Source organism: Carya illinoinensis, chromosome 5 (genome assembly GCF_018687715.1).
Source record: "Carya illinoinensis cultivar Pawnee chromosome 5, C.illinoinensisPawnee_v1, whole genome shotgun sequence".
Taxonomy (NCBI): Eukaryota; Viridiplantae; Streptophyta; class Magnoliopsida; order Fagales; family Juglandaceae; genus Carya; species Carya illinoinensis.
This window is the reverse complement of record NC_056756.1, coordinates 38,371,939-38,510,628: the sequence shown is the minus strand read 5'-3', so window position 1 is coordinate 38,510,628 and position 138,690 is coordinate 38,371,939. Positions and strand designations below refer to the sequence as shown.

General features: G+C 34.5%; 10 protein-coding genes across 34 annotated transcripts; 5 read left to right on the top strand and 5 right to left on the bottom strand.

Annotated features, from left to right (window-relative positions):
* The first annotated feature begins 19,784 nt into the window (after positions 1-19,784).
* On the top strand, positions 19,785-37,687 carry LOC122311306. Of its 5 annotated transcripts, none has more exons than XM_043125815.1 (15): positions 19,785-19,880; positions 20,147-20,303; positions 22,973-23,521; positions 24,180-25,382; positions 25,499-25,826; positions 26,644-26,899; positions 26,992-27,208; positions 27,356-27,729; positions 27,848-28,393; positions 29,330-30,527; positions 32,310-32,651; positions 33,167-33,404; positions 34,075-36,752; positions 36,846-36,994; positions 37,138-37,687. In XM_043125815.1, exons 2-15 carry the CDS (start codon positions 20,190-20,192, stop codon positions 37,487-37,489), a joined length of 8,544 nt encoding a protein of 2,847 aa, XP_042981749.1. In that variant the 5' UTR covers positions 19,785-19,880; positions 20,147-20,189; the 3' UTR covers positions 37,490-37,687. The 5 variants fall into 5 exon arrangements, with proteins under 5 accessions (XP_042981749.1, XP_042981750.1, XP_042981748.1 ...); XM_043125816.1 differs by lacking the exon at positions 19,785-19,880 and adding an exon at positions 19,921-19,995; XM_043125814.1 differs by lacking the exon at positions 19,785-19,880 and having other exon boundaries at positions 20,005-20,303.
* Positions 37,688-40,033: 2,346 nt separating this feature from the next.
* On the bottom strand, positions 40,034-41,220 carry LOC122310327 (plastidial pyruvate kinase 3, chloroplastic-like). Its single transcript, XM_043124222.1, has 3 exons — positions 40,913-41,220; positions 40,684-40,840; positions 40,034-40,456 (listed from the first exon to the last, which is right to left on the bottom strand). Exons 1-3 carry the CDS (start codon positions 41,218-41,220, stop codon positions 40,034-40,036), a joined length of 888 nt encoding a protein of 295 aa, XP_042980156.1.
* A 23,253-nt stretch (positions 41,221-64,473) lies between these two features.
* Positions 64,474-75,826, top strand: LOC122310505. 4 transcript variants are annotated; one of them, XM_043124414.1, is made up of 16 exons: positions 64,474-64,977; positions 65,518-65,602; positions 67,314-67,416; positions 67,550-67,634; positions 67,935-68,021; positions 68,170-68,243; positions 68,485-68,569; positions 68,750-69,207; positions 70,747-70,828; positions 70,915-71,095; positions 72,018-72,064; positions 72,811-72,903; positions 72,991-73,056; positions 74,086-74,132; positions 74,456-75,163; positions 75,353-75,826. In XM_043124414.1, the coding sequence occupies exons 1-16, from the start codon at positions 64,861-64,863 to the stop codon at positions 75,717-75,719; spliced, it is 2,685 nt and encodes an 894-aa protein (XP_042980348.1). In that variant the 5' UTR covers positions 64,474-64,860; the 3' UTR covers positions 75,720-75,826. The 4 variants fall into 4 exon arrangements, with proteins under 4 accessions (XP_042980348.1, XP_042980347.1, XP_042980346.1 ...); XM_043124413.1 differs by having other exon boundaries at positions 64,475-64,977; positions 68,173-68,243; positions 70,915-71,091; positions 72,011-72,064; XM_043124412.1 differs by having other exon boundaries at positions 64,475-64,977; positions 70,915-71,091; positions 72,011-72,064.
* A 3,804-nt stretch (positions 75,827-79,630) lies between these two features.
* LOC122308827 (RNA-binding protein 38-like) lies at positions 79,631-82,111 on the bottom strand. 8 transcript variants are annotated; one of them, XM_043122080.1, is made up of 8 exons: positions 81,985-82,111; positions 81,710-81,824; positions 81,367-81,595; positions 81,112-81,244; positions 80,791-80,911; positions 80,646-80,679; positions 80,210-80,396; positions 79,631-80,104 (listed from the first exon to the last, which is right to left on the bottom strand). In XM_043122080.1, the coding sequence occupies exons 3-8, from the start codon at positions 81,559-81,561 to the stop codon at positions 80,028-80,030; spliced, it is 747 nt and encodes a 248-aa protein (XP_042978014.1). In that variant the 5' UTR covers positions 81,562-81,595; positions 81,710-81,824; positions 81,985-82,111; the 3' UTR covers positions 79,631-80,027. The 8 variants fall into 8 exon arrangements, with proteins under 8 accessions (XP_042978014.1, XP_042978012.1, XP_042978013.1 ...); XM_043122078.1 differs by having other exon boundaries at positions 81,367-81,824; positions 81,985-82,110; XM_043122079.1 differs by lacking the exon at positions 81,985-82,111 and having other exon boundaries at positions 81,710-81,973.
* Positions 82,112-85,748: 3,637 nt separating this feature from the next.
* Positions 85,749-87,062, bottom strand: LOC122309203 (small heat shock protein, chloroplastic). Its single transcript, XM_043122588.1, has 2 exons — positions 86,581-87,062; positions 85,749-86,391 (listed from the first exon to the last, which is right to left on the bottom strand). Exons 1-2 carry the CDS (start codon positions 86,969-86,971, stop codon positions 85,952-85,954), a joined length of 831 nt encoding a protein of 276 aa, XP_042978522.1. The 5' UTR covers positions 86,972-87,062; the 3' UTR covers positions 85,749-85,951.
* A 6,500-nt stretch (positions 87,063-93,562) lies between these two features.
* LOC122309199 (protein IQ-DOMAIN 17-like) lies at positions 93,563-96,178 on the top strand. 3 transcript variants are annotated; one of them, XM_043122584.1, is made up of 5 exons: positions 93,563-94,046; positions 94,205-94,537; positions 94,643-94,882; positions 94,954-95,118; positions 95,226-96,178. In XM_043122584.1, the coding sequence occupies exons 1-5, from the start codon at positions 93,918-93,920 to the stop codon at positions 95,976-95,978; spliced, it is 1,620 nt and encodes a 539-aa protein (XP_042978518.1). In that variant the 5' UTR covers positions 93,563-93,917; the 3' UTR covers positions 95,979-96,178. The 3 variants fall into 3 exon arrangements, with proteins under 3 accessions (XP_042978518.1, XP_042978519.1, XP_042978517.1); XM_043122585.1 differs by having other exon boundaries at positions 93,567-94,046; positions 94,202-94,537; positions 94,966-95,118; XM_043122583.1 differs by having other exon boundaries at positions 93,573-94,046; positions 94,202-94,537.
* Positions 96,179-98,369: 2,191 nt separating this feature from the next.
* Positions 98,370-102,497, top strand: LOC122309454 (receptor-like protein kinase). The gene is made up of 2 exons (XM_043122951.1): positions 98,370-101,758; positions 102,011-102,497. Exons 1-2 carry the CDS (start codon positions 98,713-98,715, stop codon positions 102,373-102,375), a joined length of 3,411 nt encoding a protein of 1,136 aa, XP_042978885.1. The 5' UTR covers positions 98,370-98,712; the 3' UTR covers positions 102,376-102,497.
* Positions 102,498-103,293: 796 nt separating this feature from the next.
* LOC122309160 lies at positions 103,294-106,268 on the bottom strand. Its single transcript, XM_043122527.1, has 2 exons — positions 106,089-106,268; positions 103,294-103,552 (listed from the first exon to the last, which is right to left on the bottom strand). The coding sequence occupies exons 1-2, from the start codon at positions 106,209-106,211 to the stop codon at positions 103,457-103,459; spliced, it is 219 nt and encodes a 72-aa protein (XP_042978461.1). The 5' UTR covers positions 106,212-106,268; the 3' UTR covers positions 103,294-103,456.
* Positions 106,269-107,481: 1,213 nt separating this feature from the next.
* Positions 107,482-111,749, top strand: LOC122311980 (GRF1-interacting factor 2-like). 2 transcript variants are annotated; one of them, XM_043126784.1, is made up of 4 exons: positions 107,482-107,636; positions 108,970-109,046; positions 111,014-111,098; positions 111,177-111,749. In XM_043126784.1, the coding sequence occupies exons 1-4, from the start codon at positions 107,556-107,558 to the stop codon at positions 111,519-111,521; spliced, it is 588 nt and encodes a 195-aa protein (XP_042982718.1). In that variant the 5' UTR covers positions 107,482-107,555; the 3' UTR covers positions 111,522-111,749. The 2 variants fall into 2 exon arrangements, with proteins under 2 accessions (XP_042982718.1, XP_042982719.1); XM_043126785.1 differs by lacking the exon at positions 108,970-109,046 and having other exon boundaries at positions 107,487-107,636.
* Positions 111,750-112,991: 1,242 nt separating this feature from the next.
* Positions 112,992-126,955, bottom strand: LOC122310002. Of its 8 annotated transcripts, XR_006242588.1 has the most exons (17): positions 126,499-126,955; positions 125,404-125,454; positions 125,067-125,324; positions 124,635-124,733; positions 124,475-124,530; positions 124,142-124,253; positions 123,809-123,988; positions 123,142-123,408; positions 115,709-115,930; positions 115,417-115,620; positions 115,196-115,321; positions 114,782-115,081; positions 114,579-114,677; positions 113,952-114,475; positions 113,801-113,855; positions 113,526-113,606; positions 112,992-113,284 (listed from the first exon to the last, which is right to left on the bottom strand). XR_006242588.1 is itself a non-coding variant. In XM_043123887.1 (16 exons), the coding sequence occupies exons 1-15, from the start codon at positions 126,634-126,636 to the stop codon at positions 113,822-113,824; spliced, it is 2,670 nt and encodes an 889-aa protein (XP_042979821.1). In that variant the 5' UTR covers positions 126,637-126,955; the 3' UTR covers positions 112,992-113,284; positions 113,801-113,821. The 8 variants fall into 8 exon arrangements, 7 of the variants coding, with proteins under 7 accessions (XP_042979821.1, XP_042979822.1, XP_042979824.1 ...); XM_043123887.1 differs by lacking the exon at positions 113,526-113,606; XM_043123888.1 differs by lacking the exon at positions 113,526-113,606 and having other exon boundaries at positions 112,992-113,281.
* Between the last annotated feature and the right edge of the window lie 11,735 nt (positions 126,956-138,690).

The window sequence follows — 138,690 nt, the reverse complement described above, 5'->3', positions numbered from 1 at the left end:
GTTTAATCAAACTTTGAACTCGGCTGTTATTTCTATTATTCATTGTTTATGATCTTCTAAATTATGTATAATTAGCTCCTAGCTAGCTATAAAGGAAATATATAGTCAGACTTTTAATGAAAATTATATCAATCTAAATTTTGAATTGTAAGATAATAATATTAATACGCAGATCGGTATGCAAATTCATTTGTATGTAATAAAACTCATGAGCCGAAAATGCGAAGGGAGCTAGCTAGATCATGAGCCGCCTATATATATACACACACACACACAGATATCTATATATATATATATATATAAGTACTATATCTCTCATAATGCAAGTCTGATTAATTAGTAAATTAATCATAAATTTAAATTAATATTATTTCAAGTTAAAATTTACTTTTTGATTAATCACATTAAACTAATACATAAATTAGTATATAATTAAATTTAAAATAAGATAAAACCTATCATACTAAAGAAGTCGGAATTCAGAATTCCGGCACAGATCGGAATTCAGAATTCCGACGCATCGGAAGTCGGTATTCCGATCGGGAGTCGGAATTCCGACTTCCGAACAGAGGCGGACTCCGATTCCAGTCGGAATCGGAATCGGATCTCGATTTCGATTCCGACAAAAGTCGGAATCGGAAGTCGGGGTTCCGATTCCGACTAAGTCGGAATCGGAGCACACCCCTAGTTATCACACTTGCGGTGCCATCTAAAAAAGGGTGCGGAGGTCAGTAGACCATGCCACCCTTAAACATCAATGATAAGTAATCAGTCTCACGATGCCATGTAAAAAGGCAGGAAAGGCTAGGGACCGCCCAACCATTAAATACCAATGACAAGTAATCAGCCTCACAGTGCCATGCAAAAAAGGGAAAGATCAGGGACTGCCTGACCCTTAAACACCTATGACAAGCCTAAACGACTTGCGGTGCCATGTAAAAAGGGCGTAGAGGTCATTAGACCACGTCACCCTAAAACACCAATGACGAGCCTAAACGACTCGCGGTGCCCATGAAAAAGGGAAAGGTCAGGGACCGCCGGACACCATTCACACCGAGTAGAGTCAACAGGTGGGAGAAGTTATCAGACTACCCGACCTCCCTCATGAAGAGCAAATAGGCGGGAAAGGTCAAGGACCACCAGACCTCCCAGGCAGTTAACAGGCGGTCAACTCTCTAGATTGCTTGATATCTTTCATCTGAATCGCAATATGAGCACAACATCTTCTCCAGCAAACGCCAGTTGTCTATGCTCATGCCACAACCACCTCAAGCATGTTACCTTCTCAAGAGAGTTACTTTCTGGAATGAGCGACAGAGCTCCACAACTGCCTCGTGCTGGTTTCCTTCGAGGATGAGTCGACGGGCTCCCTGATCACTTAAGTGTGGGCTATTACCAGCAAACACCAACAACAAACCAGGGACCAGACAACAAACTAGGGACCAAACCAGAAACCAGTGAGCAAGTTTCTAAATTTATTTTTCAGATTATTGACTTGAAGATTCTTAAGGCCTTCTAAGGCTTCTAAGACTTCACAACTATCAGAATTGCTTTTTCTACATGTTACCTCCATCACGGTTGACTTGAAGATGCCCAAGACAACCAAAAGGCAGAGCCACCAAAGGTCGAGCCTTGTTCACGGTACAGCCAACTGTTAGCTAATCAAAAGGAAGTGAAAACACCCACATGCACTAACTAGCATGGATCCTCGACAGGGTAGGGAGAAACAAAAGCAAGCAAACGCCCATGAGCCAGCGGGGTAAAAGGCAGGTACAAAGAATGCAAAGTATTTAATTTCCCATGTGCCAACACAAAGAAAATTAGAGTAGTAACTGAAAGGGATATTTGAACCCCCATAATTTTAGCTAAGAGATAAAGTCAAGAAGGGACTCAGACTTCTAGGAGGGAGATGACTCACACTTCTAGCAGGAGATGGACTCACACTTCTAGCAGGAGATGGACTCACTTCTAAGAGGAAACAGACTCAGATTCCTAAGAGAAGATTGGCTCCTACTCCTAGAAGGAAAAGGCTTCACAAGGCTAAATAGACTTCTATCACTCCAAGAAAATAATCTCTATAAATAGCCTACAAGATGTAACAAATTCTAAACTGGATTTATTTGCTACTTTATACATTTACCCTCATATTATTATTCTAACTTTGGCATCGGAATGTCCCCAAGGCAACCAATGCAGCCCCTTTGTTAGTTGCAAGTCATCTGTGTGGTTGGCGGTGAAACATGTCCTTAATATTTATATTTAAAAATAAAATAAAATATCATTCAAGAATGATTAAAGTGCTAGCTACATCTTATATAATAAAATAAAAATAATATAAGAGTGTAGTATGTAGCAATACTCGCAGCTTAACGAGCTTTGATATCTACTGATTTTGCCCTTTTGATAACTGCACCACTCAAAATTTTATGAGCGGTGTAACACCTCGGTCTAGCCCAAGAATGGGTCTCGATAAGGCTATTTAATCTTTTTCCTATTTTTTTATTTTTTTTATACTTTTAAACATTTAAAAAAATCACAATATCATTAAAAAATACTTTCTTAATCATTAAGGAAAAATTTTAAAAAAAATAGTTCGGACTTTAGCTATATTCAAACTTATTATTCCTCGGCTCCTTTTGAATGCATGGCTTCTAGATTCTCACTTGCCGAGAAAAAGAAAAGTACGGGAAAGGACATTTTCTTTACATTTTCCCTCTTCCTAAGGTTTATGAGTCATGTTCGTCGTTTGATGATTCTCTTGCTTTGTAAAGGCTTTTAAGATAACCACTAGTGTGATTTTTAAAGGCCGCTTTCATATTTCTTTCCTTCCTGGCCAAGAAATCCCTTTCCTTTCTCTCTAACAGGCTTTCTTTTGTGAATTTTAAAGTTGACTGTGAAACGGATTTTTTGATATCATCATTGATATTGCATGCAGATGAGAAGAAAATGTGTGTGGAAAGGGTATAGGAATAGTGAAAATGACGAAGGGCGACGGTTCAGAGAAGAGGAGAGGAGTTCCTACTGACCATGGCTTCACCGATATTGTGCTTTCTTGGTCCCTTGAAGATATTGAAAACGACAACCGTTACAAGGACAAGGTTTTAATTTCTGTTTAGTTATTATAATCTCAGGGCAGCTTTGGAATGATTTCTAGCATACATGTGTGTTACTGCATATACCCACATATGTAGGACATTATATAAAGGCAATCTGTCTTAAAAGAAAAAAATAAAAGAAACCTTTCAAAACAGCTGCAGGGAATATATGAATCTTTTCTCCATGCGAAGAAAAAGTAAAGAAAATACTTGCTAGCTTCATCCTTGATTATATTTCATCCTTGTTACGTTGGAATTACAAGTAGCTGGTTTAAGCTGTGTAAAATGGGATTACCGTCTTTTAATAATCCTCATTGCTAGCAAAGAGTACTGTCACGAGGAGTTCACTAATCAATAATTAATGGATTCCAAAAGATAGTTGAGAACCCTCCAAACTTCAGACCGATCGGTCTCAGTCTCGCAAATTGTGGACCGAAAACATTCAGTCCAGTCCTGGGATCTATAAATTTTAGATCGGACTGAACTCTTATACATATTTTAAAATATTTTTAATAGTTTAATATATTATTTTTATATAGTAATTATATAAGTTAAAAGAAATTATAAGTTAATGATGTAATTATCATCTAATTTATTATCATTGACTATATAATATATAAAATAAGATATGCTATCAATTAATAATAAATTGTAAATCATGTGATAATTTATGTCATTATATGAAAATAGTTAATACATCATACATTCATATATATTTTAATATTTACACTTAAATAAAATAATTAGGTAATTTTTTTAAATACCTAAGTTGTAAGCAAGCATGAATAATCTATGTACAAGGAAATTATTTGATATTCATTAACCATATAAAAAATGTATGATATTATTAATAATTATGCATACTAAAAAGTAAAGTCTAAATTAGTAAGTTGTAACTGTCAACATCATAAATATAATTATAGTAAAATATTTTTTTAATAAATTTGTTAAATAATCCACATTAATAATTCACTTAGTTTCAATTTAGTAATTTAAATAATTTTTTTATTAATTTATTTGAAAAAAATAAAAAATAATAATTGGGCTAAACCGAACGTACTGACCATATCGAACCGGACCGATAACTACTGGTCCAGTCCTTATAGTTGTTTGTTCCGGTACGGTCCGGGGGGGGGGGGGGTGATGGACCCTTTCGGTCCATTATTTTCCCTAGACCAAACCAATTTATGCCCCTGATTCACAATCATAAAACTACCCAAATTAGATTGTCTTTGAAGGCTACATCTACTATTGGAGTACGATATTAAAGAAGTTCAATGTTGCAGGATGGAGTAGAAATGAGATCAAGCAGCATCCATAACCAGAATCTCAATATGATCAGGCAACATCCATACCTAGAAACGAGATAATACACCTAAATCCATGCCCTCTCATAAAAGATAATCTTTCTCAAAGAGAAACTTATTTATATGCTGTAAATTCCTATTCCTCGTTGGATAAGCTACACCAAATTAGTTAATTCTCTTAAGGGCAGGTTTGGCAAGTTAGATGAGACACAAAATTCTTGAAAAATATAGTCGAATTGGATATTCAGTGGTAGAGCCACGTTGGGGCATCCTCCCCCCCCCCAAAAAAAAGAAATTTGGAAAAAAATATATATGTTAATTTTTTTGATTTAATAAAATAATATTAATTGATCATGTATTGGTCCGTCCTCTAAAAATTATTTTGGCCCTCTCCATAAATTTCTTTTGCATATGGCACAATACATCATACTTCACATCTCATCCTTCACATTTTATTTTCTCTATTTTTCAACATCAAAACAAACAAAAGAAAGAGACATTTTACCTGCTCGACTGTGGGGCACGATGGACCCATTTGCAGTTTCCTGATCTCCAGAAATCTTCTCACCTCCTTGCATCATCGCACGAGCCAAGGACAAAGGGATAACTGCCGAAGTCAAACAGCCTATATACACAGCCACAGGTAAGCATCTTGCATGATCGCATCTCTCTCTCTCTCTCTCAAAAGGTTCGGCCCCTTTTGATTTTGTGAAGCTTCCAAAAATGAGAAACGGGCTCACCACTAGTTACTTATTTCGGCCGCAGTCACAAGATTATTTATTTATTTGTTTTGTAGATTAATGCTTTTAGGGTTTTTTCTACTTAGACTTTTAGAGTTAATGATTTTTTTTTATTATTTATATTTAGTATACCCAGTTTTTTAAGCTTCCAGAATCGGCTTCATTATTATTATTTTTTATTTATTTACTAGATTAATGATTTTTATTTTCTTAAAAATTGCCCATATGCATATTAGTAATATGCGTGGTGAATGGAACAAATTGCAAATATTATTTCTTAAAAATTGCCCATATACATACTATGTTCATTGTTTTGCTCACCGATTACAATTGGCATTAGTTACTGCATCTAGAGAAGTGGTTTTTGTTCATGAGTTTTTCTCAAATTTAAACTTTATTATCAATGTGGTAGGCGCTTCATGTAAATGTCATAATGAAGTGCATGCTGCTCAGACAACACGTATTGCACCTATGATAGCTATTGATGAGCTTGAAAGTGGAAAATGAGCTAATGAAATTGGCACTATCAAACGAGCCGGTGATTCTCGTTCTACCTGATAGTATAAAAGATATATATATGATGTAATAACCAGTATTAAAAATGCAATAAGGTCTGTGAAATCTTCACCCACGATACTTGCTATGTTTAAAAATTGTGCGAAGAGGCTAATATTGAGTGTTGAAAAATGGTGTGCCTAGATGTTCCAACTAGATGAAACTCAATATACATAATGCTGGGTGTTATTAAAAATTATAAATAAGATTTTGTGCTTATGAATATGGAGGATTTACTACTTTTGACTCCTAAGTTTGAGGGTTGGAAAAGTGTTAGAATATTTATCAAGTTTCAGAAAGTTTTTTATGATGCCACCTTGAAAATTTTGGTTTATTGTACATGACCACAAATATATTATTTTATTTTGGCAACTTTGTACGATTGAGCAAACTCGGAACAAAATCTGTAAGAGTGATGATATTAAGTTGATGAGCATGAAATCTAATATGAATGTTAAGTTTGAGAAATATTAGGAGAGCACCGATAGGATAAGCATGCTTAATTTTGTAGATTTTGTCCTTGACCCAAGAGACAAGATTAAGTCCATGGAATTTTAGTTGAAAATGTGCAAAGGGATTGAGTGTGGAGATATAATTGAGGACAAAGTGAGGTTTATATTGAATCATTTGATTGATGAATACCACAAGTTTCATGGGTTAAGTAATGGAACATTGTGGCCCAAACAAGTTCCAATGGTATTTCGTCAAATATTATTGGTGACAAACTTGAAGAATTTGACTCAATTCTAGACTAATACTATAATGACCTAGTCCAAATTTTTAAGGTTAATATATGGATAATTTTATTGGACCCAAATTATGTTTGACAGGCCATATTCGAAAGCCCATTTTAATTTTTAAATAATTTTGAATAGGCCACAGATCCAAAAATTATTATGGTAGATTATGGAATTTTATTGGGTTTAATAATTAGGTTAAAGCTCAGTTAATAATTATGCAAATGGACCCAAACCCCTTAGAACTAAGACTCAATTTATTTATGAACTCCAAGCCCATGAACCTATTAAATTTCAAACACGCTCAAGTTACAATTCTGGAATCATTTTCAAATTAAAATTCTTAAACTCGACTGTCTTATATATATTTAACCCCATGCACTGCACATGCATCTTCTTCTTTGAGTCCTAGTTTTAGGCCCCGTTTGGTTTCTTAATTGCACTGAGTGTAGTCCACTTTTGAACTCGTTCAACCATCCAAACACCTCAAGAAAGCTGCATTATACATGAATTCAATGGGTTCATTTCTTGCAGATGGATGTGACTAGGCTGGCTAACAAAAGCTTATCTCCTATGCAGTTTTTTTGGGTGTCGTCTCTCTCTCTCTCTCTCTCTCTCGTGCTCGTGTGCACGTGACAAAATCGGTTTGTACCCAGTAGTAGGGGACCAAACTTTTTTTTTTCAAAAGCCTCCTCTCCAGGTTTGGCGTGTGGGGGACAAAAATGTGATGTAAAGAGTAGTGGGTCCCAATAATTTTACAATTTTTCATAAATATATCTAAACTCATCTTAAGTAGATCCCACAAAACTCACTCAATCATCTTAACTCACTACTAGTATTCATAGAGAACTCAACTCAACTTAGCTCAGCTCAACATCCAAATGCAGCCTTAGTCCTTTGTTTACCATTAGTACGTCGCAACCGTCAAGGGACCTCACCCACAACATACACAATCATGCACAGTCCCCTCTTGTGCATGTAGAAAATTTCAGTCCCTAGGGTTGTCGTCGACCCACCTCCTGTTAAGACCAACGTTGTTGCCGTCTCCATCAAAGTGCACACCTAACTCATTGCACTTTTTATAGCAACAAACTATCAACATTCGTTGTCCAAGCTGCAACACCTTGCCTGGTTCACCACACGCCAGCCTCGGTTGGATGAGAACTAGTCTAAGACCCACCGCTATAGAAACCGCAAGCCCCTCCACACCACTGCCACCATGTACCAAGCATCAAAGTAGTCGTCCTCAACTACCTTCACCCAATGCCAAATGGAAACCGTAGGCTCCCACAATCCTTGCACCACTGCAAATAGTTCGAAAGTACCTCCCACATTCATTCATGTTATACTATCGACCACCTCTCACATTTTCTCTCCCACTCTCTCTTATTAGTTCTCTGTCTTTGTTTCTATCTTTCTCAATTATGGGCTGCTATGTTATATTGTATCATGGGCTATGCAATTTTACATGGGCCATGGGTTTGCACTAAAGTAGTATGGGTTTAATGGAGAATATCGATTTGGGAGAATTCAAACCTACGAATGGTTAGATTATTTTAGGGTTATAAGAATTCTAAAATTTTAGTAAATATAGGTTATTTTAGTATTTCAGGTTTTAATTACAGAGTATGTGTTTAATTAGAAATTGACGTGAATTATGTGTATTTTTATAGTTGATGATTTATGTGCTAGAAATACTGGATTAGCACTACGAGGTAAATAACTTTATCATAAAATTAGGATTAGCACATGTTAACTAGTTTGATATATTATTATTAAAATTAGTTCTTTGGAAGCTAATGTTTATGTACCACATATGTCATGATATTTATAAGCAAGTCATACATCATAATTCATGATCATGTTTAATTTTGCATTTTATATTTATTTATATATTTTTTATTTCATGCACGTTATATAAGACATGTAAGCTTTCACAAGACAAATACAAGATACAAATTAAGATTAACCAGATGGCCATTCAAATGCATGGTACCAATGCAGTCAGGGTAGATGTGCAAGTCACAGACTCAAGCGTGATCCATCACAGTATATTACTATCAGATCATATCAGTGGTTTCCCTTGTGGTCATAGGATGTGAAACCGATACACAACCTTGCATATGGTTAAATGTATTGGCCAATCAGATAATTCAAACCAATCAAATAATTCAGATGAGTCAGTTAATTCAAATCAATCAAATAATTCAGATAAGTCAAGATCAGTTATGATAAGAAAAGTCATGCACGTTATAAGCATATGCATAAACAGCCATAATTTTAAATCCTCACCAAGAAATATTTTATAAAAAACCTGACGCTTATTATGTTTATATTATAATGAGTTTCTTATTGAGTTTTCAACTCATTTTTAGTTTGTTTTATTTTTTTTAACTACCTAAGGTAAGAATATTTATGAAGATGGAACTGTAGGATGGGACTTAGCCCAAGGAGATGTGATAGATGCTTAGATCATAAACACTGTTTTCAGTTATGAATTTTATGGTACAAGTTTGATAAATTTTAATAAATGTTTCATTGTAGTCTCTTTTACATTTTCAGTATTTTTAATAAAAGAATGATTTTATTTATTATATTTTGTATTTGGCGCTTCGTGAAAAAGAAAATTTTAAAGTCAAGGTCAGTGATAACACTTCGGCACCCTTAAATTTTCTAGAAATGATGTCATCCCTAACTCTAGAATGTTACAAATACTTTTGTGGAGAAAAATAGTACGATGTTTGGTTCAAAGCTCGATAAGTATTTGTTGAATGGAATTGAACAAAAGACATACAAGTTCGAGGTTTTGCCTTGATGTAAGAAGAATTCATATAGATATCATATCCTTGTGGAGATTGCACGTGATGTGTTGGTCAATTGATAGCTGCATCTTAGTTATTCTTAATTGTGATTAAATACAAAACATAATTGGTTCCTATTTATAGAAAAATTATATTGAGATGAGATAAAGTAAATATCTTCATTGTAATAAAAATCAAATCTTTTGATTTATCCTAATTACGAAATCAAATCAGGACAATACTTCGATCAAATTCTTGATTTGATATTATTTTCAACATTTGAATTCTCTCCCATTCCTTTCTCTCTTCTCCATATTTTTTTTTTATAATATATTGCATTTTCTATCACTTCATATCCCACCATAAAAGAAGAATCCCAACTCGTCCATGATACATTCTCATTGCCTAACCAACATTATATTATCAGTTAGTTAAACAAATTCTAAGGATCCTTTGTAGAGGTATAAACAAGTTGGGTTCGAGTGAGTTGAACATTTTTGCAAGCTGCTTCATTTAGATATAATAGATAGTTTATATTTTATTTTATAACTTTGTCTACAAAGTTTTACAAAAAACCCGAGTTTTTGCTAATATCATTATAAAGTATGCATGTATCGACTTATAAAAAAAAGTATACATGTATCAATGATTATATCCATAAGGATTCATGTAACATATTTAATATTATGAAAATAATTTCATTTAATCTCTTTAAATATCTTAAATATTCTCATTATGAATATAAAATAATATTACAAAGATAATAAAATACGAAGTTATTGAATTTATATGAGTTTTTACTAGTCATATTTTTTAATAATTGATTATAATTTAATGTTCACAAACAACTCATTAATAAACGAATTGAGCCAAACTTAAATTTAACCAAACCGATTTCAAGCATCTTATTGAGTAATAGTATTTATTTACCGGGTAGTGATAGGGTTACTGCCCATCTACTACTCATGTGTATTTCAAGTTTTTTTTTTATTTTTTTTCATTTTCTTTTAAGGATTTTTTAACATCTTTAATCATTAAAAAAATAAAAAAAATATAACTTTACAACTATCCACTTTCTTAATCATTAAGTAAAATAAAAGATTATAAAAAAAATCAAATAAAAAAAAGTAGTAAATAAGTAGTAATGGAGTAGTAATGCTATCATTTTCCGTATTTACCATCTATTGTCTAAGTAAATTACTATTGAATAGGGCCAATTTTAATGAGCACACCTTGCCAGTAATTTTGAGATGTGACCTCTCTATTAATTTGTTGAAATATATACTCTTCTAATTACGAGGTAGAGTTTTTCTATGCAGCAACCATACACTACATATTTTTCTTTTTTTTTCCTCGATAGGTATGTCCGTATGTGGTGTAAAGTTGCTAAGTAGAATTTTTATACGGGATAAAATAAGCTTAAGGTCCCCCAAACAATGTGAGAACCCCTACCCTAGAAGCATGAAACGTAAGCTTGAGGCCTTAATTGGATACTTAGAATATATCAATATATTTTTAAATAATAATAAAATGGTTTAAATCAAGATGATTTATTGAGGTTTTGGAAAATGAGAAAAAAAATAGAATAAAAATATTATAAAGTTAAAAAATTATTGAAATGTAAACTTTTTAATATCATTTTTGTTTTGAAATTTAAAAAAGTTGTATATATATTGTGTTTTATTGAAAAAATTGGAAAAGTTACAATAATTTGAAATTTGATGAAAAAGTTGAAGATTTTAAATTAAAAAATATTTTATATTTAAGTGATATTTGAAAAGAAAATATCTAAAAATATTTGAAAATAGTAATGTTGCCGAATGAAACTTAATCATTTGCCAAAAAACAAACAATAATGCAAAAGCCACCGATAAAATGTCCCCGGGATGGTCACTAATTTCTTGTTCTTTTTACTTAATGATTAATGAATTATTTTTTTAATGAGATTATATATTTTTTTTAAATGTTTAAGGGTATAATAAAAAAATGTATGGAGGAGGTCCACGTGGGAAAAAGTCAAAAGCGTACAATCATTTGAAATAATGATATAATAAGGAGAATCACGTAACATGACTTTAAAACAAAAAAAACACAGTCATGATATGAGCAATTCGTGTACTTGGAATATACCATTTTCGGAGTGATAATATATATATTAATTAGTTTATTCTTTTTGAAAAAACCTAAAATTTTTACTTTAATTATATGAGATATATAAAACATATTTTTAATAATATTTTCAGGGATGGATGGTTCAAACTTTGAAGAGACATTTGAATTTTTTTTTAAAGCTCTTAATATTTTAGACTTGAATCTCTTAAAATTATTGTTCCAACTTCAAAAATATGTGTAAAACTTGAAATACTATATCATTATTCTTGTGGGAAATATTTAGGATATATAATTATAGAAAATCTTAGTAATATCATTATACATTAATTAAAAATTAATATTATTTTGAGAAATCCTTCGTCTTCAAAAGAATTTTAAAAAAAGTAAACTCACACATTGATATAGTTTGATATGATATATGATTAGATCAAAACATTTTTACTATAAAATAATTTTGATGTATCATATTAAGTTACGTCAGTTTATATGTTTACTTTTATCAAATCTCTTTGTGGAACCAATACTTCTAATTTATTTTTTATTCAAGATTTGGCTATCACCATTTATATTTACGCATGATTTTAAATTATACCAATATACATAAATAGAATGATCAAATTTAAAATAAAAAATAATATTTTAGCAGGTTCCACAATATTACAATGGCAGAATCAATTCTTTAAAAGAAATTTTATTTATCATTTTTTTTCTATTATATTTTCAAACTCTTTTAATATAATAATACATGATTAACTCACAAATAAAATATGATATCTAATTTCTAATAATTAAAAACGCTGCGTTTGAAAATGATTAAAGAGTAATAATAAAAGAGATTGTAGACAACATTAATTTTGCAAAGCAAATGTATAAGAAAAATGAAATATCTACTGAGAGTTGGGTCGTGACATGGGTCTTGATGCCACTTCTTTTTGTTTGTTTGTTTTTTTATTTTATTTTTAAACTTAGTGATTAGGGAAATGTGTTTTAATGATATTGTATTTTTATTTTTTTAAAAATATTTATGATGATTAAAAAAATACATGAAAAAAAAAGAAATAAAGAAATTAAAAAAAAAAAAAGAGAAATACATTTATGGTATAATGCCACTCAAGGTATATATAAACTTTGGTCATTGAAATATAAATCCAATCCATAATTCTTGAAAATAAAGGAAAATAAAAACAAGAATAAAAGAAGAATAATATTACTCATCATTCTCTTATAATTTCATAATATAGTATTAGATAATAGAAGACTATTTATTATATTTAACTTATGAACTTATCATTTAATATCACGTAATAACATGATAAGAGAATGATAAGAAAATAAATAATGAGTAGATTTTTTTTTTATAAAAGAAACCCACTCATGTAGGTTACCAAAAGAAAAGGAAAAGGGATTTCTTTTAAATTTTTTAATTAAATCATTCAGTTGTTATATTTTGAATGATGTGCATATTTTCTGCTCCAAAATGTGTCACATGTTAATCAATTATAATAGACATTTAGGCTTATATAGTTTTCACAATATAGTTAAAAAATTTTGAATGGTATTAAAATAATTTATGAATAATAATAAAATAGTTTGAGTTAAGATATTTTATGAAATTTTAGAAAAATAAGATGAGAAATTGAATAAAAATATTATAAAATTAAAAAATATTGTTAGAATATAATTTTTATTTCAAGATTTAAAAAAAATTGAATTATTTTTTATGATTTGTTTGGAGTTGAGAAAAGTTGTAATGATTAGGTAATGATTAGATAAAAAAAAGTTAAAATTTTGAAATTAAAAAGTGTTTATATTTAAATGATATTTGATTTTTAAAATTAGATAACATGAAATGCAATGTGATAAAATGATTTAAGACCTTCTTTAAAACCAAATAGGGCGATAGTACAAAAGTACCATGTTAACTATCTCATTAAAAAAAAATCAATTTTAACAATTCAAAACCTATTTTAAAATAGCACAAAAACATTATAAAAGATAGAAATAATTATAAAAAGAACATAAAAATTAAAATTAAAAAACCACTTAAAACGAGCCACCCATAAGTGGTGGCTGGTGGTTTAGCTACCTCTTCTCTTTTCTTTTTCTTTTATTATTATTATTATTATTATTATAAGAGTAGCAATAACGTGCCGCCTAGTTTTGTGCTTGCTAGCACAAATTATTCTTCTTCTTTTTTTATTAGATTTTTAACATATTTAAACATTTTTAAAAAAATAAAAAAAAATACCAATACATTAAAAGTTATTTTTTTAATCATTAAATAAAGAAAAAAATTAAATATATGAACGGTCAAAATGAAGAGACAAACTCAGATGACATACTTAGTGACTTAGGCTATATTGGGTTGTGAGATGATCTTATATGATCTGTGAATAATAATAAAAAAGTAATAATAAAATATAAAATAGTAATGAATAGTAATAAAAAATAGATAAAAAGTATGCTTTTGACTTGACCTCAATGGCAAGTTATTTTTGTTCATAGAAAGGCCAACAATGCTCCTTATCAGTTAGCAAAGTTAGCATTAGTTCATGAGAATGAGCAAATCTGGATTGAAGATGGTCCAATGCAAATTATGTTGACTGTTCAGCTAGAACAGTCTATGTAATGTTGACAGATTTTTCTTAGTCTTTGCATTTCTACATTAATATAATTGCTATATTATTTCTAAAAAAAAAAAGTGAAAAATAATAATAAATATTGAATAGATTATTTCACTACCCAAATGCAACCTCTTTCTTTATATATTCTTTTGTATTGTTTGTTAGTTTTCATTCATCTTTTAAATTATTTGGGACTTCTTAGAATAAGTTTTTAGAAGTATTTTCAAACCTTTTATGTTTTTTTAAAATCAATTACTTCTCAACTGAAGTATTTGATCTTTACCTGTTATGCAGCTCATTTCTTTTAGAAAAATGATAGACACACCTTATTATTTTATAATTTTTTATACAATTATATCTTAAAGAAGAGATATTTTAATAAATAAATATAAATATTTTAGTTACAAATAGATCTTATAAAAATAAACCTAAAAATTAACATAATTTAATATGATAGTTAAATTATAAAATTATTTTTATTATAAAATAGGTATAACATATCATATAAAATTATAAATTTAACATTTTTCAAATTAAAATTCCAAATAAACTTTTCGACAAATAATTTTTATTTTATTAAGTTTCGTTTTGTTACACAATTTAGATAAAATGAGATTAGATGTTTTTGTTAAAAGTAAAATAAAATATTATTAAAATCTAATATTTTAATATTAATTTTATTTTAAAATTTGAAAAAAATTAAATTATTTATTATATTTTATATAAAAAATTTAAAAAATTATTATTATTATATGCAATGCCAAATTCGGGTTTTGTACTGCAGAATTCTGGAAATGATGTGTTCTTCGAGGCAGTGGGCACTGGGGACCCGCAAACGCTGGCCGAGAACATTTTGAAACTTGGAAACGAGGTTTGTGGCTGACATTTGGTGCATAAAGACTTTTAAGTTTTTTTTTTTTCTCCCTTTTCGCGGGCATTTGGTTTTTTTTATTTGTTTTGCAAGTAATTCAGACATACTAACCTGAGGGATAGGGGAAAGCTTTACAATGAAAACTTGGTGAAAAGCGGATGGAGAGGGTGGAAACCCAAGGAGAAGATCATGTCTTTCATATATTTGATCCCAACAGTGAAAAGGCGAAGAACTTGATTAAACGCTTGACTTCATTCATCAATGAATGATATTTATTATCATCTTTCCAGTCATGCGAATGTGTAGATTTTCTAGGCGTGAAAAATTGTTTGCTATTACTGTTAATTGGCCATGGCTTTGTTTATGGTTGAAAAATAAGCAGACATAAAGCGACCCTTGCGGCAGATCATATCATCATAATCTCTTGCTTACATGTATATTTGTCTTGCTTTGAATGTTGGGAGTTTTCTACGGCGAGAGGCAATACCATTTCCACGCAGTCATGGATGCTGGTTTTGACCACGATTAGGTAAATGCTTCCTCTATTTCGTTCTTATTTTTAATGATTTTTCTTTCAGACCGATTTTCAGTTCTTTCGATTTTATTCAGAGTTTCATTTCTAGAAATTGGGTCTTTAAATTTCCAGTTGCTTAGAATTTTTTTTTTTATTTAGACTTCCTCCCGACTTTTCTTTAAAAACTAAGAAGTGTTGTGAAATTGGCAAGGTGGAGCATATATTTTCTATGTAGCACATTAACATCATGTTTCGTACACTTTTGAGCCAGGTCGCTCAGTTGGTTTGGTCCTTCACTCGTGCCGGATCTCGAGGCAAGAGAAGGGTGGCCCTGCGGTGATCTGGGAAACCTCCGATGCCAAAATTAGTATAGAGTAGAGCTCAAAGTGCTTTAAAGAAAAAGACAACATTTATGTATAATTGATAATTGATTTGAATTCATCTTCTTACCTTGCATTTCTGGGTGACTTTTATATTTGGTCTTTCAAGTCAAGTGGGTCATGCCCTGTGTTTTGAGGCAGATGGATGCCTCCTCCCCGAAGTCTCCACCTCCACACTGCATTTAACGCGACGTAGTTTTTTTAGTGTCAGTCATTTAATAGGACGTGATTCTCTGGCAGAGTCGCTTGATGTCGATTTTTCCTTTTCCCCGATCATAGTTTCTCGCGTCATTCTACAATGTCTCATTTCAATGTTGATGATTACCCTCGACTCACACGTGTTTGGAGCCCGCTCGATTTACACAGGTTTAGGATCCGCCCCTAGCTACCAAGGGGGGCCTTTCTGGGCTCGAATCAACATTCATGTGACTCATGGGGTCTGGTGAAGTAATGAGCCTTGGGCATTATTATGGGTTTTAAGTCTTGACGAAAATACCCCCTAACATATCATATATACTAATATAATCTATTTTACATTGTTTTAAATTGAATAATCATATGTATGTATATACATTATATTTTTAATACTGTAAATTGACTATAAAATATTTAATAATAAAGTGAACTCTTTTTATATATGCATGCTCCATTTTATATAATACTTTATATACACTTTTTTAATAATTACTAGGTCAAAGTAACGTGCAAAATCACGTTTGCCTAGTTGGATCAAATTTGATTTTCATAGTATTATTTTGTGATTTTCAAGTTATAAAATTTGAATAATCTGCTTTCTTGATATTAATAAATATTTTTTAATTTAAATTACACTCTAGTTTAAATTATTTTATGTTGGGATTTGATTATTTTATTTTATTAATGTTTAATTGTAGTGTTTTTATTTAGTTTTTATTGTACCTTTTTACTTTGTTGGACTTTTAATTTCGGGTGGGCTTTGTTCTAGTGGATTTTATTTTATTTTTGGGCCAAATTTCTTCAGTTTTTGGGCCCAGCCCGTGTGCCTAAAGCCCAACCCCCTTTCTCCCCCAAAACGGTGTCGTTTGCTCCCTTGCCCTTAGGGCTTTTTCTTATTTTTTTCCTCCTATCGACGCCGCTGCTTCCTCTTTCCTCTTTTTCTTCCTTTGTTTTCTTTTCTTCTTCATCATCTGCTAAAAAGGCAGTAGAGGATGAGCCAATCTCCATTGTAAGTTAAAAATTCAGTAGTGCAGTTAATCTTTTGCTTTCTTTCATTTTCTTTGTGGGTTTTGTTTCCGCACCATCCTCGAATTTCCCTATTAGATTCAAGATTGATAACATGGCGAGACATCCTTCTCCAAGTTCAATCTGCCAGGTTACGATTTTATCTTGGCTCAAGATTAGAATATTATCCTCACCGCAATGGGTAGGTCTCAAAAGCTAGCTGTAGTGCCTTCCATGAATTTTATATTTGTCTATCAAAATATGTTCCATTATAAAGTCGGCATCCAACATCTGGATATCAGGTGAGATCTAGCAGTTCGCTCTATGATCCCAGTTTGCATGTCTTGGCTGGGTTCCACACCTCTCCAATCCACCAACACTCTCAATCTGACTCAGTATATCTTCAAAATCTTCATCAGAAACAGCTTGTCGTTTTCCAGTCTTTATCCCAGTTTGCAAGTATATTTTGTTTTCTGGGTTCTTTCTGTTTTCATGTTTCTTATACTTTTTGTTAAGCAGACGTTTGACTGCTTAGAAAACTGAGGAAAATGCTAAATAGTAGAAAATCTAACTCTTTGCATTCGGGTTCAGTCGTTTTGGTTTGCAAGGAATTAAAGAGTCTTCTAACATGAGCAGCTCATGAAGTTATATTCACAGTGGATGGACGTTTAGACGAACGTAGTTAAAGTTAACAGAAAAACAATAAAAACTGTTAAAACAAGAAATTCTGTTTGATACGCACTTTTTATATATAGAAGATGAAAGTAATTATATATAATAAACTATTTAGAATTATAAAATTCAGCGTAAATAACGATACGCACGTTACGCTAGTAATAGGCTCGTTGTAATAATGACAATGCCGAGTGGGACGTGCGTGACTAATGGGGAGCTCAGAGTCCGAAGCGTTTTCCATTTTTTTTTTTTTTGGTTATTTTTTTATTATTTATTTATATATATTTATTTTATTTTCCATTGCTTAATTTCACATTTTAAAAAAGTCATTTCTAGAGAGGTTTCTTGTGCAAGATTGAGAAACAAAATCAAATTTTGTTTAATGAATAATGCAACTTGTTTCGACAAATTTTTTTTTTTTTTTTACTCAAGGTTTAAAGAAATATTTTTAAATGATTTTGTGATTTTTTTAAATAATATGTAAGAACATAAAAAAATGAATGAAAAAATATGAAATAATAAAAAAACCAAATGATCTTATTAAGATCCGTCCTCAAACTATATCTTCGATGGATGTAGAAGTGTCCTTTGCCTAAGAATTGTTAAGAAAACAGAAGGGAGTATACAAGTTCAAAACGAGCACAGGTAAGAGAGGTTTTACTCTTAATATAATATTTATTTCTATTTGTTGTAATATTATATTATAATAATTTTACTGTATTTTTATATTGGGTGATTGGGTTAAAAACAACCCATGTCTGGGAGGGAGGAGAGATTAGCGATGGGAATGGATCTCGAAAGCTAAAGAACCCATCATTTTTCATATCTTTAACCATAGTAAAACGCTAGCTAGGGTACATTTATTTATTTATTTTTTTAATGTTTACTATAAAAAATGTACTGCTATAGACTTTCATTACTTGGAAAAATTTACATCTATTCACTGTTTCTAGTCAATGAAACCGATAGGAAACCATTAATGGGGCACTCCTTTTACTTTTAGCATAATGCTACTACGCTCCATGGATGGTACCGTTCAAGTGGACTATTTGATAATTTTTTTTAAAAATAATAATAAAAAAATAATTTTAAATATATTAATATATTTTTTTATTTTTTTAAAATATTTAAATATATTAAAAAATTAAAAAAAATTAATTCAACGGCATGCCCAATAAGAGCTGGCGGCACAGTAGCCCCACCCCTTATTTTTAAAATTGTACCTAAAGCCTATTTTAAAAAAGAAATAAAATTTATTATTAAAAAAATTAAATTTTTATTTATATAAATTTTATTTTTATGATTTTTTCAAATAATTATATGATGTTTATATAATTACGAATGTAATTATTATTATTTTTATTTTTAAGTTTATTTTTTAAATATCCATTATATTATTCAAGTAGATGTTATAAGTATTAAAAAATATTAATAATTTAATTTTTTTTATAGTTATATTAAGTAGTTTATTTATTTTTTATTTGTTTAAGCAACAATCTTATTATAAACTACTTGCTATCAATCAATTAAATGAATTAATTCCCCTTTATTAAACTAAAAGTTAACAAATTAATAAGTCATCAGCTGGCTATCTGTCAATGATTTCTTTCTAGAGCTAAGATGTTTTAGAATTATTACAAGATTTTAAAGCCATTTTCATATTTTTTTAATATTTTATTTATATCATAAGAAGTTAAGTTCATAGGTAAATTTTTTGTATTTAAGTTACATTAAAATTATATTACAAATATATGATTATATGCCTACTTTTATTTTGGGTTTAGAAAAATTTTATACATCATATTTTTATTTTATTTTTATCTTATTATCATAATGTGGTATTGTCCATCAATTCTTATTCTGTTTTGGGTTAAAAAAATAAAATATCATTCAAGACGATTAAAATGACACATCAAGCTTAGAGCGGCACTACACTCCCCGAAAAAGTATTCCAACACGTGTATTTTATTTTTTTTTTCTTTTTCTTCCTGTATTTTTTTAATCATCTTAATTTTTTTTTTTAAAAAAACAATATCATTAAAAACATTAAAAAAATATTTTTTTAATCATTAAGTAAAAATAAAAATAAAAAATTGTCGGTACGTATGTCGGACCCAACTCTCGGTACATGTACCATTTTTCTAACAAGCTTTGCCATCTGCCCTTTCGATAACTGCACCACTCAAAACTTTATTCCTCGGCTCCCTTTGAATGCATGGCTTCTTGATTCTCATTTGCCGAGAAAAAGAACAGTACGGGAAAAGACAAAGTAAGCCCAAAGGTTTTTTCTTTACTTTTTTTCCTCTTCCTAAGGTCTATGAATCATATTCGTCGTTTGATCATTCTCTTGCTTTTTGAAGGCCAGATAACCCACTAGTTTGCTTGTACTCACATTCTCAAGTTGCTTTTCCTTTCATGTTTCTTTCCTTCCTGGCTAAGAAATCCCTTTCCTATCTCTCCGACCTCTTGCTTTTGTGAATTTTAAAGTTGACAGTGAAACGGGTTTTTTGATATCATCATTGATATTGCATGCAGATGAGAAGAAAATGTGTGTGAAAAAGGAATAGGAATAGTGAAAATGACGAAGGGCGACGGTTCAGAGAAGAGAGTTCCTGCTGACCATGGCTTCACCGATATTGTGCTTTCTTGGTCCCTTGAAGATATTGAAAACGAAGACCTTTACAAGTACCAGGTTTGCTTTATTCCATCATTCTCCTCGCACATTTCTGTTTAGTTATTATAATCTCAGGGCAGCTTTGGAATGATTTATAGCATGTAACACTCAGTGAAGAATGGATGAAGAATCTCATGCTTTCGAAAAGTTAAAAAAAAAAGAAGTAGAAAATAAAAATAAAATTTATCACTATCTGTTTACTTCTGGATCATGATCTAGTCGTGAAATGTGTGCTAAGGCAGTTTATTGAAATATTGTTTGACCCTTCAGTTGAGTTATATCTGGTTTTGCAATAATTTGCAGAGGGCCGTGCAACTTTGATTAGTCGGGACTTTGTTCTCGGATACCTAGTGCCAATAAGATTCTGATAAAAAAAAAAAAAAAAAAATTAAGTGCTATTTGTTACTTTGGTCATGAGACTAATATTAGATTTTCTAAGGAACAGATTGGGAAAAAACTTGACCATAACAAGATGCACGTGTTCATCTACATAAGCATAAACATAACTTTATACATGTATATATGTATATATACATGTGTGTTACTGCATATACCCACATATATAGGATATATAAAGGCAATCTGTCTTAAAAGAAAAAATAAAAGACCCTTTCAAAACAGGGGATGTATGAATCTTTTCTCCCTTACGAAGAAAAAGGAGAGAAAAACTAAAGAAAAACCTTGCTAGCTTCATCCAAGATTATATTTCATCCTCATTACGTTGGAATTACAAGTTGCTGGTTTAAGCTGTGTAAAATGGGATTACCATCTTTTAATTATCTCTTGAAAAAATTTAACTGGAAAGAAAGACTAGCGCTGGAGATTTATGTAGCGCTTCTATTATCACCTCCCCCCCCTTTTTCTCTCTCTCTCTCTCTCTCTCTCTCCTGCCCTCCCTCACCAAAAAATAAAATAAAATAAAATAAAAGAAGTCAATTAAATAAGATATGAACTTAGAAGGAAAAATTGTGTTGCCTATAATATTATTTGGGAACAAAACTATTGTATAGATTCCTTATAAAACTGATTTTTTTTTTTTTTTTAATTTCAGTACAGAAGAAAATAATCTAATGTAATTGCATCAAGATTTAAGTGGTTTGACTTGAAAGTGTGTATTGACTAGCAAAGACTGTCATGAGGAATTCAATAAATGGATTCCAAAAGATAGTTGGGAACACTCCAAAATTAAGCCCCAGTGAACCAAAAATATTATTATCACACACTGTTTTGTGCAATTTGTGCAAATAAATTTGTGCAAATCCACGGGATACAAAAGAGAGCAAATAAATGGAAAAAATGATGCTAGCTCTAAACCTTGTGCAATTTGTGCAACTCGAAGGATTTATTAGCTTTCTCCTGCTTGGAGAATGAAAGTCCAATTTGTATTGTATGAGAGCAGAAATCCAACCAAATACATATGAAGAAATTTGTTTAGGAGATGGAAAACAACAGCAAGCCCATTTAATTGGATTGGCTTTGAAACGTACATCCAATTTCTGACGGGAGACGTCAAGCCATATGTCAACAAATTGCAACCTTGCAGTTGCTACAATGAAGCTTTGATGCTGGTTTGTTGCGACCAACAGAGAGTTTAGGATTAATAGAAAAAGAACCAATCACAATCATAAAACTACACAAATTAGATTGTCTTTGAAGCCTACATCTACTGTTGGAGTACGATATTGAAGAAATTCAATGTTGCAAGATGGAGTAGAAATGAGATCAAGCAACATCCAAACCCAGAATCTCAGTACACCTAAATCCATGCCCTCATAAAAGATAATCATTCTCAAAGAGAAACTTATTTATATGCTGTAAATTCCTATTCCTTGTTGGATAAGCTACACCAAATTAGTTAATTCTCTCACTCTAGTTCTCATATACAAGGAAGTCAATTTGGAGATGAATTTAAATAGGAATTTGAGTCAAGCTTCAACAGCTTGGATTCCGCCAAGCGGAACACCATAGAATCTCCAAGGGCGTCTCCTCCATAGTTGAACTTGAGCAGAGGAATTGATTTAGTCGACATATCTGCCGAATACCCTATGTTGGCAAAGTAGTTGATCGATATTGATAATCAATCAGAATTTTCTTGGAAAATATAATCGAATTTGATATTATTATTATTTTAGTTATGGGATGTAGCTAACCTGTGGGCGATTTCAACTTATTTTTTTGAATGAAAAGACAATTATCCTTATACACGTGATTGGAAGTAACGTATGTTGGATTTCAAATGCGCATCCTAAATACAAAGCTGTTAGTCATTTCGCCTTGTTTAGTAAACAGGTCAATAGACACATTTGATATGAGGCTTCTTTTAACATCATTGTATTGGGATAGAAGGAATTTTTTTCTCATCAAGTCCTTCTGTTTTGATAATTTTTTCTCTCAAACCTTAGCTTCAGCTTGTACAAACGATTCTGTTAAATGAGTGTAGTCATGTCTTCCAAACAAGGTGAAAGTTGCATATAAATATGTGGGCTTCATTTGTTCAAGCTTTCAGACATTCTATTATATAATGGCTTAATCAATCTTGATGAATCTGCAACAAATACAGGCTGTTTCACTTTATCTTCTCCTATTTGCATTTTCCAAGTGGATTAATTTATTTGGATGAGCTTTTTGACTTCCAAGAAGTTTGTTTGGCACTCTATTTTGATTGAATTCTTGTTTTGTAATTACAGGTGGAAAACATTCCGCAATCCTTTGAATCAGTTGACCAGTATTTTGGGTCATATGTTTACCCCTTACTGGAAGAAACTCGTGCAGAACTGCATTCGAGTATGGAGATTATTTCAAGAGCCCCTTTTGCTGAAGTAATTGTATTTCATGAATCTAAGGCATATGGTGGAACAAAAGTGTATGATGTTGAGGTTGATCAGTGGAGAAACAGATTCACTGTTCGTGGCGAGGAGTCTTACAAGACATTGCCCGGAGATGTATTTGTTTTAGCAGATGCCAAACCCGAGGATGTTTCTGATTTACAAAGAATAGGAAGGCAATGGGCTTTTGTAGCTGTCACCAAAATTCCAGAGGATGTGAATGAGGATGATAGCACATCAACCAGATTTAAAGTCAAAGCATTGAAAGACATTGAACTTGACCCTGGGAACCATAAGTCTTTGTTTGTGATTTTCTTAACAAATACAACCCCTAACAAGAGAATATGGAACGCATTGCACATGCCAGGAAATCTACAGATTATCAAGAAAGTTTTGTGCACTAATTCTTTGGTAAGTAATTTCGTGATGAATTTTGTAGTTATAATAATTCTGAGTTAGGCATACATCCTGACGTAACATGGAAATCTCCAATCATTATGAAGTGGACATTCAGTGAAAGTGGATGTAATAAATGTACAGCATGGATCAGCACTGTTTTTATAATCTGAGACAAAATGTTTTACTTATGAAGTATTATAAAGAAGAAAAATTTGAGGTTGAATCAACTTTCCAAAAGTTTTGAGTTGATTACAAAGCTATGGGATTCTGTATTGATAAAGCAGATGAGAGTTCCCACTTTTTTGTCTTTCAGAACCTGTATACATACCACAACTTTTTGCAATTTCTGTCCCCTAATGTTGGGAAAGTATGCTTTGAGTTTTTAAGTGGAAGGTAGAGGAGAGTTGGAATTTGAACTTGGTCTCACAGGATTTCATACGATATTAAATGTGGTGTTTTCCTGAAAGTTAAACTGAAAGAAAATGGTGAGTTTAATATGTTAATCATTATTTATAATGCCTCACTTACTGAATTCTAGTATTTCCTCATTTTTTCTATTCATCAGCTATTGTAAAAGGTATTCTTTTGGTTTTCAGAATTTATTTGTCTTACTGAGAATTGCTGTTGATTGTTGGTTCAATTATTTTCCCTCTCTGATGTTGCAAAACAGATTGAGGAAGATTGTGATCTCTGCTCTGCAGAGAGTGATGGCAGCTGGCATGAGAAATTTGGGACCAGTATAAATTCTAAACTGAATGAACCCCAAACCCAGACATTTCTGGCATGTCTTCGTAAGATGCATTGCAGCCACAAGACGGAAGTGGAACTTATATGGGGCCCGCCCGGTACAGGGAAAACAAAAATCATTAGTACTCTGCTCTTATCATTTTTTGGAATGGGATATAGAACTCTTACCTGTGCCCCAACAAATGTTGCAATTACAGGAGTGGCCTCCTGCATAACAGAGTTGGTGAAAGAATCGCTTGAAACTAATGATTCGTTTTGCTCATTGGGAGATATTCTTTTGTTTGGGAATAAGGGGCGACTCAAACTTGGTACAGACATTGAAGAGATATATTTAGATTATCGGGTCGAAAGGCTTACAGAGTGCTTGGGACATATGACTGGTTGGAGGCATTGTTTTGATTCAATGATTGATCTTCTTGAGGATTGTGTTTCTCAGTATCACATGCTCTTGGAAAATGAATCGATAAGAGAGAGAGAAAAGAGTAAAGAAAAAGATATCAAAGAGGAAAGCAGGGAGGAAACTGATGCTAGCCATGAAATGTGCAAGTCATTTCTTGATTTTGTGAGAAAAAGATTCGTTTCTATTTCATCACCACTCAAAAATTGCCTCCTGATCTTCTGTACACATTTACCCAAAAGTTACACTCAAAGCAATTTCCAAAACATGATTTCTCTAATTGGCCTACTTGAGTCTTTTGAAACCTTATTATTTCAAGATAGTGTGGAGTCTGAAGTACTGGAGGAGCTTTTTTCTCGTTTAGAAGTAGTTGGTGATACCGCACAACCACTTATGGATATTCCCTTCCAGTTGCAAGCAACGAGAAGAGAATGCCTTTCTGGTCTAAAAACTCTTAAGGGTTCATTTAATGAACTTGAGCTTCCAATGAGTATGAACAAAGAATCAATAATGGATTTTTGTCTTCGAGCGGCTTCCTTACTTTTATGCACTGCTTCAAGTTCTTACAAACTGCATTCGGTGGTAATGAAACCACTGAACATTCTGGTTATTGATGAAGCTGCACAATTAAAGGAGTGTGAATCAGCCATACCCCTTCAACTTCGAGGTTTAAGGCATGCTATTCTGGTTGGGGATGAGTGCCAATTACCAGCAATGGTTGAAAGCAATGTGTGTAAATCCTATTTGGTTGTCTTACTTACTGCTCCCTTTGTTGGAATTTGACTTTCCTTTTTTCTTTTTTATTTTTTTCTCTTGCTTAATATCATTTTAAAATCTACTTATAGATTTCTAGCGAAGCTGGTTTTGGGAGGAGTCTATTTGAGAGAATGAGCTCACTGGGTCACTCGAAGCATCTTCTCAATATACAGTATCGAATGCATCCGTCTATAAGTTTTTTCCCAAATATGAATTTTTATTGCAACCGGATCTTAGATGCTCCAAATGTTAAAAGAAAAGGCTATAAAAAGCACTACCTTCCAGGGCCAATGTTTGGTACATATTCTTTTATAAATATAGTAGATGGAAGAGAAGAACAAGGTGATGTTGGGTATGGTTGGAGAAACCTGGTCGAAGTTGCTGTTGTCATGAAAATATTGCTCAATTTATACAAAGGTAACTACATTTGAAGTCTAGTGCTGTTTTGACCATATCGAGATATTCTTGATTCTGACGTTTAGACTAATCAGTTTCTATTCAGCTTCTGGGGTTATTTCACATTTGGCTTTAGCGTTTATAGAGAAAGATGTATAATCCTATAGCAAGGTTTTATTTGTAGATGCAGCACATTCAAGTCATTAATTTGATTTCAGTATAAGTTGAGTTGATTGATCTCTAATTCCTTGGCTAAAATAAAATTGTGGAAGTTGATGAGGTTTTTCAAAGTGACTGAATGATTTAGCCTTTATTGTACTGTAATGAATGGGAAACTTCTACATGTCAAAGTAGGAAATTTTTTAGAGATTATCTTATGAGTACTGGAAAATTTAATTAAGGTGCTGTTTGGATAGTGAGTTGAGATGAGATGAAAGTTGAATAAAATATTGTTAAAATATTATTTTTTAATATTATTATTATTTTCGAATTTTAAAAAGTTCAATCGTTTATTATATTTTGTGTGGGAATTTGAGAAAATTGTAATGATGAAATGAGATGAGATAAAACACTTTCACTCTCCAAACGGGGCCTAAGTCCAAAAGAAAACATATATTTGATAAATTATTAAAAATACTGTAAAATGCATGTTTCTTTAATTAAGAATTGTCACATTGTATCTTTATCCTTCCATGTGGTCTTACTTTCTAGAACTCTTGATAATGGAACTTCTTCCCTAAGATAAACTGGTACTTAAATGTCCTGGTTTTAACCTATAATTAACTTCTTTTTTTGATATATTTTTTTCCTTTGTTTTTGGATTTTGCTTTGAGAAAAGCTTGGGTTCATTCAAGACAGAAGCTCAGTATTGGTGTAATATCTCCTTATGCTGCTCAAGTTGTTGCAATTCAGGACAAACTTGGAAGGAAGTACGTTAATATTGATGGGTTCACAGTGAAGGTGAAGTCAGTTGATGGGTTCCAAGGTGGGGAGGAGGACATAATAATAATATCAACTGTGAGATCTAATAAGTATGCATCAATTGGGTTCTTATCAAATCCTCAGAGAACGAATGTTGCTCTTACCAGGGCAAGGTAAGATAGTGTAAACTCTTTCGGAAAGTTTACTTTTGTTTCCATATTGACATGTATGGTGAAAATATCAGTTTCCCCATAATGCCTTTCAGGCACTGTCTATGGATTTTGGGAAATGAAGGTACACTTGGTAATAGTGTCTCTATCTGGAAAGCCTTAGTCCTTGATGCTAAGAAACGTCAGTGTTTCTTTAATGCTGATGAAGACAAGGATTTACACAAAGCACTTTTAGATGTGAAGAGAGAGTTTGAACAATTTGATGATTTGTTGAATGGAGATAGCTTACTTTTCAGAAGTGCTAGGTGGAAGGTATTTGACATTCAATAGTTATGCTTTCATTACAAACTATACTCCTTTTTCAATTCTCACTAGTGGCAGTGTTACACTCTTTCTTGATTGGGTTATGTAGTTTTCTTATTAAATTTTCTATGTTCTTTCTTTTCCCGTTTCCAACAGGTTCTTTTCAGTGATAATTTTCTGAAATCATTTAAAAAATTGAAGTCTGTAATGAGAAAAAACTCGGTTATAGAACTTCTACTTAAACTTTCCCGGGGCTGGAGACCCAAGAAGAGAAGTTCAGATCCAGTTTGTGGAAGTTCTTCACAGATCATAAAGCAATTTAAGGTTGAAGATCGTTATATTGTTTGTGCATACGACATCAGAAAGGAATGGAGTGATGTAGTAAAAGAACTGAGGTACTATCAAGTTTTGAAGGTCTGGGATATATTACCAGCAGAGGAAATTCCAAAATTAATCAAACGGCTTGATAGCATGTTTGGGAAATATACAGATGACTTTCTTAATCGCTGCAAAGAGAAATGTCTTGAGGGGTATGTATGCTCTTTTGCATTTTAAAAAATCTTTAAAGATATTGCTAAATTTGCAAGAATAACTTTGTTATTTATTGACTTTTGGAGCGGTTTAACTTCTTTGGTTATTTTTGCTTAGGGATTTGGAAGTTCCGAAGAGTTGGTCAAGCTCTTTTGATATTGTACGGATTAGGAATGTTGCTAATAGTGAAAATGAGAGTGATTTAGTTGGTTGCACTTCTGATGGTAGAAGTTATGTTGAGAATGCAAAGGTTAGTGAGAGTCTGATGTTGATGAAATTCTACTCTTTCTCATCTGGTGTAGTCGGTCAGTTGCTTTCAAACAAGGATAGTGGTGAATTGGATCTTCCATTTGAAGTAACTGACCAAGAGCAGGAGATAATCATTTTTCCTAGAAGTGCTTTTATACTTGGACGGTCAGGTACTGGGAAAACGACTGTTTTGACTAGGAAGTTATTAGAGAAAGAAAAGGTGCACCAGATGGCAACAGAATTATTTTATGGTGTGAAGAGCGATAACCTTGTGCATAGCCCAGAGAATGAGGTTGAGGAGACCTTGGCGGAAACAAAGAGAACCATATTGCACCAGCTTTTTGTGACTGTGAGCCATAAACTGTGTTATGCTGTCAAACTACAGGTCACACAACACGTTTCTCAATTGAAAAGGTGCATAGTTTATTTCATAGTACTCTCACGTGAATTCATTAGCCACTAGTTCCATTGAGTTTGGGGAAGTTTAGTTTTTTTGAATCTCTTAGCTTGATTTTTATTAGAAACTATGAAACTCAGTTTTCACTATATTTGATGGGGTTTTGAGAAATTTCAAAAGGAACTTGTGTTTGGATGCATATAAATCTCAATAAATCAGGGACCCCTTCGAGTTTGTTTTTTGGCAGGCCAATTTATGTTAAAACGTGGTTCATAAGTTAAATTCAAACGAAACTTTCGTACCAAATTTATGTTGGATTTATTCTTTGATCTCGTACATCTTATTATTCCCTTTTTTTATTTTTATCTTTTTATTATTTATGTTGTAGTGTTTCTCCATATAATTTTTAGCTTTCAGATCTGTGGGAATTGGGTATAGATTTAGGTTAGCACAAAAGTATCGAAAGTCTTTTATTTTGTTAGTACAAATCAAGGTGATATATTATCTCTTCTAACATCGTGGGGACAAATAGACTTTGCACCCTTGAATTGTCATGGGTTTTGCATTATACACCCGAAACTATGAAAACCAACTCATTACACCCTCAAGCTACCAAATATTGACACGTCACACTGTTTTTTAATTGATAGATAACAGGGAAGTAATCAGTGAAGTAGCACAATCTTGATAATTAGATTTTAAGACATAGTGAGATGTACTAAGTTTTCGTAGTATGAGGGTGCAATGTCAGATTTGGTAATTTGGGAACAGTATAAAAATCTTGGTAGTTTGAGCATGCAAAGTGTATTTATCCCAATATTTAGTGTCTAGCTAAAATATTCATCTTGTCTTACAACAAAACATCTTGTGAATAAGCACAATTTGTTTTTTGCAATAAAGTTGTTCGAGGATTTCACAATGAGCCTTTTAAGACTTTTTTATTTTTTTTGTAGCTCTGTCTGTGATGGTGATTGCTCTAAAGGTACCAGTTCAAATGATATTGATGATTTTGACGATGCAATTCAATTCAAGGACATCCCAGATTCTTTTGTTGGTGTTCCTACCATGTCCTATCCTCTTGTGATAACATTTCATAAATTTCTGATGATGCTTGATGGAACTGTGGGCAATTCCTACTTTGAAAGATTCCATGAAGTGAGAAAACTTGATTCTGGTCGAGTTGGTGGTAGATCAGTTGCCTTAGAGACATTTATAAAGTTGAAGGAAGTTAATTATGAGAGGTTTAGTTTATCATACTGGCCCCATTTCAATGCCAAGCTAATTACAAAGCTTGACTCTTCCAGAGTTTTCACAGAGATTATTTCTCATATAAAAGGTGGCCCACAAGCTGTAGAGGAAGGTGATGGTAAACTCAATCGTGACGACTATCTTTTACTATCAAATAGCCGTGTTTCCAATTTAAGTAGACAGGAGAGAGAAATAATCTATGAGCTCTTTCAAAATTATGAAAAGATGAAGATGGAAAAGGGTGAGTTTGATCTGGCTGATCTTGTGATAGATCTACATCGTCGTTTGAGAATTGGAAGCTACACTGGTGATAAAATTGATTTTGTATACATAGATGAGGTTCAGGATCTTACATTGAGCCAAATTGCATTATTCAAATATATATGCGAAAATGTTAAAGAAGGTTTTGTTTTCTCTGGTGATACAGCACAAACAATTGCGAGGGGAATTGATTTTAGGTTCCAGGATATACGATCTCTATTCTACAAGAAGTTTCTACCGGAATTAAAAAGCAGTGGACATAATAAAAGAGAAGAAAAAGGAATAATGTCAAATATTTTCCATCTGAGCCAGAACTTCCGTACTCACGATGGGGTTCTCAAACTAGCACACAGTGTTATTGAACTTCTATATCATTTCTTTCCTCAATCGATTGATGTTTTGGAGCCTGAGAATAGTCTTGTGTATGGAGAAGCTCCGATTTTGCTTGAATCAGGGAGCAATAAAAATGCAATCATCACTATTTTTGGAAATAGTGGAAATAGTGGAGCAAGTATTGTTGGCTTTGGTGCAGAGCAGGTAATATTGGTACGGGATGATTTTGCTCAGAAGGAAGTTTCCAAATATGTTGGGAAGCAAGCTCTTGTTCTAACTATTGTGGAGTGTAAGGGCCTTGAGTTTCAGGTGATTATTGTGCATGTTTATTTATTTGATTTATTGATTTACATTGAGTAGATTAGCCGAGTTTGTTGTTGAATTTTCAATGAAAAAAATAATCTTTTTAATATGTTCAAGTTCATCATCATGCCATGTCATAGGTTTGTTCCTAGATTGCATCTTTGGTTAGGAAGTGGTATAAAAATGAGTTTTATACCCTTCAATTATAAGATGTCTCAATAGAGAAAGCACAAGTTTTTTTAAAAATACGCATCACACATGATTATAAAGTAAAACATAAAATATAAAGCATAAGCCCTAAAATCTCTAAACCTAAGTAAATTTAAGACTAGCCCTGGTCATACTCGGGGTAGCAGCCCCAGGAGACAGTTGGAGTAATCACCATCAATTTGACTGTTCCTCAAGTGTGGCGGCCACCCCCGGCCATTGTCTAGCGACAGAGATCACCGTATGTGTTTTTTTCCTCAATATTTCTTAATTTTTTTAATTTTTAATATGTACAATCTAGTGTGAATGTGTGTTTTTTTATCATTTAATAGAAAGTTGAGATGTCGGGTTTTCATTTGAGGGTGTAAAATAGGGATTAACATCATATCCTATTGTGGAGTGTAAGGGCCTTGAGTTTCAGGTGATTATTGTGCATGTTTATTTATTTGATTTATTGATTTACATTGAGTTGATTAGCTGAGTTTGTTGTTGAATTTTCAATGAAAAAAATAACCTTTTTAATATGTTCAAGTTCATCATCATGCCATGTCATAAGATTGTTCCTAGATTGCATCTTTGGTTAGGAAGTGGTATAAAAATGAGTTTTATACCCTTCAACTATAAGATGCCTCAATAGAGAAAGCACAAGTTTTTTTAAAAATACGCATCACACATGATTATAAAGTAAAACACTAAAATATAAAGCATAAGCCCTAAAATCTCTAACCCTAAGTAAATTTAAGACCAGCCCTGGTCATACTCGGGGTGGCAGCCCCAGGAGATAGTCGGAGTAATCACCATCAATTTGACTGTTCCTCAAGTGTGGCGGCCACCCCGGCCACTGTTTGGCGACAGATATCACTGTATGTGTTTTTTTCCTCAATATTTCTTAATTTTTTTAATTTTTAATATGTACAATCTAGTGTGAATGTGTGTTTTTTTATCATTTAATAGAAAGTTGAGATGTCGGGTTTTCATTTGAGGGTGTAAAATAGGGATTAACATCATATCCTAATTGAAGTAAATTATTGTTCCCACGATGTCTAATAGGATTTTATTTTAGGTCTTGTGCAGAGACAAAGACCTCGTTTGGATGTTGAGATGAGATATGATAAGAAATCTGTGAATATAGTAAAATAGTTTAAGTTAAGATGTTTTATGAATTTTGAGAAATGAGAGAGAAAAACTTGAATACCATTATTATAAAGTTAAAATATTGTTAGAATATTATTTTTAATATTATTTTTGTTTTGAGATTTAAAAAAGTTAAATTTGTTTTTGTGTTTTGTTTGTAAGTTTGAGCAAGTTGTAATGATTAGGTAATTATTAGATAAAAAAAAATTGAAATTGAAAATTATTTATATTTGAGTGGTATTTAGATAAGATGAGATGGGATAAAATTAGTTCATCTCAACATCTAAATAGGTTCAAAATCTTAAAATGCATATTTCTATGCATTATGTCTACATATTAAAAATTGTTGCATGACATGTTTAAGCTACCGTCCCCATTTTCTTAAATAGTAATTTATTAAGCCATATTTTCCTAGTTTTTGGTGATTCTTATGTTGTCCTTACGCAGGATGTATTGTTGTACAACTTTTTTGGCTCATCACCTTTGAAAAATAAATGGAGGGTAATATCTGAATATATGAAGGAATACGATTTGCTCAACTCAACTTCACCTAGCACCTTTTCCACTAAACACAATGTCTTGTGCTCAGAACTCAAGCAACTTTACGTAGCTATCACACGTACAAGACAGAGATTGTGGATTTGTGAGAATACAGAGGAGTTTTGCAAACCTATGTTTGACTATTGGAAGAAAAAGTGTCTTGTCCAAGTTAGACAACTGGACGACTCACTTGCTCAGGCAATGCAAGTTGCTAGCAGTTCAGAGGAGTGGAGGTCAAGGGGCATGAAGGTTATCACTTCACTATTTATGAATTGATTTTGCTTCTATTGTGACTAAAAAACCTGAGGTTATTTTATAGGAAAAATCATGGTGAAGGAACTATTAGATTGTTTATTTTTATAGTTGCATAGACGTAATGTTTTCCCAAACTAACTCTACTACTCCTACCAGTACTTTATATTATGTCATTGTTTTTGGCCTTCTATTATTTAAAGTTCTTCTGCTTCGATTGTAACTAGAAAACCTTAGGTTATTGCATGGAGAATATCATGGTGAAGGAATGATCAGAATATTCATTTGTGGTAGTATCATAGGCTTTGATTGTTACCCAATTTAATAGCTAGACAATGATGAAGATGATACGGGTCCTTGTTATTGAATTCTGCTACGGAAATTATTACTTTTATCTTGCAATTGTAATACTTGTGAATGAGGGCATGATGGATCTATTAACACCTTATTTTTTTTCTTTTATAGAAATACAATTACCTCTCTATGGATATCTAATTCTTTTATCTGTACAGTTATATCATGATTGTAACTATGAAATAGCAACAATGTGCTTTGAAAGAGCCGGAGATACATATTGGGAAAGAAGATCTAAGGCTGCTGGCCTTAGAGCCACGGCTGATCGAATGCGGCATTTGAATCCTGAAGCAGCAAATGTTATACTTAGGGAAGCTGCTGATATATTTGAAGCAATAGGCAAGGGTGATTTCGCTGCTCATTGTTTTTTTGAGTTGGGGGAGTATGAAAGAGCAGGTATACATTGAATTCTATGAAACTCATCAAATATAACCTACAATGTGCTTGTGGTGTTTGGGTTCTAGTTTTGGTGTTAAATTTTTTTGCAATGTATGATGCATCTTAAAACCTCAATCTGTCTTACAGTTGAATTAGAACCTTTTTTGGTATTGGAAGCTTTTGACATTATAGAAATAATTCCGAGTGAAGTCATTGTCTAGTGGAATTGTAAAGTCTCAAACTGTCAAATGCCAGTGCACATTTGAGTTTGGAGATGGGCCAACCCTTTGTGGAAAAAACACTGAAAGTAGAACCATATCCAAACTACTGTGAGGACCACCCTACTTTGGTGGAATCAACATTGGGTAGTGGCCACTTTAAAAGACTTGAGGGACGAGAATGTAAGAGGCCAAAATGTGCTTCACAAGTATTTCTTTTTACTGTTTACTTTGTCATCTTTTCCATTAAAACGGTGTTCTTCATGGAATTTTTAATATAAGTACATGTATCACAAACCCAGTCATTTAAGGGCTGGAACTCTTTTTATTTAATTTCTAAATTTTTGGCCATAAATTTCTACACATGATGAAAGTTGAAACATTAACTTGAGCACTAAAAAATACTTGAGAATAGTTTGGTTTTAATGAGATTTTTTATTTCTGACTTGGCAAAAATCTTACTCTTGCAGGTAGGCTTTATTTAGAAAAATGTGGGGAGTCAGATCTGGAAAAGGCTGGGGAATGCTTTTCACTCGCGGGATGTTATGAACTTGCTGCTGATGTTTATGCCAGGGGCTATTTTTTCCCAGAATGTTTAAAAGTTTGCTCCAAGGGAAAATTATTTGACAAGGGTTTGGAGTACATTCAGGATTGGAAACAAAATGCAACTATCGGCTTTGGTGTGGTTAGAAGAGGAAAAGTAACAGAAAAAATGGAACATGAGTTTCTAGAGGGTTGTGCTCTTCATTATTATGAGCTTAAAGATCACAGATCCATGATGAGGTTTGTTAAAGGTTTTCATTCCATAGAATTGATGCGCGAGTTTTTGAAGCGTCTAGGTTGCTTTGATGAGCTTTTGTTGTTGGAAGAAGAATTGGGCAACTTCTTAGAGGCTGCAAACATTGCGAAGCTAAGAGGGGAGATACTAAAGACTTCTGATCTCCTTGGGAAGGCCGGTAATTTCAAAGAAGCATCCATGCTAATTCTCCTCTTTGTGTTGTCCAGCTCATTATGGACAGCTGGAAGTAAAGGCTGGCCTTTAAAGCAGTTTGCAAAAAAACAAGAGCTTTTGGCAAAAGCAAAGTCATTTGCTAAGAATGAGTCCAACAACTTCTATGCTTATGTTTGTACAGAGGCTGATGTTTTATCAAATGAGAAGACTAGTATGTCCGTCATGAAAAACTCTTTGAATTCTTCTCAGAGACATAAGAGTGCTTGTGGTGAAATAATATCTGCCAGGAAAATTATAGATGCTCATCTTGATACAAACTCGTCAAAGTATATCTGGGAAGATTATTTTGTTTTTGATCGAATAAAGCATTCGGATCAAATGATCTCTGGAAATCAGATTTCTATAGAAACACTGGTTTACTTTTGGAATATTTGGAAAGATCATGTTGTGAACATTTTCAAGTATCTCAGAAGTCTTGAAACCCAAGATCTTAATGAATATAAACAATATGAAGATTTCTGTTTGAATTACATGGGAGTGTGGAGACAATTCCGTGAACTTAATGCAATCTATCTTTTACTCAACCCTGGTGCTGATTGGTTGAGAGGTTTGGATAATCGATTCCTTCATCAGAATGGAAAGTTGGTTTCTATTGATGTTCGCCATTTAGCTTCGACTGCTCAAAGTTACTGGTCTTCAGAAATACTTTCTGTTGGCCTACAGGTTTTGAAGAATCTTGAAGCTCTTTATAATCTCTCATTAAAGAATAACCTCTCCATGTTTTGCCAAAGTAGATCACTTACTCGTATATATGAGGTTGCAAAGTCTCTTTTGGAATCCAAATATCTGGACTGCGGGTACCAAGGTCCCAAGGTAATAGAGAGATTTGTCAAATTTTCTGCTGAATCTTTCTTTGGCTATGTATTTCCTCTAGATTGGCGAAAATCATTGGCAGAGAACATGTTTTCCCTAAGAGAGAGTGAAGTTTCTAAGAATTTACTACATCAAGTGATATTGGAAAACATCAGCTCGAGGGGTAAGCTAACTTATGGGAAAATTGGAAGAGTTGTGATGATAATTTTTGGATTGGGTAAGCTAAACAATGATTTGTACGTGAAGATTTTAAAATTGTTTGATGATATAGATTGGAACCCACCCTGGAAAACATTCATTCAAAATCTTTGTGGGAATGTTGATATTTCATTTCCACACGCTACTGTACCTGACAATATCAGTAAATCTCCAAGAGAGTGGTCTCTTCTATTCAGCCTCCATGAAGCTTTGAATGATACTTATAACGCAAACTGGAAGAAAGAAAATGACTACATATCTCCTGATTGTTTTTTGTATCTAGTTGAGCGCCTATTGATCTTGGCATCCTCCTTCCATGGTTACTTCATCACTTCGAAGTCTTCTTTTGTTGAATGGTTTATCTACAAAGAGGTAGATAACTACCCAAATTCCACTTTTGTTTATGAAGTGCAACCTTTCCTAGGAGGAATCTATGAGTCAATTATCAATTTTGTTCAGCAGCTTCTTTTCAATAAGAAGGAGACACTTGAATGGATCAGAAGGTCTAATATTAATGCAAAGGATTACTATCCACTGTTGGTGTTGAGATTGGTTGTTATAATATGTTTGGTTTATCTGAACTCTGGGTGTTTTTCGGATTCACTTTCTGAATTGCTTGGTAGGAGCTCTATCACAGAGCAACTTCCATTCGAATTTTATGATGTCCTTAGGAGAAGACCGAAACATTTACATATGAATGTAAATGTGCTTGCTGAAGCATTTAAGAAGCTCCACAATCCTCTTGTAATTGTGAGTTTGGGAAAGAATTGTTCGCAATTTTTATGTGCAGATGCCATTTTTGTTGATATGACAGCAAAGCAGTCCCAGGAGGACATGTTGAGAGTCCTGCGTCTTCGGACAGTTGAAGCCTCTCGAGGTCAAATTGGAGATATTGAAGTGGGTGCAACTAATGCTTGTGGTGAAGTTCTTTCGTCAGATAGTTATGACCACGGGGGTTATAAGCTCACATCTTCAAACTTGGCAAGTCAGGGTGATTTGAATAACATAATTGGAATCAAGCTACCAATTAATTATAGTTACTTTTGGGATAGATTTGAAGCTTTGAAGCCATTGGAGATTGGTGGAGATCCAAGGTGCATGTTGGAAAACGACCAAACAATGAAGGTAATATTTTTTTACATTGTATTTAAACTTTGGCAGAACGCATATGCTGATGAGCACCATACTGAATTTTCTTTTTCCTCATGAAAAATTTAGGTAAACCTGGGGGAATGTATTCACATTTTAAGTATTATTATACGTGAATGCCGTCAAATGAATATTTACCATGAGGATGAAAACTTATTAAAGGAAGTAGCTGGCATGCTCGATGAATTGAATCTACTTTCTGTTTCATTGGATGCAAGGTAAGCATATAATGAATTAGACATGCCTTGCCTTCTTATGCTTTGTTCAAAGAAGGCAAGGCTTTATTGAGTTAGACATGCCATGCTTGCTGATTTGCTCCCCCCCCCCCCCCTTTTTCTTTCTCCTACATTACCTTTATCAGGGAACAGCAACCTGGGAACAATATGTCAACAATTGGCGAACTTTCCAAGAGATTACAGTCAAGAAGACAACATGTCGAACCTTTCCTGAATAGGCTTTTCTTGCAACTCACCACAATACATCCGGTAGAGACATCAAAAGCCGACAGTACATCAGTGGACCGGTACAATGAGATGGATAGTGATAGTGAGGCTAAGGAAGGTAGCAGTGTTGATAAGGGTAAGTCAAATACTTCAAAAGTTGCTACAGTGTCTGGAGCCTATAGCCAAAGTAGCAAGGAAACACAAAACAAGGGTAAGGGCAACAACAAGTATAAGAAGAAGAATAGGAGTAAAGGAGGCCGGAAGAAATAAATAGTTGTACATGAGTTGGGAATGTGTCATGACACTATGCTTTCAAAAACGTTATTCTAATGTGCTATACATCATTGAAAGAGCCACCTAATACATATCTCAATGCAAAGTAAGACTCAGGGCTGGAATTAACTGCTTATTAGTCTTGGTGTTAAACTAGATAGAAATCATTATACCCAAATGTCCTTCACCTTCGAAGAGATGATCTATGATGTGTGTGATGTTGTAAGTCAAATCACTAATAATTAACATTTTCCCCTCCCAAGATATATAGAAAAGGCAGCCCAGCCACACAGTTTCTTCTCCGAGAGGAATACTTTAACCAATAACCATATATTAAAATATTTGTGTTCAATTGTTTTTTTTTTTTTATGCGTTGTCTTACACACACAAACACACAAGTGTTTACAGTCCTGCTTTTTGGAGGGCAGACCACCATTTTACCGCAAGAACCCAACGTCTGCAATTTGGGATATTGTGTATTTTATTGTGAACCAAAATACTCGCAACTCGTTCTTCCAAGAAAACAAACACAAAACATTTATTGATAATGATTTTTCCAAGAATTGTGGATTATTTAATTTTTTATTTTTGCCGAGTAAGAATTGCAGCTTGACTATGGGTGTAACCGATTCGGTTCGGTCCGGTTTTGTACAAATTTTAGGACTAGGTGGTTTTACATTTTTAAGAACCGATCTCGGACCAACTACCCTTCTAAACTTGTACTTTTAGTTTTACCGATTCTAATCCTGTTCGGTCTAATTTTTTGATTTTACCAGTAACTGGTGGTGCTCGCTGCAATGGTCCATCGTTGCAACAACCACAAAAAACAAATTCACAACCGCTAAGTAGAAAATAGGGGATGTGAAGCAAAGCAAGAAGAACTAGAGGGTGTAAACAAAAAAGATGAAGTATTTAAAGAAGACGATGATAATAGATAATAATCTCCATGCTGTAGCAGTTGCTGCAAGGTGATGAAGGGAAGAGAGGGGAGAGAATTTGATTTTAGAAAGAGGAGAGGAAAGAAATGAAGAGGAAGGGTCTGAGGCTTGTGCGGAGCAAGGAGAGAAAGAGAGGGATTTTATAATTTTATTCCCTTCGTCCATTCGTTCCAGCATGCATCTCCCTTGAAAAGCAAGAAAAAATAAAGTTGCTGATTTTCCTTTGGAAAACCGAGCAAAAGAATCTCTTTTTATTTTAAAAAATTTCATTCTTATCTAACCCATGTTGTGTTGCATGCTTAACACTCCTAATAGATTGACAATAAATAAAACAAAATATCTCACTTCAAGGGTGAGAAAACCTCCAAAAAATTCAAAAGGAAGAAGAAGAAGGCATAAAGAAAAGTTTCTATTAGTTTCTGAATGATGAACATAGTGTTCCCTTGGCTTGTATATAAACAAGATAACCCTTATATGGGCCCAAGCTAACAAAACTAAAAGCATACAAAGGAAATAAAGCTAAAGGTCCAGGCTCATAACTTGCTATCTTATAATCCAGATGACATATTGGATTGAAATAAAAAGAAAGACTAATGAATTTAAACGGGCTCATGGCCAACAACATATGACTCCCAGTCGGCTGAGGCCCAGTGATTTGTTCTTTGAACAATGACAAACCCTCCCCCATAAAAGTACCTTGTCCACAAGGTGCGATATCATTGCCCATAGTTGTCCCGCCTTTGGGGTAAAAAAATGAAGATTTTTCTTATCCCAGCACAGATAATGCCTTCTCTAGGTGCTATGATGGTTGACTCATGGCATACTCCTCAATCTCTTCCTCTGCCCCTAACGTTTGGGTGTTGTAGACTCATTCTCTCTAATGCCCCACATGAACCACAGAAGTCCTTTAAAACTAAGGGTTCAACCACCTTGAGTTGCTGAATATTCTTAGTCGCAACAAGTGCCTCCTCCTTTAGATCAAGATCATCTGAGGCCATTAAGTAAACTATAGATTCCAAGAAAATTGATAGCTGAAAAATGAAAACTCAGCTTTAACCACATTTTCTAACTGATACTCTTTCTGATCACCCACAAGAAGGATAGCTTTCCTGTGCATTTTGATATCAATGCTTGAATTGCTCAAAATGTCTTGGGACATCATATATCCAGCATATAATGATTTGATGGACTCTTCTGACGAACTAGCTTCTACCCTCTTCATTAGCATTGCTAGTGCCCCAAGTTCCAAGACCCACTTCTAAACAACTGCATTATTCTTACTGGCTTTCCCAAGACCCCACACAACAAGTCTCCTTATATTGGGGTCATTGTGATTAAATTCTTGAATAACCCCATCACGACCACCACGTTTCTTCAAATTATTTACATTATCAATTGGCTCAACAACAAGTATTAGAAACTTCTTTAGAGCAAATTCACAATCTTCCAAAAATAGAGAGGAATTATTTAGGTCGTCTATTGCAATTTTCTTCGACTGTACATTCGGCATTCTTAACTTCTCCATCAGGTCTTTTAATTCTATTTATCGCCTTTTTAGCTTGCTGGGTGATAGTTGTTTGGCATCTTCAGAACCATCAGCCACTTATGCTATGGTGGGTTTGGGGTATTCAATCATAGATTCAAATAGTTGGGAGGCAACAATGACAAGCCTATTTAAATACTTGCACAGCTGAAGAATTTTTTGTTGGGTTGATGGGACCCGTTCAAGTGTTATTTGAGCACCCATGTCTCCTCTTGCTACCACAACTCTCTCAGATGCGTGAAGGATCTCTTCCAAGTTCTTTAGTGAGTCCATACTCTCTATCTTTGCAATAACAACAATGCAACCATTGCGATCCCATGCTGCAATATTGCTTTTAAGATGCTCAATCACTTCGACGAACTTGACAAATGATATGGCAATAAATTCAACTCCCTCTGTAATCCCAAAATCAATCTCCAACCAATCCTTAGAAGAAATATTGGGATGCATGGTATTGCCTTTTCGCTCCAGGCTCCCATCTCTCTAGAAAGTTAAATTAACTCCAAGTAGCCACAATCTTGGATTAGTACATCGACACTTATCATTTGATCCCATTTTTTTTCACCTCGACTCTTACCCAGGTTTCTTGCCTAACCTTCTCTACTTCACACAGGTTATGACCTCTTTTTTCTCTACCTCACCAATTCTCAAAATAGCTGCTACTAATGGTTCTAATGTATAGACTAATTTTTAGGGGTACTTGAATATACCTTTTGCAGGTAGTGGGAATGAGAGAGACAGAGAAATCCCACAAGATTGTCTATTGGGTCTTCATCCTTGCGAGCCACCATCACAGAAGAGCAAAAATATAGCACGATGAGTGGCAGAAGAGGAGGGAATCTCAGGGCCATTTCTTTTTCTCTTCTCCTGTCAAAGGGCAAAAAAAGTGGCAATTCATCAAGCAACTTAAGAGAAAAATTCTTATCGATCAAAACTTACAAATCCATGAAACTTTTATATTGTTCTCCATCAGAGATGATATGATCCTTTTGAAGAGTGGCTTCGGCAGCAAACTGAGCTGCCATGGAAGGTTTCCTCTCATTGTTGTAGTCGGCTAGCGCGTAGTAGAGGACATCATGGTGGCATTTTGGACTGCGAGCCAACGAGTACCGTTGCTTGCAGAGGACCTGCAGTGCGAGGTGAGATTCGGAGATATCATATTGAATGAGATGGTGGATATCGACAACCATAGGATTGCTGCAGAGCTCGATGCAGGCTACGAGATGCCTCATAAGGCTACTGGCCATGGCCTTAAAGAGATAACGAGGGAAAATCAATCTGTTGGGAAAGAAAAATCCTAACAATAGCAGTGAGGGAACAAAATGTACACGCCATGAGAGAAGAAATGAAGAGCTGGGAAAATATGTGTTTGTTTCTCGAGAAAGTGTAAGAAAAGAAATGAATCTAAGTCATCTCCTTTCTCATATGCCTGAAAATCGCTTGAGAAGATGAGGAGTAGAGACAGGAAAAAGAAACACCACCTGGGTCAAACTCCCATATGGTGCACAGGAAATCAAGGATGCCACCATCATTTCCGTTGGTGCCGAGAATGGTCCCAATCGCTGGTTCCACTCCGTTTCTGGCTATGGTTTGATTATGGCTAGGTACAATTGTTGGAAAGGAAGGAAACACAAGAATAGAGGAATTTTTTGGAATAAGAAATCTCATTGGGATCGACTTCCCCTTATGTTTCCATTGTCACTGCGTGTTCTTCATCTTTTTGCAACTCACAAAGTTGGTGTTCCAGATAGGTTAAATCTTTATTGAAGTTGTTCCTGAAATCTTTCAAGTTGTTCCTGGTATCTTTGAATGTCTATAGAATAACTTCTAATTGTTGATGTGATTGTTTCACCGGCTCCTTGATTTTGAGTAATGCTAAGAGAATTTCATCTATTTACATAGATTGAAAGCACAGAAATTGGTATCTCTTTGATACCAATTGTAACACTCTCAACAGGTTGATAATAGCTAAAATAAAATATCTCACTGTGAGGGTGAGAAAATCTCCAAAAAATTCAAAAGGAAGAAGAAGAAGGCATAAAGAAAAGTTTCTATTAATTTATGGATGATGAACATAGTGTTCCCTTGCCTCATATATAAACAAGATGGCCCCTGCATGGGCCTAGGCTAACAAAACTAAAAGCATACAAAAGAAATAAAACTAAAGGTCCAAGCCCATAACTTGCTATCTTATAGTCTAGGTGACATATTGGACTGAAATAAAAAGAAAGACTAATGAATTTAAACAGGCTCATGGCCAACAACATATAAATCAAACCCAGTCGACTGAGGCCCAGTGATTTGTTCTTTGAGCTGTGACACGTGCCTGCCAAAAGCCCACTATGTTTTATTGGTTTATTTTTTATCCTCTAAATTTGTCTTCCTTGCTTTGGAAAAGTTGTGTAGGAAGTGAACCAATAAAGTTGTCTAATTAGTAAGTGACGTTGTCACATGCATAGGGTTGCAATTGACCCCTTGTCGAGATTCCTTCATAAAATTATATATAAAAAATATTTTATATAATATTAAAAATTAATTATTATATATATATATATATTCCTAACCAGTCTAGTCTCGGAAAGCATAGAACTGAAATCGGATCGGGTTCGGTCGGCTTTCACAATATAGGAATGGGGCCTGGACCAACTGGTCTGGTCTAGTCTGATCCTCCAGTTTTCCGATTAAAACTTTCACCCCTAGGGTTGACATGTGAGAAGAAGAGGTAGTTAAAATTAATCAATAATATAAAGAAGACCCAAATAAATACAAGAATTGAACTTTGAACATATATTATATCACGTCAACACTACTATAAAAAAATCACAAAATAAGTTTAAAATTACATATTTTCAATTCTTTTTCTTTAAAAATGAAAAAAAAAATAATGGCGGAGGATCTAACAATTATTCTACTCCAAGTCTTTTTCTTTTCTCTATTTAACAAAAAGATTTGACATTGTTCTTTTAGAGTTCAACGTCAGGTCATATGCTTTGATATCATGTGAAATTATCACTTCTCCTAGAAGCTTAAATTGATGAAAAAAGTTAGATTTAATTATTTGTATTATGTTTTTAACATACTAGAACACTTTTCACAAAATAATATTGGCTACATCCACTATATCCAGCATAAAGTAAAGAAATAACCATTATCTCATTCATAGAGAGTACAACATAATTTTGACGGGCTTCATTCACCATACGAGTTGGTGAATCTTGGGGCTTGGGTTGCATCACCCATATGGATGGGCAGGCGGGCAGGTCAAGCATTTTGTCCAACTTTATACAAACCCAAAATTCAGCAAAACTAAACACAAACTAATATAAAAATTGAGCCGCATGTTTTTCATTGATTAGGATTGATGAAAATATTAATAGAGAACTGCACAAGAGGTGTGTAAAAAACCTATAGAAGAGGAAATTATATATATTTAATGTAATTAGTAATTACTGATTCTCCTTTATGATGTCTTTCTTTGGAAAGGAAAACGTCCAACCTTATAGTGATGGCTTATTGCTTCATTAAGAGTGGGCAAATTCCCCTAGTTAGAGTATTGATTGCAGGTAGTGAATGATGGAAGATTAAGCTAATGTATGGGATCAATTATGGTTAGTTGATGGTCCTTACTTAACTCAACTTTTGAAAATTGAGTGGATACCTCTACCTTAGTAATCCCCATCATCATCCACCTCCTCTATAAAAAACAGTCTTGGATTCTTCCACTTGTGACCTGTGTTCCATTTAGAATCACAATAATAGCATAAACCATTTTCTCTTATTTTCTTCCTTTGGTTGAGATTTATTTTCCCGACTAGCACTAAGGCCTTACTATCTACCTTATTAGAGTTAAGTGCTTAGGAATTAGTCCCTTTTAAAATAGCTACATCAAGGTAATTAAGGGTGACACTTTTGAAACCCTTCCTACTAATTTTAACATGCTTCTTTTGTATTTTAGTTAAACTAAAAGTTGTCAAGGGGTCGGAGGGTTGAACATTTAGATTGGTAGCCTAATTTCATTCTTCAGGCTAGTTAAAAAGCAACTCGACTTATGTTAGACAACCTATGTTATCTATTGGATAAGGCCTCAAATTCCACCTTATACTCTTCAACAAAGTGTCTGTTTGGCTCATCCTTGTAAGGGCTTCTATGGGATCATCGTATGAATTAGGGCCAAACCTAATTATGAAGGCCTTAACAAAGAAATCACAGTCTGTAATGGATCGTAATTCTTCTAGGTCTTGAAATCACACCATTGCCTTTCCTTCCATGTGGAAGGAAGACAATCTCAACTTGTGGTAAAGCAATGTCTTGTTGAGTATTAAAAAAAAAAAAAAGGTTAGCCTTGTAAAGCCAGCCCAAATCACATTGAAAGGAAGGGAAGTCAATCCTATTGACCTGAAAACAATATCTCCATTGACCTCACCATACCCTTCTACTCGATGTTGAATCCTAGATGAAGACTCTCCATGCTAGTGCCCCTAATTTTTCTTTTGCAGTTCCAACGTCAAGGCTACCAGTTGTTGAACTACGGAGTCTGATTGATTGCCTCTTGACTGCTAGCATCTCAGTTTCCAGTATTTTCAACTGAGATTCAATCACCTTCTTGAACACATTCAGCCCATCTTGCTGCTGATTGGTGCATGTGCCTTTTGCCATGGTGATGAGAAGAAGTTATAAAGGATGACCAGCTCTGGTAACAAGTTGTTACATGTTGGATCTAATGAAGCAATTGCTAAGCCCACTTCAAGGGTAAGTAACCTCTAGAAAAATGTAGAGAGAAATTGAGAGAATTGTATTGTATTTTGCATAAAGAGGAAATCTTGTATCACCCCCTTCCTTTAGGTTAGGAATGTCTCGTATATACATACGTAAATAAAGCAGAGCAAGAGACTTGCATAATTAATTAAAATAATATTTATCCCATAAAAGAGATTTTAAAAATAAACCATGTCTAGAACTTAATCATTTCAAAATTTCCAAATGAACTACATAGAAAAGATAATCGTAAATAAAAATCAAAGGTTCATCCGTCTGCTCCTAAGTTTGGCCCGCTTGCTCGTAATCCTTAGTCTCCTCACCTGGGTGACTAGAACATGAAATAAAACTAAAATGAGTTGAAGACTAAGTAATAAACTCATCACAATATAAACATAATAAACGTAAAGGTTTTACATAAAATTTTCATGCTGAGAGAATAAAATTCATGACATTTCATACTGATGCTCATGCTATGTATAACTTGTTTTGATTTATCTGAATTAATTGATTGCTTTGACTAGCCAGCACACTTAACTTTGTGTGTAAGATTGTGTACCAACCCCACCTGTTTTAATTTAAGTATGTTCCATCTTGAGGACGAGATGTCTTTTAGGGAGGGAGATTTGTAAATGTCGTGATTTTAATTAAGGTTTTTGAATTATTTTTATTATTTTTATTTTTTATAATACTTAGTAGAAAAATTCTATATATCATACTACCATCCCAGTTTCATCTTATTAAATATGATGGGTCATATTTATCACCATTGAATGATCATTTATTGCATGCTTCTTTATCATTCAATGGTGATGAATGTGTCACATCTTATTTAGTAGAATAAAAGTGTGGTGTATAGCATTACTTTTCTTAATATCATCATTATTAATTATTTTTATTTCCTAATATATGCCTTAAAAATTTAAAATCTTGAGACTTTCCGCCGCTCCTTCATTCCCTCTTGGACATTTCTCCACTACTTGGAATGTTAAAATGTCAACGAAGTGCAGGAGCTGAAACCCTCAGTTTTTATCTCACCTCTTCTCCATAAGTTTTACACATTATTCCGCGGCAACCTTCAACCAAAGCCACAAATCCCCATCTTTCTCTCTTTGCATCTCTGTTATCAGTTTAATAGCACCAAACAAAATCTTTCCCATTCTCAGAATTTCGCCACCACAAACAAGGAAGTCAAAATATCATTTGGTGACTCAGAAACTACCGACCGGTCAAGTCCAGTACTCTCATGCTATTCTGGTGAGCCACAACAGTTGATCACTCATTTTCTCCCTCTACTCTCTTTCTTTTTGGTTTACCGCCACTGAACCTTATCTTCATCTCAGTTCTTCTCCAATGTGCCACAAAAGAGATCCCATAGCAGCTCAGCCACCCAAATCCACCACACACGATGTCCCTTTCTTCTTGGTAAGCACAACCAAGATCTATATTTTTTTTTTCTTGTCGATTTTGTTGTGAAACACCACCATCTTTTTTCCTAACTCTGGTTGCTCTATGACCCCAGAAGCTTGTGCTACCATTGACCCAACCAACCCCGTCACACGGCTCCTTGCTTCTCAATGAGTCTGTCGCATAGTGAGCTTTCAAGCCTCTCGTTCTCAGTCTGATGTTACCCAATGAAAATACTCTATTTGTGTGTGCAAACGAGTACATAGATCGCTTTTGTGTTAAAATACATTAGCATCCATGTGTTAAATTTAGGTTAGTGCCCTTAGTGTAAAGCTAAAACCTCTGTTTCGATATTCCCTAGTTTTTTCAGAAGAATAATTTTGTATGCAAGCCCAATTCGGGGACTACATGCGTAGTCCAAAAATGAATCATTTCATTCATCATAAATGCAACGATTCATTTCATTGCTCAAAGGGAAGAGAGCCAGACTTCTGAAACCCATTCCCCCTTCTCCCTTATCAACCGAAATCTGAACCCCTTTGAAACTCTTTTGCTAAAACCCCTTATCCCTCCGTACCGATTGAGCTTCGGCCATCATTGTCCAATTAATCTTCAAGCTTGTAGTCGATGTTTACTGTTGAGTTCCATCCTGCAAGCGCTTGAGACACCCATTTCAAGATCTCCCAAATCTGAAACCCCTTCCTCCCGAGTTCGTCTATGCCCTTCCTTCAAAGCCATAACTTCATCCCTTTCATGTGATAGTCCCCTTCCGTCTGAGCTCTAAGCAAGTCTCCATTGTGCCAAAGGTTTTGAGATTGTTTTTACATTGCTGTGTGTGGGGTTGGTTTTGCTTCTAGTAGTTATTGAATATTTCCTTGTGTTCTTAATTGATAGCTGTAGTTGGGAGTTTTGCTGTTGGATTTTATACTCTTTTTTGTTGATTTTGATATAATTTCTTCATAATAATCTTTAGTTTATATTTTTGGATGTTGATAGTCATAGTTGAGAGTATATGTTGCTAATTTATAGCTTCTTGTGAATATTTCAGAGCTGGATGTTGTTAATTTATTTTAGAGCTATATGTTGCTAATTTATGTAAGAGCTATATGTTGGTAGTTTAATTAAGAGATTGCTAATTTATAGTTTCTTGTGAAGCTTTTGTTCAAGTTAGTTGTTCTGACAATACATATGAAGTTATCACACATAGATACATAGTAATAGGATTGTTAATTTACAAGTTGTTATTTTGCCCCCCTTGTGTTCTCAAATGTATTTGTTATTGATAGTCTTAATGAATTTCGAAGTTACTCTTGTTCATGCCAATGAAACATCCTCAAAAGAGATACTGTATCCATTTCTTGGCCCTCATTTGAAGCTACAGTGTATAGGACATTAATTTCCTAACAACAACTCAAATGTTGGATGCTTGATGAGATAAAGCTTGTTTGTCTGGCTTTATCTAACAGCATCTCGAACGTTGGGTGCTTAATGAGATGAAGCTTGTTTGTCTAGCTTTATCTTGAATAGAATATTTGCAACATATGTTTACTCACCCAATCTGTTGGTTGCCAGATGGTCTTTATAGACCAACTAGGATAGTGTTCACAATGGAACTTAGTTCCTTTTGAGATTCTTTAAGTTGGAGAGTTACTAGGCAGTAGATAAGACAATTTTGAGGGAATGGCTTAATGCCTACCATTACTTGTTTGAGGGGTGTTTGCGTTACTGATTGTAATGTCTTCATTGCAATTACATTCATCATCTTCTTTAGTTGATCGTTATTCAAAAATGCTCCAAAATGTTTATGTGGGTTGATAGCGCGTCTCAAATTTGCGAACACCTCAAAAAATCCAAGACAACCTTTTTTTGCTTATCCAAAGTACAATAAGGAGGTTATTACTAACAACTCTTCTTAATGTACTTTTAATTTCCTATATTGTTGAAGTAAATGTCTCAATTTAATTCCTACAATGATTTTTACAAGTTATTTACAGCAAGAAAAGCCATATTGTAACTATCTTTTATGGGTAAATTTTGAATAAAACAATGAAAGTCCAGTTGCCAGATAAAGAGAACTCCAGCAGGGAAAGGAAGAACTACAAAAGAGAGAGGAAAAACTCCATAATGCAAAGGAAGAGAATTTCACATTTATAGTCATACAATTCATCCACTGATCTGAAAATATAACATCAAATACATCATCGTAGCAAATACACCATCAATATACCCACGAAGTGCATCAGCACCTCCTTTGCCAAGTCTAAGGTGTCAGGTCTTGTCAATAAAATTTCGTGCATCTTTCTTAATAAATAGAAGGTTCTCGAATCCACCAGCCTCGGCAGCCAATGAGTCAAAACTTTTAGTCATACCTATGCCTACCTTGTTGTTAATGTCTAACTGCCTCTTGACAAAATCATTAATAGCTCGATTACGTTTAAAAAATCTTGCATTTTTTGAACTTACCATGGTTGTGTTCATTCTCAATAGTATTTATGCACAAGAACACACCAACCAAGATTGCATTAATCTTCACCTTACAATTAGTATTCATTGTCGGACATGGTCTAGCTAGATTGGTAGTACGATTCCTTGACTTACCACCATGAGTACAGCCAAGTGTTACATATCTAATACTCCCATCATGTTTCCTTTTCGTTGAATCATTATGCCAAACCCAACTTGTTTTCCATATTTCTTATAGTACTCGATGAGTTTCTGCTCAATTTTAAAAAACATCCTAGTCGTTGGCTCTAAAACCTCCTCATCTTCATTGCCTGGCATTGGCTCTAACACCTCCTTATCAGCATTAGAGTCCAGCGTTGGCTCTAAAACTTCCTCATTAGCATTCCCCAATATTGGCTCTGATACCTCCTCATTAGCATTCCCTAGCGTTGGCTCTAATACATCTTTATTAGCATTCCCTAGTGTTGGCTCTAATACTAGTATTTCCTCATTAGTATTCCCGACATACACAAGTAAAGTAGTTATAGTGCCCTCATCTACATGTTTCTCTCTCACAGTTGGGGTATTTGGATAAATATTGCTTTCATAAGAAAACAATGATCACCAAAAGATGAGGTAGGTTCAACCACCTCATTCTTTTGATTACTTGAACATCCTAAATAGAGAATTGGTGGTCCACCAAGATATGAGGTTTGTGGTCCAACAGAACTCCCATCGGTTGTTACAATTTACAATATCAAATAATAAATATAACATAGACACATCCATTCGAACATAAAAAAAATTTTGATAAATAAATTTATCAAACCATTTCTCCATTTGGATGCGAACCCAACAGTTGAGAATATGTAGGTGGCATAGTGCCATGGTAACTATGCATATAGCTATATGCTGACCAATTTGGATATAATGGTCTTGATATTTCCTGAAATAAAATCAAGAAGCTATTTAAAGCAAAATTAAAAATGAAACCAATAAAATACTCTCGGATAGGATGAAGAATACCTAAGTGCATGTAGCAATGTTGGCAGGAATTGCAGCAATGCTGGTAGTTCTTGGAGATGCGCTTTCTTCCCTTTCCCCCATCTAGTTTTTATAATCCTTCTTTATTATGTAAAAATGTATTCCCAATAAGCCAATTACTTCAGAGATGATATCCCAAGTATATTTCAATATTCATTAGAATTCAAAGTCTACCAATATATGGAATGTGACTATGAAAATTTTTTTGACGATAAGGACTATACAACTTTTTTCAAAAGTCATCGGTACTCAAGATTTAACAAGTTTGGTTATATGCACTTTTGCTATTTTTTTTCCATCCAAACATCCACATTTCTATTCATAACAAAAACATTCATGAGTTCTAGTTCTTTTACACACAGTCTTTTTGTAATAGTAAAAAGGAGAAACAATTAATGTGTAGGGCGTGGGCATCAGCCCACCCTTGCCCCTACATGGGCTGGAAGGGTTGCCCACCCCACCATGCTGGGGTGGGGCGGATGAGGGCAGAGTAGTGGGGTGCAAGGCCCTTGTTGCCCACCTCTACATGTCATGGATACCTTTTATTCTTTTTTGCCTTTTCGTTAATACCCTTCAAATTTTATGTTATTACTTAAGTAACCCTGAATTTTTAAATGGTTTGAACTGTATGGGCTTTGTTTAGTGGGCTTATTTTCAATTCCAATTAGGATTTCATAGGCTTAAATTAATTATCTCAGAAACTATTTTTAAGTGGATTAGTTTATCTTATATTTATACAGAAAAATACGTAGAAACTTAAATTAGATTATTAAGTATTTTACAACTAATTTCAGTAATAAATAATAATATGTTAAAGTTTATTTCAAATATTTTAAATTGTTTAACTTTATGAATTTCCACTAATTGTTTTGATAGATTTTAATATAAATTTCTACTAAGTTATAATTTTGAAGAATAGATAAATTATTTGAATTTAAAATAATATTAATATTTATTTTAGTATGTAACAGAATAATTATTAAAAATTATTATTCTCCATAATATGTTTTTAATTATTAAATAGAAATCATGATACGCTTTTCTAGAATTTTTAGTAAAGTATAATACTTCTTTTATGTGACGTGTTACAAAGAGAATATTAGAATGACACATTAATTAGTTAGGTAGATTATTATTAAAGCCTGTACTTTGATAGCCACTTTTTATGTCCCACGAATGTCTTCATTATATGCAAGCATGTCATTCATCATAGCATATGAACATGTAAACTTTTCCGCATCATTTCCAGATTTAGTATTTTACAATTATATATATGTACATTATGCATTTCATGTCGCATAAGATACGTAAACTTTCTTAACTTCAAGTGCAAGGTAAGTTTCATAACAATTTAATAAGATGGCCATTCAGTTTTATGGGTGGATATGCAAGCCACGACCCTAAGCATGATCCACCATAATATGCCGGAATACTACTCAGCGACTCCCCTTGCGGCCGCGGGATATGGGGTTGATGCATAACCTTGCACACAAAGTTAAGTGTATTGGTCAGCCAAGTAAATTAGACTAGTCAGTTAATTTAGATAAATTAAAACAAATCATGCAAAGCATGAGTATCAATATGAAATGTCATGAATTTTATTCTCTCGGCATAAAAACTTGATGTAAATCTTTATTATGTTTACATTGTGATGAGTTTCTTGCTAAGTTTTCAACTTAGTTTAGTTTTATTTCATGTTTTAACCACCTAGATGAGGAGGATGAGGATTACAAGCAGGTGGGCCAAACTTAGGAGCAAACTAATGAACCTTTGATTTTTATTTATGATTATATTTTCCACTTGGTTAGGAAACTTTGATATGATTAGTTTTTAGATATGGTTTATTTTTAAAAACTTTTTAATGAGATAAATATTATTTTATTTAATTATACAAGTCTCTAGCCTGACTTAATTTACGTATGTACGAGACATTCCTAATCCAAAAGAAGGGTGTGTTACAAACCCTCTTATATGAAAAAGTTATATGTCCTTCCCTCGTAACAAACTCTAGTGAGAGCATAGGAGAGCTATAAGTCTATATATCTAATGAAAATAACATACATACTCTTAATGGGCTTTACATGCCCTTGGAAATGTGGGCCAAAACTCTATAACATTGGATTAAAGTAACAGACACTGGACATTGGCTATAAGTAATAAGAGTTGCGCTCCTAGCTGGTCCGGTGTGAATTTTGTTTTCACACTCGCCAATCATGAATAGCCACGTAGGCATCCCAACAAATTTCAAGGTACACCCGCATACAGGTAACTTAAAGGGCATGGCGTCTGTTTTCTCACAATATTTTTTGCCCTTGCGACCTTCCATATCCACTGGATAGCTTCATCATACAAGAAAGATCCATGAAATCTAAACCCTAGCTGTTACTAATTTACTTTTCCTGGCAAGAGGCAGAGGTTTTGAGGTTCCTTCTTCGGTTTGTTCTGCACAAAACATAATGTATTTTGTTGCAAGAACAGTAAAGAACAACATCAAAGCCAAGGGCCGTGGTAAAAAGAATAAAAACTTGTTTATTATTCAATCGAATATTCTGAACGTTTCCCAGAGGGACATCAACTCAGAGAAGGAATCATGGTCTCTCACATTATCCTTCAGCATTTTCTCTAATCTCTACTCCAAAACTTGATCAATCAAACAATGGAATATTACGAGCACAACAACGAGTTGGAGAACCAGGAAAAGATGGGAATACAGTGATGACAAGTTCACACAGAGGTCCATAAAAGTACCAGATTTTGATGCATGCAAAGTATGCGGATTCCAAACATGAAATTCTTGCTCTAGTGGGTCAGAGTGATTTTCAAGTTCTCTTTTTACACAGACACTATTTTGTGTTTTTGGTACATTACCAATATGTTTACCATTTTCTTGAAGGGGAAGATGATGGACTCAAATCGGAGAGGAGAGGAGAATAAGAGCTTTGGGAATAAGCTAGGTTCGAATCGGAGAGGAGAAGAAGAAATTCGGGGAAGAAGAAAGGCTACGGGGGAGAAGAGGAAAGAGAGAAAAGGAAAGAGGGAAAAGAAAGAGGGGTTTACCTGCATGCATATACAATGTAATTTCAATAAGTCGCATATGTGTTTGCTTTTCACTTGTGGGCGTAAAAAGGAAACTTACACCCAACTGGCTGTAAGGTTTTCTCAAGTAATAAACTTTGGACTTGAACAAAATAAACTTAAACACACGATAGCCTTCAGGCCCCCCACAGAACTCAGAAACTCCTTTAGCTAACTCAAGACCAACCCTTCTCTTCTTTTCTGTTAGACCCCTTAGACCTTTCTTCTCTGTTGGCACCCTAGTTGCCTCCACCAACAAGTGGCTCCGATGTATAACAGTGTGGAGACCTACTTCTGTATCTAACACAACTCCTCCAAACACCTCAAATAATAACAAGTATTCCTAAACAACACATCAAAGAAATAATACAATATCCAAATACCCAAAGATGTAGGCACTCAAACCAAACAAATGACAAATACCAAACCCAACCATATGCTAAATATTCAAACACCCCAAACACACATGCTAGAGAAAAAATAAATGTCATACAACATGTAAACAACAGGCAAAACTAAATACACAAGTAAGCAAGACTCCCAAAGATGCACGCTAATTAACATGCTGAACATTCAATAGAATTAGATGCCAAATACCCCAAACACATAAGTTAAAAGTACAAACAGATGGTCCACAACATCATAAAGAGAGGGATGAATTATAGATGGCCTACAACATGCAAATGGTAAGAAAAGCCGAGACACAACTATCGCGTGTAAGCACCACCTAATTTGCACGTTTGAAAACAACCATGGACAGCCAAAGCTGCAGATATGCATAACCTAAAACAAGATCAAACAAAATAAACCAACCAGCAAAGAACACCTATCAACATGCAAGCAAATAGCAAGGACAAACCTGAAATAGAGCAAGGTGGAGTACGAAGTATAAAGCAAGGGGTGCCATCTGGGGAATCGTTAAGCAGCATATGCCTGAGGGGGATCCCATGCTAGAGTGGACAGCGGATTAATTTGCTTCCCATATAAAGCCTGAACGCATCAATGCTAGGCTTGGAAGTTGTGCCAATTTTTACCCAAATGAAACTATAGGGTGCAAATTAGTTCCAAGGAAAAGGTAAGAAGAGGTCAATGTGTTGCAACGTCGGGCTGGAAGAGGGCAACAAAACCTCTTGCGATATAAAAAGCAAGGGCTAGTTTGGTTGGAGAAAAATGTCATGGGTTGATGGCAGCTCGAGTTATGGAGCATAATGAGAGCTAATTATGTTGAAAAGGTGATTTAGCAGTTTAGGAAGGTTGCAGTTTTAGGGAAGTGGTAGTTAAAGTAGTTGAGTTGGGGAGTGCTACACTACACTGTCGTTTTGTGAAGGAGAATTCTATACACCATACTACCATCCCACTTTCATATCACTAAAAATGATGTGGCACATTTATCTCCATTTAATGATCATTTATCGTATGTTTCTTTATCATCCAATAGTGATAAATGAGCCACATTTTACTTAATAGGATGAGAGTGTGGTGCATAGCATTACTAAATGAGGGGAAATTATGTTTGTTGTGCGATGTCGTTTACATTTGTAGTTTTTAATGGAGAGTTTATACGATGTTGTCTTGAGTTGCTTAAGTGATACGTTGTGGTTTGCCTTTAGCTTGTAATTGTAATACGCTGTCATTTGGGAAGAATATGTAGTCAAAGGAAAAAGGAGGGAAGATCATTGATGATCATTTCAGAAGTGGTGTATACAAAATGGGGTTTAGGCTAATAGATAAGGATTGTTCAGGGAGTAGAATTTTAGATGGTTTGAGTGATTTTCCTAACGAGAAGGAGAAGAGAATGTTGAATGTGAAGGCCTTTGACAACAGCATCCATCTGTGTTCTAAAGCCAAAAACCAAGGAGAAGATGATCCTCAAGGTCACATCCAGTTGAACTCTCTTTTTGTAGAGATCTATGTAGGATTATCAAGAAATGAAGAGATGCGAGATAACCTCCTCTCCGTAAAGCCAATTATCAATAGTCTTTTAAACCCTATAAAGAGCCTTTTTTACATCTCAAATGACAACAAGAATTATTTTTGCAGCCAATTGATTCCTAAATTTTATCAAATATACAAGGAGTCAAAGAGTGTATTTGTTATGAATGTTGACAACAATATTTCTTTTGAGGAATTATGTAAATAAAACATGATCTCTCTCTATACCCAAATAAATACTAACTGGAAAATTGTGCATGCAAAATGTCCACATTCATTGTACAACATCATGCTACCTCAAGCCAATCCACGAATTAGGAACACAACACAAAGCTGAGAAAAATCGAGAGGAATCAACCTGATAGAAGTCCAAACAACCTGCCAGATCCAACAGGCATAAAAAAGAGAGTAGAGAAAAAAATCAATGTATAGAAGTCCAAGTGCAATCGTTGGCAAACTTGTACTGAAAATTCGACCACCAGAAATTAATCAGAGGAAAATTCAATTTTAAATGGTTCCAAATTGAATCGAGCTAAGCATATGATATATTGCAATAACAAATACCTATATTAAAGCTGAGCATATATATGGAGTTTGCTGTCTTGGCTGATGATCGGATGGGCAGGTTGATGAGCTGTCATATAGCATTATTTTATTTTATTTTTCAATCATCAAGCTCTAAGATATGGGTAACAAGAATCCTGAATCAATATCAACTATAATGAGCAAGATTATGGTCTTACAAAGCATTCAGAAATGATTACTAATCGATGCAGGGACACGGCTTGCACTAACTTTCTAAGTTTAAGTCCTCCACCCTCTTCCCCAAATCCCACACCACAAAACAAGGAAAAAAGCAGAGAGAGAGAGAGAGGCATATAGAATAAACTGGAGTATTTGGATTCTAATTACAGCTAGGGGTGGGCAGCGGGGCCCCGCACCCCACTGCACCGCCCCGTTCACCTCGCCCCCACATATACGGGGCGGGGGATCCGCACTGTAGCCCCTGCCCATATAGGAGTCCCCCAGGGGAGGCAGGGGACGGAGGAGCTGTGCCCCCACTCCGTTTTCCCCTTGCCCCGCATGTATATTATATATATAATATATATTATATAATAATATAATATATATATATATATATATATATATACATTTTAGAGATGAAACGACACCGTTTTGTACATGACAAAACGGCGCCGTTTCATTAAGTGTTTAATTCCCTAAACCCCCCCCCCCCCCGGCGACACCCCTTCCCCTTCAGACTTCTCGAACACTCTCCTCTCACTCTCAGACTCCTCTCTGTCTCTCTCTCTCTCAGTTGCACTCTTGTTCTCTTCTCTCTCTTGCACAACGCTGGACACACGATATCTAACTTCCATAGCTCCACTCTCGTCGTCGCAGAGATAAGTCACTCCGCAATCGTATTTACATTTTCTCCATTTTTTTTTTTTTTTTAGTTTTGATCAGAGATTGGAGGAAGGATGGGTTAAATTGGAGATGGAGGATGGGAATTTATGAATTTGTGTGTTGTGGATTCATGGACTGTGCATGTGTATTCACTGTATTGTAGCTATGAATTTTGTTTTAGGGGTTTCAATGATTGAAAACCCTAAATTGATTTAGGGGTTTCAATCAATAAAACCCCTAAATCAATTAGGGTTTCGGATTGGAATCCTAAATTAATTTAGGGGTTTCAATCAATAAAACCCCTAAATCAATTAGAGTTTCAGATTGGAACCCTAAATTAATTTAGGGTTCCAATCCCCTAATTTTTTTTAGGATTGGAAACCCTAAATTAATTTAGGGTTTCAATCAATGAAACTCCTAAATCAATTTAGGGGTTTCAATCAACAATTTAGGGTTCCAATCCGAAACCCTAATTTTTTTTAGGATTGGAAACCCTAAATTGATTTAGGGTTCCAATCAATGAAACCCCTAAATCAATTTAGGGGTTTCAATCAACAATTTAGGGTTCCAATCCGAAACCCTAATGTTTTTTAGGATTGGAAACCCTAAATTAATTTAGGGTTCCAATCTGAAACCCTTATTTTTTTTAGGATTAGAAACCCTAAATTGCATTTAGGGGTTTCAATCATTTATGTTCATTATAGGATAACAAGATGGTTAGAAATCCTTTATTTTTTCAACCCAGTCGCTCTTTTGATTTTGGAAGGAAAAAAAGATTTTTATCAATATACTGCTTTAAGAACAGAAACTCGTTGCTTTTTTTTTTGTTTCCCTAGAATTGGAGCCAAAGGGCTCTATCCATTTATTCACTTAATCCAACTTTAATTTAGGGTCCCAATCTGAAATCCTAAATTAAAGTTAATGATTAGAAACCCTAAATTTTACCCTAAACCTTAATTGCATGATTTAAATAAACAAATATTTATGCATTTTTAATTTTACCCTTTTAATTCATAATACTTATGGTTACAATTATTTTTTTTAATTTTTTTTTATTTAGTGGTTAAGAAAATGTTGCTTAATAATATTGTGAACTTTTTTAAATTGGTTTCAATCATTGCACTTTGCCTTGTTTCAATCATTGCACTTTGCCTTGTTTATTGATTGGTGTTTTAAAAGATTTTTTTTATATCTTGTGTTTAATTGCACTATGCCTTTATTTTATTTTATTTTATTTTATTTTTTTATGTGTTATCTTGGATTGCACTTTGAAATTTTTTTATTATGTTGGGGAATCAGGAATGTCTTCTCAAATGGATCCGGATTTCAGTGATACCTCTCCTGCCCCAACCAATACCCCTACCCTAGAACCTAACCCTACTCCTACTCCTACAGGGAGTACACCTTGCCCTGCCCCTAAGCCCACACAGGGCAAGAAGCCTGTGTCCATAGTTTGATCTCACTTTATCAAACTAGAGGGTGGTGACCCCAACAACCCACAAGCTAAATGTAATTACTGTGGAAAAATATATGGATGTCATTATGAGAAACATGGTACATCCCAACTGAAGGTCCATTTAGAGGAACAATGCAATAAGAGTCCAATATTAAAATCCTTAGTAGAGAATGGTCAATCTAGACTAGATATTAAAATGGCGGATGGGAGTAGTGGGGCCGGGGGTCCAACATTGAAGGGGTATACGAAGTATAATCCCGATGAGTGTAGAAAGAAGTTAGCTCGTATGATTGTCATTGACGAGCTGCCTTTTTAGTTTGTAGAGGGTAAAGGGTTCCAAGAATTTGTCCAAGAGTTAGAACCGATATTTACTCTTCCTTCTCGCCACACTGTGGCAAAGGATATTAAAAAGATGTACAGAAAAGATAAAGATGTTTTGAGAGGCCAATTGGCGGGTTTGGTAGTTTGTCTCACTACCGATACTTGGACTTCTATCCAAAATATGAATTACATGTCGTTGATTGTGCATTTTGTTGATTCTGATTGGGTTCTTCACAAAAAGATTATTAAATTTTGTCAAATAAATGATCATAAGGGTGACACGATTGGGAAGACCTTGGAGGCTGCAATAAAGGAGTGGGGGTTGGAAAAGATTTTGACTATTTCGGTTGATAATGCATCGTCTAATGATGTTGCTTTGGGATATCTAAAGAATTATCTTAAAGAGGCTAATAAGACATTTTTGGGTGGTGAATATTTGCATGTTAGATGTGCTGCATATATTTTGAATTTAATTGTGACTGAGCAGTTGAAAGATGTTGATGACTCGATTGCACGACTTAGAATGGCTGAGAAACTTGTGAGGTCTTCTCCTTCTAGATTGCTACAAAGGCTGCGGGCATAACATCGAAGAAGGATCTTTTTACTGATGTTCCTACTAGATGAAACTCAACCTTCTTGATGTTGGAGGCGGCCTAAGAATATAAGGCAGCCTTTCAATTATTGGATGATGAAGACATCCAATATATCAAATACTTTGATGAGCACGGGGGATTAGGAAAGCCTAATGATGATGATTGGGTGATAGTTTCTACTTTTGTTGATTTTCTCAGACTTTTTTACGATGTCACATTGAATATATCTGATTCTTTGTACCCTACATCCCATGGGTTTTGTCAACAAATATGTAGGGTGAAAGAAGAATTATAAGATATGCGTAGGGGGATGGCAGTGACTATTATGCTAGAATATAACAAGTATTGGGGAGATTTGAGTAGAATGAATATTTTGTTATATGTGGCTGTTATTCTTGATCCCTGTCTGAAAGTTTTAGACATGTTATATGGTTTGGGACTTGCTCACGATCAGGCATGGGTTGATCTTATTGGTGAATTAACCCGAGATACTCTGACTAAATTGTATGATGAGTTTAATGCAATTAAGGGTGGTACTGCATCCAAGACACATACACCTACCCCAACGCCTTCTACAGACACCGTGACCGGGCCTCCTACAAAGAAGCGTAGAATGCCGTGAACTAAGACCCTCGCACAAAATCCCACACTAGTCCATCAATCTACGAAGGTGGTTTCGAAGTTAGACAACTATTTGTCAGCGGATATGGTCCAAGATGATGAAGATAATTTCGATATATTAGGATGGTAGAAGAATGCAGTAAAGAAATATCTCATCCTTTCTGAGATTGCCTACTGTATTTTGGTCATCCCTATTAGCACCGTTGTCTCAGAGTCAGCCTTTAGTACCGGAGGTCACATATTAGATCTTTTCCGTAGTTCATTGTCTCTTATAACTGTGGAGACATTGATATGCACACAGAGTTGGACGATAGGAAAGGATATTCATGTTCCGGATGTTTTAGATTTTAAGGAGACCAATGAGGAAGAGGATGGTGATCAATTTGGATTTGGACCACCTGGCAATTGTTTTTACTTTATTATTTTGCTTTATTTATATTCATTTCGATTTCATCAGTATTAATTCTTGCAGTAACACATGAGACGACGTCTAGCTTCACTGCAATATAAATATGTGCTCAAACCCGAGTCGCCCCAAGTGTCACAGTCAAAGACAAGCCACAGCTGACAGCTCTCTCTTTAGAATATTCAAAATTTGAATCATTTGTTCATATTTTGTATTCAATGATTTGTAATATTGATACAATATCCCTTGGACACTTTTATATTTGTAATTTTGTAATTGTTTAGTTTTTCAATTTTGTAATAACTTAGTTATTATTATTAGTTTATTAGGTATGAGACTAGTAACTTTTTTTTATGTAACTTTTTTTTTAGTAGACTAGATTAACTAGTAATTATTAGCCATAAAATCAATTACTATAGTGCAAACTTTTTTTTTTTATTTGGTTTTTAAATTTTTTTTTTCTTTTTACTTATAATTTTATGGGCTGAAAATGGCCTAGAAGCTTTTTTGGGTCTAAAAGAAAAACTTGTGGGCCATTTTAGGCCCATTTCAGCGATTTCTAGGCCAAAACTGCTTCTGGGCCCCAGGGCCAGTAGGGGTACGGTGGGGCGGACAGATTGCCCCCCAATCCCCACCCCGTTATGCGGGATGGGGTACCCCATCCCCGCACACCGGGGGCAGGGAACGGGGAAGGAATTCTCCATCCGCCCCATGCGGGGGCGGGGGAGGGGAGAGGTCTACCCCGCACCATATGGTGCCGGTAGCACCCCTAATTACAACGCATGCCCTTGGTAATGTTGTTATTAGCTACGACAATGAATTTGTGAAAGTTAAAATGTAACTCCTCTCTCTCTCTCTCTCTCTCAAAAATACTGCATAGAGAGAAGTACAGGCACAGTTGTGGACTTGCTGGCCATCCATTTGTACACCTTGTTTCCACTAACTTGGGCTTAGATCCTGGGTGTGGAAAACGAAGGCTCATGTGAAGTTTAATGAAAAGTGAGACCTTTGTGTGTGTGACTTTGTACTTTTCAGTTTCTATATTCAGAGAAAATGCTGGAAAACAAGATTTTAGCTGTCGGAAAGTAGAGACTTCAATTCTGCCTCACATTTATCAGGCACCAGAATCAATACTTTTTTTTTCTTTGATCCCCATTCTTCTCAAAATTTAAACGGGTGAAAATTCGGGAGACCGACAAACTTATTCAAGAAAGGTAAAAGGCTGAGAAATTGGAAAGCTAAATTCCCCGTGTAAAACTAATGTATAAATACTAATATATAATAATATGTAACAATAATTATATAACATTTAATACTAATGTATTATGTATGAACACAAATATATAAATTTATAATAACATATAGTACTAATATATAAACATAAACATATAATACTAATGTATAATAACATTAATTTGTAAAATGATTTATTTTTTCAATTTTGGTTATGTCTTAATAAAATTGAAATTGAAAAATCTATTTTTTATTAAATGAAATCCAGAAGCCCAAATCCGATTAATGAGAGTCCAAGATTGTCAAATTGAAATTTCAAATTAGTTAAGAAAAAAAAAAAAACCCAATACTTCGACAAGTTGGAGTTGTAGTCGGATCGAAGACTATACAAATTGGAGTTAAAGGTCGGATTCAACATCTGACAAGTTGGAGTCGGAGTCGAAGTCGGAGGTAGGGCACTCCGAAAAATTAGAATCAGAAGTTGAATTCAACCTTTGTCAGAGTCAGAGTCGGAGTCAGAGGTAGGGCACTCCGACAAATCGGAGTCAGAGGTCATATTCAACCTCTGACAAAGTTGGAGTTGGAGGTAGGGCACTCCGACTCTGACATTGTTGATGCTCAACCCTACCAAATATGATGAAAGCAGAGAAAAAAACTTCGAGTTCAAAGGCAACAAAACATACTTAAATAGCTCAGTTGTCCTTGTGATGGGCAAAGCAGGCCGAGTGTCACAGAGCCTCGAGGATAGGGATCAAGAGAAGAGCTTAATGTGGAAGCTTTGGGGTTTCTGAAAGAACAAAGACAGAAGAGAGAGAGTAAGATTTGAGTATGGAGCAAGAGATGGGGAGTAACCCTATCATTTAACAAATGACATAGCTTAATAAGTCTGAGACGACTTCATATTATGGGCTATAAAAGATGTAGTTTCATTTTATGAACAGTGTAATTTCTTTTATACGGTATAATTTTACTTATGTTAAATGACAATAGTAGAGTTAAGGGTTATTTTGTAATTTCATTTTACAGGTTGTTAAAATCCACGCCAAGGAAGGGGGAAGGCATTCTAGAATTACTGTTGAGTCTTTGTAGTTTCATCTGGAGGAATTGGATGGCCTCAAATCACCCTTACATATATGCAATATTAATTTCCATATCAATTCTTCTTCTCATCAATCTCTGCCATCTTCTACTTCTATACTACGTTACTCAGTAATTTACAATGTGAGGTTAAGGAGATTTATATTAGAGAGTAGAGAGCACCGTACCCAAATAGTACATATTGCATTCACTCTTGTGGAAATCTATGTGTACTTGCATTGAACAAAGAAATTCTCACTCAGCAGAGGCTTCAACCATGGCGGCCACCTATTATCGTTGTCATCAAGGCCTCCAACACACTATTCAAGAAAACTAATAATTAAGGAAAAATATAGTTGCAAGCACAATTATGCACTAATCTGTGCACCAATGTGATGTGATTGGTCAAAAATTAGATTTTATTGAAAACAGTGTTAATTTAAATTTTAAGTATGAATAAATCAGTATTGGTACACAGATTAGTGCGCTACTGTGTTTGTATGTAGCAAAACTCAATAATTATAGCAAAACTCAATAATTAAACCTAGACTCAAAAACAAAAAATCAAAGAAGAATCCCGACAAAAAATTGACTGGAACAAATTAACACATAAAAAAGGGAATCCTAGATTTAAAAATAAAAACTAAGCCAGCCCAGCTATAATTCCACAGTGGCTAAGCTAGGTTTCCCTAGACATAGACGAGAGAGACAGAGAGAGAGAGAGAGAGAGAGAGAGAGAGAGAGAGAGAGAGAGAGAGAGAGAGACTATCGAAGCCGCTGCTTCTAAGGCGTGGTAGAGGAGATCGAGAAGAATGGTAGATCTACATGGTTAGGCAACACTTGGTGAGGCGGTGGCCTTCATTCAACGACATCGAGGGCGACAACATTGGTTGCAGAGAGGGAGAGAGGGCTCAGGTTGGGGTTTGACATAGGGGAGAAAGGAGGGAGAAAGACAGGGTAATGATACTCTTACTACTTTCCACTACCCCTTTACTACCCAAGCTACATGACTTTTTAATTTTTTTTTTTTCTCTACTTCTCCCTTACTCTGCCTTTTGTCTAGCTGAAGTTCTGATAGTCCTTCCATCCCCTCCAAGATCTGAAACTCTTAAATTCTTCATTCCAACGAGAGAGCCAGTCTTGGAGCTTTGAATCTCCCTATCTTTCCCAATAGGCTTCTAGTACCCAGCCTTCGTAGCCCTGTTAGTTCCAAGTCTAGTTGGGTACTTGTGGTCAAGAAGGCTGAAGAAGTACCACTCCTCTCCTATCTTCGCTTTCCCTGACAAAAATAAAAGATTTGAGATTTTTACAAACTTTTCAAACTCATGAGCTGCTCATGAGAAGAAAAAATTACCAGGTAGCTCTCATGGTTAACACTTGTTGAGGTCAACTTTTGGTAATGGCTCTGCTGTCGAAATTACTGTCTAAGACTTTCTTGAGAAGGTAAGTATGATATAAGTTCTTCATCAGTTGAATATGTATGTGATAAGTTCTTCATTGGTTGGGTGAAAACGAAATCCAGGAGGCAAGTGGAAATCACCATTATCAATATAGTAAGGGCAGTTCTATGAAGGTCTATCGATAGAACTGACCGATTACCACTAAATTTTTTTTTAACATATAATTAGTAGAATAGTAAAATATAATAAAATTAAATAATTTTTAAATTTTTTAAAAATAAGTTAATATTATTTTTTTATTATATAAAGAATATATGGATAGTTCAATGATGAATTAGAAGTAAATGAAATAAGTAAATGTAAATTCATATCATATTATTTAAAATTTAGATTTAGATTTTGTTATTCGAATGAGAATACTCTTAAAAGAGCCAAAAGAATGTCTGACTTGTTGCTAAAACTTGACAATTTGAATATGGGATTAAGAACGCTTTGACAAGAAGCTCAGTCAAATCAGACAGAAGGCAGAGTAATGTTACATATAGTTATGGAATATGTAACTGTTGCACAATCACTTTGAAAAAGAACGGAATTTATAATTAAAAAGTTAATTTTTTTTTATCTAAGTCCTGTATTAATTCACTTTTTTCAAAAAGATTATACAACACTTGTACAACCACAACTTCAAATATTATTTTTCTTTAGTAATAAACGGATAGTAGAGAGTTGTAAATTTATCATTATTTAAGAAAAAAAAAAAAGAAAAAGAAAGAATTTAGGGTTTTATCCCTCCGCAGCTAAAATGAAAAACGGAAGAAAAAGCCTGACACGGGTATAAACGTGATAAAGTTAAAAACGGATCAACATTCAACAATACACAAATGAACAAAATTACTGTTTATGAGCGGATAACTGCTTTTATAATATATATATATATATAATATCAAAAGTAAATATATTTTTACATATTTAATCCTATATATTTATATAAAAGCCTAAAATTTATATTGATTATAGTTAAATTTAATATTAGACTAATATGCATTAATTATTTTAAAATAATATATTTATACTATAATATAAATAGATTAATAATTTAATATATATAAATGTCATATTATTTCTAATATAAATAATCTAAAAATTTGAGAAAATCGGATCAGACTGAATCAAAATTAAAAAAAAATTAAAAATTCCAATTTTAATAATATAGATCTGATATAGATTTTTAAATTTGTAAAATATGCATATACCAATTAGATTAAAAAACAATTACAAAACCGGACCGATTATCCCGGTTGCCGTCGCCATAAAACTCCCATGACCCCATCGCTTAAGAATTGTGTAACAGCAAAACATTGAGTGCCTGTTTGGAGACGGACACATCGTGTCCGTTTAGCCTTTTTGGAGCTTTGAGACTCTGTTGTCATCCGAGTGGTTCTTGAAGTTGAGAGGTGGTCCGAGTCAGTGGCTCTCGTCGGCGGCCAAGTTTTCACTTTGAGGAGAATCTCCGAATTATAAAAGGCATTAACTTTTTCTCAGTCAGATTTGACTGAAGGCTGACGCCAGGAAAAATCGCGTTGAAGGTACTCTCTTCTGAGCTCTGTCCGCCGGTAAAACCCGTTCCCATACATAAATAATTTCTGTGAGAGAGAGAGGGAGGGAGGTGATGATTGTATTTACAGCCTCTCTGGTGTAAGGTGGGCTTGGGCTTTGCAATGGCGTTGTGCTTCCAGGCCGTGCCGCTGGTGGCCCCGCCTTCATACCCGAATGCCATTGCCTGGTCCGACGAGAATTTAATCGCCGTCGCTTCAGGGCACCTCGTCACTATACTGGTAATTCAACCAACCGCATTCGTAACTTGGTTCTCGTTGTGTCCAAAAAGTTCCAAAAGTTTTCGAGACTAAATTTAATTTATCTCTATCGTTATGTTGGATTGTTTATGGTAAGTTTTTATACAAAAAGTTGCAAAATCTCTTTCTTCAAGGCAAAGAATTACATCTACAAGCAAGAAAGTGTTGCCTTCATCATCTGCTGTTTGTGCTTCATAAATTTGAAAAGTGACGTTTTTTTTTCACTTATTATTTATTGTTGATAAGAAAGAGCAAGGCTTACTCGTAAAATAATAGAATTTACAGTGATGTGATTTCTGAGAAATGTCTCCTTCTTGGAGATATATATAATCACATTCACACGGGCATAAATTCCAGATTGAAGGATGAATTTTCCTTAAAACTCACAGCAGTATAGGTTTGATGTTGAGGGGTCTTTAAAAAAACCGAAATATCTCGGGAGGCTTGTTTGAGGAACTACTTTGATTTTAAAGTAAACACAGTCTTCACTCTATTTGATGAGCAATGTTTGTTCATTCTCAGAATCCGGCATTGCCTTTTGGACCTCGTGGCCTTATCACAGTCCCCCTTGGCGAACCTTTTCCACTTGGTGTCGTGGATAGGAAAGGTATGTATTTGTTGCTCAAGTTTTAAATAGCAAACCTTCTTTTTGAGAAGTAAAATAAATCTTTATTAAAACAAGTAATAAGTCATAGCCCTAGTACACAAGGAGTATAGAAGAGGGAGTACCTAATGACAAGTTAGGAACTAGAAAAGGAAACAAGAAAATCATGAAAACTAGCCCAATTAAGAACATTTATGCTCTTCCAATGAGTGTTTCTATCTTCAAAACTTCAGCCATTCCTTTCAAACCAAATTCACCATATGAGACATAGAAGAATCATTTTCCATATGGTCACAATTTGGGGCTTACCCTAGAAACCTCTTCAACAAGCCAAAAGGTTTTCTTCTTTCACTTGTAAACCTTAGTTAGGTACTTCTCATGTATCCTTCCTATGTACTTGGGCTTTGCCTACTTTTATGAATAAAACGTCTTGATTACCTAAATAAAAAAAATACAAGCCAAAAGATCCGCCACCCTCCAAGGCCTCACCAATGCAATACCAATCCTATTAAAAATCTCATCTCATAAAACCCTTGCCACCTAATAGTGAAGTAATAAATGATTCATGGATTCACCATACTTTTTATACATAGAGCACCAATTCAAAACGACAAGTCTACACTTTCTCAGATTGTCCATAGTTAGAATTTTCTCATGGGAAGCCATCCAACCAAAGAATGCAACCTTGGGAGGCACCTTACTCCTCCAAATGCACTTCCAAGGAAAAGGGTTATGGGATTGACCATGTACAAGGATTGGACCTTGAATTTCTTGTTCCCAGGGTTAATCCAAAGCAACCTATCCATCTCACCACTACCAATGTTTGAAGCATACAACAAACTGAAAACGCACATTCGACTTTAAAGATCCACTAGAGCTGTCTAAATAATCCGCCACAGAAGCATCCTGATCATAAGCAATCCTAAAGAGGGTAGGAAATGCTATCTTGAGGGCCGTATCACCTCACCAAATGCCATGCCAAAATCTGAGCTGAAATCCCTTGCCAACCACAAATCCATTCTGTATTGATTTCCACAACCCCACACCATGCGTAGCTCTGGATAAATTTGAGCACCAACACCACCATGACCATTTCCCGACAAGGGCCTTATTTTTTATTGGCACCGGATGTTTAGAGCAAAGTCCCGACTAATCCTGAGGGTGCACAAGCTCTCGGCAATGAGATTCTCGCAAGTGCATCTCGGGTAATTCTAGGAAAAATTGCCACAATCCAATGGCTCTTAGAAATTGTTTACACCCAACATACCATCAACATCAAGGCTCTTACCACTTGAGCCCAACCCTAGGGGTTCACCACTGACCATCCGCTTGAAATTCGGGGTGCAACCAATTATCCTGGCTGAACTTGTTCCCCCGCCCCGCCCAAAAATAAAAAATAAAAAAAGAAAGAAAAAACAAAAGCTCCCACTAAAATGTACGATAGATCTTCTCAATTTGATTAGCCACACCTACAAGCAAGGGAAATAATGATAGAAAATACATAGGATGGTTGGAAAGAGCGCCCTTGATTTAGGTGATTCTGCCCCAATCCTGTTTCAGCCTGCCAACCTCCTTTCTATCTTTTCTATGATACCATTCCAAATCACCTTCGACTTATAAGTGGCCCCCAAGGGACATCAGGGTATTTCCCAATGTGCACTGTTTCATTGCATCCTTCCTCAATTTCATTGTAAGATTTCATTCATATATGCAGAATTACTCTCTGGCTGCTTGTTACCCACCTGTTTATCCCGGGATCGTCGACCTTGTGTTCGATCAATAGCATGGTCCCCACTTGGAATGGCTTCTAACTCAGGGTATGGAATGTCAGTTTCTGCTAAATGTATGATGACATTACCGGAGTGAACGTGTTCACTCCTCTCGTATGCTGCTAACTTATTATTCAACATCTTATGAAATTTAATTGCATTTGCTAGTAACTTGGTACAGATGCTTGCTGGCTGTTTGCACGACAGAAGGATGTGTGAAACTTTATCGTCCACCTTTTTGCGATTTTGGTGCTGAATGGATAGAGGTGTGCTTTACTCTCCTTGATCATGTTGGAAGATAAATGTTGTTATCACCAGGGACTAAAAAATATTTGTCTCTGGAGCTGTAGTGAATCAAAATGATTTGTTTTCAGATATAAAAATTCTTCTCTACAAAATATACATGGTGCATTGGCCTAAACCCCTGAATACAATAACTTTATACTTTTTAAAAAGATTCTAGGTAAATTCTCCCTATATGATACATTGATGAAACAAAATCATAAAACTTAAAGAGAAACAATTTGGTTTCACATTGTTTTTGTTTGGTCTCTCCTAACCTTCAGGTGATGGATGTATCAGAGAGGCTTTACAATTATCTTGAAAGGATCAACTTTGGGAAGTTAGATGTTTCTTGTACAGAAAATTCTGAAGTAAGCACTTTTGTTTCTTGATTTATGTAGATGGAATTTTCTTGCTAACTCATGCAGCACGATGTTATCTGTTGTGTTTTCCTAGGTAGATTATAGCTCAATCTGCCTTAACTTCTGATTGATTATTTGTGTTATCTTTGACTAAAAGCAGGCAACAGGACATAGATGTGCAGAAGATTCATCAAACTTTATTTCCAAAAAAGTGTATAAGAGAAGAAAAATGTATGTATTCAGTATGATATAAGTAGGTCATTCTCATTATTTTTATATATTACTTTTACTTCAATAGTCAATTTGGTAGTATAGGCAGAACTTTTGTTTTCTTTGCATGGTCTCTTTAGGTAGGTAGCATAACCACATTTATGAGTTCCATAATAGTTAAAACCTACATTTTTATGTGTTTGTTCTTCATGTCCTTGAAATCCTTTTAAGTAAATTTATCTTTATTGTGGTGAACATGCAGCACCAATAAGGGCTCTGGAACTATTTGTCGTAGGAAAAATAAGGATTCCAATGTCAGCTCTGACCCTCATATTGAGATGGAAACAGTAAGGCTTTTCTTACAAATCCTAACCACCCCACCCCCAACCCCCACAAAAAATGAAGATCCCTGCTTGAACTTTTCAATATAGCAACTTGTGTGATTGGAACACTGATGTCTCCTAATTTTCACAAGTATTGAGTTATATTGAAGCAATATCTTTTTTTTATTAACACTTGATGTCTAGGTGCCTGAGATAAGTTATGGCCAACTGGGAGATGAAAATTCACTTCAAATTGTTCCCGTGCCTAAATCTAAAGCAAAATCACTCGAGCAGATACCAGAAAAGTGCACGCTCCCACAGATAACTGCAAGTCAATATGCTTCACGCAGTGCAATGCTGTCATCACTCACTGTTGCCTGGTCTCCATTGCTGCCATTATCATGTGAACTTTGCCCGGTTCCTCAGACTGGTTCATCTGTTTCTTTACTTGCACTTGGTTGCAAGTCTGGTAACATTTCTATATGGAGAGTTTACATACCAGAATGCTACTCCGTTGAGTGCAGTAGGGGACCAACTACCGTAACCCTTGTTGGGCTCCTTCAGGCACACCTTTCATGGATAACATCAATCAGTTGGGCATTACTTGCTTCTGATTCTTCAAATCCTCAGATTTTATTGGCTACTGGGAGTTCCGATGGGAGGTGAGTTAGGTATGAGAGTATATTGTTATTGGTATCGGTGGTTCCCTTGTGATATGGATGTCTTCACTTGTAGCAATTAATTTTTTGTCAATGATAAACAAGGATGCTTCTTTTCCCACCCCTTACAATGACTTCAATCTGATCCTTTTTGTTTGATGGTATCATCTGCTTGATATAAATTCCACAGACGTGAGACAAAAGTTCTCTCCAATTGTCTGGTTACTTTATATGATTCTCTACAATTTTGTCTTGGTGCAATTTGTGTTGTATGTGTAACAGTTGTGGCAAATCTGTGGATTACTTGTTGCTTCATTGCTCATGAGAAAGAGACTCATGGTATTTTCTATTTTTTTTATTGCTTTTGTAGTTCAATATGTAACAAAGAAGGTATAGATGTGAGCTTTTGCTGGCAATGGCTTTTTAATTATCATAAGGCTGCTTTAGCCTCTTCGGACAATTGGAAGAGAAAATAGAAGTCGTTCTTTTGAGGACATTGAAAATTTTGATTGAACTTAAATATGCTTTCTTTGCATGAATTATCTGTCAGCATTGGAGGGGTTTTTGTTCCTTATGTTAGTTTTGTTCACAACATGAATCTCATACTAGAGTTTTGGAGGATTCTCTTGTATACACCTTGTGTACTTGAACTTCTTCTCATGTCAATCAATTTTTTTTTTTTTTTGTTAATCATAAAATAAATTAGTTATAGCTGCTCACTTCTCTTATGCATACACCTTGTCTACTGCATATCTCCTTCATAAGAGTTATCATTTCCTGGATACTGATGAGCATTGTCTTCCTCAAACCTTTTTCCTCCTGCAATGGTCTATCTTCCTGAATCACCCAAGGCCTTGTAACTCTTCAGAAACAAGTTTCTTCTTTTTGCTCAACATCCCCAAACACCTCTTCATTCCACACTTGTAAATCACCTTATATGCTGTAAGTTTTTGTGCCCAAAAAAAAATAAAAATACTTGAAGATCCTTGAAACTGGTTAGATTCCCCCCAAAGCTTGACTTTTTCCACAAGCCTGATTATTTCAGCTATATATTTCAAACCTGGATTGTCTTGTACCCCACTATATTTCCACAATCCAGAAGAATAGGAATATGATAGGAGCAAAGTCTAACTGGCCTCTTCTGAGATGTGCTAGGAAAGTATACTTCCCACTCAGAGGAGATTAGAAAGCAATCCAATGTAGACCAAGCAGGAATGTCCCAATTATTTACCATGTGAAAGCTTCCCCCTGCTGACGACATACAAAAAAGGTTCTGTTCAATTGAAAACTCAGTCATCAATGTTCAGCTGTGACCTGATCCCTGGATATTGAAAGAGGCATTGTTTTTTTCAATTTCATTAATTTGTAATAGTTTGTGCCTGTCTAGGCAGTATTTCAGCTTTTTAAATATGCAACTACTTAAAACTTTTCCTAGAGATCAAATAAATGGAAATGGGTCATAATTTTTCTGTTCCTTTTATACTTGAAAAAAAACTCAAAAAAAAACTTCTGTTGCTCCTTTCTCTTTCTCTGCACTTTTAGTGTGAGGATCTGGCTAGGGAATAATAAAGAACTGCTGAACTCATCAGAAGTCAATTCCACTCCCCTTTTCCTATTGAAGAAGGTAGCTCTTACTTTTAGATACTTCTTTCTGCATATTTTTTTATAACTAGCATATTAAATCTATCCTGATGTTGAACTTCTATATAGGTCATAATTGCTGATGCTGTCCCAGTTTCGGTGCTTTCACTTAGCATGCCTGCTAAGTCCACACATAAAATGCTCTTAGCAGTTGGCAAAGGATCTGGATCTTTTGAAGTTTGGAATTGTGATATATATAGCAACAATTTTGAGAAATTTGGCTCATACGATGCTCATGACAATGTTGTAGGTATCTTCTTCCTGGTTAAACTTTATGTACCTTACTGCAATGGTCTAAAGTGTGGCAAGAATGGTGGTTGTAAGGGTCCTTTATGATGCATCAGTAGAATGGGGAGATCAGGGATCGTGTACAGCAGCAGAAACAAAGGAAGAAGTGGCAGTTTTGTTAGTTGGAACCAAGGGAATACGGCAGGTCGTCTGGCTAATGTGTGTGTCATTGAGTCTAAAATTTATAAGTGAAACGGTGCGTTTAGATTAGTGAGTGGTAGTAGTCTGTAGTGGAGATACTAAACGATGCGGTATGAATGTATTTGCAACTATAAAAACAGAATAGCAGATGAAGGAAGGCACGAAGAATTACAATCAATTTCACTTCTCATTCTCTCTCTCTCTCTCTCTCTCTCTCTCTCTCTCTCTCTACTTGAAGTTCTTGATTCATTGGTAAGGGGTTCATTACATTTGGCTCTGATTGCAATGGTCCAAATGTAATGGACCCCTTACCAATGAATCAAGAACTTCAAGAAGTAGAGAGAGAGAGAGAGAGAAGGTAGAGAGAATGAGAAGTGAAATTGATTGTATTTCCTTGTGCCTTCCTTCATCTGCTATTCTGTTTTTATAGTTGCAATACATTCATACGGCATTGTTTAGTGTCTCTACTATAGACTACTACCACTCACTAATCTAAACGCACCGTTTCACTTATACATTTTAGACTCAACGACACATTAGCCAGACAAACAGCTGTATTCCCTTGGTTCCAACTAACAAAACTGCCACTTCTTCCTTTGTTTCTGCTGCTGTACACGATCCCTGATCTCCCCATTTCTACTGCTGCATCATAAAGGACCCTTACTACCACCATTCTTGCCACACTTTAGACCATTACACTTCCATTGTTAATTTATTGAATAATGAAATCCCTCAGGTTACAGGCTTAGCTTGGGCGTTTGATGGATCTTGCTTGTACAGCTGCAGCCAGGTATTTCAATACATAAAGCACAGTTGTATTATAGTATTTTAATTAGTGAACTAACGATTTTATTTGATATTCCATTTGTGTGAAATTTCTCTAATTTTGTAGCACTGAATCAGTTTTTAATGGAAGTTATTATCACATTCTACTTGTAATTTTTATCTGTAAGCGTCAGCCTATTGTGATTACTTCTTATCTTATGCCCCATCTGGGTAGATTCGTCACCTAATTAATATACCTGTAGCGGGTTGTTATGTTATGCAACAAGACTTCAGTTGTATGGAAAATCAGATTAAGTACCAGTAATTTGATACTGGCAACCTGTAGAACTGAAAAGTTGTTTACTGAATTGTCTTCTAATTTTCCCACAAGGTTTAATCAATTAAATCCTATTAAAATGCCAAATATATAGATCTCATTGGAAGAAATATTTTCTAATAAGCTTAAAAGAAAGAATTTTTGTAAACTGGTGAATGAGGAGGATTTCTTGCTCTTTGCTACTTGAGCTGATTCTAAATACCTCATGTCATCCTCTGGATGTTCAGGCAGTCATCTTTAGCATTGGCAAAAATAAAAAATTGAAAGTACCTTTATTGATATGTAAGCTTGATATAATTTCGAAGTACCTATGGACCGTGAGTCTAACAGTGTGTTGCTATTATTTCTTTCCCTTTTTCATTTAAATGCACTTTTTGCTGCTGCAGATTTTATAGTCTCAATAATATGATGACGATTTTCTTGAATAATGGCAGGATAATTTTGTGCGCAGCTGGATTGTACATGGGAGCTCTCTCTGTGAAGTACCCATTCCTTCGAATACACCCCATCTTAGGAGCTCAGTTGATGTATGTTATGTTTTTTGGACACACTCTCTCTCTCTCTCTCTCTCTAATTTTTTTATCAGTTCTTACAAAATGTGGAACTCTTTACAGCTTCCAGATGTATTTATATCATGCATTGGTGTGGCGATGTCCCCTGGAAATCTTGTGGTTGCCATGGTATGATGTCCCCCCACCCCATACTGTCTCTCATTATTTGCCTTTTATGTGACTATTTTCCCAGCTCTGTATATCCTCTGTCGCCTTATTGTTCCTGTTTGCCTCTTTTCTTACCTTTCTTTTATTTTAATCTTTCAAGTTTCAACAGCATACTTATAGGAAAAAAATTTCAACCCCCATGTTTTTCCTGATAAGTTACAACAGCCAATTAGAGGCTGAACCTAGTTGTTGTCTTCAATTTTAATTATTTCTATAATTTTTAAATTTATGACTAACACATTGTCTTTGACATCCGCTTAGCATTTTAACCAGTAAGTTTGCATGGTAATTTCAAAATTACATCATTACAAGTTTAAACCTTGATTTAGATCAACTATGAATCTTACAAACCATAATATTTCCTTATCATGAAGAGAGACAACAAACTTCTGAATTACCATCAAGAACGGAATCTTGATAAAAAGTTGGTGATCTTGTTTGTCAAAATTTGTCCATCTCTTCTTTACCTATTTAAAAAAAAAAAAAAAAAAAAAAAAAAAAAAAAAAAAAAAAAAAAAAATCCCTTCTCTTGTTTACGGGTATCTTCTCAGACTATTATAATCATGACAAGTTGAAAGGAAAAATGGTTTAAATTATGCCCAGAGCAGTTGGATTGTTATGGTAGAAACTGCAGCCTGTCAGGTTTCCTAGCCATTGTATTCTTGAGTACATATTCTCAATGCCCCCTTTTCTCATAATCGTTATGTTGCATTGACATTCTATTGACCTATCCAAGTTTATGCCAAGGCATAAAGGTCCTACTATTACAAGAACATATTGGTGTGGCTCCTTGTAATTTACTCTTCTAGGAGGGATCAATTTATTAACTGAATCAGTTGCATGGGTTTAGAGAGCTGACATTAACCATCTTTATCATACCATTGTGAGAATGGGAGGATGAGGGAAGGCAGGGTGAAGATATTATGATACAAACTTATATTTCTGTATACTACATCTGAAAGAGCAATTGTTTGTGATTAATGTTTTCAGGCACGCAATTTGGATCTTGAACTGTTGGATCCAATGTACCAAGCAAGGTTAGATTTCTCATGTTAAATGCTGTGTCTGTGCTACATTTTTTTTTTTTTTTTTATTGTTTGTGGGTGCGTTCTTATGAATGCACATCTGTATTTAGATATGGGATTGGTTAAATTTTCAAAATAAGGTTTTGGAAGAGTTAGAAATGAGAACAAAACATAAAGGAAAAGCATCATAGAATGGAGCTCAACTCAACATAATAATCCCTTATTCTCAATTTGAAGCAGTGATGTAGTGACAAGAAAAAGTCACTGAAGTTTCTTCAGAAAATGAAAAGCAATATTTATGCCATGGGAAATTGACGTGCTACAAACACTTTCAGGGCTCAAAAGGCAGTGGTTGAGTTTTACTGGATTGGAGGACAACAACTGGATCGTTTGTCAAACACTGCTCCACTTGATGTGAAGGGATTCCCTTGTTTTCCGGATAAGGAATTGGCATGTTGGGAATCCAATATTATTTGGTCATTGAAAAAATATGAACATTTGGATGAGCCTCTGGTTGTTTGGGATATCGTAGCATCATTATTGGCTTTCAAGCAGACAGCTTCAAAGTTTGTAGAACATATACTGCTTAAATGGCTCTCATATTCATATACGGGGTCTGAGGTTGGCCTTCCAGCTAAAAAGCTTTTGCCTTGCATCTCTGCAAGTTTGTCAAAGATTAATTCTCGCCAGCTGCACCTTCTAAATATAATCTGTAGACGTGTCATGCTATTGGAGCTGAAGGCCGATCAAATAAACAGAAAATTAGAGAACTTGAGAGGATTAAGTAGTGCTGAAGGGAGGCAACTGACCGTGTGGATGGAGTTACTTTTCAGCAGTGAAAGAGAACTTCGCGAGAGGCTTTTGGGTTTTAGCTTTTCTGCTTCTACAAGTCGTATGTCCCATAGAGCCACTACTGCTTCTCGACCTGGGTATTGGTATCCTATTGGATTAGCACAAATGGAGCGGTGGGTTGCACTTAATCATGATCATGGAAGGGATCAACTGAAAGCCCTTGCATCAGAAGTTGGAAGGCATGAGACAAGGTACACCTTTCGTCTGTTCTATACACTGCAAACTTCTTCCTGTAATTTTATTAATATATTCGGTTATTTTTGCTAGTTCAGTTTATCTGATATACTAAAGACTTTTAAATGCTGTGGGAGTCATACTAATGAATAATGTTGATCATCTTATCATTTGCTTTTCCTAAAAAAAAATGGACTTCAATGCAGTGAATATGCAGCAGTGGAGCAATGTAGCTATTGTTCAGCGCCAGTTCCATTTGATTCACCAGAAGTTGGCTTTTGCCGAGGTATAGAGGGTGAAAGTGGTATTGGTCAGAGCCACACGCTACCAAGGTGTGCAGTTTCCATGCAGATTTGTCCTACTACTCCCTTATGGTTTTGCATATGTTGTAATAGACGGGCTTTCAGACTGGCGCCTGAGACTCTATTTTCGATGCCTAGAAACCATGTTGATTTTAAATCTTCTACCAAGTCATCTGTGGTAGAAGTACCCTCAAAACCTTTGTGTCCCTTTTGTGGGATTCTGCTACAGCGACTACAGCCAGACTTTCTACTTTCTGCATCACCTGTGTAGAAAGGAATGTTTGACTGTATTTTATTTTATTTTAGTTTATTTTTTATGGGCGAATGTTTCCTGTATTTATATTGTCTTATTAGTAATTATAAAGACTGTTAGATTCAGTCTTTCTTTCCAAAGGAATGACCTCAACCGCAGCTGTGGAGAGGTGGTGGTTAAGTGAGCGGCACCGAGGATGGTGCTTATAACCACCATAATTTTAGATGAATAACAAAAGGGGGGAAATAACAGCTTTTCTTCCAATAGTTGTAGTTCAGAGATGTTGAAGTGTAATTACGCCACGAACAATACATTTACTTGGATGACTGAAGTGCCATTGCCAATGGTATTTTACATGTTGACTTGTATGTTGGAAAATGTTTTTAGGTTGGATAATAATAGGTATATGCAATGTGTGAATGGTTGTCTTTTGGAAGGGTGTATTTACTGGAGAGTCCTACATGGAAAACAGGAGAGGAAAAGAAATCCAGGATTAAAATCAACTCACCTCTAGCTAGTATTAAAGTACACTTTATATATATATATATATATATAATATGTAATTGTAATTTTTTTTATAAGCTAAATAGTTAGTAATTAGTTATTCTGTAACTTTTATTATATACTTTGGTGTTGAACCTTTTTATTTTGGTGGTTGCATTTACAATTGTTTGTGTTTTTTTTTTAAGATTTAGTTTATTTGGTTAGTTAGTTATATGCATGGTGTTTTTTAAAATAATGTTTTGGGCTCTATCATTTTTGGGATTAAAAAAAGAAAAAATGATTTGGGTCAAAAACACTAACTAGCTCAAAAAAAAATTAAAATTAAAAAAAAAATATGAAAACCGAATTACACCCGAAAATCAAACCGAAAAAATTGAAAATTACGGTTTCTTGGATGAATCGGTTTGTATTTGATTCTTAGAATTCCAAAACTAAATTAGATCAATTTGGTTTTAAAATAGAGAATACCTTCTAGTTGGTCTGGCTGATTTTTCCCTTATAACAGCCTGCCATTAGATTTTAAACACGTTAGCTTTCCATCACAATTATTGTGAACCACACTACACGGAATCATCCTTCTCGACAGCCCCTACTCGAAACAGAACCCACCCTTTCCCTTTCCTTGGGTGAAACAAAACCCCTCTTCTCCCCTTCTCCTGCGTGAAATCGTTCAGTAACTCTTCGAAAACATCTTGTAGCCCCTTCGCAGTAGCTTGCAGCGCCCCCCCCCCCCCCCCCCCCCCCCCTCCTCCCCTTTGCAGCAGCTTGCATACTCTTCAAAATTGCAACACAACCCAACCCCTTCAAAATCGCAACACAACCCCTTCGTCTTCCATATCTACGCCGCCACTTCAGAATCATAATATAACTTCAGAAAAAAATGTATGAGAAATACATTTAATGACAAGTCTCATCAAAATAAACTCATTCAATTTATTCAATAAAATAATTTCTTATGCATCTAAACCTACAGCTTCAGCTGCTATGCTTGATTCCGATAATTTTGTGCTCTATAAGAATGATTCATACATTATTTGGGAAACTTTTGATTTTCCAACTGACACCATATTAGGAGGTCAGAATCTGTCTATGGGAAAAAGTTTGGTTTCGAGTGTGTCTAAATTAGACCAATCGAGTGGACGATTTTTCTCTTAATATGCAATAGGGTGATGGAAAACTTGTTGCCTACCCTATTTACAGCACAAATTAACCAGGCAAACCAAAACCAAGGTCCATATTGTCAGTCCAAAAACGGGATTCTCTCATACCTGATCAAAACCAAGGTCCATATTATCAGCCATGAACAACCGTGTGGGCGACAGTGGTGCGATTGTGGTGAGAATCGGTGTGGTTGAGAAGAGACGGTGGTGCGAAATCTTGGGCAGCAGTGCAAACGAACGTAAGAGATGGATTCCGCGGAAGAGATGGCTGGGTCTCGGTGGGTTGGGATTCGGAAGGCAACGGCTGTGTGATTCAAACAGTAGGAGTGTGTGACTAAGTTTTTGATCATGTGTGGCTGCACCCATAGACTTTTTTGTGTGATTTCTGACATGGCTGATAATGATAGGAGGGCTGATTTTCTCTAATAAACAGTCGGACCGCTTAGAAGCGGAACTGTTTAAAATATGTCAAAAACTTGATCGAATCGTACACCTCTAAATACGTGGATGCACATTCTTTGACTCTCACAACTTAATTTGGAGAGCGTGTCTTCAACAACGGCTTGTGCGTGCAATTTTTTCTCAGTAGCACGGGAAGATGATCGGGGTAAGAAATAGTGAGATGTCTAATGCAAGTTATGGATTCAAAGAAAGTTCAGAAAACTAGTTCAACTTGAAACAATATATTGTTTGGTTATACATATGAGATGAAGTAAGATGAGATGAAAGTTGAAAGTTAAATAAAATATTGTTAGAATATTATTTTTGTTTTGAAATTTGAAGAAATTAAATTATTTATTGTCTTTTGTATGAGAGTTTAAGAAAATTGTAATGATTAGATAAGATGAGTTGAGATAATTTATGTAACCAAACAAGAGAAAATGAGTGAGATGATTGGGGCAGCAAAGATATTCAACTCTGTTGGGTCTAGGGTGGTTGAAAATCTCCACTTTTTACTGTTTAAATACTAGCACAGTCTCCTCCAAGTTTATGCTCTCACCACCATCAGGCATCGATGGAGAATGGTTGGCGGAGGGCACAGGTGCCGAGGATGGAGCTTGAGCAATGGAGGCTAAGACCGTGGACAACATGGTTAGCCTGAAAAATAATGACAGCCCTAGCGGCAACCATATAGAAAGAGCAAAAAATGCTTGCTGCATGGAGACCCTCACGTGAACAGTATAGACACTGAGCTATCAACAGTTATTTTGCCAGTATAAAGATCAGTGAATATAGGCCTTCAACAAGCATAACTATCACTACTGCCTCAACCACTATCACCACCGGTGCTGCTTCCAACTTCGACACTTACAACATCTATCCTCCGCCGCCACCCGCTACCACCACCACCACTTTATCTTTCCCTCCATTAAAATAGGCATCCCAATTCAAAGAGGTGTTGAACCCATGAACGATGGATCTTGGAGTTGATCGGGTAGCCCTTCAGATTAAAGTGAGACATGTTTGACATTTCCTTCCAATTCAAAGAATTATAAATTTGGAACAGGTATGATCTTGGCGAAGTCAAAGCTTCCTCCCATTCCAACATGGCATTTTTTTCACCATGTCAAACCAAAGGGTAAACTTTGACTTCGACATTGGTTGGGGTGACAGGTACCACTAGCCACCAGTCAGCGGCGGCCAAAGCTTGTAGGAAAAAAAATCAGCAAAGGATCTAGATGAATTTGATGCCGGTGAGGCCGGATCCAACCTTGGAACAGTTCAATGTGAACAACGTCTACAGAAAATATTTGTCCTAAACAGGCTAATCATGATTTTCAAAGCTAAAGAAAATTGGAGTTTAAAAAAGAGCTTTCTTTTTGTGACATCAATGGCTACAAGTTACTCAGTAGGTTTGGGTTCTGTTTTTGAAAGAGAGTGAATCTTTCTGGAGCAGGTGGGAATTAACTGTCCATATACTCCAAAGATTATCAGCAAGTTTTCATTTGAACATGTATTCACGCGTTTGACCACAGAAGGCTACACAGCCACGATCCTGACCATGGAACCCTTGGATTGAAACAAAAGTACGCATCCCAAAAGGAAATTTCCAAAAGTTGGATGGATTAGGAAGAATAGGGATCAAAGGAAAGCGACCAGAAAGAATCTTTTACGTATGGAGAATTCTATTGAACAATGGGACACAGACACCTTCTGATCTTGGCCTTCAACTTACTTCTTAAATGTCCAACTATATAGAACTGTTAAATAACAAAAAATTAATGGTGGTAATGTGGTCCAGAAGTATACGGAAACAATATAAAATGGATCTACAAGTTTCTATCAAGATCAATTCATAGAGAAATAGAGTAATCCCTTGCAAGTAGAAAAAGGGAAAAAGAGTTAAAACTTCTTCTGTTTGCAAAATGTGTGTGGAATGAGAATATGAGAAATGAGAGGATAATGAATTGGAAGTCTAGTATGATAAGTGAAGCAGATTCAAAATCCAAATCACTTAGTCCCCTGAATGAACTACCTAGTACTGTCTCCTATGCTTGGTTGGTTACTTTTTCCAGCACCACAACTAATCAGGCATGTTGGCAACGAAAAATGAAAAACTGTTCCTTTCTTTTATGTGGTATCTGCAACTCTATATGATCTTTTTTGCTGTATCTGTTGACCCTTCTACTGTTGTAAAAATATAGGCTATCTGACATCAAAATTATGCTGATGAATTCTGTTGATCAGAGGCTGTTCCTGGCACTCCTGCTGCAGCAATTGATCCTGTGGCCAGTTTTGCTGCATTCATAAACATAAAGAGTGGTTACTTAAGATGTGGTATTTCCAAGAAAAAAGAGAGATTCAATCATACAATAAAAGAATTTTTGCATATTGAGACTCAACCAGTGGCAGTACTGTTTGTTGGAGAAACTGAAGTGGGAACTTGAAGGCCCCCAAGTGCACGGTATTGCTGAGACAAAAAATAAGGGGGTTGTGTAATTCTGGAGTAATCATAGACTTCGGGAGGTCCGGTTGGCATAAAGCAATAAGAAGATGGTACATGTTGGCCACCATACACATTGTAATAGTTCTGCATTAATTAAACACCAGCAAATTCAAATGAGTAGCTGTTACCACACACTAAAATGATTCTGTTTCTGCACTAATGATTATAAGCCAAAAGTTGCATGGTTTAAGTCTTTGTTTGTGTTAGAATTGAGATGCAAACTGGGTCCATGCTATAAACATCCTAATGATTTACATCGATTATCCTATTTGAATCTCGATGACTATGTATTTTCAAAATCATCAAAGGTTTCAGGTAAAAAAAAAAACTGACCATTGCAAACATATCTTGTGGATAATCAGGGCACCTGAATGTTGAAAGGGAAACATTTAGAAGACAGTGAATAGCAAAAATGTATGTATAAAAAGTTAATTGTGAAAAACAAAATGAGAAATTTTCCCCTTGAATCTTTGTTTACCCATATGTTGAATATGGAAACGCATACTGGGGAATGTGGTGATGGAAATATGTAGAGGTGCCATGAAAAGGAACCGGTGCCATAGTTCTAAAAGATGATCCGGATTTCTCCATTCCTGCAACTTTTTTGTGGGAAATAATCAATACCATTAAATATATCTGTACATTACATAATATAATATTAATGAAAAAGGTAAAACTTTTAGAGTACACATAAAAATCTCCCTGCCTCATATTAACATTACCAAACACAATATTTAATCTGAGTCCAACATCAGAAGATATAACAAATTATCTGCAAAAAACCAGAAAATTTTCCAACCTCGTTGAGGAGTGCTTGGATAATTGTTTCGCGCGCCAAGGACTGCAAGGTTACAATTGGCTCTTCTTCCATCAATCACAGGATAATGGTTTTGACAAGCTCTCTTGGCTGAATCGGGATCCTTAAACGTTACCTAATTACAAACATAATGAAATCAGAAATCAGAAGGACAAAATAAAGCATGAAATACTTGTGAAATCATTATATAAATTTATAAATATGAAGGATATGCAATTAAAAGGTAGGGTGGATTACAAAGCCATAGCCTCTTGATCTTCCTGTATTTTTTTCAATGATCACAACAGCCTCTAGAATCTCTCCAAACTGCTCAAAATAACGTTTCAGTGTATCCCTTTGAGTCTCCCAAGCCAACCCTCCAACAAAGATCTTGGTATAGGTAGTGTCACCATTGTTTGTAACCACCATCTTATTTTGCCTTTGTTGAGACATGAATGAATATCCCGGAAAAGTGTCTTTTTTGTCACTAAACAATCAAGAATTTGGATTGAAACCAAACCCCAGAAGCCAAATTCAGAACCAGAATCTAAAAATATGACTATCCAATCAATCAGATCAAAGCCAAGAGAGATTTTTCCACCAAAAATAAGTACTCTTCTGGTGCTTCTTCTTCTTCTCTTTCTTGATAAAAACTTACTAGATTTGCGCAGTCACGTCCCTCAAATCCCGCAAGAAAGATATGTAAACGGGAAACACTAATCAATAACAATAAGAAGAAGAAGAAAAAGATCAAGCCATTAGAGAGAAGCTTAGTTGTAAAGAAAGCACTTGTGTGAAGTGACTGCTATATCAAATAAGATTAAAAAAACCAACAACTAGAAAGGTGGAAAGTGGGTAAAGGACAGAAGGCTTAACTGTTGAAGAAATTTCCAATAGAATTTCTAATGTTCCCATAATTATCTTCTCCCTTATCATTGCTTTCCAATCTTTTTAATGGATCCAAAGATACGTACGTGCCTCGCTGTACCCAACTTTCTATATGCTCTTCTTCCTTCATCCGTTCCACTACCAAGTTTTTTTATTTATTCATATATTCCTTTTCATATTATAAAACTGTTTCCCATAGCACAGCAGCACCTCAATTATTGGCACTTACATACATATATATACATATATATACTTTTATATATATGTATATAGTATATTATTTTGCGCAGAGTATATGTTTGTTTTGGGGTTAATGTTTATGGGTTTTGAACATCTGCATATAATAGGAATGTGTTAGATCATGTGGTTGTGCTTTTTGAGACAAGCCTATCCTCCTTATGGTCCATAAATCAAGAACACAAAAGTTTCACTTATAGTTGGTTGAGAAGTGTTATATATATAAATAAAATAAAAATTATAAATTATCGATATGATACCTCGAATGTATAAAATAGAAAAATTTACAATATAACATACCATATCAAATTATATCAGCTATTATTTTATTAATGAAACATTCTCCAGTTAGATTTATTTGTAGCATGATCTTTCTTTTTTATTAAGAAATATAATTGGTCTTTGGTTACACTTTTATTTATCATATATGTGGCATCATGAATGGGATCCATCGATCCCAAGTTAATCTAGCTTTTTCAGTGTGTTAGAGAGAGAGGCTATGCTCCTACGGGACACAGCCCAAGATCTATCTTAAACGCGTTGGGTCAGTTAGCCCAATATAATATGCTCCTGCTGGACACAGCCCATGAAAATAAAAAATGGGCCCCCAAATTAAACCTTGTAAAGACAACCACAGGAAGCTGTTCTAAGCAAGACACTGGGCTTTACATATTATTTTACCTATTATTATTGTTATTATTGCAAGCCAAACAGTGTTGCCCATGGCACAAATAGTCCAGGAAAATATATATCTATAAGTCAGTATAGATAACATGCTTAATAAAGTTTGCATAGCGTAATTTGATTTGAAAGATAAAATTTAAAATTTAAACCTTATAAATTAAATCTTAGCAAATGAAGTGCATATATAGGTAAATCATAGACAATACTTGATTTATCCCTCACCCAAGTTGGTTTGATTACACAAAATCAAATTATTTCTTATCATTTCACCTCATATAATTTTTATAATTTTATTAAATTTTCATACAAAATATAATAAATAATTCAACTTTTTCAAATTCAAAACAAAACTAATATTAAAAAAAGATAAGATATTTACAATTGTGAATTGTGTAACTATCGCTTAATCGTTTTGAAAAAAGTGAATAAAACATAAGATCCACATAAAAAAATTAATTTTTTAATAATGAACTCTACTCTTTTTCAAAACCATTACGCGACGTTTACGTACTTTACGGTTATATATAAAATTACTTTTAAAAAAAATTATATTATGATAATATTTTATTCAACTTTTAACAAAACATCTCATCTCATCTTATTTGAACTATATAACAAACGAGGTATAATTTATGAATCGAGATTCCAACCTCGGCCAACAATATTATATATAGAGGATATATCATCTCATTCTCGTCCACCAACAACGTATATAGAAAGTACCCATGAAAACCGGGAGCATTCCTCCTGACAACCCATGGAGGAGGGAGGATCCAAAGGAGCCTAAAAAGTCAAACGGTTTCTCGGGTAGGAAAAGCCACCCAACGCAACAATCAAAAGTTTCTAGTTGTAGGCCGAATTTTAAATAAATAAATAAAGAAGGTAGTTTAAAGCTGGGACTGCATGCGGGACCATGCGATTGTTTCATGTCACATCATACTGGATTTAACAATAGAAGAAATTATATTTGTAACAAAAAAATAAAAAAAATCTAATAACAATCATCATTACGTATTAATATGTCCATCAATCTATTATGATTGATCAAAATATAAATTTTATTAAAAATAATCTTAATTTAAATTTTAAATATGAAGAAATCAGTATTAATATTAATATGCCGATTAGTACGTAATTTTATTTATATGTAGTAAAACTCTATTTGTAATCATAATATGTGTAAGTATCATATAATTTATTTAAAAAAAATTTTTAAGGGAGTCCCTCAATATTACGGTTTATGTATTTTAATTTTTTTTAATTTATTTATTTTTACTTAATAGTTAAAAAATAATTATTAGTAAAATTATATATATTTTTTTATAATGACTAAGAATATTAAAAAAATATTTACAAAAAAATGATAAAAAAAATAAACCTTCATATTTGTTTTAGTGGTACGTCCAGCGGTAAGTGCTAGGCGGCTCGCTAGTACTAATATTTATTTAAAAATAATTATACAATATTTATACATTTTATAATTATATATAATATTATTTTTTGTGAGTTAATTTTTTGTTTTTTGAAGTATTCAAACAAAAATTTCTTTAACTGTCTTAACGAATTAATGACAAAAATAGACATATTATAGAGGCTATACAAGATTTAATGCTGCTTATACAGCATGCCAGGGATCCTACAAAAAAATATTTAATATTGTGTCATTCTTTCTGCATTTCAGCATCCAAATCGATTGGATTTCAATTCCCTTAAACATATCGAATCTGAACCAACTTCCCGTTCCCCTCACTTTACCCTTAAAATCTGCTAGTGAAGATATTATATATTAATTGTCCCCATAAAGTTGACTCTAAAGAAGTGCTTAACCTGTAAAGCTATGCCACTTGTACGGCCACAAGTTCACGTGTACGTACCGCCAACGGGACCTATGCGAGTGGACACTTAGATGAAATCATGAGATATTTTAAATAATAGTTAAAATTTTAAATTAAAATAAGATGAAATAATTTGTAGAAAAAATATGTATTTAAATAGTGAGATAAAATAAAATATTTTTTAATTTTTTAATTTAAAAAAAATGTAAATCCCGTTATTTAATAAGAATAACCGAATTATTTATATTCACACATTATTTATCTCAGATTATACTATTTATATACTATTTATATCAAATTTTTACTATTTATTATTGTTTATTTAAAGAGATATTTTTAAAATTTAGAGATAAGTATAATATATTTAGATAGAGAAAAATAATGTACGATACTAATGAAATAAAAACATTTCATCTGTATTAATCATCCAAACAGGGCCTGAGACTATGAGAGTGACAACATAATATAGGGCTTCCACTTAGCATAATTATAGAGCTGAAAGTAAATATATATGGGCCACTTTACAAACCTATCGGCACCCTACAGGTCGGGTTAGCCCTGCCCCGCATGGGCAAGGGGTGGTTTTCCCTCGAAACTCGCCCCTGCAAACCGTGTAAGAGCGAACACCTCGTCCATCTATCCCACCGGCATAAATGGATCATTAGTCTAAAATACATTTTTGAGTCTTATATATCCCTTTAAATTCCCGACATCGTCGTCAAATCTGTCTATTATAAATAACACGATTCAAATTTTACATTTTTAATTGAAATTGACTCTATACTTTTTAAAGAATATAAACCATAACACCAAACCACATAATGTCATGATCTATAAAATAAATAATGATATAATTAAAATTCAGTTAAAACCTTATAAAAAATAAAAACTTTTTTTTTTTTCAAAAAATGTTAAATTTCATACCTCACTTACCTTTGTTTTTATTATATGAGATATTACTAAATGATTCCAATTAAACATATTTTAAAACATTAATACTAACAATTTCAAGAGAATTATATTATATACGATAGTTATACATGTACAGATACATGAGTATGACCATTACACCTTATAGCAAGAAAGGCGGAGAACCAAAGGAAAAAAGGGCAAAATTCGGAAGGAAGCACAAAACCCATGAAAACCCAAGTACAAGCAAAGGTCAAAACAAACTCTGAGGCACACGGCACACATGGGTTTCACTGAATTTCCACGTCAATGACCTTGCGTTCCACTTTGGTCTTGGGAATGGCAATATAAAGAACACCATTCTTGAGTTCTCCCTTGATCTTATCTTTCTCGCAATTATCAGGAAGCTGGAGACGTGTCTCGTAGGAGCTGAAACTCCGACCAGACCAAGAGTCGTCTTGATCTCCTGTACTTCGATCCTCCTGCTTGCGCTCTCCTTTGATAACAAGAACATCGTCCTCAACCGACACCTTGACATCCTCCTTGGCAAGCCCAGGCATGTCGAACCGCATCTTGATCTCGTGCTCATCGTCTTGGATGTCCCAAGGCCCTCGCACTTCTGCCGCTGATCGATTCCTGCCGGGGAATGTCATCGCATCCTCGAACACACGGTCCATTGTGTCTAGCATTTGCCGCATGGTCCTCATTGGGCTCAATGGGTCCAATAGACCTGTATATAATAACATGTCAATAGCTAATGTTGGCCGTAAAATAAAAAATAATTTCATCAAAATAAATTCACAGATTATTAATAATACGTAGTTTTTTTTTTTTTTATTATTATGTAACAATTTAGAGATTTAGTTTTGTAAAATTTCTTTCTGACGGTAACGATCTCTTTTATATACATGAGACTTACCAAAAGGTAAAACATCAAAACCCAAGCGTCTAGGCCTGATCTTCTCCACCGAGGTCCCTTGGTTGCCCTGATTCACATGCACGTCCACAGACGTGTCCTTGTTATCTCCTCCGCCAGCCTCAGCTTTCACTGACGACAACCTAAACGGCCTCCTGCTACCTCCATTTTTCTTTGAATATGGGAAGGCAGCAGCGCATGGCACAATATAATTGGTACCTACTTTGTTTGAACTCTTGGCGTTCAGGGATGACAGCAAAGGTGAAGACGACCAAGATAATGTTGCAGCCATGGTACTGATTGTATAGCACGAATCGAAAGAAACCCAGAAGTAAAGGTGTTTTTGCTGCGACTCGAATTGGGTGGTTTGGGACGAAGAAGATGATGGCCGCATATATAGGCAACCATAAGGGAATTCTGGAGAAGGGTCTTGAAAGTTTGAGAGTGTGTATGAAAGTTCTGGACCCAAAATACAGATATGACGTTTTCCCATCTATATATTTAGCTCTCTTTTTCTTTTGAAAAAGATCTAAAAATCTATGAATGCATCAATCTTATCCGTGAAGAAAGTGGGTTTAGGATTTAGGCCCCAAAGGAGACCCATTTAAAAAACTCAAATAAAATAAAATAAAATAAAAAGCGTTTGCAATTTGACCCTTGTGTTTTGTTTTATTTCGGAAAATGCCTGCCTTTATGCCTATTATTAAGTTTTGTTTTTATTGTCCTTGAATAGTTACAAATTATAAAAATAATTATTAGCTTAAATAGATTTATAAATCAAATCATATTAATTTATAAATTTATTTTTACTAAATTTTTTTGTGAACTAAGTACTTAAATAAAAGAAAATCTATATTAGACTTCACGCATGCGAGACGCAATGGAGCAGAGCACACACACGTGTGAGTACATACGTGGTAGAATCTAGAGACTAGGCCTTAATTATATAAAAGGATAACGAGAAAAGGTTAAGAGGAAGAACAAAAATCCTCTTTCATATTATTCTCGAAAAAAAAATTTAGTTATAAGTATAATTATGTATTAATATATATATTAATCTATTATGATTGGTTAAAAAGTAGATTTTATTGAAAATAATACTAATTTAAATTTTAAGTATAAAAGAATCAGTATTAATATATAGATTAGTACGTGACTTTACTTGTATGTAACAAAACTCATTATCAAACATACAATCATCTTTTAATTTAAGTTATCAAAAATTTTAACCTACCCACTCTATCAAAACTTCAACAGAGATATCCTTGATGGTTAAAAGAGTCCCAACCCCATTGCTCTTATGTGACTCAGTCACTCAATTCCTCAATGCTACTTTGCACAAATCATTTGGAGACAATCTTAATTCATGCATGCTATCATTCATCAATATTTCAATATATATCCACGTTTTGTCGGAAGTTATTTCGGCAAAAATCCGAGTATTAATTGAGTTAATATTTTTGTAATTTTTTTTAAAATATGTCAATATTTATTTTAAAGAATGAGTATTTATATCGAATTATTTGTGATAAAATTGACTATTTATGATGAGAATAAATTTATTTTAATAAAAAATAAATATTTTCTTGTGAGAATTAATACATGGATAAACAAAGTTTCTACCACATCAAGATTTTCCGTAATTTTTTTCCATCTAAATTTTCATCCTCAAGCTCAAAACTTGGGAATCTTTCCAGCAATACCATATCTCACTGCTGTAACTAGTCGTGCAGTGAGTGAAAGAGACCCAAGGTTGGAGCATTAAAAATGCCTTTATTAAATTTTTCAGAAGTTTATTTTTAAAGGAAAAAAAAAAAAAAAAAACCTTAAAACAGAAGCAATTCATCTTTGCCGACGACTGGTACCATTACCCCCCGGTGGGGTCGTTATGATCAATTGTCATCGTTACGCATGACGTGCGTAAGTGAAAATTTCAGGACTACGAATGTGAGAAATAATATCTGGGGGTTAAAGTAATTCTAGATATAGTTGTAATGTGTCTAAGTATAAAAATTTTATGTGTAATTAATTTTATATATTTTTTATATATTTTATTAATATGATTAGTGTAGTATTAAAAAAAATTAATACAATCAATTATATTAGTAGAGTATACAAAAAATATATAAAAATGACTATATATAACATTATTCATATAAGTATTGTACAATTTTTTAAAAAATAAATAAAGTCTATTATTAAAAAATTATTATTATTTTTTATATGGATCTCAGATTTACTCATTTTTTTAAAGAGATTGTGCAATATTTACACACTCTATTATTCGAAATATCATTTTTATTGGTCTTATTAATATATAAGATGTTCAAGTTTCGAGCTCTACTTTTTTTTTTAAAAAAAAAAAAAAACGTGATTAAATTTGAAGTTTTTATAAAAAAAAATTATTCTTTTATTAGCAGATTTTACTTTATTTTTTAAGAAAACACACAAAATTTACATATCTTAAAACTGTATCTAACGTTACTCTACTCATATTATAATCACGGGCTAAGATCTTTGTATTCATGACACATTTTTTTCATATACATATATATACGAGGATAGAATCAATGTGTAAAATACGTTTGTCTAATTAGATGAAATGATTATTTTTAAAAAAAATAATATATAAAACATTCTTATGGTGTGCCGACATTCAATCATGCAATCTGCCTAACCCTAACAATATCAACTGCATTCCATATCAATCGGCTAGCAGAATTCATATTTAACAATGTATAATGCAGCAACCTAAAGTCAATGTCACATTTCTATAGATAATACAACCTAAAGTCAATGTCACATTTCTATAGATAATACAAATTATCAGAGAAACATTTACACTAAATTACTTTCTTTTAACTCAATCCCCTGGACTCAAATTGCAATTATCTTAACCTCATTTTGGAATCCTCACCAGCAGAACCGAAAAATAATACAACTATGAAATTTCACTTTCCCTCCACTTTCTCAAAGGCCAAGTAACGAATAACTTTATACCTAGGTGGCCATTGTTTCTCTACATTCAAAGCATCTATCGAAAGATCCATACAACCATGTCTCCGAATCATACTTCATTCAAAACAACATCGATATATAACAAATCGAGAATGATATAGCCTAATCTACACCCTCGTGATCAATGGGGTGAATGTTGTTTTGGTGGAGGGGGTTGAACTCGCAAGATGGGCCTGTCAGGCCGTCTTCGAGGTCAAACATTGAAATGCCGCAACCCATTGATCCAAGAGTAGTACAGTACTACTGTCACAAAGAACGAATAAGATGATCAAATGGATCAAGATGAATTAATTAATTAGCTAGGGGCAGAGGAGAGAGAGATCATATATCCAACAGAGATAAAAAAGAGTCTCATGTGTGTAAATTGTATAGGCTCTAATCATAACATCCAATTTTTTTTGGACATTTTATGAAATTAACCATAACATGCAGGGTTTCTTTTGGGAGTATACTCAAATATGCAGTTTAAACCCATCGTGCTTATAACTTTGAGGACAAAATTGCAATCTCAAATATATAGTTTAAACCCATTGTGCTTATACAGTAATCTCAAATATTAACTAAAGTGCAAAATTGTAAAATCATAAAACAAAACTTCACACGTTTGTGCACAAAGCTTTACGTAAAGAAAATGCAAAGCTTAATTTTAGTTTACAAAGGGTAAGCCCCTTAATGTGAGAGAGAGAGAGAGAGAGACCGAGACCGAGAGATGGAGACTCACCGAGAGGGAGAGGTAGTGAGCGGAGGGACAAGAGCTAGGCGGTGGTCTTGGGTGGTCGACAACGTGGAAAAAACACTGAAAGAGAGGGAATGAGACGAGAGAGTAAACACGGAGAGAGAAAAAGATCAGTAAGCTGTGAGAGGGAGAGAGAGACCGCACAAGATACTCACCAAGAGGGGTGACAAGGTGGTTGGGAAGCGGCAAATCACGGAGTGGTTGGGGCATTGGCGTCATTGGGCTTCCCTTGCCGTGGCTAGTGGCACCGCACGAGATGAAGTGCTCTGTTTTGAGATGTAAAAACAGAAGTCCTTTGGTGAGGTTGCGGGTGGTGTTTTTCGACGTGGGTTTGCGGGTGGCTATGGCAGTGAGGTCTAGGCAAGCCTTCCTATGGGGACAATGGTTGTGAGGAGTGGGACAGAGGTGCTGCGCTAGGACTGTTGTGGCTTTACGCAGTGGTTGTGTTGTGGTTACTTAAAGGTGGTGTTGCCTAGTGTTCACAAATGAGGGTAGATGCTACGAGGAGTTTGGATAGGAGGAAATTGTGAAATGGGATAGGAGGAAATGTTGTTGGAAAAATCTATTGAGATAGTTAAGCGTGCGGTGGATTTGTGGCTCGCGGTGAGGAGTTATTTCAAGGCGATATTAGCTCATTCGACTCAAGCTCACATTCCACTACTTGTTCTAGTTCGTCCTCATCCGACACGTCTTATTGTGAGACTTTTGGTTCCAGCAACAAGCACAATTCCTCATAGATGAATTTTGGGAAGACAAATTTAGAGGACACCTTTGCCTCTGGGTTTGACGCCAACTTTCAGGATTTCTGTTTTGGGTTTAGTACAATCTCTTTTTTTTAATTGAGTTATAATGTAGTTATTACTCTCTCTTTCTCTAGAGCACTCAAAGAATAGAGGTTAGCCATGGCTGAGAGGTTCTTACGTCAGCTGCATACTAATGCATTTTCCATATTTATATTATGAAAAAATCTACACAACCTCCCAACACTCCAACACCCCACCTTTTTTTTAATTTTTATTATTTTATTTTTTATCAAATATTTAATATATAAATAATATATAAAATAATTAAATTAATTTAAAAAGAATAAATTCAAAAAAAATATTAAAAAATTAAAAAAATGTGGGATGTTGGGGTGTTGGGAGGTTGTGTAGCAAAACCCTTATATTATTGAAGACAAGTGGAACAGCGACGAGATGCGAGATTATTACGTGCCAACTCATATATTTTTATTTTTTATTTTTCTAATATCGATTAATAAAATAATTATTAGTAAATTTCTATTTTTTTATTTTTTTTATGATTAAAAATATTTAAAAAATACTTTAAAAAAAAGAAATATTAAAATTATTTGCACTAGTGTGCATATTTGAGGTACACACTTGGTGTGCACCCCGACATTATCCTATATATCTATTCTATTATAATAAGTGGCTATCTAATCAATAGACAATAATTTTTCTTGTTTTCCATTAACTTTTTTTCCCATTAAAAAAAATTCTATATGCAATTATTTTTATGTACTCTTTTATGTACTTCACTAATATGATTGGTTGAATATTAAAAAAATTGATGTAGTCAATCACATTAATAAAACATGCATAAAGTATATAAAAATAACTGTATGTAACATTATTCTATTTTTTTTATACAATTATCTTTGTAAATCAAGCATTTTTTAAAAGAAAGTTTGAAAAACCACAAGGAATGGTATGCTTGAGAGCAACAATTTATTTCAAACTTGTAATTAATTAATACCTTTGTAGAGTATGGATAATGAGATTTGGTTTAAAATGTGAGTTGAGATTAAAGTTAAATAAAATATTATTTTTAATATTATTATTTTAAAATTTAAAAAATTAAATTATTTATTATATTATCTGTGAGAATTTTAAAAAATATATATAATGATAAAAAAATGAGATGAAGTGAAACTGCCCTCAAGTGTATTGTTTTAAATATTGTACCGTATCGGCCAATACGGTAGTTATATTCCATACTGGCCATTAGTCCAGTACAAGTATTATATCTATTTTGTACTGTTCCAAATACCATCATACCGATCGATATTTCAGTTTGTACCGACCTATATTTCAGCTCGTATTAGCTGATATTTCGACCTTTACTCTTTTTTTTCTATTTCTTTAAACTGTAAATTTATTTTTTGACCTTTAATTTAGATTAAATTATTTATAATTTATATATATATTTATATATAATTTATTCATATATAAATTACTATTTTAAAATATAATTTATTTATATATTAACTATTATAAAGCAATATATGAAATAAGCTAATATCCAAATATTTCGTTTCATTACTTTACATTCAAAATTTTGCTCAAGTTAGCTGACAGCTTAGCAAGAGCCGTCTTGACTCCAGACGCCATCCCTGTATAGTCCCCACTGCCATTAAATGCAAAATGCAGAGGAATTTTAGGCAACTAGTTGATTTCCCTTAAAACTTCTAAAAAATTAGCAAGAAGTAAGCCTAGTTTGTAGCCCTAATTAATAAAGGATAAAAACAGTAAAGAACAGCCAGAGAATCCAATGCAATGCAATGCTGCTGCTTTGACTGGTCTCCCATGTGGACAACCTCTTTCTTCCTTTTCTTAGGAATGTTAAGTTGATGCAAATCTTTCCCTTCAAGCTTAAATTCCTTTTTAAATAGTCCTATCCCAACTTTGGTACCTCCCATTTTCCGTGTTCCATTCCAATTGCAGAGAATCTTCAAACACCAACATTTTCTAGCTGGATGCATGTTTAGAGTCCACATGCATATAATTTTAAAAAATATTACAATTAAAATAACTCATAAATTAATATAAATTCATTTGATATTTAATATCTATTTTATAATATACATCAACTCACATTATTTTATAAATTTATTTATTTTTTAATATTTTTCATTTTTGTATACCCTTTTCATTAAAAAAAAAAAACCACCATAAAAAATATTTTTCATTTTTGTGTATCTTTTTCTTTAAAAATCATATAATTTTTTTTTAATGGCTTGCACGGCCTAAACCGTGAATTGTTCTCTCAAATTCATATCCCAGGAGAACAACATTGTGTACCGTTAACACACTGCGCGTAGAGCCACGAGAATTCCATAATTGTTTTTACAGAAACATTAAAAGCAAAAGCTTCCTTCCCCTCCACATACCCTCTCTCAGCTCTTCTGCTCCAGCTTTCATCAGTCTCGAGAGAACTCACTCTTTGAAGCTGTCCACACCTCTCTGACATAAAACTCCAGAAAGCGTACCATATATATGCCACTGAAACATTAGAAAACAAAAAAGAAAAGATCACATTTCTTTTATCATTGTATACTGCAAAAATTGTCGTTATATTTTATATACAATGCAGGATTTGTTCCACCATGCATGGACTGCATGCCAATTGCTACTCGAGGACCGCATAATTTGTTCTTTTCCCCTCATTCATCTCTCTGCCATTCGCATTTAATAAGGATACCAACCACACTCAGAGTGAGAGGCTCCTTTAAAGTAAACGAAAATCACCACAGTTCTGGCGCCTTAGATGTTGCTGCTGGACATTGCTTCGTGAATATCTTTTCATGGGGAAGAAGATTGGGGGAAGCTCGTGGTTAATTGCTGTTAAAAGGGCTTTCAGGTCTCCTACCAAGGACAATGAGAAGAGAAGCAGCAGAAGGAGAGAAGAAAATGAACAGGAGGAAGAAGAACGGGTACAGAGTTTTGTTTTCGTCCAACGCTTGGACCATTACCCCACAAAAAAAAAGAAAAAGAAACTGTTTCAACTTCTTGTAATTACGCAATGGTGAAATATGTCGCTTGACCATAGTGAAAATGTTTTTTTGGTTTTTTTTTTATTTTTTGGCAGAAGAGAGGGAAGCGAAGATGGATTTTCCGGAAGCCTTTGAATCAGGAAACGACTCTACAACATGACCGCGAGACAAGGACCATAACCACCAAAGCTACTATGGCAGCAACCAATACTAGTGCAGTGACTATGGCGCCGACGAATCATGTTTCCGAGGCTGCAGATGCTGAGCAAAGACATGCCATTGCTGTAGCCATGGCAACCATAGCTGCTGCTCAGGCGGCTGTAGCAACGACCCAAGTAGCTGTAGAGGTTGTTCGGCTCACCCGGCCTTCCATTTTCTGTCGAGAATACTATGCTGCCATTGTCATTCAGACTGCATTCAGAGGATATTTGGTGAGTAAGAGAGCAAATCGGTTTCTTATTTTCAGCATGAAAACTCATGTTATAATTTAGCAAAATCAGTTTGATTAAAAAATAATAATTGTTGTTGTTATGAAGGCAAGGACAGCTCTTCGGGCACTCAAGGGGCTGGTAAAGCTGCAGGCCTTGGTAAGAGGCCACAATGTTCGAAAGCGAGCAAAATTAACTCTTAGATGCATGCAGGCTCTCGTTCGAGTCCAGGCTCGGGTATGTGACCAACGCAAAAAGAGGCTTTCAAACGAAGGGAGCATGGGCTCCGCCATTACTGAACCGAATAATAGCTCATGGGGCTCACAATTTGCTGAAATGAAATCCATGGTACTAAGATTAATTAGTATACAATATTTGTTACACAGAGCTTTGGGTGCCAATTAATTTGGTTTTTAAAGTTTTCTATGCAGTCTCGAGAAGAAAGTTTCACTGCCGATGATTGGATATATTGGGATCACCACCACCCACAAACAATGGAGAAGAACATTCAAGCCATGCTGCAGAAAGCGAAGGAAGCTGCCATGAAACGGGAGACGGCCCTGAGTCAAGCCTTCTCCAACCAGGTAAAATTTGCTTTCTTTTTTCCTCCGACTACTGGAATCTGTTCTCCAATCTTGTTGCTGATCTAGTTAGCTCGTTGTTATAACTTTTGTGTATGATTTCATCAAAGATGTGGACAGCTGGTACGGACCCAAATGCAAGTGAAGAAGAGTTTGAAGAGATGCCTAAATGGCCTGATCAGTGGACAACAACGAAGCAATGGGAGAGTAGCAGAGGCAGGGTCTCATTTGATCAAAGAGACCCCATAAAAACAGTTGAGATTGACACCTTTAGACCTTACTCCTACTCAACACCCAATTCACAGAGATCACAAAATTATCAGCATCAAAGCTACCAATTGCAGAGACCCAGTTCATTTTCTGTGCCCTCTCCTCTCCATAGAGCCCATAAAAATCTCACCGTCCACTCACCAATCACACAATCTCCATACAAAACAAGGCATCTCCAAGTGCATTCGGCTAGCCCTCGATGCTCGAGAGAGAAAAGGAATCAACAAATGTCTCAGCTGCCTGGCATAGGCTCCACTTGCAGCCACGGAATATTGGGAGGAGTGAGCAGTGGCGGTGATGGGGCCGCTTCACCAATGCCAAACTACATGGCTGCCACTGCATCTGCCAAGGCTCGGTTTCGGTCACAAAGTGCACCAAGGCAGAGGCCCTCAACCCCAGAAAGAGAGAAGGCGGGGTCAGCGAGGAAACGCCTTTCGTTCCTAGTTCCTGATGACCCTTGTGAAGGCCCTGGCGATTGCGGCCATGATCTTGGAATGGAACGGAGCTCTGACATGTCATTTTGTTGCAGAGACAGCCTTGGTGATCAAAGATCTCCCCCTTCAAGGAATTATCTTGGGAGGTTCTTGATGTAAGAAAAGCCTGTAAAAAATGACCGGATGGCCATGATGGCAATTGTAGTTGCAATGCTAATCTGTAGCCGTCAGAATAGCATGAAGTGAGTGAGAGAGAGAGTTTGATGAATGGGAATGTATGATTGGACGCACATCATGATCAGCGGATCCCATAATTAGACCTTGAAAGGAAAATCACTTCTCTCTGTCAGTTTCCACAACTATCTTCTTCATTAAAATGATTAAAAAAATCCTCTATTTTATTCTAAACAAGGACCATTCAGTTCATTGGAAACAGAAACGTTATCCTTACAACTCAAGCCTCGAAAGTAATCGGATCCAATGTCAATGTGCATCACACCAACCAGCTAACTAAAATAAGTAACTCAAGTTATACTTTCATGTCGCTATATAAAATTTAGCATATTTATTATCTAATAAAAAATTATTTAATAATAATAAATATGTAACATCTTATATAATAAAATCAAAATAAAATAATAATATGATATATAGAATTTTTTATTGTAAAATATAGATATATATATATATATATGCATGTTGTATATGGTATCTTTTTAACAATGTTTCGCAGAGATTCATCCCAAGAAATTGTGTCCACCACCTTTATTCAACAAAAAGTGAGAACCAAGCATGCATTGACAGGATCAAGATATTCTCCATATCCCATATTACAAGGGGAAGAGACAACTAAAGAGATTCCTCGACAAATTTGAGGATAGAAGGAAAGTGGATGCTTGAGAAAGTTCGCAAATGTACTAGACCCCCCACCTAATTAGCATGTAACCCCCTCAGATAAGAACTGTAATCAGAAATGACCAAAAAACCAAAAAAATCTAGATCAGTGGTTTCAGTTTAACAGGATTTTGAGTCTTTTAGCACATAGAATTCTTTGTGTCTGGGGACTCTAAAAATTTACAGAGAACATTGATATGCCTTGGGTAATAAACGATTGAATGATTCTCAGAATTAAAAGACCATTTCATATTAACCTTTGACGTGGTTGTTAGAAATACATGCAGCACAACAACGACAATTTGCAGATCATGTGATTGTTCTCCAATATTTGTCCAAACCAGTTTCATAAAAAAACAAAAATCCCAATCAAGGAGAAGCCACAACTATGTTTATAGGAATCACTGAAGCAAAAGAGCAACAAATCAAGAAGCTTACAATTGCATGTAGGAGATTCACTAATGGCAATACAAGCAATTGAGGACCCAAAAAAAGACTTCAGAATCTCAGATTCTACTATTGAACCAATAGCCAGAGATATCAGAACCTTATTGCAGTCCCTTGAAAGCTGGAACACAAGGAAGATACATCAAAATCATAATCGATGCAGGCATTCCATTGTTATTTTTATTCCTCCCTACTTACTAAGTTTCCATAGTGGTAAAGACCCCTTGTTAATTTTTTTAATATATCACAGCTGTACTCAGGACTCTGTAGTTTGGCTCATCTAATTATATGAATGCTGCTTGTCTAAAAAAGAATAAAACAGGATCCCGAGTCTTCAGGCTTACCAGCCAATGTCTCTAGGCTAATGGCTAACAACGTGGCCGTTTTTAGCTTCAAATGTATGAGCATCTCCAAACTTTTGTCCCGATTAAGAAGAAAGCTCTTAAAATGGGAAAAGTAGTGTGAAGAATTAGAGTTCATTTAGATTCAGTGAATGCTTCATCTCATCTCATTATTATAACTTTTTAAAATTTTCACATAAAATATAATAAATAATTTAATTTTTTTAAATCATAATTCAACTTTTTTAAATTCTAAATTAATAATAATATTAAAAAATAATATTGTAATAATATTTTATTCAATTTTTAACTTTTATCTAAAATTATCTCATATCGCATATCATCTCTGAATTCAAACAAGCCTTATATTGAGGCAGTGGAAGTAATAGGGATAAAGGACTGAAATCTAGAATCAATAGTGAAGAATTCTCTCAAAAGATTTAACAATTTAACTGACAATAATAATAATAATAATAATAATAATAATAATAATAATAATCAGCAACTACTTAAAATGATTCTAGACTTTGCTTTTTATAGGCTCACAGTGGAAGACTTCAAAAGAGAAGGTAACTCTACAATTAATCCTAATCAAACTATTTAAAGCCTAATCTATTTAAAATGACCCTAAACTTCCTTTTTATATATTTAATGGCAAGGTAACCTGCGTCAATAAGAGACGTGGAACGTGCTTTATACCTTGGTTATGTTCTCTCTAATAACATGGGCTGAAATACCTATAAAAAGAAGGAAGTTCTGATGCTCACGAAATATTTGAAATAAGTCATATTGACACAGCTTGTCTCATAAATATGTAGTGGTCTGTGGGCTCGCGTGCTTGAGAGAAAGAGAGGAAGAGGGGCCTGGTTTGCTTTGTAAGATAGAAAATATAATTGGCTTCTCTTCATCATGCTCTTCGTTTCTCACCAACCCGGCCCATTATTGAAGCTTTTCTTTCAATGGAAGTGTCTGCACACAATCAAGATGTTGGAGACTGTTTCTTTAACATCCGTTGGCATTTCCCACCCCCACCGCTTACGTAACGCATCCCCATATTTTCTCTAAAGCATTGAAAAATAATCAAAACATTCATCCCAAAAGGAATGAAAAGAGATGGAAAGATAACACATCAAACACACCATCCTCAGCAATAGCAACTACAAGGAGTATCATCTAAACTCATGCATGAAAGTTGTCCTTAGTTCATTACCATGTTCTTGCTGTTTTCATACTATGTTCTTTCCTTTATTGGGTTTCATTTGGTTTACTCAGTTTCATTGCCTCCATCAGCCATATACCTTCTTGAATTCCGCCATAGCCTCCCCAAACATTCTCAGCATCTCCTGCTATGGAACGAGTCCAATTCACCTTCTTCACCTTGCCAATGGCCAGGAGTTCATTGCTATCCCAATAACAGCTTTCAAGTCAAGGCGTTAAACCTCTCAGGCTTTGGACTCTCTGGTGTCTTGAACAACTCGATTTCCCATCTCTGCCTCCATAAACGTTTGCTCTCTCTTGACCTCAGTGGCAATAGTTTTAGTGGTGAAATCCCTCTACTGCTCGGAAACTGTGCCCAACTAAATACCATTCTTCTCAATGACAATGACTTCCGAGGGCCAATCCCACCTGAGCTTTTCGGATCAAAGCGGCTTTCACGGCTTGATTTGGGATATAATTCTCTCTCTGGTAATATTCCTCCTGAGGTAAGCTTCTGTATCAATCTCGAATACTTGGGATTGTACAATAATTATCTGAGAGGAGAGATTCCAAGTGAGATATTCTCTCTACCAGCTTTGAAGTATATTTATTTGCACACAAACAACTTCACGGGTTCTTTACCAGATTTTTCCCCTTCCTGTGCAATATCTGATCTTTGGATTCATCAAAATGCCTTTTCTGGATCTTTGCCTAATACTTTGAGCAATTGCCACAACCTTACTACGCTTATTGCATCTTATAACAACTTTGGAGGGGTTATTTCATTAGAGATCTTCGAGGGTCTTGTGCAACTTGAGGTTCTTTATCTTGATGAAAACAATCTTGAAGGGGAAATACCGGAGACTTTGTGGGGCCTTGAAAGATTGCAAGAGCTAGTTCTTTCCGGGAACAAGCTGAATGGAAGTATACCTGAAAGAATTTCTCAATGCCATTTGCTAGCAGTTATTGCCCTCTCAAGTAATAAGCTGGTGGGTCAGATTCCTCATTCAATTGGAGATTTAAAATATTTGTACAATTTGTTACTCTTTGATAACATGCTTGATGGCTCACTAGCTCCTCAGCTTGGAAACTGTACTTCACTTGTTGAACTTAAGCTTCAGAATAACTTCATTGGAGGAACAATTCCTCCAGAAATTTGCAATCTTGAAAATCTCGAGGTCCTTTTTCTGTTCAATAATCATATCAGAGGCCATATTCCTCTACAGATTGGTAGAATGAGTAGTCTGATGGAGTTGGCTGTGTATAACAATAACTTGACCGGTAGAATTCCACTAGGAATTTCCAGTTTGAAAAAGCTCACATTCCTGTCGTTCGCTCATAATAATCTCTCTGGAGAGTTGCCATCGGAGCTTGGCAAGGACAATTCTCCTGGTCTACTTAAATTGGATTTAACTGGGAATAAGCTATATGGCCCCATCCCTTCTAGTATATGTACAGGCAATAATCTTTCAGTTTTGGCACTAGGGAACAACCACTTTAATGGAAGTTTTCCAACTGGCATTGAAAAATGCTCCTCTCTTAGAAGGGTGATCATTAGTAACAATCTCTTGCAAGGGACTATACCGGCTGATTTGGGTAATAACTCCGGAATTTCTTTCTTAGAAGTTCAAGGTAACTTGCTTCAAGGAACAATACCTCCAATGTTGGGACATTGGAGCAATTTATCCATGCTTGATTTTTCAGATAATAGATTTTCTGGAACTATACCTCCGGAGCTTGGTAAATTAGAGGCTCTACAAGTTTTGAGACTTTCTTCAAATAGGTTGGCTGGAATGATCCCTTCTGAGCTGGGACATTGCACGGAATTGATTGAACTGGACCTCAGCAAGAATGATCTTTCAGGAAGCATTCCTTTGCAGATCATCTCAGTTGCAAAAATGCAAAGTCTTCACCTTGAAGAGAACAAACTCAGTGGAATTATTCCTGACACTTTCTCTTCCCATCATAGTCTGTTTGAGCTGCAGCTTGGAAGCAACATATTAGAAGGCCCTATTCCTTGCAGTTTGGGTAAACTTCATCATTTTAGTTCAATTCTCAATTTGAGCAATAATAGGCTCTCCGGTAATCTCCCACAATGCCTGGGCAATCTAGACAAGTTGCAAATTCTTGACCTATCAAGTAATAGTTTCTCGGGTGAAATACCAACTGCACTAAACAGTATGATCTCCCTTACCTTTGTGAACATATCGTTCAATACCCTCTCTGGAAAACTCCCTTCTGCTTGGTTGAAGTTGGTGGCTTCATATCCAGGATCTTTCCTTGGAAACCCAGGACTTTGCTTGCTTGGTAATGAAGAAAAGTACTGTGAAGAAGCTAGAAATGTAGGTAAGAGAGGCCAAGTGCCGTCTGGAGTGATTGTAGGTGTAGTAATCTCAGTGTCACTACTCTGTGCTCTAATTTACATACTAATCGCTAGAGGCTTTGGGAAGAAATCAACTCCTGATCAGTCTCTCCTTCATGATTGTCGATCAATAACTGAAGATCTACCTCAGGACTTACGATTTGAAGATATTATGCGTGCCACAGAAGACTCAAATGATAGGTATGTGATCGGGAGAGGCAAAGATGGAACAGTCTACCGCACAGAATCTGCAAACTCCAGAAAGCATTGGGCAGTCAAGAAGGTGGACTTGTCCAAGACAAGTTTTTTAATTGAGACGAAGACTTTAAACTTAATCAGACATCGGAATGTGGTGAGGATGGCGGGGTATTGCATGAAAGATGGATATGGTTACATTGTCACAGAGTACGTGCCAGGAGGGACCCTTTTTGATGCACTGCACAGAAGTGAACCCCAGTTGGTGTTAGACTGGGACACCAGATATCGTATTGCTTTCGGCATTGCACAAGGTCTTTCTTACCTTCACCATGACTGTGTGCCACAAGTTATCCATAGAGATATAAAATCTGACAACATTCTAATGGACTCTCAACTGGAACCAAAGATAGGAGATTTCGGGATAGCAAAATTGGTTAATGATTCTGATTCAAGATCCACAAGGTCTGCCATCGTAGGAAAATTAGGCTACATCGCACCAGGTTAGTCACATATATAAGTCAAGTACTATTCATAATCTTTTCAGCGTTTCCTATTATGGCATCAAATGATTGGCGTATAACTAAATGATATCAATTAGCATTTGAATCAGTTGATATCACGTGTTATAACTACTGTACTTTGTATTTCTTGTCGATATTGAAACATTGATATTTGTAGCTGACATTGAAGGATTTATATGACAAGAATACATGCTGTCTTCTCTGATTCTGTGCTTTTTATTTACAATTCAGAGAATGCGTATTCAACTCGGTTGACAGAGAAATGTGATGTATATAGTTATGGAGTCATTCTGTTGGAGCTCCTTTGCAGAAGATTGCCAGTTGACACCTCCTTTGAAGAAGGCTTGGATATTGTCTCCTGGTCAAAGAAGAACCTGCTGGAAAATGATGAGTTCATTTGCTTCTTTGATGAGGAAATCAGTTACTGGGATAGAGATGAACAACAAAAGGCATTGAAGTTGTTGGACTTGGCGAATGAGTGCACTGAACAAGTGGCAGATGCAAGACCCTCCATGAGAGATGTAGTAGCATTCCTCATCAAGTTGAACGATAAGCATGCAACCGGTTTAAGTAATAGACAAATTTCAAGGTTATAGAATTCAATACAAAAAAAATTTTCCGTTTTCATGCAGATTTTCTTTTTGCTGAATAGGTCTGTCGGTTTGCCTTTAGGATAAATTGATCTACGGTTTAAAATCTTAAATATATTTATATTGTTTGTTCCATGTAACAATTGGTCACTTGCCAAAGTTAAAAGGAAAAATCTTAAAACTTGATAAATAAAAAATAAAATAAAAATTTACAAACTTCCCTATCCATAGGCCAAGTTCATACGTTGTATTCAAAGACCTAATGCATACATTGTATCAAGACATTTTAATATAGTCTATAGGCGTCCCCTATATGACCCAAATAAAAGAGAAGGGGGTGTTTGGACCTAGTTTTCATTTTTATCTCATCTCATTTTCTTTCCAAACATCACTCAAACACAAACACTTTCAAACTAATCATTACAACTTTTTCAAACTAATCATTACATCTTTCCCAAACTTTATAAAAACTAAAAAGAAAAAAAAAATCAACTTTTTCAAATTTCAATACAAAAATAATGTTAAAAAATTATATTCTAAAAATATTTTAATTTTATAATATTTTTATTAACTTTTTCTTTCTTATTTCTCAAAATCCTATAAAACATTAACTCAAACTATCTTACTACTATTCACAAAATTCTCATCTCATCTCATTTCACAAATATCACCTACCGTGTGGTCAACCTTCCATCCCATTTGAGGGTGTAAAATGGCTATTTACACCCAATCCGGACCAAAGAGGAATTAATTCGCTTATATGATCCACCATTTGGAAGCAGAAACAAGCAATATGGTAGCACAAATACCATTGCTTCGGGCAATTTCGTTATCATTAAACTTCTCAACCAAAACAAAGCAACTCACAAAGACCATCAATTTGTGCAGATTACCTACGGATCAGAGAAGTTTCAACAAACACAATTAAAAAGCTCTGAACAGTAAAATTCAGAGCGCTATTTTCATCAACAGATTTGAGTAATGCTACAAGGGCAAGTAGTAATTATTCCTCAAACAAAAAGGGTGCAGTAAGAAATTTCATGCTTGGAGCCTCAACAACAAATTGCCATAGTGTGCCTTAAGGCAGCTATTCTGTTCGCCCCACATGTTCGGAGGTTTCATTTTCTTTCAACTTTTCCAAAGCTGAAATTCGTCTGTCCAATGACTCAGTAATGCCTTTAACCTGGAGAGAGAGAGAGAGAGAGAGAGTCATAATTCGAAATCAAATCCAGGTTTTCCAGAGGCAAAACACAGACATTTCTTATGTAGGCCAATCGTCAAAATGCCTCATCGATTGTCATGTGCTTTACTTAGGAAAAAGGTTCCATTAAAAATCCTCCAAAAGACTGACATAATTTTGCAAGTTAAGATATTGAAGTGCTGCTTCATAAACAAACTCTCATTTTGTGTTGTCAGAAGTAGGTTTGGCAATCTTTAACATAACTTGAACACAACATGAAATAATAAAAGTTAGAGTCGAGCTAATCAGGTCCAAGTCAGTTTGACAGGAGCCCAATTCATATTAGTCAAAATGAAACGATCAATGTCAGAGTTTATATTTCTCAAGGCCATCACCTAAAGAATGCCGTTTAAATTGAGATCAAAATCTAACTAATCCATCAGCCACTAAGGGGCAATAAATTTAGCCATCTACCATTAGTGGCTTTGAGCATTTGTAACATTCCTATGAATAAAATAGGAGCAGAATCTAAGAGTAGAAACAAACCCATGAGACAAATACCAAGAAGTTGAACCTCCAAAGGTAAACAAAAGTACTTATTTTATTTACTTTCGCATTTTGTAAAACATTAACAAGTGACGTTGTGTGTGTGAGGAATGTTCCAAAATGGGAAGGCAAAAAATGAAAACATTGCTGGACAACAGAAGAAAGAACTTGAAGCTTGCAACCAATAGATGATGCAGTCCTAAACAGGTCATATGAGAAATAGGATCTGAACTAAAACCAAACAAAAACAGATTGAACAAGATTTTTTAAGATAATTCACTAAGGAAAGAACATGGAGAGAAATCTGAGCAATTGTGACCATAAAAACCTCTATGCAACATTGTATGGAAGCGGTTGTATTTATCTGATGGAGGAACAATTAGCTTGATTAAGAGTACAATGTTGAACTTGCCTATATATCTTGTCTCTTTTTCCTCTTCCTATTAGATTTGCTAATCGCTTAGAGATGATTCAACCAGTCCTTAGTAAAATGTTCTGAGTCATGTTCACCAGTTTTGCAATTCTTGAGGGTGGGTTCAAGGTTTGAAACCAAATACTGTTCAATTGAGCCCTTTTGTGCTAGTGATTGTGACGATTTGCTTTAGAGAGTTTTTGGAGGTCGGTGGATGTGAAATATGGTGCTAAGTAGTTAACAGAACATATGGGGTGGACCTTTGAAAAAATATTAGGACAGGTTTGGAGGAGTTCCCGTTTTATTAGATTCAAGGAGGGCAATGGTGCAAAGATGATTCTGGTATGATATGTAGTACAGAGTTTGATAGGCCACATAAGTCTAAGAGAAACCCAAAGCTGGGAGTGAGGCTTGAACGTGCGCTGCATGGCTTGCAGGAGAAGAGAATAAGCCGGGAACATGCTGCATGGATCACGTACAGCAGTTACAAACAGCTATATGCAGCGTTGCCTTGCCCAGTCCACTAGCCGTTGGAGCTAGTAGAGGAGTTTGCTCTATTTCCACTTTGTTGCTTCCGTTGTTTACTTAGTCCAGTCTCTTTCCATTCTGTTATTTGTTTACTTAGTCAAGTCTAGAATTTCGGTCATGTACTCATGGTTCCGTTGGGCTTCAGCCTATTTAAGAAACCAGGAATCATCAATAAATGGCAAGCAAAATTTATCCAAACTGTTGTGGTACTTTCTCACCCAAAGAGAAAACTATTTCCCTTTAGCATTTGTAATATCTTTGTTTGGGAACTATCAGAGTTCAGACTCCTAAGACAGTTTATCGTATGTGGTTTGGGTCATTATAAACATGTCTTCATTTTACTTTCCCTAATACCCGGCCTGTTCAAAACTCCAAATCCTTCTATGCTGTTTGTCTTCCGACAGAGAACAACACATCCCCAACATAACCAGTGTCCAAAACCCAATGCCTTTAGCCAATTAATTTAAACCCCAACTCCTCTAAACAAAACCAACTCACGACATGGTTCATTTCTCATAAACATGAGGTTCAAATTAAAAAGGAAAAACATTAACACGCCATCGGACTCCACACTATGGTCTTTGTTTGAACAAGGGCAAGCAAACATTTAAAAAGTCATGACTCCAACCAAATTAAACGAATACGGCATACACACTTCTCCCATACGATTCAATTTTCATGGAAAATTAGCATAAACTAGAAAAGCCTGTCTTCAAGTAATTCATGATGTTTATTTCAAAATCTCAACAATCATTCTCCTCCATGACCCCACCGATCTAGCCCATCTAGCTTAATTAAAGATTAAAAAAAATACCATTAATCGATATACGAGTTAATTATCTAACCAATTCATTAAAAATGAAATAAATTGCTTTCCAGTCTATCGTATTTTTCAAATTCCATCTCGACGATATGGGCTTTACGAAATCTGCCAAATAAACATAAATCTTTCGAAAAACACATTCAAAACCAAACTAGGAATCGAATAATTCTTCATATAGTTAAAAAGCTCAAAGATCTAAAAATGATGTCGATTCTGTGGTGGTGAGGTACCTGTTCGGAAATGGCCTCCTGGGCAACCTTGTAATCTCTGTGAAGAATGTAGAGCCCCAGAAACGACGACGCTGCAGCCCCCGTGAAGAACGAGGCCAATCTCACTCTCAGTACGTAACCCATTTTCCTCTCCTCTCCCCCGTTGTCTGATTTCTCTTATTAGAAGCCGTTCTACTTATGCTTATTTTAGGGAAATTTGGACATAGCATTTTATGCTTATTTTTTGTTGAAATATTCTATTCATTATTTCCGTACCCTAACCACTAAGTACCATAATTTTTTTTATTTTTTTATTTTTTTTCTTATCAAATATGTGCCCTCAGCCTAAAAAAATTAAACGCATATTAATAAAATTTATAAAATATTACTATTTATAACTTAACTTTAATTCATCTCAACATCTAAATACATTTTAAGAAATAGAAAAGTTAAAAGAGTAGATTAATCAATAATTACAATAAGATGAACAGACCTTTTTTTATTAAAAAAATTATAACAAAAACAATACAATGGAAAGCCTTTTTAGCCTATGAAGGGTTGTGATAGGTTATTAAAGTAAAATAAAATGATGATGTGAATCAATAGAAGTTATAGTACACAAAGAAGATTCTTTAGAAATTATCTTTAATTTCATTTCATAATGCTTTTGGCCCATAAATTATTACAAAAAATTATTTTATAGGTTTAATCATCAAATGTTTTAAGTTCAGCTACGCCTATTTCTCAATCACATTAACAAAACTCTTTTGACCTATAAAAATTATAATATGTTTCACTTCACTCTGTAAATTATCAACAGATTTCACATAATTAGTTTCTTGTTTATATTAACCATCTTATTTTAATCAATAATATAATTTAAAATTATAGTTGGTTCAAACTGTAATTTAATATTTATTTTTAGTTTAGGATGAAAATTAAAAAGAAAAATAATATTTACAGTCATAAAGTATGTAAATGCCGAGTAATCTCTTTAAAAAAAGTGAGTAAATATAGGACTTATTTAAAAAAAAAACTAATTTTTTAATAGTAGACTCCACTCTTTTTTAAAAAAATTATATGACGTTTACATACTTCACGATTGTATCTAACATTACTTAATTAAAAATATGAGATACTTTTACGTGAAAAGTAAAATTATAAAAACAATTGTCTTAAGCATTGCACGTGTTGCATTGAGAGTAATGCTGCGTACAAGTTTTAAAAATATATATATTTTACTAATAAAAAATAATTTTTTTTACACTTTTTTAAAGCGGATTCCATCTTTTTATAAAAATTTGTGCGAGATTTGTCATTTGTGCAAATCATTTATCTCGTGGTTAATACAGCACCGTATCGAGCACGTATATACTGTATAGTACATACATATACGGTGTCACCTTCTAGGGGTCCCATTAAAGGTTTATTAGGAGGAAAACTAGGGCAAAGGGTTCATTTATATAAGTGTACGGAGAGAACGGAGAAATGCAGCAGTCACCACAAATGTTGAATGGTACTCCTTCAATGCTTCCCACTGCAAATATCACAACTGAACAAATTCAGAAGGTACAATTTTTGGTTTCTTTGTTTCTACGTATGTATTTATTGTATGTGTTGAAGCGTGTGTTGTGAACTGGTGATGTCTCTCTATATGTTTGTGTACGGATGTGTGCATGTTTTTAGAACATGGGTCTTAGGTAAGGCATGCAATATGATAGAAGTTCTGTCGGAAAACTCAGAACCCAATCAGCTCTTTGATTTGAAAACTAATTGGCTACTTGTTTATTTGGCTTAAAAGTGATAGGAAATTGATCCTGAAGTGTTTGATGCAACGATTGTATAAGTAAAATCTACCATTTTGAGGGCTGGGCACTGCTTCACATGCAGCAACTTGTGCCATGTGCTTTCAATGAATTGTATCGTTAGATGACAAGTAGGGTACATTGTGGTGATTAAACTAGCCAATGGGGGGATGTAGCTCAAACGGTAGAGAAAAAATAAAAACTAGCCCATATGGTTTTTATTTTATAGTTATATAATTGATGCATAAGCAATACCTATAAAAAAAATTGATGCATAGAAAATAGCACCGAAAGTTGATGCATTTTCAAACAATCAAACTTCGTCAAGTTTATCCGCGTAGATAAAAGTTCTTTGTGTATTGATAAACACAGTTATCCCAATGTATATGCTGCTTCTTAATTACCCGTCAGGGTGCAGTTTAGTGGTTAAAGGGCGGGTTTGGGATGAATTATAGACTTTGACATCCTTGGTTTGTCTCAACACTAGGAGTTTCTCTACATTTTCCGATTCATGGTTCTGATGTGTGGGATCGTGTGTCCAGGATTTACTTTTCAGGAGTAGGTCCAAACGGCTCACTTTGGTGAGGTTTCATGTCATTGAAAAACAAAACATGATACTTATTAATTATAATAAACAGTGCTTGCCTATTCTTATGATCAATAAAATCTTATTTACTGATAAAAAAAAATACAACAAATAGTATTTTTACCAAGGAATGCGGGTGTCTTGGTATTCAACTTAGTGTTGATGTCTGATTTATTTATTTGTTTCGTTCTTTCTTTTTAAAGTGGGCTCATATAAAACATTTATATGTGCTAATTCAGTGGCTTGTTTTTTTTTTTTTTTCCCCTTGCATTAGCATATTGTGGAAGGTGTTGTTTCTTCCCTTATCATCAGTATCATGAATGGTTTTGAATTTTATTGGCTTGTACTATTGTTCACTTTTATACATGTTGGTTGCAAGTTCAATTTGTAAATGTTGATTTGATGGCCTGATCTCTTGATATATATTTTCACTTTGCTTGAAGCTAAACAGGAAAAAATGCCCCCTTTTGCTCACTAATTTATCAATATCAATGTCTTATGCTTGGTACAGTACCTGGACGAGAATAAAGAATTGATTATGGCGATAATAGAAAATCAAAACCTGGGAAAATTCTCCGAGTGTCCCCCGTAAGTGGTTAATCAAGTAGTGTTGTTTGTTTAGCATTTCACTTATTTGACCTTTTACATTTGTTTCAAAATTGTGTAGGGAAATATGCCTGAGTGTTTCTAGTTAAAATTGAATTCCTTGAAGTAAAAGGCACTCTTCTATTCAGAAAGTCTTCATATTTTTTGTACTTGTATACCAATGTCACACACATCCAAAACAACATAAATATGTAAAGTTGGTCCATTTGTGGTAGTAGGTAACATGTGAGTCTTACCACACAATGAAGGGTGAAATTATTTAAGAAAAGACCAAATGTTTGAGAACAGTCGTAGAGAATCAGTTTGCAGAGGGTGAGAAGTAGACTGATATGCGTTTGAACTACTGAAAAATAAACTAGAAGAATTATTCTTGTATAGGGGTTGTCTTGTTTCCGCCGACCCTCCAAAAGAAAAAGATTCTTCTCTTTTCCTGTTGCTTATGGGTGAAAAGGTTGGAGAGTTTATGGTCCACTTTGATACATTAATGACATTGTCTCAGCTTACAAATGCTCATTTTAACTTTAAACATTTCCTTTTTGGTGGTAATATAGGAAGGTAAAGAACATGAAAGTTGTGGAAAACAAACAAGGGAATATGGGGGGTCTTTCTCTATGTGGCCAGGGTTAATGAGTATTGGGGAAGAAATGGGAATGCTTCCTGTCCAAGGAAAGGATGTGGCCCTTGGTGCCAGGTCAAGCACACTCAGTGGAGCCCTAGAAAAGCTCCAATCTGAAGTTTGCCGCTAAATTGATCAAATCTTGTGGATAATACAAGATATTCTCTGGTTGCAACTAAGTGATGTGTTGGCTTGGTGGATGGTTTTTGAGACGCCTTTTAAAATGACCTTCTTAGACTATGTTTTTTGGGCATTAGTGGCTGTGAGTAGGGCAATGAGAGCATCTCCCATTGTAGGTTCTAGAACGCAAGGTTCTATGAAATGTTTTAGTATATGCAACAGTATGGTGTGCAATTTAGGAAAGCTGGGTTTAACAAAGCAAGTGATGAATATTCTAGGACAAAAGACACGAAGGTTAACTCTTTTACTTGTATAGCTGATATACAAAGGAAAAAAAAAAATCTTGCAATGACGATTTATATTGTTTTACAATCATGCATGCCCATAAAGGATGTTGAACTTGATTCTTGAGTGGATAATTGGTTGGACAAGAAAGGATGAAACTGGGATTGAATACGTTTGTTAGACCTTAGATGTAGCACTAACTGAACTCTAGGTATGAAAGTAGGATGAGATGTTTGGTCGTGTTTAACAAAGGCAAGACTTATCAAAGCAAAACAAAGGCCAGAGATTAAGAGAAGACATGACATTTTTTTTAAGACAAGGATTCCTAGAGATCATGCAAATGCAATTATGCAACATGTCTTTTACATGTTATCAACATGATAAAAAAGAAATGGGATAAGGTTTTGATGTGTTGTACACCTATTTTTGTCTACAGTTGTGTATATCAACAACAAATCTCTCTAGTTTTGGCATTTGCATGTAGTAGTTCATATATATGTATTGTAGGTCCTGTAGTTTACTATCTTTTGATGGCTCAAGGTCCTCCACGGATTCTTTTGGCATTCGTATCCATGTGCATCTAGCAATTATATGGCACTTTTAACTTATCCATATATATATACATGGCACTTTAAGTATTATCTCATTTAAAGCCGCATGCATTCTTATTAGGATTGGAATTGTGGTTAGAGGTGAATGATTTGCTTCTTTTGTCCAAATCTCAAGTCAAACCTGTAATATTTCAGACATTATGATTCTTTTAGGATCAAGCCCTTTGCTTGGTTGCTTGGTTGTCTAAAAACAAAAACAAAGACAACAAGGCTTATGGTGCCTTACTGATGCTCGTATCTGGCTTGTCTTTCTGGGATCATCATTGCTTTGCATCATGAACATGCTTGACCATCATAAGACGTTTTAAATGATTTAGGTATCATGCCCAACTTCAGCAGAACTTAACGTATCTAGCTAAAATTGCTGATGCCCAACCACAAGTACAAACGATACCTTCTCAGGTGAATTAGCTCATAAATCCCTTTGGAAAACCTACTATTGAATAAGAATCTCTGCTTATCTCCTTGAAATATTTGCAGATGCCCCCTCATTCTGCAGTGCAACAAGGGCATGCCATGCATCATCCCCGGGCAACAATGTCTCAGCAACAAGAAGGTCCTTTTGCCCCAAAGTCGCCTTTTCAATTGGATGATCAGCCTCAACATCAGCACCAACAACAAGCACACTACCTCCAGCAACAGCAACTCATCCAAGGGCAGATGGGCGTGAGACCAGGAGGAACAAGTTCCATGTATCAGGCCATGCAAAGTAGCTTTGGATATAATTTGTTTGGTATGCAGGGAAGCAAGCAAGATAGCTCAGAGGCCAGTGCTGGGGATTTTCTTGGAAGGTTAGCTTCCAAACCGAATGGAAATACAGAGTAGTAAGCAAGAATCAAGATACCCCAAGTCATTTATAATTTTCCTGTTTTCCTACACTTTTACTTTTTCCCACATTTTTTCTCATCTGGGCTCTACAATAGTCAATCTTTGTACTTCTGAAGTATTCTCTATTTCCCCTACACCGAAAGTAGCTGTAGAATGGTGTTAAACATTGCTTTTGAGGAAGTTGTTTTTATCAATTACAAAATTGGGGCAAAGCATTTTCATTTATTTATGAGATCGACCTAAGTTATTGCTTCCATCTATTTGAATTTGCACTACAAAGGCAAACCGCTGATGCAGGTATTTTCTTTTCTCCAAATCAGTCTAAAAAATTGGGGAAAGCGTTCTCATTCATACTACAGTCATTTGGTTGGATTATGCTTTGCAAATGAGGGGGCAGTATTTTTGGTGGACACCTTCAAAAATAAATGCTCATACCCAAATGCCTCCATGGACAGAGGCTTAGGCAGTTAAAATTTGGTCAGTAACACAAGCATAGGCAACCCAATACAAGAAGAACCGTATCTTACGAAAGGACCCTACCATGTTGGGTGACAATGAAAGTACAAAGAATTAAGTTTATATGGGGCTCTCAACCTTCAAGATTCAAGAGTTATAAGGGTGGGTTTGGGTGTTGAGATTCGAGAAGAGTTCTAAATAGTAGTAAAAAGTAAGTAAAAAGTAATTATAAAGTAATGAATAGTAATAAAAAAAATATGTAAAAAATAATAAATAGTAAAAGTAGTGAAAAGTAATAATAAAATAATGAATAGTAGTGAAAAATATTGAAAGTACCCAAACGTAACCACCTCATCTATTTTCATAATTTTTTTCTATTCATCTAATTTATCATTACAATTTTCTCAAATTTTTATATAAAATAAAATAAATAATTTAACTTTTTCAAATCTCAATATAAAAATAACATTAAAAAAATATACTTTTACAATATTTTATTTAACTTTCATCTCAACTCATCTATAAAAACAATAGTAAATAACACTTCATGAAGCTACATATTTAAGATGAAGAGATGCGCAATATTTCCAAAAGCCTCTCCCGACAAAGAGCAAAAAGTTTTTTTTTTTTTTCATTTTTTTATTCATTTTTTTATATTCTTAAATATTTTTTTTTTTAAAACCACATCATTAAAAAAAATACTTTCTTAATCACTAAGTAAAAATAAAAGTTATCGAGACCCAAATTCGTTAGGACTAGCCTTTTTGCTTCCAAAATTAGGCTTGAAGGTCGTTATTTTTGCCATTAAATAAAACAAAAGAAGACACGACCAAATTTACTTGCAATCAGGTAATCATGTACCCACTTGCCATATCCATCCACTACTAGTGTGCCTTTTCAAGCGTCTAGCCTATTATGAGCTAAGCATGGTTTGTTTCAGGAGCATGGAAGTCCCAGGCAGCAGCTGCATTTTTGCGCAAGGAAGCTTAGCCAATAGCACAAGCTATCAGATTAAGAGATGCAATGGCATGCATGAATATCATTTGCCAAGGGTAGAGTTGAGTTTTTCGAGAGAAAATACCCTCAAAAGTAAATTGTAATTCCAACAAAGAAAAGAAATAAATCAAAGCCCAACCAAAGAAACGATAATAATTCCAATCAGAGCCTCTATAAGAAATGAACGCTGACAATTCAATCAGCGATAATACATTCTTGTGCAAATCCTGTATGCATCCTCAAACATCCCCATCTGCAGTCCTGTGCATATTCCTGGTCATGAGATTATCAACTTGATCCCATGTCTCCTGACACCAACAAAAGATACTTCATAAATGACAACAGCATGACCAATTTATAAGGAATGATAACAAACAGACGCAGAAATCCGCCATCCACAAAATAGTAAATTCATTAAGCAGATTGAATTAGTTCTAGGTCTCTTAATGATCCAGCCAATTTTTTCATACACGACTCCGAAACATGCCAGTTATTGAAACAATATTTGATGGAATCCATATAATTGAAGGTGTTGATAGAAGAAAATACCTTCAGATACCCGCGACAAGGCGCATGAACCTCAAAGATGCTCATCCCATAATTATTAATTATTCAACTTGATTTTTTACCCTTACATGCAACACGTACAGGTAATAAAATAATAAGACATCTGACAATATCATTGATAACTCAGGAAGTGCAGTTTTCAATTACGTGTACTTTAATCTGGTTATTTAAACAGTACAATAATTACTTGAGCAAACATAAGTTAAAAATGAATACCCAAGGGAAATATACTGCAAATTACATTTGAAATTACTTACCAAAAATACGATGTGTCCGTACTATCTTCTGGATGAAAATACAGCACCAGTCATTCTGTGAAAGACAAAATTCACTTGATAAGCTTAATGACTGTAAACCAAGACCTTAAATGAAAGAAGCTGCAGCCTGCTGAAAGACTTTTAGCATTACCTTCCCTGCTGTTTTCCAACAAAATTCACGTTAGCTCTCCCATTAGCTGGACCTGTGCTTTGGGCACCATTCAAACTTGTTCTATTAAGATTTGATCCATTCCCAACCATCACAAATGGAGACTGCACAGCCTTATTCTCAGGGCCATTCATTTCCTGGGGATCTTTAGGTTTGCTCAAAATTTTTATATTTGAAGGACCTCTAGAAAGACCAAAACCAACACCATTCGGTTGTTGATTTTGCATCACAGAGAGCTGTGATGGCTCATCACTTGAATTTGAAGAGACAATCGCATATTCCTTGAAAGCTGTCCTGTCAGTTCTTAAATTTTTGGACTCAATGGATGGAACCTTTCTCAATCGATGAGATTGTGCCACTGGAGTGACAGCCATTGAAGGCAAAAATGAGGAGTAAGGAGATGATGCTGCAGCTGCCGCAGCAACTTTGGCAACAGCTGCTTCAGCTGCTATCATTTCTTGTGCTCCTTCTCGAAGCTGAATGTAATCGCCTTCAATCACAAACAGCTGATATGGCATTTTAAGGTTCTCACATTGCATTAGAAACCTGTATCAACAAACGGAAAACATATATATGTATGTGTGAGCACAGAAATTTCAATAAACTTACCTCAGGGTGACTGATCACAAAGTCATCAAGCTTTCCATATTTTTTCTTATAATCATGCCAGTGTAAAGGTGCAAGCATCTTGCCCAGCCTATTTGGTAGCTGTATTCAAGATGAACAAAAAATTTCAACTCAACCGATTTTAATAAAGAAAAAAAGCACACTCGCTAACAATGACCAAAGAGTTTATATGTAAAGGCACCAACCGTTGAACTAATCCGAATTCGACCACCAGCAGGAATTGTGCGAACTACGCAAGCCAACAGTGATCTTTCATCAAGAAGAGTAGGCTCTGAAGCCTTCCCCCCTGTTGGTGTATTTGCCTGATCAATTGAGACAATTGATTCAGGCAAAGCTGCACTGGCGACATTGTTGACTGCAGTTTCACTGAGATTAACAGAATGGATTGACGCATCAGATGCCAATGGATTGGCAACAGAACTTGGTTCTTCAGCTGTTGAAAGTTGGCCCTCCAGCCCATTAGTCAAACCCGTAGCATTCTGCTCCTGCGAAGTTCAAGTGCGAGAGAAGCTTAATCACTGCCCTACTTACCTGATGCTCTAAAGAATAACCAGGCTGACCCCATAGTAACAGACATAAAGGAACAATAAAAGACAGACCTTGTTTTCACTGTTTCGGTCTAAATTATCCAATTTTAAGACATCATGGAATTGGGAAGAAATTTGTTGCAGGCTCTGCTCAGGTTGGGTGGCAATGAGGAATCCTCCATCAATTGATTCAAGAGTCTGAACAGAAAATTTGGTGGATCCAGTGAATATCCATACAAAACCAAATGATAGCATATTAATTATCAGAATAGCAACAACTTCATTTATAACACCTTTGCTTCACCAGAAGATGATGAGATTCCAGAATCAGGTCGTGCCACTTGGCTGATGTGAACTTCCAGATAGTCTTGATGAAGAGGTTGCCCATTAACAGACATTTCATAGTTGTAGTTCGCATCTGACCTCATTAGATTTTGATCAGTTTGGGATGGTGGAAGTTCACTATGTGCAGATATCTGTAAACCCTCCGATACAGCCTAAAAATAATAATGAACAAAGCTCACATAACCAGGACTAATACGAAAACATAACAATGATGGAAAAGATATTTTGATTTGTCAGGACCTGTGGGTTCTGCCCTTCAACCCATTGTTGAAGGGAACCCATTGCTGGTATTGAGTGTGAGTGTCCAATATGAGATGGAGGAATATGTGAAGTCAAAGATTGAGGAGGCCCGTGTTGATGCACAGCATATGGATGTAATGCAGCCACTTGTCCAGGTGGAAGATAGGTAGGCATTCCAAGCAGAGAAGATGGAGCTAGTGGAACACCAGGAACACGGTCGGTCTAAAAATGAACATAAAAGAATATCAAACGCTATGTACACATTTTGAAATGATTTATTGCACTTCTTATCTATAAACAACAAAATCTCATTCTGAAAATGGTGGGCCCACGACATTTTCCCAACCATCAAAACAGAATGAACAAACAAATAAATATATATATATATATATATACATGCACACACACCCCTATATGCTAATCATTCATAAACTATCAGTATATATTTTCACCCACAAGTAACAAAGGGTATGCAGAAAACTTTATGAACATTGTGGGCAACATAAAAATCAAACAAGTTCAAGAGCAAGGCAAGATGACTTCTTTGAAGTTTTTAAGAAATCTTGTAAACGGATAGTAGAAAGAAAAAACAGCTACACAACCTCCACACACCACACTTTTTTTAATTTTTATTATTTTTTTATTTTATCAAATATTTAATTTATGGATAATGAATAGAAGAATTCAATTAGTTTAAGAAGAATAAACTCAAAAGAAATTTAAAAAAATTTTAAAAATTTTAAAAAAATGTGGTGTGTGGAGGTTCGGGAGGTTGAGTAGCATTACTCTACTAGAAATTCCATCATTCAATCCTAAGCTAATAGACAGGAATATGATTCCTGGTATTAATATTGGGTTGAATGATGGAAACAAGTGAATGTATACAGGCCATGAGGTGCTTCTAATGGAAACTCCCGGGCATCCTCAATTACCTGATTATATTAGGAAAACTGATAGAAATCTCTCAAGCACACACAGTATCAAAGCTGGCATGGTATTTTATTATGGACTGTTGTTGCATTGACTGGATCTCATATATATTTAATACTGTCAATCATGCAAGCTCGTCGATCTTTATAATTGGTTTTTTTTTCCTTCCCCTTTGCTTGTATGAAAAATGCTGTGAGAGATTTTTTGTAAAGAACATTTTCTTCTTTCTTCAATTTTTATTTTTATTACAGTTACAGTAAATTGATATTCTAGTTATATTAATAGTACATAAGGAAATACAGAATTGAACTGTAGACCTTATCGGTAAAGCAGATCAAATTGCTTGATATCAAAATGATTTGAACTATTTCAAAGACCCAACATGAATTTTTTTGCATCGGGCTCTTTCATTAACTGATATAAAAAATCAGCTAGTCAACCATATGTTTTTCTTGAAATGAAGATAAGGAGATAACCCCTAGGGGTTGGGGGTTGGCTCAAGTGGTAAAGGCCTTGGTCTTAGTGGTATGCTCCCTCCATGTCTAAGATTCAAATCCTCTTGATTGCAAACAATTTATCGGACTGGAAGAACTTCACCTTGAATTACCCAATACGCACTTGCGGGAAACTCCTTGTCATGAGCCTGTGGACCTCTAGGATTAGTCGGGACTTTATTCTTAGACACTCGGTGCCAATAAAAAAAAAAAATTGAAAATATGAAGATGGCTCTGTGTGCTCTGATTCACATTGTTTTCAAATAAACATGAAGTAGCACTACCAAAGTGTTTCAAAGAAGTATCATCCTAATATTGGCCTGCTTTTGAACTAGATCAACTTCATTTAAATGGAGTCTCCATCGACCTGCTTCTGTCTAAACTACAGAATAAGATATTGTTCAACTACTAGATATATTGCCTCTCCGCCACCATAGCCACAATTATTTAGCATAAGGCACTAGCGACCTCACAGTGAAGTACAAGGAGATTAATTGTTTCTCTGCTCCTTTTACCCATAGAAAACTAAAGAGAATACTTTGCAGAGCGATCTGACTAGAAAATCCTCACTTTGCATAACTAAGCCTGTTCCGGTGTTCCCACCATCCCTTTTCAATCACCTAGGGTACAGTACATCATATAACAAATACTCCCCACCTTCCAAACATGTGCCTCTCTAATAAACTCAAAATGGTCCATCACTTAAGCTTCCTTACAACAAGCAATACAAAAAAATTCAGATAAACTACCTTAAGGGCCTTATCACCACACCACACCTCATCCTAGAACTTCATCCTAGAACTAGGGCTGCAAATGAATAGAATAGCTCATGAAAAGGTTGAGCTCGGCTCGTATATACTCACTTCATTTCATAAATGAGATGTTCGTAAACATTGGTTCAAATATTAAACAAGCAAAACTCGTATCAACTTGGCTCGATTCAGTTTAGGACCGTGAACAAAACTCGTATAAGCTCAAATTGACTCATTTGAGTTCGTTTTGAAGCTCGTAATATATGTTATATTTATTTCATGTTAGTTGTATTTTCTATACTTAATTATATATTATTAATTTATTTAAAGTTTTCCTTATTTAATTTATTTATTATGTTACTTATCAAAAACAAAAAATTTATTATGTTCCCAAAGTGTGTATGGGATAATTTGTATAATTATTTTTATAGAAGATATTTTATGTAATTAGTTATGAATATTTAGTTGTGTATTTTATTACAAGTTATATGATATATCAAGCTATTTTATGTTTGCAATACAATTTATTTTATAAATTTAGTTAATTATGTATTTTGTAATATAACATTAATGTCATATATTAATTTTTTAATTGTTACATGGATTATAGCCTATTGATACGGTAATAAATGAATGAGTAAATACACATTTACCCGAAACAATTACCAAATTAACTTTAATTGATTAACTATAATTTATATATATAATGCACATCATAACACAAGCTGATGGTATTTCTTTTTAATTAAGGAATTGCATTATTAACCTTATACACAATATGGTTTCATTATGCTAGATAAATGATAACACATATTTTAAGTTATAACTATTACTTATTATATATAATTGCATATTATCATATTTTTATAGCATAATATATATACAATAACTTATATATTTTTTTTTACAAGTTATAAGAATTTTATTATCATGAATAGGTATAGTCCAAGTACACAGGAGGTATACAAAGGAAATACCTACTACACTCTAGACAACAAGAAAACAGGAAAACTAAAAAAGAATTATATATTATTAATACTTATAAAAAAAAACTTATATTATATTATAACATATACTTAATATCATATGCTTTGTGATACTCTATTAATATAATATTTAGTAATGTATTCTATAATATATTCATAACTTATATTTAATAATAATACATTAAACTAGAACTTCTGATTTATTATGTTATCCATATATATTAAATGGTTTAGTTTATTACATTTATCTTATGTATTATTTTTTTAATTTATAACTTTTAAATTAATTTATTTTATAAAAAGTTATATCATAATCATTTTTTAATCAAAACCATTTGGTTGAATGGTTAAATGGTTAGAATTTTTATTCAATCAATTGGTTAGAAGTTTTTGCAAAATTTAAAATTTTGTATAACATTCAAAATATAAGAGTCAGAATTTTCTAAAAAAACCAATTCGAGCTTGAGCTCAACTCGTTCATTTATTTTTAGTTGAGCTCGAGCCAAGATTGAACAATGATATTTGAGGTTTATTCTGGTTCAAGCTGAGTTCGAACAAGTAAACATACTAATATATTCATAACTTATATTTAATAATAATACATTAAACTAGAACTTCTGATTTATTATGTTATCCATATATATTAAATGGTTTAGTTTATTACATTTATCTTATGTATTATTTTTTTAATTTATAACTTTTAAATTAATTTATTTTATGAAAAGTTATATCATAATCATTTTTTAATCAAAACCATTTGGTTGAATGGTTAAATGGTTAGAATTTTTATTCAATCAATTGGTTAGAGGTTTTTGCAAAATTTAAAATTTTGTATAACATTCAAAATATAAGAGTCAGAATTTTCTAAAAAAACCAATTCGAGCTTGAGCTCAACTCGTTCATTTATTTTTAGTTGAGCTCGAGCCAAGTTTGAACAATGATATTTGTGGTTTATTCTGGTTCAAGCTGAGTTCGAACAAGTAAACATACTAATCAAGCTCAAGTACCCTTCTTTGAATTCAGCTCGACTTGGTTCGTTTGCAGCCCTACCTAGAACCATCTCCAACCTTAGATAGTAGAAGAAGGAAAATTCTCTCCAGCCCCTCTGCATATTCTTCCAACAATCGACTCCATGGAATCTGGTCTATTAACTTCAGGTGAACACCACCCACCCCCATTCACACCAAACTTTCACATCCACTGTCAGCCTCCAAAAACTCTCTTAGAAGCACATTGTCAAAACCACTTCCCAAACAAGACTGAGTTAAACAAGGTTTCTAACCCAAACCATCCTCAAATTTTTATAGAACATACCACAAACCAACTTGCCAAATGGAAACTAAACTCTTCATTCACACCTCCCAGCCCACAAGAAACAAGATACCCTTCTATAACTTCTCCAATTAAGAAGTTACATGAAATAAGTGGATACCCCTAGGAGTTAGCTCGTGGTAAGAGCCTTACTACGAGCTAACTCAAAACCACACAAAATATAATAAACAATTCAACTTTTTCAAATCTCAATTCAATTTTTTCAAATCCCAAAACAATAATAATACTAAAAAAACATTTTAAACTTTCATCTCAAACTCAAAATTCTCATCTCTACCCCCAAACTTGCCCTTATCACACCAAACTTTCACATCCACTGTCAACCTCCAAATACTCTCTTAGAAGCATATTGTCAAAACCACTTCCCAAACAAGACTTGAGTTAAACAAGGTTTCAAACCCAAACCATCCTCAAATTTTTATAGAACATACCACAAACCAACTTGCCAAATGGAAACTAAACTCTTCATTCACACCTCCCAAACCACAAGAAACAAGATACCCTTCTATAACTTCTCCAATTAAGAAGTTACATGAAATAAGTGGATAGCCCTAGGAGTTAGCTCCAGTGGTAAGAGCCTTAGTCTTGGTGGTATACTCCCTCTATGTCCAAGGTTCAAACCCTTGGGTGCAAACCATTTCTAGGGGCTATCAGATTGGGGGAATTCATCCTTGAACTACCTAAGGTGCACTTGAGGAAAATTCCTTGCCGCAGGGCTATGCACCCCAAGATTAGTCAGGATTTTCTTCCAAACACTCATTGCCTAAAAAATGAAATATGTGGATAAATTCAACAAAGTGCTCTAAGCCAATGTGATCATCCAACCCACATTTGTTTCCTTCCAGCCAAACGACATTCCACCCTCTCAATAATTCCATCTCAAGTACATTTTCCTTAAAAGTGGCTCTCAAAGGAAGCCTAAAATGTCATAGGCAAGAAAGAAACCCTACTTCCACAAATAATAATCAACCAATCAACATTATATATGAAACCAATGGGAATCAATTCAGGGATTTAGCCAAGTTGATCTTCAAAGCTAACTACTTCAAAAAACAAAAACCAGCATGAGCGAAGGTGGTCAAAATTTGCCTCGCAAAAAATAATGTCTCATCTAGAAACAAAAGATGTGAAATCACTAACCCATCAACACTCCTCGATCCCAGTAAAAAACTTGATATCAACCCCCATGCACTAAAGCATATATCATTTTACTCAATGTCCTTGGCAATGATGAAAGGTAGTGAAGAGAAATGATCCCTAGTTCAAACCAAGAAAATTACTTTAAAAAACCTTCATGAGTGTTATTCATGAATACAAAGATGCAAAAAGCTTTCCACCTACACCATCTCACTCCAAAACCACATATGCTCATCTTGTATCTCAAAAAGTCGAAACCAGCATGATTCTATGCTTGTTCTATATCCAGCTTTCATACACTGTTACCTCTCTAGATCGTATTCTTGATTCAAGGCATTCATTAAAAATGAGTACTGAGTCCAATATTTGCCTTCTAGAAAGTATCCTAATCCTTAGAGATAATCTTAGCCCTTTGCCGGCGCACTTGACACCTTCAATTTCAAACCTGTATGATCTATCCCCCCCCCCCCCCCCCCCCCCACACAAAAAAAAAAAAAAAAACCTCATCCGTTTTTGACCCACCACCCAAACCCAAGACTAGGTTCAGCCCCTTATCCACTTTAATCATGAGATATGCACATACTCCATAACTCCTGTCAATTGACATTCGACAGCCCACAAGACCCCCTCCACTTCTCCCAATATCACCTGATAGTCTGTCTCCTACGAGTGCCTTACCCTTACCTTCCGCCGCTATTCTCGGCCGAATTACCCACCAGTGACCTCAACACCGAGGCGTACGAGGCACCTTTGACCAAGGAAGGCCATCCATCAATAAACTCCACTCTGTTTGCATGCTTTATAATGCGCTTCGGACCCAATAACACTTCGAATGGACTGTACAAAACCTTTCCTTCCAATACCATTTGTGCCTTCCGGAATCACCAACAAACATTTCCTCCTTCCACTCCAAAATTCTTAAGAGTTGCAGAAAGCTGCCCCTAGCGTCAATATGATGAGAACTCCATTACCCATCCTTAGCTCCCTGAAGAATCGTTCATGACAATTGAGTTCTAAACAATCCTCTATCCCTTAGCCACCCACGAAGCTGCCGTCCCACCTAAACACATGAACTTAACCATCCTTTTACTACGTTCAGATATGCGAAAACTATTTCCTCCTTCCTTCGAAAAAATGAAAGTTCTTAAATCCACCTTCAAGCACCTCTCACCTTCCATCCGAGACAAATCCCCATCGTGCGACGTCATCGTCTAATCCCAAATCACAATATCATCTCCCAAAAAATGTTATACGAAAATAAAATGCAGATCAGAATAGGTACTTCACCGTATCTACGCCAACAAAAATAAAATGCACATCAAAATCCTGGTCGCTGGAGGGGGGACCGACGTCAGAGAGCCCCTTATGGAGTTGACGAAGCCCATCGGTCTTGTATGTGGCTGCGGAGGTGGTGGAGGCACAAATTCGACTATTGATGTTGCCTCTAAGAAAGACAGAGAGAGAACCTTGCGAAAGTTCAGGTTGCCGGAGGGAGGACCGACAAATCAAATTGGGAGAGAGATGATAAATCAAAAAAAGCATTTGCATCCCCTAGAGTTCGAACTCTAGGGCCTAGCTAGAGTGGGAAAGAGAGACACATAAAGTAGATTCCATATCATTTATAGTTGCCCGAGTGAATTTATTGGATAGCATTAAATGCTCAATAAATGTTGTAGGGTCCACTTCATGTGTTTATATCTCTCTCACTTGAGGCGCTAGTGTTTGGTCAAGAATTCTTTGAGATCTCTATCCAGTTCTTTATATAAGTTACCAAGAATGACAGTCCAAGAAATGTAATGTACCTGAGCAGATGAATTGCCAGTTGAAGCAAAGGATGAAACATTGCCTGAATTCCCATTTGGAAGGACCGCAGAATTTCCACTCAATGTGCCACCTCCATTTGCATCTAGTTGAATTCCATTGCTCTGGTCAAACTGAGACACATCCTTTGACTTTGTTTGTGATAAACCTGGCTCATCATTGTATGTCCCACTCCTTTCTCGTGCATCAGCCAGCTCAAGTTGGAGCTGTTGCATTGTATGCAGATGGTGTCTTTCCATCTCTGCAAACTAACATACAAAACCCCAAGGGACAAGCAATAAACAAACAACAATCTATCCCACATCAAATAGCATCTATGCTAAACCCAACTCAAAATCATCAACACAGACAGATTAAAATTTGCAGAATTAAAACCATGTTGTCTTACTTATAGTGCAGCATGTATTAGTGAACATCCAGACCTGAATATCACTGAAAAATGACATATATACATATTGCTGAAAAATGTACAGACTGGTAATGAAAATTCAAAAGGTCAATCAAAGATCATGTATGCAAGTATATTTTTACATTCAAGACAACATTTCCTGGACAATCCAAAGGCATGTTGCACTTTAAACTGTTCCAAATACTCCCAAGAAATTAACAGGCCCTAAAATGCAAAATAGGATCCCAAAGCAAGCCAACCTGTCTTTGACAACCGAGCCACAGCTGGTTGTATTGTTCAGTACGTTCTCGCAGTTCAGCTTGTAACGAATGGTTTGTATTTGATTGCAAGACATCCATCTCCTGAACACGAGCAATCCACGCTTGGGCTTCCCTCAATTGTTCATCTTTATAAATAATATTTTCTTGAGTAACCCTATGCTGAAAGATAACATTTACCATCATATATATTGGGAAATTTAAAGAAGAAAAGAATTCTTTAATCAAAATACGAGCACTAATTAGACATGCATTAGAGAACTCAAAGTTTAACTTCCACTTCAATAGGACAACTCAAGTATACCATAAACAAACCTGGTCCTGCAACTCAATAAGCTGCCTGTCTTTTTCTTGAATATGTTCTTGAAGGTCATGTATCTGTTTTATATGTTGGGCTCTTTCAGCCTCAAAATGATCACGCTCTCTTCTGCAAAAGGAAGAAAGACAACAATTTGTTCGAAGATTTAGACCTCACTTTCAAAAGCTGCAATAAAATGCAAAGAGTTGCATTCTATCCAGACATCCATTTAGACCATGCTAAAATCTGAAGAACCTCGAATAAAAACATATAATTGAAGAGAAAAGGACTAAAGGCTTCAAGAAACGGGGCTAGGGCATAAAATACAGGTGCTAGACATAAACTCACACCTTAAGGATGATAGCTCCTTGTCTTTTTCTCTGAGGAGATCCTCTTTAGCCCATGCCTGCCCAGTCCATTTAAGCAGAGAAATTCAAGAATTTACATAACACCTCACACCTCACTTAAAGGAAGAAGAACATACTAAAAACAATCAAGCACTCAACAAACCACTTCATTGTCCAATTTAATTGCATGAAGCTCCCTATCTTTCTCTTCCATCTTCCTTTCCAACTCATGCATGGCCTGATCCCTTTCATGCAATTGCTCCTGCTTAAATAAACCCAAACTTAGAACACCATGAGAATTATTGGGCAGTAGACGCCTATTCAGAAGTCTGCTCCTAGAGATCAAAGCCGGACTCCACATGCAATTTCAATAAAATATATTTCTTTAAAGCTCAAAACAGTCCCCATATGACTCCACATGAAAATCAAGTCATGCCAGGCTTATTATATATAACATTTAAAATGATTACATGAACAGCTTAGCATTGTTTTCTCCATCAACTTAAAAAGAAAAAAATTCCTTTTCTCAAGCTGCATGCTAAAAACAATTGTATTCAAAACCTATAATAATATAAACTGAATTACAAATTCAAACCTGAAGCTTCATAGCAGCATTAGCATGTTCCTTGATCTGTGCATCAAAGTTGCTTTGCATTCCCATTATCTCAGATCTCGCAATTATTTGGGCTCTGAAGCCAATCTCCGTCTGTTGCAATTCCTCTCTTTGTCTAGCAACATTATGAAGTCTCTGCAGCAAAAGGTCATCATCTAAGCTATCGTCCACTGTGATTGAACAAAAGTCGACATCAAGTGGTTCTCGTCCCTGCTGCACCTTGATAGAACACCAAATCATCTTCATTTTAAATGACAAATTAATCTTCCTATTAAAATATCCTGGCAGTAAAGGTATTTCCACAAATCAGAATCCTAACCTCATATATAGTTCTCTCATCCGTTTGCCCTAACTTCAATCGTTCCAGCTCCTAGGCATCAGAAAAATGTCCAATTAATGAACAAAAATTTAAATACAAACCTCAGACCTTGATTTCAAGATACAATCCCCTATGTTTGAATTGACAGCCAGACGGTGTTTCAATTGGGACGAGAAAGATTCCATATCTCAAACTAATTCATTGTTTATGAACCTAGAAAAACTGAAAAAAGTATGCTTCTAAGCTCCATCTTTTCCTCCACTATATTAGATTATATTGACATATATACACTACATTTGCTTTCCAAAAAAAATCTGATGAAAAATAAAAGATTCAGCTAAATCAAAATCCATATAGTCTTTCGAGCTCAGTGTGCGAGCTGTTTTCCAAAACAACAAAGCAAACAAATTCTAGATTTTCTTCACCAGCAAGACCATGTTTCTAAGACTACTCATCATTTTCCCTTGTTTCCCGCAGCTCTAATCATCCACTCCACATGACCAATTTTCCAAATATTTCCCTAAACAATGATGCTCCGTTAGTTAGAAGATAACATGTGTTTTAAAAAGATGAAATCAAACCTTACTTACAAAAAGAAAAAGATGAAATCAAACTTTTAATTCTCAAAAGCTTTCAAGGTTTTGGCACCGAAAAAGAGAAAAACAGTCCGCTCAACTAAACATTATAAGAAGATCATTAAAGTCAGAATTATTGAGACGCTCATGGTGAAGCGGCAAAACTAAGCAACGAACTGAAACCCAGAAACTCCATCCCTTTTGTTTATGGAAAATGATATAATAACAACTATATCACAATTTGTCCACGACGAAGTTTTAAATAATTATTTTTCCGATTCTATCCACCAAATCAATCTTTCCATTACGCCAGTGTGACAAATTTTACCCGATACGTCTTGTTTTCACAAACTCACTTGTCATCGAACTTAATCCCATGTTTGGCGGCTTCGAAAACCACCACGGAAAAAACAACCCATTAATCCATAAATTCATACTTAACTTTCTGTTTTCTTCTCCCACATTTTCACGAAAACCAAACAAGCCCAAATGCCATAAAATTTTATAACGAGACCAGTACCTCGTCCCCAGCTTTTCGATGCTCCGAAACTGCTCGCCACTCTTTCCGGGACGAAGACGTTGACGACGATGGTGGCTGCATCGAGAGAGAGCCACCACGAGTGGCGGTTGAGGCCGCGACTCCGGCCGACGGTTCCATTGAAATCAGATGCTCTGAGACCACCCCAACTCTCTTATCTCTCTCGCACACGCCGACACAAAAATTCCTAGGTTTTGAAAGAAACCATAAGAAACCCTAGAATTTGAGAAATCTTACGATGGAGGTACCTGAACGGTAGCGGAATGAAACCGAAATCGAAGCGAAAGGGAGGAGGATGGTGTAGTTTATGGGGTAGCGGAGATTGAGAATTTGAGAGGGTTTTCTTAGTGGAGGGTTTTGGAGGGGTTGTACTTTGTAGTTTAATTAGTGGAGAGTTTGACGCGAGAGAGTGAGAGAAATAGAGAGAGCAATTTCGACCCAAAGCGGCCTCCCGCCATTTATAGGCAACTTCATCACCTGTAAGCGACATCTCACGCGTCTTGGTAGCGCGTGCATCTTACCTTTCTAGTCCGAACTTTATTTTAGACATGATATTTAAAATCGAAAGGGTCGTGTACTTATTTTTAAAATATTAACTTTTTAATAATAAATCATATTTTTTTTATATCATTTATAATTATGTCTACCATTATTTATTATTTTTATGATTTATCAGTACTCAAATTATTTAATTACTCTCGTTTAATTATATAAATAAGATAAAATGAAATAAAAATTAAAAATTAAATAAAATATTATAAGAAGATAATTTTTTAATAATATTTTTACTTTAAGATTTAAAAAAATTAAATTATTTATTTTATTTTATAATTAGTTTAATTTAATAAAGGGTAATGATAAACGTATAAGTTTTTATATAACTAAATTTTAAAATGATAATGATTTTATAAAATAATATTATTTTTATAAAATATCACTTATTAAAAATATAGTTCTGTAAAGCATTATAAAGAAGTTGCCAAATAATGTTGAATGAAAATCATATCATTTTTAAATCGGTGAATATAAACGTTACGGTCTAGTTTACAAATTATCAACGTAATATTGTCACCGATACTATAGCTACCGAAGATTCTCCCGATCTCAGCAATCTCTTTTTTTTTTTTCTTTTTTTCAATAAATTTATTAATCACCTTTTACATTTTTTTAAAAAAATATATAAAATTCACAATATTATTAAAAAATATTTCCTTAATTACCATTTTCCTTCTTAGAAAGTATTAAAGTTTCTTTTATTTAAAATGTATATAAATATAAAGTCTTGCAACAAAATTAGTGATGACAGCATTTTGCATACATGTTACGGTTGACATCCGATTAGAATTTTTGAGCAATTTTTATCTCAAACACCTTAAAAACCAAAAGAGCTAAGCATGGAATCCACAATATTTAGTGGTGTGATCAACATTGTTTACAAACAAGATTTAATAATGTGAGATTTACGTATCATATTTATCTCTCTTAATCATAATAAAAAATTTGAGAAAAAAATGACAAATATAAAAAAATCTCTTAGCCAGTTGGATACCAACCCGCAATTACCATTACTTGTCATCGCCTCCAATGCTCATTTGCATATTCATTTGAGATCTATGTGCAATGTAGATAGGAGCATTCCCATAGCGTAGTAATATCTAGTAATCTCGAGTGAGCAAAGGCCAAAATAAAAGTAAGAAAATGGAGTATTGGAATGAGCTATAACAAGAAAGCAATAATGGGCAGATTAGCAAGGGCAATGGTGGGATTAGTCGAGAAAGTCCAAGGGCGAGCAACATGAGATAACGAGCAGGTCCAAAGACGAGCAATGCACAATAGCAAGCAAGCCCATAGGTAAGCATTGTGCAAGAGCGAGCAAGTCCAAGAAACATAATGGAATTTGACCAAGTGCTCATGAGCATTCAAGGTGTTCACTTGGTACCTTTTTTCCATCAAATGGTAACATTTTACGAGAAGCACATGCAAGTTAAAGGCAATCATGGACTCAATCACCATGCATGTCCCATGCCAAACCATGTGCAAAAACTCTTCGCCGTGCAGGCGACATCACCAACGCCCAAACTGAGCTTTTCTTCCCCTTGAACAAGTTTCAAAGACTCGCAAAGCACATCCACTTCATCTTTGTCGAGCCCTTCATCCAACATAGACAATGTAATATAGTCACTTTATGAAAAAGTATTAAAGTTTCTTTTATTTAAAATGTATACAAATATAAAGTCTTCCACCAAAAGTAATGATGAGAGCATTTTGTATATATGTTACACTGATATCGGATAAGAATTTTTCGACAAATTTATCTCAAACACCTTACAAATCAAAAGAGATAAGCACATATAGACTCCACAATATTTAGTAGTGAGATCTACATGGTTTGTGGACAAGATTTAATATTATAAGATTTACATATCATATTTATCTATCTTAATTAAATAAAAAATTTGAGACAAAAATTACAAAAAAAAATCTTACCCAATTGGACACCAACCCACAACCACCATTACTCATCATCACCACTATCGCTCATTTGCATATCCATGTAAGATCCATGTGCAATGTAGGTATGAACACCCCCACGTAATAGTGAACTAATTATACAAGAAGTATAATCTCAAGTGCATAGGAATGTCGTATCAAGCAAACAAAGCCATGGGCGAACAGAAACTTAGGTGAGCACGTCGCTGGAGTAAGAGAACACAATATTTAGGCAAGCAATAATGAGCAAAATTAGTGGGCGAGCAATGCACGATAGCGAGCAAGTCAAGGACGAGCAATGCACAATAGCAAGCAAGTCTAAGGGCAAGCAATACGTGATAGCAAGCAAGTTCGAGAGATTTAGGCTTCGTTTGTTTTCACAATACATATTATATCATCTTATCTTATTGAATCATTACAACTTTCTCAAATTTTCACACAAAATGAAATAAACAATTTAATTTTTTCAAATCTCAAAATAATAATAATATTAAAAATATATATTCTAACAATATTTATTCAATTTTTAACTTCCAGTGGAATCTGACCAAATGCTTGGAAGCATTCAAGGTTTTTGTTTGACACATTTATTCTACCAAATTGCGACATTTTACAAGAAACACTTAGCCGCCATGCATGGAAACTCTTGGCCACGTTAGCGACATTTACCAACAGTCGAACTAAGTTTTTCTTCCTCTTAGTCTAGCTTTTGAGACACGCAAAGCATGTCCACTCCATCTTTGTCACCCCTTTCATCTTGTGTACTTGGACAATGGATGCTTACCAATCAACTCACCCGCATCAAGAGACTTCAAAAGCTCTATTTGACATCTTAGGCTAATTTGAGCTCTTTCTATTTTTTTAACGTGTCACTACAATAGGAATAGATTTTTGCAACCATTATTTATAACGAATTTTTTTTCTTTGTTAAAGTATTATATTTTTACAATGAAATTCCATTTCTCTTTGTAAGTGGATGCAATTGCAACGAGAGAATTTCCTTACAAAATAATCGTTATAAAAAATCTTAGATCTAGAATGACAATTCATTTAGCAACGATTTTGAGACAATAGAAACGACATTGATTCTCTGTAAGAAATTTCTATCCATTACCAACAGTTTAGTTTCATTGAAAAAGTAAAATTGTGACGCCCACAAATTCCGTTTGGGATCGGACGGACATTTGAAGCGTCGAGACATGTAACACAAGGTTACCTGCCCCCGTTCATGACATATAAGATGCAATAATCCTAACATGCATATAACATTATGCAATATTCGCAGCGGATAATTTTTTTTTTTTTAGCAATACTATGCACCAAACTGAAAATATCCCAATACTTAAAACATACTTCATACATAAAGATCCATTGAATAACTAAGATCACAGCACTATTCCAAAATAGTTATGATCCAAAAGTACTGGAGATGCAACTCCATCGTACAAGTAGTAATTTAACTACTATATTAACATTAACGACGCACCGTCGTTCAGTCGACTGTATCTAGTTGGTCAGCTCCTGATCCTCCTTCAGGTCCTGTAACAAGATCTACCATTCGGGGAAATGGTAGTTGGGACTACCACAGTGAGATTTGATTACAAATCTCAGCAAGTTAACAAAAAAACTTCCATACAGACTAATGATGCATGTATGACAGTAAAAGCATAAATGCATAATCAAATTCATAAGTAATTAAAGCATAACTTAGCGTACAACATAGCATAATTGACATAGCTTAAATTGAATCATGAACTGAACTTGACTTGACATGAACTTGATCTGAAACTTGACTTAGCATGAACTTGCTCTGAAACTTGAATTTAACATGAAAACTACATACTCCACAGTTGTTGTGGCCCCATGTATTCTACGTGTAAATACATACTCCACAGTTGTTGTGGCCCCATGTATTCTACACAAACTTGACTTAACATTAAAAATACATACTCCACAGTTGTTGTGGCCCCATGTATTCTATGTGTAAATACATACTCCACAATTGTTGTGGCCCCATGTATTCTATACATCACTATGCAGTTAAATACATACTCCACAGTTGTTGTGGCCCCATGTATTCTACATAAACTTGACTTAACATGAAAAATACATACTCCACAGTTGTTGTGGCCCCATGTATTTTACGCATCACAATTGTAGTTAAATACATAACCAACTTGAGATAGTAACATTTCGTAATATGGCATAACATATAACAGACAACATATTTAACATGACATATTTGTAATGTATAGTAATACATGACAGAATATATTGTGTAACAGATAAAAATTGATGACAGAATAAATTCTGTATAATAGACAATTACATGATAACTTGGCATAGCATGACATATATGATAACATACATACATACACTGTAATTCTTTTACTTAGCACACATACACAGTAGACTGCTAGTAAGTTAAAAGCTAACTTACCTCGATCTCCGCGTTTCTTATAAAACTTCAAGTGCGATCATGAGGAACTGTAATTAGTGATTCTAAAAATTAGAACTAAATCACTAATAATTTGAAATATGGAAAATATTAACTTAAAGAGTAAAATTTTCATTTTACTCTCTACATGTGGGAAATTGACCGTTTTACCCATAACTTAAGGATTTTGCATACTAACTTCAAAAGTTTCCAAAATTTACATTCCTCATGTAAATTTTGTCCTAAACTTAAATATCAACTCATAAAAATTTAAAACAAAACACAACCATGAAGAACACACTATGGTCGAAACATCCATAGGCCATTTCCCTTTATTTTTGTTGCAATTCCTTCCAACTTCAAAACTCATGCTTAAACCAAAATTTTGCAACAAACATCTTCCAATCCTAAGTTCAAAACCATACTTAAAACATCCATTTAGAAAAATCTAATAATCAACACCAAACTTTTTTGTAAAAAGATCCAAGCATTTGAATCACAAGTTTTGACCTTAAATCAAAACATCTCCAAGAATTTCAAAAATCAAATCTTACTTCTAACATATTCATAATATCATCCTAACATCAACCATGCTTTAAATCATCAAACTAAAGTCACCAAAATCACAAAATAACATTTGGAGTTTTTGGTTTTACACTTAGTCCAAAAACAGGAGCTTTTTCCTCAACTAGTTTTGATAAATCTCTTGATCTATGACTTATAAATATATGATCTTCAAACCAAACCATTACATGGTTTAAAAAGATGTCCTAAAACATATACAAGCTTCTAATTCAAGATCACATGGTTAGAAATTATCCAAAACATAAATTTAGCCAAGAATATCCACACTTTGGCTTATCTGAATATCTCTTTGCATAAAATTTCATATCTTTGAAACTAACATCAAATATCTTCAAAATAATAATATAACATGTATATAAGATGTTTAGGATCCTCCAATAAAATTATCAAAGTCATTAGAATAGGTTTAGACCACCAAAGAGTTAAACTTTCTCAAAACAGAAACTGTTTTTCCTCTTCCAGTTTCTAAGTTTCTAAATCTAAGAACATCTTTCATCAAAACCTTTAATCATGCAAAAATCCTCAACCAATAGTCACATATACATGTTAACAATACTCCATAAAAATTTCGGATCAATATCTATCCATTAGCTTGGTCAAAAACTCCAAACTATAACATATTCTCCAGTTTATCTCCCAGAATGACCTTTCTATAGTTTACACAATATTTGACTGACCAAATGATCTTCAAATGGGGCAAATAAGATATCCATATAAACTAGACTCAAAAAGGAACAACTTATATGAAGGAGACTTTATGATAAAACACTTACAACAGCTTCGAAATGGGCGTGCAAAAGATCTCCTAAAATCTGTCCGAGAGAGAGTGTTTGATAATCTTTTATTAGAAGGAGTAATTGAAGATAAGTTCATGGGTGCTGGCTAGACACATTTATGGACGAGATAAGGGAGGTGATAAGGCTGGAGTTGAGAGTTGAGTGTGGTTTTCTCCTACCCAAAATATCTATAAAAGATTATCTCATAATATTCTATCCAATAATATCTACAAAAATCAACTTAAGATATTTTTATCTAATAATATCTATAAAAATCAACTCAAAATATTTTTACCCAATAATATTCACGAAAATTACCTCAAGATATTTCTTTTTATCCAATAATATCTACAGTTTTGAACAGACGTTTTGTCCGAAAATGTGAAAAAAAGTTATTGCGCCATAAGACTTTAAATAACCCTCCGAGTCTAATGGCACAAATCATAATACATTTTGACACTTCTAACTATCTCCAATAATCAAAAATACACTTCTGATACCATAGTAAATAATAACACTAACTATGTAGTTAGACAAAAACCTATACGATTAATGGATTCGTGAAAACTTATGGGTTTTTCACGAGATTCCTAAAGTTAATAGAAATTTCACAATTGAATTTCTAGCGGGCTGTTACAAAAATGAACATTAGCAACGATTTCATCCCATTGCAACTCAGTTGGCCTAGTTAGGAATGATATAATTTTATTGTTAACTCATTTCCAACGAAACAAATTCATTATAAAACTATTACTTTTTTACCAACGAAGGAAATTTGTTGCAAATTAAGAAACATTTGTTGCAACATGGTAATGTAGGTAAAACATTTACCAACAAAATTCAATCACTGCAAATGTCTCAGTACCAACAAAACAATTTCGTTGGTATCATCATTTGCAATAGTATGATTTCATTGTTAAAAAATAATTACCAACAATTTTTATTTTTTATGCAAAACAAAATGGAGCTAAAATTAAATTATCAAGGATGTGATTTTGTTGCAAAAACTATCTTAACAACAAGGTAATTTCCTTACTAAAACATTTTAGCAACTATTTCATTTCCTTACAAATGATAGTGAGAGAATAATAAAAATTCATTATCAACAACATTTTTTTCTTGTAAAAAGCCTTTATTTTCTTGCAAAAGTATTTTAGTAATGATATAATGTCCTTGCAAAAAGAAATTAGCAACAACATCCTTCTCTATGCAAAAACATATTTTCAACGATACATTTTTCTTGCAAACCCATGTTAGCAACAAAATTATTTCTTTGCAAAAACATTTTACTAATGATATTCTATCATTGGAAAAATTAATTACCAACAGTTATCATTTCTTTGCAAAGACACTTTACCAACCATATACTTTTGTTGCAAACAGAAACTAAACAACGATTGCAATAATTTCGTTGCTAATGTGTAAATCTATTTTACCAATAAAACTAATTTCGTTGCTAATGAATCAATTGCAATGAAATTAATTCGTTGCAAAAATGTTAAAATATATTGTAATGCTTTATTCTCCTGAAACTTTATTTTCTTTTTTACCTTCCTTATTCTACTCTCCATTAAGGTATTCATAAAAGTTTTGCATATGAGAGAGATAATAGTGTGAATATTCAATCGAAAAGCCAAGTTGTTGCTTGCTAATTTTTCATTTTCTTTTGGTTATTTTCCATTCTTGGATCTAACTCATTACCAAAATCTGTTATTTATATAAAATATTTTCTTGGATCTAGGTTAGTCCAACATCATGTACTATCTTACGTCTGAACGAGATATGTAGTTAATCATCATTCAACCATCACTGCCTGAAGCATTGTTCGGTTGATAAAGTGTCTTCTCTCTATACAACAAGATCTATTTAGAACTAACAATACAACTTGAGTTCCAGTGTTTGAACGAATACCGTTCGCTAGTCCATTTGAAGGTGATCAAATAACTCGAGTTACAATGTTCGAACGGATAAGTTCTCCTTTTACAAGGTGATTGCATGACGACAATTTGGCTTTCTCCATTCGGCCTCTTCTGGTTTGCTCATATAAAATGATGGTTTGGAGAGATGGTCAAACGAATACCGTTCACTAGTCCATTCAGTAGCCCGCTTGGTACTCGCTCGGTTAAACTCAATTTGTGAAAATAAAATAAAATAAAATAATTCGTTTATGAAAACAGATACCCGCTCAATTTGTAAATGACACTTAACTAACAATACTCGACTCGACTCTACAAAGGCTCGTTAAAACCTGCTCATTTATGCTCGAGTTGACTTGTTAACTCGACTCAATTAAAATTCATTCATATATTAATAAATATATGCATACACCTATTTATATATATACATATATATATATGTGTGTGTGTGTGTGTGTGTGTATTAGCTAATAATATAGGCATACCACTTTTATAATTAAATATATAATATGTAATCTAATTACTTATGTCTATATGGTGAATATACTTCATAGGTATATTTTATAATTTGTTTAATAATTAGTCAATAAAATTTAAAAATTTCATATACTAGTATGTGAAAACCATATGAAATAGATATATTCTATCATATTAAATGTATGTATTAATAATATATGTAAGCATATAATATATTGTTATTTTAGATATATATCAACTAGTTAGATATTAATTATTTATAATTGTTTTAAAATTTTATAATTCAATAGAGGTTTTACTTGTTAGTTGTATAAATTCAATATTGGATCTTTTATTTTTTTATTTATTTAATTTATTAATTATTAAATCTTATTCAAAAAATAAAAAATAAACAATTCGAGCTCAAGATCAAGCTCAGCTCAAATTTACTCGTACTCGTTTGTGGGATGAGCTCGAGTTCGAGTTGAGAGTTTAGTTTATCGAATCGAGTTCAAACAAAGAATAAAACAAAATCTCAAGCACAAGTATTTTGAGTAGTCCTACCAAAAGTTTTGAAATCGTCCTGCCAAAAGTCCCTCACCATCTTACTTTGTTAAATGTATGCCCAAAACCCCCTGGTATGAAATAAGCGATGATTTACATAGTAGTTAAAGAATCCCTAACAAAAATTATTTGCAGATGGCTGAAGCAAAAGCCCTATCTACAAAAATTACAAAAACCCAAAACCATAATGACTCCCAAGCCTGGATATCTCTCCATTGAAGATAAAATAAAATAGAACTGGCCAAATCTTTGAATGACTCAAAACCGTTCCATCATTGAACGAATTTCTCGTGACCATCTGTTCTTCACTGCAAATGCGAACCAGATAAATATTGCTTTTACAGTAGATATGAGCAAGTGTCTGGGAATGAATTCGAATAGCAAGAGTGTTTTTAAGGTAGATATGTTTAAGTGATATTTTCAATATTTCCTGGATGGGGTGCTTTGTTTCTCCCATGTGAACATATCTTGGATAAATTATAATATTTGGACTTCATTGGATAATTAACCCATATTATATAAATGTCTGGCTCATTTTAGGTAAAAATATATTTTTAAATTTTTGATCATTAATTTTTCACCCAGATATTAGTTAAAATTTTTCAATGAGTAATACTTAATTATAAATCTAGTAATTAAACCTTAATGTTATCCTAAAAATAGTAAAATATTTTATTTATTTTGAATGCCCATTTTATTATTTATGTGTGAAGTTTGTGAAGTAAATCGAACAAACCAACTGAACATTACGGCGTTCGATCATCTCTCCAAACCATCATTTTACAAAGGCAGACTGGAAGTGGATGAATAAAGTAAGCCGAACGGTCGTTGTTCGATCACTTTGCAAATGGATACCCTACATTTGTATCTCAGAGTATATTGAATGGACTTGCGAACAATATCCATTCAACTATTTCTCCAAACCATCATTTTACATAGGCGGACTAGAAGTGACCGAATGGAGAAAGTTGCAATGTCATTGTTCAATGATCATGTAAAATGAGAACTTACATTGCTATCTAAGAGTTAGGGCTGTAATCGAGCCAAACCAAGCCGGTCTTTGGTTTGTTGAGCTAAGCCTCCAGATCAAGTAAACGTACGAACTTTTTTTTATAGAAATGATGCCTTGTCCACATAAATATCAGCTTATTTTGCCCCAAGATTTAAGTTACCATTTTTGTATAATGTAAAAAATGGAGCATATTGCACCACCAGGATAACACAATTTAAGGGTTACTTTCTTTAGGGTTAAAAGATTGGATTTTTTTTCTTTGTTTGTTTAATTTGAAGCTTACTTTTATTGAACAAATAGCCAAATACTATGTTATGTTGAAAACTTGTCAGTTGGTACTATGTCAAATAGTCCATAATCACAATACATGAATAAATATATTAATATCATTAACACAAATGCCCCGTTACTTTAAATTAATTCAAGAGTCAAAAAGACCACATTTTGAGACAAATAAATATGATTGCATTGAAAAGAGAAACAACCAATTAGGTAAAAGAGTAAGAGAATACACGATATTCTTGTGGAGATTATTTACACAACCTTCTCAAATTTGAACTATTTTTTACAAACTCCAATTGTTTTGAAAGAGCAAAAAAAAAAATTCTATGAAGACATGATACGTTCTTGTTTTTTGCCGTGTATTTTATTAATTATACTTAAATTAATAATTAAGGACATTGGTAATATAAACTATTATCATATATGAGATTTGTGACTGTTAATTGTTACGGGTCAAACCCATAGTTGTGAGGACCACAATGTTAGAGAAAAATTGTGTGACAGGTAGATATCTTCTGCCTTTTAAATAAAACATTAGTTATATTGTTTTTAGGGTTAGTTTAAAAAAATTAGACATGTAAGAATAATGTCTCAATTTCAGATTGTATATACATAAGTTGTTTTGTTAGGACTGGATTTATATGGAATACATGTTATGCATTAACATTGTATGATGGAAAAAGGTGAAAATTTTGATTAAGTATAATAATTCATTTTTATGGTTTGGATGATTTAGAAATTATGAAGTCAAAATAAGATGAATAGGGAGAATGCACGATTAAATCATGTAGCCGGGTTGAAGTTATTGTCAGGTAGATCACTAAGAATGTAAGGAATTTCTATTATGTATAGTATCTCTAGCTAATAAACATGTGTATATGAGTCACTACAACCATAATGAACTCTAATTACTTTGCAGTGAGACACAGTCGACAACTTAGTAGATTTTTGTAAGTTTTCTCGATGGTCTAACAAGAAAGAGAGATTTTTTATAGAGCACAATAAAAAAAACTGTATAAGCAATAATAATGATATCATCCATTTAATTTATTCGTGTTAAAATTATATTTATTTACACAAGGTATCTGTTAGGGGTGTAAATTGGTCTGGTCTGGTCCGAGGGGGTGATGGACCGAAATTTTCGATCCATCATTCTCCCAAGACCAAATCGGACCGAACGTTCATAGGAACCAGACCGGTAGCTATCAATCCCGTCTGGTTAGTCTATTCAGTCCAGTCCAGTTATTTTTTTTTTTTAATAAATTAATAAAAAAATTTATTGAAATTACTAAATTCAAATTAAGTAAATTATTACTATAAATTATGTAACTAACTCATTAAAAAAATATTTTATATAGTCAATAATAATAAATTAAATGAAAATTACATTATTAATTTATATAATTGCTATATAAAAATAATATATTAAATTATTAAAAATATTTTTATAAAATATATGGGAGTTTGGTCTAATCCAATCCAAAATTTATAGACCTTGTAACAGGACCAATTGGTCTCAGTCCACAATTTATTGGACTGAGACCGACCAACCTAAAGTTTAATTCGATCTAGTCGGTTTTTTGTCTGGACAAACCAGCTTACACCCCTAATATTTGTATTCTTTGTATAATAAAATCAAATGACGCCTATAAAAAG

Coding starts and splice junctions, on each gene's coding strand:
- LOC122311306 (XM_043125815.1), top strand. CDS start 20,190: ATGACGAAGGGCGACGGTTCAGAGAAGAGAGTTCCTGCTGACCATGGC. Junction 25,827..26,643: donor ATTGCTCAATTTATACAAAG/GTAACTACATTT, acceptor CTTTGAGAAAAG/CTTGGGTTCATTCAAGACAG. Junction 28,394..29,329: donor CACGTTTCTCAATTGAAAAG/GTGCATAGTTTA, acceptor TTTTTTTTGTAG/CTCTGTCTGTGATGGTGATT.
- LOC122310327 (XM_043124222.1), bottom strand. CDS start 41,220: ATGGCCAGTAGCCTTATGAGGCATCTCGTAGCCTGCATCGAGCTCTGC. Junction 40,841..40,912: donor TATAAAAGTTTCATGGATTT/GTAAGTTTTGAT, acceptor GCCCTTTGACAG/GAGAAGAGAAAAAGAAATGG. Junction 40,457..40,683: donor ATTCCCACTACCTGCAAAAG/GTATATTCAAGT, acceptor TTAACTTTCTAG/AGAGATGGGAGCCTGGAGCG.
- LOC122310505 (XM_043124412.1), top strand. CDS start 64,861: ATGGCGTTGTGCTTCCAGGCCGTGCCGCTGGTGGCCCCGCCTTCATAC. Junction 64,978..65,517: donor GGCACCTCGTCACTATACTG/GTAATTCAACCA, acceptor GTTCATTCTCAG/AATCCGGCATTGCCTTTTGG. Junction 68,244..68,484: donor GTGTATAAGAGAAGAAAAAT/GTATGTATTCAG, acceptor GTGAACATGCAG/CACCAATAAGGGCTCTGGAA.
- LOC122308827 (XM_043122080.1), bottom strand. CDS start 81,561: ATGTCTCAACAAAGGCAAAATAAGATGGTGGTTACAAACAATGGTGAC. Junction 80,912..81,111: donor TCCAAGCACTCCTCAACGAG/GTTGGAAAATTT, acceptor CCCACAAAAAAG/TTGCAGGAATGGAGAAATCC. Junction 80,680..80,790: donor TTTCCATATTCAACATATGG/GTAAACAAAGAT, acceptor TTCAACATTCAG/GTGCCCTGATTATCCACAAG.
- LOC122309203 (XM_043122588.1), bottom strand. CDS start 86,971: ATGCGGCCATCATCTTCTTCGTCCCAAACCACCCAATTCGAGTCGCAG. Junction 86,392..86,580: donor TTTTGATGTTTTACCTTTTG/GTAAGTCTCATG, acceptor TATTATATACAG/GTCTATTGGACCCATTGAGC.
- LOC122309199 (XM_043122583.1), top strand. CDS start 93,918: ATGGGGAAGAAGATTGGGGGAAGCTCGTGGTTAATTGCTGTTAAAAGG. Junction 94,538..94,642: donor CTGCATTCAGAGGATATTTG/GTGAGTAAGAGA, acceptor GTTGTTATGAAG/GCAAGGACAGCTCTTCGGGC. Junction 95,119..95,225: donor GTCAAGCCTTCTCCAACCAG/GTAAAATTTGCT, acceptor ATTTCATCAAAG/ATGTGGACAGCTGGTACGGA.
- LOC122309454 (XM_043122951.1), top strand. CDS start 98,713: ATGTTCTTGCTGTTTTCATACTATGTTCTTTCCTTTATTGGGTTTCAT. Junction 101,759..102,010: donor ATTAGGCTACATCGCACCAG/GTTAGTCACATA, acceptor TTTACAATTCAG/AGAATGCGTATTCAACTCGG.
- LOC122309160 (XM_043122527.1), bottom strand. CDS start 106,211: ATGGGTTACGTACTGAGAGTGAGATTGGCCTCGTTCTTCACGGGGGCT. Junction 103,553..106,088: donor AGGAGGCCATTTCCGAACAG/GTACCTCACCAC, acceptor CTCTCTCTCCAG/GTTAAAGGCATTACTGAGTC.
- LOC122311980 (XM_043126784.1), top strand. CDS start 107,556: ATGCAGCAGTCACCACAAATGTTGAATGGTACTCCTTCAATGCTTCCC. Junction 107,637..108,969: donor CAACTGAACAAATTCAGAAG/GTACAATTTTTG, acceptor TGCTTGGTACAG/TACCTGGACGAGAATAAAGA. Junction 109,047..111,013: donor AAATTCTCCGAGTGTCCCCC/GTAAGTGGTTAA, acceptor TAAATGATTTAG/GTATCATGCCCAACTTCAGC.
- LOC122310002 (XM_043123887.1), bottom strand. CDS start 126,636: ATGGAACCGTCGGCCGGAGTCGCGGCCTCAACCGCCACTCGTGGTGGC. Junction 123,989..124,141: donor TTATTGAGTTGCAGGACCAG/GTTTGTTTATGG, acceptor GTTATCTTTCAG/CATAGGGTTACTCAAGAAAA. Junction 123,409..123,808: donor GGCTCGGTTGTCAAAGACAG/GTTGGCTTGCTT, acceptor TTTGTATGTTAG/TTTGCAGAGATGGAAAGACA.